Raw genomic sequence first — 107019 nt, forward strand, 5'->3', positions numbered from 1 at the left:
CAGGAGGCTGAATCAAGAAGATGCTTTAATCAGATTTATCGGACAGATCTGGATCTCCAAATAAATAGATTTATCAAAACAGAATGAAACAAGAAACCAGGGATAAATACATGTACCAAAACAACCTGAAAATCCCCCAAAGCTATTTCCAGACAGGGGGAGGGCAATGCTGCTGCACACCCTCCTCCCCACGCTGCAGAAATGGTCCTGTTCGCCCTTTGGGAGATGCCCCTCCTGTGAATACAGCCCAGTAGATATTATGTAGGATATATATAAATATATAGCATAATAACATGCTTAGTAGCGACCTTAGTGCAGTGTTCGGGGTCTCAGACCCTGTCAGCAGGCGGGTCCTCCCAAAAACTACATCTCCAAGTGACCTGCAAAGAAGGGAAAAGAATCCTCCCAGCTGAAACAGAGGAGAAAAGACCCAAGATTTTTCAAGAAATGCCCGTTGGCGGGTATTCAGCCAAAGAAACCCTTTGCAGATCATGGGGGCTCCAAGAAAAGGAATAAGGATGATCTTTCTCTCCTTGCAGGTCATCTTTATGCCGGCGGTTGGTAAAAAGCATGGTCACGTTCTGCTTTACTGCTGGCTCCTGATGCTCTTCCGAAATGCCGGGGTGTCAGGGATGTATCCTACCTCTTCACATCACACCAGGTCTCACACTTCCGCCGTCTCTGCCTCCTCCCTCTGCACAACCCGACATCTTCAGTAGCAGGAGATGACGGCCGGCCTCTTGCGCTCTCCCGCTGGAGAGAGGCACCTCCACGGCTGTGGCTTCAATGCGGTTCGATTTGGTTCGTTTGCTGGAGTTTCTGTACTTTACACTAGTGTATCCTTTATTGCTGTGCCAGTCTATTTAATAATGCAACTTTGTTTTTCATATATATGTGTATGTGGGTATGTGTGTGTGTGTGTAGATAGATCAATAGCTAGCTTAAAGTTTTTTTTCTTTACAAGTTCTTTGTTTCTTTCTCTGGGCTCTCTGTCATCCTCAGCTCTGACGTCTGGGCTCGGAAGATGTTCCAGTGACCTGGATGAGCAGAGACGGACACTCGTTAGCGACAACCCTTGGAGCAGGAAAACCCAATTTACGCCATGCGTAGCACCCTCCGCACTGGAGGACCCGCAAGGACCGTGCTGGGAGGGAGGTGGGGAGAGACGTCTACACTGGTCGTGGCCAAGGCAGCTCATCGGCAGCCCCGTAATCTGGTCCTAGACTTTGCCGTCTTGCAATTAAAATGATATTTGAGGTCAAGAGAGGCCTGATGTACCTCCTGCAATGTCAATTAACAGCACAATCAACAGCATTGCCAATGCTTTCCCTGGAAACCACTCCCGTGCGAGCAGAAGGAAAAAAGACATCAGTCTGAAACGGGGATAAATCACTCCCTTTGCCTCCTCAAAGTGCGCTTTAACGTGAGCAGTTAGGGCCATGTCCTCCCCGGCACGTCTGGGATTCGGGCGGACTCCCGGCCTCTCAGCGGGGAGAAGCATTTTGCTCGTCCTCTGACTCATCATCAGAAAGCCAAAATTCACATTTTGTGGGCCATGGCGGGGTATGCTTCTCTGCTCGCCTTGTCAGCACAGGGCGATGGCTGTCAGCCCCATTTCTTTGGGGTGGGTTGCTCAAACACACACCACCCCCATACTCGTTTTTCTGCTGCTGCCCCAGCCTTGGCTCCTCGTGCGAGGCTTTGCAACCACCTACGGTCGGGGAAGGTCCTGCTGCAGAAGGAAAAGCAACCCCCCCAGGTCCCCCCACAGCCTCACCGGTGAGCTGCAGACTCCCTGCAAAGCAAATGCACCGGAGGGAGCTGGGCAGCGCCCCAAAAACAGGCACAAAGCTCCCCAACCCCTCTCCTTGCCCCCCTAAAACACCAGCATCCCCGTATGTGCAGGAGGTGGCTGGAGGTGCTTTCCCTCTAGGTGGTCACTTCCCCCGTAATCCCAGCAAGGATTATGCAGCCCTAATGTCATCATCCCCGGGGGGGCATATTTTCTGGCTGAATTAACCTCCTGTTGTGAAGAAATCACCGGCCAATGCTTTCCTAGAACTTGCGGCAACGGCCGAGGGATGGTTTCACAACAGGGTTATTTGTCAGGGGAAACTGAAGCAAGAAGAAGGGGGCACGTGTCAGAGACCCCATCAGGGTGCGAAGCCCAGCCTGGGAGCAGGGACTTGAAAATCTCCCAGGGTTTGGTCGAGAGAGGTTGTCTCGAACGGATTGGAGGTGAAAACAAATCTCTGCCCTCCCTGGGGCACTGGGTGTGCTGGTATGCACTGGGCAGCAGAGCCGTTCCGGGCTGACCCGATGACCTGTGGGTGCTGGACAATACGGGAATGGCTCCGATCCGAACCTAACCCATTAAACTCTAACCCAGCCCAGGCGAAGAGGCAGCCAGCGGGAAATAGCACGGCAGTTTTGCTCTGCACAGGCACTCTCGGCATGTGCACTGGCATTCCTGCTTTTTGTAACATTTACGCACATCCAAGAACATTAAGAATGATTTTTAAAAATATTTCAGGAGTTTATTTTTTTCAAATCCCTTGCATAATTTCCCCCCCCCCCCCCCCCCCCCGTTACTCCAGATGGATTAAATATAAAAATCAAACAGTTTTACGGGCTTTGGAGAGACAAAGCCTTTGGATTTCACAAGCGTGCATCCACTTTTAGAAAGCTGGCTGCCCTTTCCGATACCATAAAGTGAAAATGTGACTGCTAACCAGGAGTGTTGCATATGCGTGTGAAGACAGGTCAGTCCCAACCCGGCTATGTTTGCACAAGCCTTCTCCCTACGGTTCAGGTCCCCACGCCGTGCCGGGATTTATGCAGCCTTTGCGGAACGGCCGGAGCATGGCAGCAAAACACGGGGGTTGTTTGGGGCAAGGTCTGCTGGAGGAGTGGGGAAATGGGATTTTTCTCTCCCTACCTTCGTTCGTCCTGGTGATCAGCCTGAAGTTCTGCGCTTCTTGCTTGAATTCCTGTTTGCTGATCTTCTTGGTCTGTATCAGATGAAATATCCCTGCAGAGGGAAACGCAGGGCATCAGACTCTGCGACGCTCAATTTAAGGCTCAGCCTGGTTTGGATGCACACCTCTCTGTCCCCTCCTGAGATGCAAAAGGGAGACTGCCTGCACTGGATGCCCCGGGGTCCTGGTTCGGTGCAGGACCTGCTGCCGCCGAAGCCTGGTGGGGGTTTGGGAGTGAATCCAGGGCTGGCCAAGGACCAGGAGAAATCTCATTTGAAAACAGTAACTGCTCGTTAAATCAGAACACGGCAGGGACACCACCACGAAGCAGATGAAAGCAATAAGATTTTGTTGCTCTGAAAAGCATCTTGCGCTGGAGGAGGTCTGATCTCCCCTAAAACCATAAGAGAAATAAAGGTGAGACCAACGGGATCCTGGGATCCCTGTCCCCACTGCTCACTCTCAACCACCTATCTTCCCCGACCGCAGAGGCCCCTCCATCCTCGGATGCTTTCCTTTCCTGGAAGCAGCCGGGGACCAAAGTTTTCCATCTCTCTGCCCCCAGCCCTGAAACTCCTCCAGGACAGAAAAAAAACACAAATGACCTCAGCAGAGATTGATATTTCTGCCGGTGCCAGCATCATCCCGTTAGCAGAGGTGCCTGACTCAGACGTTTGACCCAAGAAAACCAGAACCTGCATTTAGCAACGGAAGCGACCTTTCTGCGGGATTAGGGGTTACGATACTCATAATCGCCTGCGAAGCATGACGAACCAGGCAGGTATGCCTGGCATATCCTTCCCCACCTCTCACCCAGGCTCCCCGTGCATCCAGCCTCTCGCTGCCGGCAGATGTGAGAGGCAACGTGGTCCCCCTTATTTGGTTAAGAGACTTTTTCCCGATTCCCAGCAGCAATTACACATAAAAAGAGTATGTAACGAATGGGAACCGGCTAGCAATCCATATAAATGAGATGTTATGGACTGTGGAAAATTAATACAGGAAGTCAAAGACATCCGGAGAAATATGTGGATATTTGGACTATTAATAAGTCCTTTAAGTGGGTCAGAAAAAGAAGTCCTACCAGTAACAAAAGAAGATAGTGGATGGAGATAATAAAACTGTTAATGACGCAAGAAAGGCACAAGTGTTCAATAAATCCTTCTGGTCTATACTTAGAAAGGAGCAGGAGGGTGTGCTTATAGTCCCCATGGCTGATGAAGCACTTTCCAGTACATTAGTAACCAAGAGGATATTTTAAACAAGAGCTACAAGAGATAAACATCTTTTAATCAACCGACCTAGATAATGTTCACCCAAGAGCCCTGGGAGAGCTGGCTGAGACCTTTGGCCCCCCGGATGGTCGTTTCTGACAGATGCCAGGAGCTGGGGAGCAGTGGAGGAATGCAGACGATGCTCCAGCACACACAAGGACAGCACGAGGCGGCGCAGATAAGAATAGCCCACTGCGCCTGCCATCCGCCAAAGAGGCATTACGGGATGGAGCTGGGAAAGGGTGATGCCGTTTCCCGGCGAGCAGATCCTGCCCAACAGACAGGATCGTTCTTGGCGAAGTTTAGGATGAGACGGAGGGAGGTGGTGGGGCTGTCGGGCACTTACCACCTTTCTTGGTGCTTTAAAGGGGGCTTGTAAGAAAGCTGGGGACAGAGTTTTTAGCAGGGCCTGTAGCGATAGGACAAGGGGGAATGGTTTTAAACTAAAGGAGGGGAGATTCAGACGAGATAGAAGGAAGAAATGTTTTATGCTGAGGGTGGTGAGGCACTGGCACAGGTTGCCCAGAGAGGTGGGAGATGCCCCATCCCTGGAAATATTCCAGGTCGGGTTGGATGGGGCTCTGAGCAACCTGATCTAGTGGAAGATGTCCCTGCTCGTTGCAGGGAGATTGGACTAGATGACCTTTAAAGGTCCCTTCCAACCCAAACCATTCTATGATTCTATGCTTTAGGCACTGCCTCAGGACCAAAAAACAAGCAAGTCCAGTAGAGCACAAGGAATGAATTAAGGACCAGCCCCATCTCCAAGGGAGTAATTCATCTTTCCTAATTTTGGAGGGACAAGGGAGAGACAGGCTCTTCCACAGTGCCATTCTGCCCATCCTAACATGGGTGGACAGGACATACCTTCACTGCTTCTCTCTGTTGACTACATGTGGAACCAACATGACTCTTTAAACGCGGTACTTAATGGTGGGCTGGGGAGTGAAGTGAGTCTAATTCAAGAAACTGGTCTCAGGACTTGCTAAATCATCTGCAAAACAAAGCCTCGGCGGGTGGATGGAGACGGGAGCATGGGTGCACATGGGTGTACGAGACCCATCCCAGCAGGACGCAACCTTTGCCCGGAGCCTCGCACCCTGTTTTGGGCTCTGCACTTCGAGAAAGACAGAGAAAGAGTCCAGAGCAGAGCCATGGGAAGGACCAAAGGACCAGAAATTTCTAACATCAAGGAAAGACTGAAAAAAATCAACTGCTTAAACTATGTAAGAGAGGACAGTAGCAGGAGCTGATGGCATCTTCAGATGTATCGGAGAAAAGGAGTCTGCTCTTCACACCTGTGGTGGAGAGTATGAGAAGGCATGAGCTTGAGCTGCAGGGAAGCTGCACATCGGGAAAAGTCTTCCCTTAGGAAGGGGTTTGTGGCTCTGGAAGAGATTACATGGGCTGTAGAGTCTCCACGGCAGGAGATCTTCCCATGCCAGAAGAGCATGGGAACAGCTGGTCTGGACCCCGCAGGTCTCCTCCAGCCCGGGTGTGAGAGTACACCAGCGTGGTGAAACACTGGGGATCGCTGAAAGTCCCAGAGCTGCAGGTTTTCAGGATAGAAAAGAATATTTTGGTCACTGTCTAATCAACAGCCTGGTAGGGTGAACGTGGGAAAGAGGTCCATGGGGGGACCGCACCTGCAATACAGCCCAGGACTCCAGCGAGGCAGGGTGAAGGGCAGGAGTCAACAACAGAGCCTCCAAACCGTGCTGGTCCCTTTCTGATCCTGCCTGTTCCTTTGTTGTCTTCACTCGCCATGATATTTCCTCCTCTAAAACATCAGAAAGTAACTTTTCAAAATTCCTGAGGTGTTCAGACCCCTAAAAACATGGGGAAGCCCCCACTGCAACTCATCTGGGCGCTGGTCGTGCACCACCAGCAAGCTGAATAAAGCTTTCGGCTGGGTGTTGGCATCGGTTTCTCCTCCCAACTCCTGCCTCGTGGAGGAAACCGTCCCGGCACAGAAATAGATGAGGCCACGTAGGTATCATAAGCCCATACAAAGGCAGATGGACGGGCTCCAGGCACGACTTGCAGCCTCTTTTCTCCACACATGCTGCTCTGTTGGTAGAGTGATGGACCATGGAGAGGTGGAATCCATATGTGACTGAGCTCATGCTCTTTCCCAATAGTAACACTTCGCTCTGCCAAGCAAAAGAGCTGTGTTGGCCTCGGGGACAAGGGCCTCCCCTGTCCTTGGCTGGCAGGGCTTGGGAGCTCCGTGCAGACGCGAAGCTTTTGGCCTCAGAAGGTGGCGAGAAGGTTTGGGTGGCGACCTCTGCCAAGGAGCGAGGAGAGGAAACGGTGGGGCCCAGACAGTGCAGGCTCAGAGCTGTCCTCCAGCTACAAGGTGCCATTGTGAAGGAGGCTTTGCCGAGGCGGGGGGGAGGACAGGGAGAGGGGCACTGTGGAGGACAGAGGATGGCAGGGGGAGGATGGAAACATGGTGGCAGCCAGGGCTCTGTCTCTGGACTTAATTTCTCCAGCTATTATCCACGTGTGTCCACCCTCAGCGACTGGGAAGAGCCAGCCCCAGGAGGGTTGAGGTCTCCTTAGGGAGTGAGGTGACACATGAACATACCCAGGAGACCACAATATCTGCCTACACATGTCCAGAAGACCCGGGCTGAGGGTCGCTGTATCCATAGGCAGGGTGCGACCAACTTCAAGTGCTCAAGGCACAAGTTTTTGCAAGGGGTAGAGTATGTCCAATGGAGACTTGGGGTTGGGGCACTGTGATGCTTTCCTGTGCCCAAGAGAAACACAACACAAATATCTACTGGACCAAGTGTCCCTAGTAGAGATAGGCTCCTCTGGTCCATAAGAGTGTTGCAAAGCTAAAGGTGTGGGGAGACAGCAAGAGATTGGTGTCATTTGACAGTGTATTTGCTGTGCTTTGACCTCTGGAGGACACACTAACAGGAGCATCCAAATCCACCCATCCAAAAAGTGGGCTGGGGACAATTCATCCCCACTGTGTGCACCTTTGCAGCAGCTCTGCAAGCTTTGCTCCCAGTGCTGGGTGGAACGGGGTAAAAAAAGAGCGAAAGCAAAAATACGGAGTGACCAGAACATTTTTTTGTTTTGTTTTCCATGTGCGTTTGGCATGGAAGCGGGCAGGTTTGGAAGAGCAGCCCCATGGCCCTTGCCTTGTTTGCCCACGTGCCGTGCCTCTGGATGGTGTTGCGCCTTGTGATGGGGTACACTGGGGCCAAAAGTGGTTTCCAGCCCCTGCTCTGCATGCAACTGCAGCAAAAGCGTGCAAAAGGGGGGAGTTAGAAAAGACAAGCTGCTGTCAGCAGGTTTCAACTCACTACACAAGGTCTGGAGCACCACTAGAAAAGCCTGAAAAATTGAACAAAGCTTGGAAAGCATCAGGTTTCCACACACACCTCCTCTGTTGCTGGCTGGTTTCATTATGATACTCACCTTTAATCAGCTTCCAGTTGTAGATTTCCACCTCTTCTGCAGCCTCCTTCTCGATCGCGATCGTCCTGAGGATCTCCTTGGAGGTCTCCGAGCTCGGTGGCACAAACATGTACACTAGGACGCGGTTGGGGTTCTTGCCACACCGGGCAGTGACTATTTCATCGGTGGGTTTGACTCTGGTTTCTGGGCAAAAAGAAGGACAGAGTTCATTAAGTAGGGGCAGGAAGGAGCTTGGAGGAGGCCATCTCAGCACCCAGGTCAAGGGAAAGGCATTTCATTGGGTTTGATGCCATGTGGCACAGCCGCGTCGCTGAATGGGACCTTGGCTCCCAGGGTCCGATCCCCAGCGCCGAGATCAGCAGCTAAGGGAGATGTTGATAAAGGATCTGTGGACCAGCTCATCCCCATATTTTCCATTCCCCTTGATTTTGGCAGCCTCTATGCCAGCGGGGATAGGGAAGGGGGATTTTCTCCACCTGGATCCCCCGTACCCGCTACAGGGACCTTGGTGCCATCATCACTGCAAAGCCCAGGCTGGATTCCCCGCTTCCCATCTCGCTCCCGTTGCTGTCCCGGAGGAGCAACGTCAGCGAAGCGAAGGGATGAGCCCGCAGCACGGGAGCCAGCGCCGTGGCTGGGCTGCCTGGGCAGCGCGCCCGGATCAGCCCCGCGGGTGGGCTCAGCCCCAGCCCGAGCCCCCTCCCCACATGGGGTGCAACGGCGGGGAGACCCACACCAGGGGCACCGGCAGGACCCTACATGACTTTTTCAACATCCTTGGTAAATGAGAGCTGCTAATTTTTTAACTTTTTTTAATGTATCTGGAGTAATTAAGAATCCCCCACAGTTTTGGAAGGAGATTTATTGCCTTTGGTTGTGGTCCTTGGAACGCAGAGGAGCCCAGCTCTGCTGAATTTAGCCTTGTTCTCCCAGTCATTTTGGATGCTGAAGCTTTTTACACTACTCGAAAGAAAGTTTGGCTATAAATAGACGCGTGGGGTTTATTTTAGTAGGACAGTTATTTTAGGCCTGATTCTGCTCTCCCCTGCGCCTTTTGGGGCGGTCCTGAGCTACTCTTCTTGGAGAGGGGATGGAAATCCCAATTTAAAGGGATGCAAAGCAGGGCTTTTTCAGCAATGGGAAGACAAGCGTTCAGCTCTGCAGGCTCAGTGTGACGCGAAGGGGGACAACCACAGCCCACCACCCTCGTCCCTGCCACCAGTGGGGTCTGGGTGCAGGAAAACCTCCGTCCCAGACCATTAAACTTCACCCATTCCAGGGGTGCTCTTTGCATCGATGGAGGAAGCCCCACCTTCACGACAGGGAAGGAACCACACATCCTCTCAGGTACAACAGGTATTTAACAACCTCGAAGCTTCACGCTGGAGCCACTCGATGGCCAACAGCGTTGGGGAGGAGGAGCAGGACCCAGGGGTCCCGGCCGCTAGCTCTGCCCCCAGCAGCCACGACGGTCTCCCCATCTGACCAATGCATCACAGCAATTCCCCTTCGATCGGGATCCCTTTTGCAAATAGAAATCACTCAGCATTTCTCTCCAAGCTACTTTGGGTACAAAGGAGGAAGAGGAGGACAGTCATGGAAACTGCCTGGAAAAAGAAGATGGGCGAAACCTCCGTGCAGTGAAGCAAAGGACAAGCATGTAACTTGGCTGAGCAATGTGTATGTGTGTGTGATTGCTATCTATGAGTACTGGAAAGCAAGAAGAAAATCATTTTGGCTGGGTCAGAGTGTTTAACTGGAAATAAATGAAGGCTGAACAGCAGACAAGAGATCCCAGCAGAGAAAGTTGTAGACTTTAAATCAGAAAGACCCACTATAATGGGAATGCAAGACTGGAAGGGCTCTGCCTAGTCATCACATCCCATTCCCACCAAGCACCACGTCATAAATCCTGCTCATAAACATATCAGAAACCTTATTAAAACAAGCTGAGCTTCTGCCCTTCGCTCCCCTGGGGAGGCCATCCCAGAACCTCCCTGCTCAGAGGCTGGAAAACCTTGAAAATCCCAGCTGAAATTATTTTGTAGCCTGTTTTCCCCCATTTTTAAATGTAGCAATGCCCCTTGCTTGTTCTGCCTGGTGAGACCCCTCCACGAAACTACCTTCAGGGTGTACATCAGAGGAGATCACCCAGAAACTGCTGCATCCGCAGTCAGGCTCAAAGACACTCAGGTATCTTTCGTCTCTCTAGGGAAGCAGTGGGTGGTCCATCATCTAAACATCTACTGCTGAATGACAGTAGAGAGAGGTATAACCTAGAAAACATTCTCCAGTGGGAACAGAAGATCTCATGTCCTGCCACATCTTTGCCAGGTCTGTGGTTTAAGGTAAACAACTTTCCAAAGACCAAGAAGCAGCTGAGAGACCCAAAACCCATTGAACATGAAAAAAAGAGGTCCTCTCCACCACGTCCCAGCCCCAGCAGCAGCCCAGTTCTACCTGGCCCACCCCAACAGTTGTGTGCCTAACCCTCCCCTTCCAGGGACAGGGACCTCAACTCAAATTCAAACAAACCATGAGTGCCACAGATAACCCCGCACCCAGAAAGTGTCCTCCTAATTTCAAACCTACATTTCAGCTGCCACAATTTAACTGTGTGACTTCTTGTCCCAGCTGGAGATCTGGAGAACAGACCGTGCCCTCTCCGCCGAAAGCATCTTTTACTGTCTGAAGACTCTTAGTATGTCCCTCCTTGGGCGTCTTTCTCCAGACTACACCCACCCAACAGATGCAACCTTTTGGGATCGGTGCAGCTTCCTCACCTTGGGTCAGTCCTGCTGCCCTCCAAGACAGGTCAACCCTTACATCAGTGCTTGCCCTGCTGAACTCACCTGGTGTGAATTCAGGTCACCAGCGATGTGAACCCCTACACATCTGTCTGCCTGGGGCTTTAAACCAAGGCTAAAGGAAGGAACTGGAAGGCAGCTGCGGCAGCAGGTGGGATCCCACCTACCTGGACATATTTTACAGCATTTCCCATCTACTTTCTCTGGATAATCACACGGATACTCCTTGGGGCACGTGATCTTCTGGCAGTCCTGGACACCGTCCCTGCAAGTGCAGAGGATGCAGGGCAGGAGGCCGTAGAGCCGGAAGACGGGGTGCCACACTTCCCCGTGGGAGTAGGTCTTCCCGTTGTAAACACAAGCTGGAGGAGAGAGAGAAAAGAGTCGCTGGTGGAAATAAATCCTCCTCCTCTTTGTACACCCAAGGCTTGGTGGAGCTCAACACATTTCACCACCTCAGAAACAGGTGGCCCTGCTGTCTTGAGGAGCGTGGTCTTCTGGCAGCACATCCGGCAGCAGCGGACACTGGGATATTGCAGCCACCCCACCCAGGAGGTGCCATGGGGCAGGGGGACCAGGCTCCAGGAGATGGAGGCTGCTGGGATCAACCACCCTGGTGAGGGTGAGTGGTAAGTGTGGGCAGGACCTCACCTGCCTCCAAGCCTCTGCAAGCCCAGGGTCTCTCAGGAGGCTGCCACGGGCATGAAGCACAGTGAAGAGTGCCACCTGCTGACTCCTCCATGAAAAATATTGGAGGTCCCAAAATTTCATCCAGGGCTTCATCTCCAAGGACTGGAAAGAGCCCTTCTGGAGACACAGCGGTGGGAGAGCCCCCAGGAGGAGAAGGGACCTGTCTTTTCCCCTTTGGCTCCATGGGGTTGCCTCCTCATTTCACTTTTGTACTCTCTCCTCCAGGAGGAAGACCACAGCACTGGGACAGACCCAGCACCTGGTGGGTAGGTGCGAGGAGGAACATCCTGTCCCTCTGCGGCACTGCCCTGGAAGGACCACGTGGAGTCTTCCAGCTGAGCACCTCCCTTCCCAGGTCCCAGATCTCCAAAACACCCCCAGGACCAATCTTCTTCCAACCCTTTTTGGAAAGTGGTAGATTCATGCAGCCAAGGGGCTGTGGGCCACCAGGGCTGAGATAGCTGGGTGAGGCTGGCTGTGGAGGATTGGGAAGTAGGACTTGGTGGTGGAAACCTGCTGCTGAAACAGATTCCCTGGAGAATTCAAAGTCCTGGAGAAGTCACCTTAGGCCACGTACAGACTGCCTGGCCCTTCCATCCCTTACCTTTCTTGTGCTTCTCTTTCAAGACGATCTTCACGGTAGTGCCACCTCCTCCCTTGGGTTTGAAGCTCCTGGGAATGAACTCCAGGGAAGAACTGAGAACAGTGGACGCGGTGGCTCCGGGTGGCTTCCTGCCCGTCGCTTCCCCCAAGCACTGGTCTTGCGAGTGCCTCTGTGAGCAGTCAGAGAAAAGAAGGGGACTCAGACCCAGGCAGTTGGGTTGTTCTCATTCCAAAGCATGCTGGGAAAAGCCATGCAGTGTCCTGCACACCTTCCATCGGGAGTGGAAGGTCCAGAGACCACAGAGATGAGTAATGACCCAGGAGCCATCTCGGTGCCTGCCACCACCTAAGGGGTGCTGAGCAGTTTGTGTCAATGCCCCACACTGATGTCCACCCTATGCTGCAAGTGGGTCACCTTCATTGGGGTAGAACCCTTCTCATCCCATGCTCGACCCAATGCCCTCAGGTGAGGTCCTGCATCACTAACACAGGCAGGGAAACGGGCTGGTCTTTTCTAGACGCCTGCTGGGAAACTGAGGACCAGCATCAGTGCAACCCAACCAGGATTAGAGAGGTAAGGACGGGTCGTATCCTGCCCTCTCACCTGGCTGGCACCAGTAGGGTTGGTGTGGGGCTGCCAGCCAGCAGGACTGAAATCCCGGGAACATCCCGGGCTTCCAAGAGCAAACTGCTGGGACAAGACATGCAGGACAAAGGGTGCCCTTGTGTCTATTTTGGAGGTTTTATAGATGGTGGAGATGTGACGCTGGCATTTCACCCAGCAGTATGGAAAAGGGCAGGGCCAGGAGCTGTAAGTGACCTAATCCCACAGACCTGGCATGGGCCGCCTGGCTCTGAAATGTCACCGTGAATCAACCCTCGGCAGCCAAGGAGTCACTTTTTCCTTGCTGGAGCTGCCGATAAAAACAGCCTGGGGAAAGCACGCTGGTGGCCAACTCCAGCGCTGGCTGCTCTGTGGGAGCTAGGACTGGGAGGCAGGACACCTTTGAGCCCAGGGTGGAGAGGAGACACCATCTTCTGAAGCAAAATCCCCCAAAGAGAGATTTGGGCCATCTGACTCTATGGGTAAGGGTCACATCTGGCTGTTGGTCACCTCTGAGTCTGCTCTGTCCATGTTCCTCAGCTTTTTTAACCTGCTGGCCAACCTCAGCCAGGTTGGCCAACAAGGAGGAGATGTGCCCAAAATTTCCTGTTCCCGCAGGTCTCTTGCTCTTCCAAAGACATCAGAGATGCTTCAGAGGAAGAGGACAAGAGTCTTTCCCTGGTGGTCTGAGGTCTCAGCCTATGCTGCTAGCCCTCACCTAAAGTCAACTCCCACACACAATTCATCTGCAAACCAGGTGTCTGTGGTTCTGCTATCCAAGGAACTGCCTGCCCTCCTAGAGCTGCTGTGGGTCATTGCTTTGTAGAAGACTATGGCCAAGGGCAAATGGCTTTCTTTGAGCTGTTTAAGGGGGCTGTGCTGGAGGCAATAATCTGAGTTTTAAAATGCAAACGTCACGTACAACACCTCTGTTTAACTGCAGGGGTTCCTCTTCCGTGGACTTCTCATATGAGCCATCTGCAAGGAAAAAACATTGTCCTGTGAAATGCTGCAGGGCTTGAATGAGGGTTTGCTCTCTGGGGGCCAGCTGACTAAAAGCAGCTCTCTTCAGGGTGCTGGCCCACCTGCGAGGCCTGGAGAAAGAAGAGCTTCGAATATGCAAGTCACATCACCCAAAGCAAATGGGAGCCGTACCCCAAAACCCCTTTTATCTCCACTGACTATTAACAAGAGCTCATCTCCAAGAAAGACACGGCTTTGCAGACTTCTGAAGTTAGGTGGCATGAAAACACCCCAGAGTAGAGTATGAGATGATGGGGATGATCTGGCATTAAAAACAAACCCAAAGACATTTCTCACCGAGTCAATGACATGCCCCAACTGCACCAAAGAAAACTGGGAGAGAGGAGCACAAATTGCAGAAGGGGAGAGTTTGGAGGAGGCACCTGGAGGAGGTCATTATGTGGCCATGGCCAGGAGACCGCCATGGCCTTCCAGCTTCATAAATATTTCTCTTATTAAAGAGTCATTTTATGCTGTGACTTCATTGTCAGCAAGGTGTGAACCTGCCCATTTGCTCTTGAGTCTGTCTCATCTGGAGTCATGGAGTTTGATTCTCTCCTCACCCTCCCCGGGGTGAGCCAGGGGAAACAGCAGCAAATTCAAGAGTTTCTCCCCCATGGAGAGCTGTGGGAGTGAAACTCAGTGACGCTGTACTAGGGTGGAAGCTGGGGGTTTCCCTGACTGTCCTGGAAACTTCCCTGGAGCAACAGCAGCATGCACCATCTTTACGTGGTCCATACAACCGTCTCCATCATGGTGGGTGAGTGGTCTGGGGAACTTTGCCCTCCATGCAGGTCACATCTCTTGCACAATGCACCAGTGGCAGAGCAAAGAGCTCAGCCCTAGCCAGCGTATGGGCTGCAGGGAGGCAGGACACAACTAGGTGTGGGAGGGGAACCATGCAAGAAAAAAACCTGAGCCCTCATCTTTTGTTTCCTGGTGCAACCAAGACACAGCAAGTGGGCTGATTTACAGCACAGGCTTCCAAAATCCAGCTGAAATGGCTTGAAATGGCTCCTGCCAGCTGGTGGCAACCAGCTGGGGTCTCCCAGCCCTCGCTCAGGAGCAGCTCCTGGGCCCCTCATTACCTTTGCAGACCTGGCAGCAGGAATCCGGCACGGTTAGGGGAGAGGAGCACAACAGCTCCGGGCAGGTCACCAAGCCGCAGTAAATCTGGCCTTCCTAGGAGGGCAGGAGGAAAAAAAAGCATTGCCAGCGTTATAAAGATCCGGACAGGGCTGTATGTCCCCCGTGTTGGGGTGCCAGCGCTTCAAATTGCAGATCTAGCATAAATCAAAAGCCCCCCACTAGTCCATCCTCAGACATCACCAATCATCTAGCAACCGATGAAAGCTAAAAATCTGCCCCTGCCGCGCTCTCCATCCTGCAGGGTATAGCATGGTGGATGGCGTCCTCTCCCAGCATGGCTGGTTCACTGATTGCCAGTCCACATGCTCACGAGTGGAGTGGTCTTCCCCAAAAAGGGGGAGGCAGTGCCTTCCTCTCAGGCGTCGTTAGTGCTACCAGATCTGAAATAGCCACCACACACCTGTAAACTCTGCATAACACCCACCAGTTCGAAGTGGCACAAGAACCTCTTCTCTAACATCTCCCAGGACAAGGACCTGGAAGAGACAGGTGGAAAGGGGTAGCGTGATGCTGAACCCAGACGCAGGTCCACGCCACAGCTCTGCCCTCCCTCTGTCTTGGGTTATTCGATAACACCAGAGCCAAGCACACAAAGATGCTGGGTCGAGAGCTGTGGGTGGATGTTCAGGTGTAGACCTTCTTCCACTGGCTCGGTGGTTAGTTTGGAAAACATCATTGTTGTAGTGATGCAAGCTGAAAACCACCACTCAAGGCCAGTCTTGACCTTAGTGCATCCCAGTCCCGCTTCAGTCAATGGATTTGCACCTATTTGCTGCAGGGCTAAGTTTTTGCTGCTGTGCAGAAGGGTAAAAAAGGATGTTCAGCAGCCCAGCAGCAGCCAGACCTCAACAGCAAGGTCCTCTTCTCCCTGCAGCAATTTTCTCTGGGGTATCCCCAAGCTCTCAGTCAACTGAAACCAAGAGGTTAACCAAGGATATCCTTAGGAAACCAAACCACAGCAGCTTCTTCTACCATCAGGAAGCCAAGCCGCTGTGCAGGGGATGTGAAGAGGAGGAAGAAAGTTTGGAAAATGAGAGGATCTGGTGGAGGTCGCTGCAAACCAAACCCTGCTCTCCGCTTCAGGGACCTCCACGGGGTCCAGACCTGCATGGAGCGGGATTTGGCCACACAACCTCTTCCTTCTTTCTCCTTCTGAAAGGCAGCTCACGGCAAAGACCTGCCTCGGGCGGGAAAGAGCAAACGTCATAAAAAGCAGGATTTATCCCAGAGGCTCTGGTCTCAGGGCAGTTTTCAAAGAGGTTTAGACCAGCTGTTCACGCAGCTGTTCTAGCAGCTGACAACATCAGACACAGCCCGGCGAGACCCCGCCGCTGCAAGGCTCCACAGCCATCCTTTTATTTTCCCCTTCGTATCCAAGGCATTATCCTGCCGAATAAACAGAGCCTGAGCGAAAGCCAGTGCCTCCGAGAGGCAGTCGGAGCAACACAGGCTCCTGGGGATGGTGGCGGATGGGGTGGGAAAGCAGGGACAGGTGGGCACGTACAGTCGGATTTGAGGGCTCCTTCCCGGCGTCCGTAAGAGAGCAACCAGCCTCAAAAGCTGTGTAATTTCTACGTCTAAGCTATTCCTCTTGCCACCTAGCTCCAAGCCACCTAGCTCCGAGGCGTGCACAAGCACCAAAGGCTCAGACCAGCTATCCTGGTGTCATGGATACTTTACATCAGCGGATTGTAACCACTGTGTGCGTGCTCTTAGCATGAGAGAGGGAGGTAGTTTGGCCTCTCTCACCCCTTTTTCTTTCCTGGCCAAGCTTACTCCAATTATTTGCTGCAAGCAAAGCACAGACCAGTGGAGCCTGGTCCCATCCAAGGGCTCTGTATGATGGGTGGTGAAAGCCACGTCTGCAACCCTCTTCTTTTTTATGGCAGAGGTTGGAGCCAGTATGAGAAGTTCCCCACAGCGTCCAAGTCCAGCATCAGCACTTTCAATCCCCCTTCCTCGATCCCTCTCAAGGAGGAGGAGCTGCTCCATTTATCTCCCAACACTCAGCTCCTGGCACACACGGCCTCACGCTCCGCACACCTTCCCCATCGCTGCTGGCCAGGCTGCCTCGCGCCTCCCGAGCAAAGCGTCAGGACTCGGTTTTGACTTTTTTTTTTTGCAGGATCCCAGCCTGTGGGAGAGTGCTGGGCAGAGCGGAGCCAAGCCCTGTCTCAGGGCATTGCTGGGGGCTCACGGAGAAGGAACATCCCTCTGGTGCTGGCAATGGGCGGTGGATGGGCAGTCCATCATGGGGATGCACGCTGAGGACCACACAGCATCCTGGCCGCCATCGCAGCCCTCAGGTAGGGCAATCAGGACCATGAAGGAAGACGGGCATGCAACAGTCCTGCAAAGGTCATTGCAACTCCGTGTGAAAGGCAGATGCTTCTTGCAAATGCTTTTTGTAGACAGCCTGGAAAGCACATGCACAGCCCTTCTCCAGGGCACAGCTCTGCACACAATGGCCCAGAGGGCTGGTGAACACACTGCAGGAGTTTCCAGATGAGACCAGCTCCTGGTGCTCAAGCACTTCTCAGCCCTCGGTTCAGCTTCCACTTAAATCCAAGCAAGGGGGATGAAGATCACTAGGTGCCTGCCCATTGCCATCTCTCACTGCTAGGCTCCACTGCCCCTGTCTCTCTGCTGTCATCTCTTGGCTGCGTCAGGGGGTGAGCTCCAGCCATGCAGGGCAGGAGCTGGCTGCTGAAGGCACCGTAACACCCAGGCACCCAGCAGCGGTTGGGAGCCACCAAATCCTTTCTGGATCTCAGCTCAATCTCACCAGCTCAACACCGGGCTCAACATCCCAAGAACTTCTGAAGCCCAAGAGCTGGCACCTCACGTCCATGTTGCCTTGTAGGCACGCTGAGCTCCCCCAGGTTCCCCTGGCTACAAACCCCATCTGCTTTGCAGCAAGCACATACGAAGAAAGGCTCCCAGTTGTCCTCTCTGCTGGCCATCTGCCATGCGATGCCTCAGTGGGGCAGGTGGGATAGCTGGATGCTGTGGGGACAGCCCCAGAGCACTGGTCCTTGCAGCAGGCAAACGCACCCATCGGTGTGTTCAATGGGGACAGGGCTGTCCCCCTGCCCACCCCAAGGAGCCCCAGCGGGATCCACCCAGAACTGGCCCGTGGGATCTCCAGTGAATAACCCACCCTTGGAGCAGCTCGTTCACGCTGCTCCCACTGCGGAGGAGATGCAGGCAAGTGCTTTGTGCTTCGACCCCAGGGCCCAGCGGACATTTGCAGCACTCCCTGCTCTGGGTTGAGGCCAGACAACGCACCCAGGCAGAGGGGGAAGCACCCAGCTCTGTGGTGGTCCTTAGTCACTGGGCAGGGAGGACCCAGAACCATTTCAGAGGAAGCTCAATCTCCTGCACTGATAACCTGATGCTGATGATAAACCATCCCATCATGGGCTGGTACCACCCAATGGTCCTCATGAGGTTTTTGACCTGGTGGGACACTGTTGGGGTGCAGGAGCAGACCCCGAGCCCTCCCCGCCTCCCACGGGCTCGCAGGTAGCTTACGGAGCAGCTGCACTGCACACACTGGTTTGGCTGGCGGCTGGGAAAGAGCTCGCTGGTGGTGAACATCTCGCCTTGCTGGTACGTCGTCCCATTGTACTGGCAGGACTTGACGGGTGCCCGGAGGCCAGAAGGGGAATGTGGCTCTGGAAAAGAAAATGAGAAAGCAGCAGGGTGAGAGCCAGCCCCTACCCGGCTCCCATGTAGCGTGGGTGCTCAGCATATTCCCCATCAGCCCGACTCGAAAGGACGAGAAGCCCTTTACACACCACAATTATCATGAAGAAGTGGCCAGGGCATCGCATGACCCATGGGGATTTATGTGCCCAAAAGCTTTTGGAGAATGGGGCTGCCCTGACCGCGCTGAGCTCAGCACAGAGGTAAAACCTGGAAGTCTGACCTCCCGTGGTCTTGTCCCCCACCATGCCAGAGTGGTGGCAAAGCTAGTCAAAAACCACTGGTGATCTGAGAAATTAGAAAAAAAAAAATTGGACCCCCCCTCCTATTTTTAATTTTTAGCTAATTACCCATGGGAGAAGCCCTTCTTATCTGACTCCATCTGATGTTGAAGGTCATTACATGCAGGGGAGGGAAAAATTCAAGAATTTTGTCAAAAATCTTCAAATTTTTTTTTTTTTTCCTGGATCCAACACATTTTTCTGGCAAATGATCTGAATAAAGTGCCAGCTTCTGCTTTGCCGCTGAGCTGTGAGCTGACATTTTGTCCCTACAAGGCTCTTGGGATGGGAGGGGAGTTGGAGAAAGTGGTCTGGTAGAGAGCTCTTTTCCATCAAAATGACATTTTTGGGGGGAAGAAGCAACAAGAGCAGCCCAAGCTGCCATTGCTGCCGTTGACTCCATGAGCAGGGCCAGACCCAGCATCGCTGTGCTGCCCCAGGCGTGAGCATTCAAGTGACTGCAGTTGAGGTACGTCCTGCAGGACCACGGCCACCTCGTCACCCCCTCCCCGCGGGATGTCCACCTACCGAGACACCGCGGGCAGCACTGCTGGGGGTCCGTGACGGGGCTGGCACACTGCACAGCCGGGCACTGGATCCGGTAGCACCTGATGTTGGCATTCTGGGGAGAGACAGAGAGAAAGATGGTTCATTCAGTTACACGTTCACCCCTGCACGAGGAGGAAGATGTTGGATGATGGCCACATTATCACGACAGATTGTGCTGGTGTAGCTCACCCAGCCAAGGACATCTCCATCCCCGGCTCAATGGTCTCATCTCTCATCATCAAAGACCACCCATGGTCCCACAGCAGCCCTGAGCCATCTCCACCTACAGCCCACCAACGCTACTGAGACAGCTCCCTCACAAGGTCAACCCAACACCCCCAGGGGAATGGGGGGCTTTTTCAAAAGGAAAGAGATTAATCCAACGTCCCTATGGGACTGGAAAGGGCTTCTCTGGTCAAATTAGACACCACAACTGATCTGCTTAAAAGCTGCCAAAGCAATGCCCCAACGCAGCAGCATCCCCACCACCTCCCGCGGCACCTCACGGGGGACGTGCCTCGGAGCAGCTGCAGCGGATGCAGTACATCAGCCCCTGCGGCTCCAGGTAGGGGTGCCAGCTCTCGCCCGGGCTGTACTTCTTGCCGTTGAAGTCGCAGAACATATCCGGCCCTGAAAGTCAACCAGGAGAAGTTACGTGAGAGAAAGGGATGGTCCTCGGGAGAGCTCTCCTCCCTCCATGATGAGAAGAGCAAGGACAGCTCTGTGCCTTCATGCTGTTTCCCGTGAGTAGCTGATGGCCACATCCCATCCACCAAACCTCAGATGGAATACATCCCCAAAAGCCTTTTTTCTTGCCATGATTTGTGGTTTTTTAGGCTGGGACCCATCTCACCCAAATGGCAACTCCTCTGAGCAAGCTGGACTCCCTTTGCAAACAAGGAACAGAATGGGTGGTTTTGAGGCAAAAATTAGAGTTGTCACTCTAAAATAGGTCAGTAGAAGTGCACGCTGGAAGATGGACAGGTGATTTCAGGGTGATGCTATGGGACTGAATTTCCCTCAGGGAGACCAGAAGGTCTGGGAATGGTGGGGGAGATAGGAGAGTCTGAATTTAGGAGACATTTTCACTGTTACCCGAAAAAAGAAGAAGAAAAAAAAAAAGATATTTTGGGGTAGAAACACATTCTGAAGGAAAACCTTTTGCTCCCCCTAAGAGCTTCAGCTCATTCTGTCAAGGATCCCTGGATAAGTGCTATCAGCACACAGGCAGCCGAGCATCAGCCCTAAGGAGCAGGACTGGGCTGGCTTGCTCCATGCCACCAGGGGATGCTCAGCCCCTTGGCTTTACCGGGCTCCATGCAGAACTGGTCTGGCTGCAGTGAGTTGAACCATGCTCTTCATTTATGGGGCTGTCCATGGGGACACCAAGTCCACCTCGTCCACTTTTTGCCCCGAAAAGCATAAAACCATGTATTTTTCTCTTCCTCCTTGATCCTATCATCCTGAGAAGAGCCAGTTTCCAGCCATGCTCCTGAACTGGAGGTGTCTGTCCCAGAAACCATCCGGCCCTGCCTACACTGGCATGGGTTTAACCTTGCCACAGCACAGGGAGAGGGATGAGATGGTGCCCAGCATGACTGGTGAAGAAGATCCCCTTTGGAGATCTCCCCTCTCCCCAGATTTTAGCAGATTCCTATCAACCCCCTCCATCTCCAAGCCCTTGGTTACACACCAACCCTTGGGCAGGACAAGGCCAGCCTGCACCAGGACCTGTGGGACAAACCGTGGCCATAATCACCACCCAAAAACCACCGGGCTTTGGCCAGAAAGCCCAATTCAGTCATCCTTAATGTTCACATCAAAAAGCATCGCCTGGTCCTGCAGGACCGAGCTCCGACCCCGGTTGGACCTGCAGGAACCCGGACCCCGTAACTCCCACCGCAGCCTGGCAGCTGCTCCCGCTCTCCTGTGGCGTCCCTAAGCCCCGAACCAGCCAGAGGGACGCACTGGGGCTTAAGCTCTTTCGTGAATAAGCACACGCCTGCCCGCGTGTGTTATTAGTGGTTTCAGTGCTTACAGCCCCACTAAAAACTGAAGGTGATTTAAAAGGTTATGTCATCGAGGGAATTTGAGGTAGTTTGGGTGGTTACATTGCTCGAAGGCAGCGGAGACATTTACACTCCCTGAAGCATTTATGGGTCTTTTAAAACCTTGCAGTGCCCTGGGGATGCGGGGAGAGGGGAGAGGGCTGTTTTCCGAGGCATGGTGCCCAGCTCCTGCCGCATGAAGTCGGGCAAGCTAGCGGGTGCTGACCCCACTACACTGCTGGAAGGACTCCTCGATGAATAGCAGAGGGTCCTCAAAATGAGCTCGGTGGCGTTCACCACCCCAATGATGCTAAAAGCCTTCCCATGCTCCACTCTGTCACCTGGGGCAAAGCAGTGGTTTAGAGAGCCCGGCCAGCGTTGTCCCACTTTGCCAAAGCTGGAGATGCCACCTGCTTAACGTGTTTCTCCCACCAACCAGGCAAAACTCATACAAATACGCTGTGGTGGGCTGCCGTCCCTCCTCCAGCTCCTGACCATCCTCAGGATGAACCCAAGCGATGCTCCACCATGGCCAGATCCTGTGGCCATCAGGAAGGGCAGCCCTACGGGTCTATGATGATCCTTATGGGTCCCTTCCAACTCAAGCCCCACGGGCCTGCCAGCATTCCTGAGCTCCTCGTTGAGTTGATGGCTTCAAGCACAAGATTCTCCAAGCTGTACCTTCAAAGGAGGTGGTCACCAGCTGTTCAGACCACCTGGCCCAAGCACAGCGGTGTGGGGCCAGCATTGCATCTGCAGAGTTGGAGATCTGCAATAATTTTGGGGTGGATGCCATCAGAGGGACAGGCAGAGGCATTTTCCTTCCTTTTCCCTACTCAAGTCTTTACACCGTCCCCATACCTTCCTCCAAATCTCTTGACAAGTCAGCAAACTCATATTCCTGGCCATGCACGACACGAGCTTACAGCAAACCACACAAGAATGGGGAGCACGTGGCTGGAAACTGCAGAAACCCAGAAAAGAAGGAAAAAAAAATCCACAAAACTAAAAAAAAAAAAAAATCATCAATTTGCAAAAGGGTGAGAAAATGACTTCATTTTTCCCTGCCTGCAGCATCTTCATGAATTACGCTGAGGGTGAAGAAATCAAGTTGCCTTCATGTGAGACAGCCCCGCTCAGCTTGCAGGCTCCCATGCCAGTTGGCTGCTTCGTTCAAACATTTAATCACAAGTGGAGCCCTGGTTTGGGTCCAGCCCTCGAAAGCAGCCTGATTCATGTCTGCAAAGGGCCCGCTGGTAAAATTAAAGACGACTGGCAGCGCTGGGCAGCAGCAGACACTTGTCCACATCTCAGTAGTGCTATGCCACGTATTTGGCAAGAGGCACCGGCAAGTTTGGTTAAAAGCAGGCTGAGGATGGATGGAAGGAGGAGGCTTAAAAGCTGGAGGCTCTGGATCATTTTTTCCCATGCCAGGCTAATAATTTCATTTTCAGAGGTCAAACTTTGGATATCTTCCCAATTCACTCAGAGTGAAAAGCCATTTGTGGCAGTAAATTGCTCCCGTGCCGTTCAGTCTCCTTATTTATTGCGTCTTCAGCAACAGCACGCTTACAAAAGTCACGTTGTTTTACTTCTTGTTTTCCACAGAGGGCTCCTGAGCTGCGGAGCATTTTCAAGGCTGCAGCACCAAAGATCCAGATGAAGTCAGCACCTTGTTTTCCTTCCCGAGGACCACGGCATCCCTGGGCAGGAGAAGACAGCGGGCCAGCCTGGTCCACACCACCTTGGAGACACAACCAGAGCTTGCTGATTGCAAGTCAGAGGCTCCATGCTTGGAGGTGGCCCTATGGGACCTGGAAGCAGGAGCCGAGGTGGAAAGAGGCAAGTTCCCCATTGCAAACACCTCCAAGAACAGGTCCCATCCAACCAGTTTCTTCTCAAATACAAGAAGCCCCCGAGACAAGGCCCTGCTCTTCAGAGTACCGTTATGGGTTGTATGAACCAGAAAAACCAACTGAAAGCCATGGAAATGATTCCTCTGCCACCCAGCAGCAAGTCCTGTGGCCTCATGCCCAGAGGAAGAGTGGGAGATGCTGCGAAGAGTGACTCCTCCGCGTGGGAGATGCTCTGCCTTTGCCCACCCTGAAGGGTTCTGCTGGGGACATCATGGAGGAGGAAGGTTTCTCCTTGCCTCCCCATCCAACAGCTGTTTTCTGCTGTGGCTCCAGTGTTTTCTTGGGTGAGAACCACCTGGTACAGCCAAATCATTGAATATCCCAGGCCAGGGTCTGGGGCCCGTGGCCTGGCCCTGTTCATGTCCATACCCACCTGCAGGAACCGCCTTGGCCCAGCTGTCCCCAGGCATTTGGCAAAGCCCAAGTTGGCACCAGCCAACACCACGCTGGGGAGTGCACCCGCAGCAAGAGTCTGGACACCCCCGGACAATGCTTGAGGCTATGCCCAGGCCCTGGTTTACTTTGATTATCATTAATTGTCATTAATTATCACTAATTGCATCCTGGACGGCAAGGAGGGTATGTAATACAAGACGGAAAGTACAACGGGGAGGGCAAGGCAAGAGAGGGCTGTTAGCAAGAAAAGGGTGATCTCTGGCCATGGAAGGGACAAGAAGCAATCAGTTTGGGGCAAAGTCTGGAACATTTAGGATAGGTATTGCGGGAAGCTTTCTGGCTACCAGGAGACTGAAACCCCAGAAGAGGCTATCACAGAGGCTCTGAGACACTCTATGAACCCACTGGAGCAGCATCTTCACAAGATGGTCTAGAGACACCAACCCAGGGTGACAAACTGAATGGCGTGGAGAAACCCATCCTGCGCTGCATTCAGTGACTGCTGATGTCTCTCTCAAGCTCTTAGAATGGCCCCAATGCCTCTTTAGGATGTAGGTCAACAGCTTCATACACCAGCCACCAACGAGATGTCATCCCATGTCTTCGTGACCTGCTCTAGCTCCAGTGAGAGGCCACAAAACAAGGGGAGACAAGCAAGACCCCACAGCCTCCTTGTTGAACCATCAAACTGGCCGATGTTGGTCAGACCACCCCCGGACATCTCAGATGCAGACAAGCCTCTCAGCCATGAGACCTGTCCCTTGAAGCTCTCCCACCCGCTGGCACAGCCCGTTTGAGCCAGTTCCTTGCACCCCTCCACATTTGCAGGGGACAAGGACGTCCCCACAGGTTTCCCAACGTGATGTGACTTGTCCCACTGCCTGGGCACTTTGACCATGGCTGAACCAGGGGCCAAAACAGGTCAGATGGTCTCCTGCACCGATCCCGAGCACGGCAGCAGGAACCAAGGTGAGCTATTAAACTTGCACGCATGATGGCTACTGAAATACCATGTTCTGCTGCCAAATCCTCCTTCGGCTCAGGCTGAGCCGTGCTCACTTCACCTCCCTCTGGATATAGGGACTGGTGCTCAACAAAGTCAAGCCACATAGACACACGCACATGCAAGACCCTGTCCCTACATCCCCCACTCCCACGTCAGGGTTTCCCAGACCTGAGGGTCCTGATGGGTCATGGTTGGTTTTAAGCTGCTTTTACATCACTGCTCCATCAGCCCAGGGAACGGCTCGCATTCACACACCCATTACCCAGCCGGGTCTCTGCACGCGTGGGATCACCATGCATCAACCCTGACTTACATTGGAGCTCCTCTACGCTACAGGACACTGAGGAGTCCCCAGAGGCGAGTCCCCACTGCAGGTAAAGCCTTGACTCGCGGCTAGAGAGGGGCTAATGCACCCACGAGACCCCAAAGCATGGAAAGCCCCGTGCCTCAGTTTCCCTAGCAGGGACTTTCACTCCAAGTACCAAACTGGCTCCAACAAGGATGCTACCGAAACATCCCGCAGGTCTCACCCCACTTCTCCCTCATTTTATCTCATGGCCCAGGGTTTTCTCCCATCTCTGCATCCCCGGGCGATCCCCCTGTAGCTCCCCGCAAGCAGGGCATGTCTGAGCTGGGCTCCCGGCCCCGACAGCTTTTTTGGAGGTCACGCACCTGCCAGCCAGCGCCGCGCCGGGCGTGTGGGGGTGTGTTTATGCAAACCAGTTTGCAAGTTTTAAGAGCGGCCATAAATAAAGTGTAAAAAGCACTGTCTGGTACAGAAAGTCCAGGCGCTCCTATGACAGCCCTGTATTTATGAAGGGCTTAAAATGCAACTTAGCTGAGGAAGGACTGGTTAAAACACACTGGGCCCTTGACATGTGGCATCCTAAGGACTCTGCTCACATCCAGATCACTTCCCACGCACTCGCCTCACTCAGTCCTGGGCTGGGAATTTCTTCTCAGGACTTTGGGAGCCTGGAAAACTCTGCAGCTCTGCAAACGCAGCCTCATGAAGCATCCCCGAGCTCCCCAGGGTGGAGGAGCCAAGCGAAGTCCCACACCCAGAGCATCCCCATGGGCTCTGTGAGCAGCAGACGGGGCCCCGGTTCCCCGAGCTCCTTCCCCAGGGGATGCTCGGTTGTCTAAAGCGGGGTGTGCAGCCCTCACCTCTCCCTTACCGTGGTTGCCAGTAGGATTTGCTTTTCATCCCAGTCCTTCCCATCTTGGACCGCTCAGTCCCTCGTCACGCTGGATCCGAACTCGTAGGACAGACGGATCCCACGAACCCCCTTTTCTCCAGGAACCACATTAAAAAGAAATGAAACGGCAACTTCCAAGCTCCTGGGGAAAACCACTGCCCCACACTCTCCAGAGATGCTGGTGTTTAAATGCCTCCAGCCAAAACATCATTGTGTTCAACTATCGCCGCTGAATTACTCGTAGCTAACGGGCTGCAGCACACTCAGCCCAGTAACCTGTGCCTCTGATATTTTTTCAGCTGAGAGTGTAAATCCCCTAAAATAGCCTGTTTCTGTGGGCAAATTCTTCTTTTCTGACTTGCCTTCAAGCCCGAGCGTAGTTTCTGCTTCTCACCTATTTTTAGCCACGACACTGTAGGTCTCTTGGCTGATGAGCCCGCTCCTAACTAATTTATTCCTGTCTTCATTCTCCCTGAGCGCTCGGCCCCGAGAAAAAAGTGAGGCCGTGAGCTGCAGAGGTGGATGGTGGAGAAAAGTCCACAATTTGATGAGGACCTTGTCACCAAGACGCCCCTGCCCTTGACCACAGGGCACCTGGAGCCCCAGCCAAGACTCCCGCACTGCGGGATGTGCCCGGCAGCAGAGCCAAAGCGATGTGGAGCTGGGGGGCGATCCCGCTCCAATCCTGTCCCTGTCCCGCAGTCCCCAGCCCTTTATCGCTATTATAAATCCCACAAATGGACCCCAGCGCTTCCTCCCAAAACAGACAAACCCCTACTGTCCCCATTCATCATGGTTTATGCCCAATTTAGGGGCTCTGCTACCATCAGCAGGCACCTCCGAAGAGCAAACACCTCACCTAGCATCTGTTTCACCTTCTGGAGGTGTCTCCATCCCCCTCCTAACCTGGGTACCACGGTTAACGCAGCCCTGGCAGAGGCAAGGAGTCAGACCCACATCCCTCGTGCAAGAAACGGATGCCATGGTCTGAGCTTGGCAGCTTTCGTTGAGCCCAGGGAAGGGAAAGGAGCCAAACTCACCCAGATTTTGCTCTCCAGGGCTCTGCACAGCCCCATCCATCCGCCTACCTTTCCCCTCCAGCACACCCCACCGCCGGGACAAGCAATCCAGCACTCACATTTTGGGTTGGCGCTGCAGGAGGACGATTATTTGCCGAGTGCCTAATGCACTGCTGGCAGCGGGCAAGTCGTAAATCACCCTAATGCAGCCACCGACAGACTCTGCTGGGATTTGGGGAGATTAAAGGGGAGAAAAAATGTAGGGACACGACAGGTCCTGCTCTGGTTTGCTCGGCGCTCAGGTGGCTTTGCGATGTTGTAGGGGTGCGCAGCACCCGCTGGTGGGGTCCCAGTGCTTTGCCCAACCCAAACCCCCCTCCTGGCCTCGATTAACACCTCCAGCACGCTCCAAGCTGCTAAACAGCCCTGGCCAAGTCCTTCAAGCCTTTTTGTACAAGGAAGTGCTGAACCTCCCTTCCCTTCCCCATCTCCTATCTTCTCTGCCCCAGTCAGCCGGCTGGGAGCAGGAGCAAGGAGAGAACAAGGGATGGACATGGAGATGGACAAGGGATGGATATGGAGAAAAGCCCCCAGCTTTGGTTTGGAGGGGTCATTTCCCCAAACTGCCCGTGTCCCCGTCCACCCTCGGAGGGGAGATACACCCAGGTGGGGTGGGATCCGCGCAGGGGAAGGGCTGTAATTCACCCCCCCTGCCCTGTGCGATTTCTAGCCCACGGGAGGGGGGATCCCAGACCTTCGGCACATCCCTGCCAGCCCACGAAACCCCACAGCCCCCTCACCAGCACGCAGCCCCCGCAAAGCAGCCGGGGACAGCAGCGGGTGGAGGGGGACACAGCTGTGTCCCCACCAGTGTGGGATGGGGGACCCGGCTTGCTGCATGGCCTGGGACATCCTGGCCATGGAGGACCAGCACCTGCCACGGCGAGGAGCCTCCCCGTGTCCCTAGCCATGCCCGCAAAGCCCCCCCGCAAATTCTTGGGGACCCCGGCGATGGGGAAACTGAGGCACGGAGGGACCGAGCGCAGCCGGGAGGGGAGCGGGGGGGGGACTTACTAGCCCGGGCTCGGCTCTCGGAGGCGAAGAGGAGCAGCAGGCACCGGAGGAGGAAGGCGAGGGGACCCGCCCCGGGAAGCATCGCAGCCCGGCGATCGGCGCCCAGGGGCTTCGGTCCCGGTGCCCGGGGATGCCTCGGTCCCAGTGCCCGGGGGTGCCGCTGCCCGATGTCCCGGTGCTGGTCCCGGTGCGGTGCCCGGTGATGTCTCGGTCCCGGTGCCGGGGGGACTTTGCTCCCGCTGTCGGTACCCGGCGGTGCCGCGCTCTCGGTCCCGGTGTCGGATGCCTCGGGGCCGGGGCCGGTGCCCGGGGGTGCCGCGGGGCCGGTGCGATGCCCGGGGGTGCCGGTGCCCGGGGGTGCCGCGGTGCCGGTGCCGGTGCCCGGCGGGGCTCGTCTCGCTCCGATCAAAGGCGCCTCCTTTAGGGAGAGCCGAGGAGTTTGTTTGTTGGTATTAAAGGCGGAGATGGGGGGCCAGGGGGGGCGGGGGGGGGGGGGGATCCGCAGGGTGGGTTTTTTTTTTTTAATTATTATTATTTTCCCACTTTTTTTGGGTGTTTTAGGAAATTCCTCGGCGGCGGGAGGGCGGAGGGAGGGCGGGCGGGGAGGGGGTGCGGGAGCCGCAGGTTTAACCCCTGCCTCCCTGCAGCCTGGCCGGGGCTCCGTGGGGTGGCTCGGGGGCACAGCCCCGGGGAGGGGGGCTGGAAGGACCTGCCGGGCTGGACCCTCTCCTGGGGTGCTACGAGCCGGGAGGTGACACTGATGGGATATATCACCCCCCCAACACAAGGCCCGGCTGCACCCCTTCTCCCTCATAAACCCCACCTGGACACCCAGCCCTGAGATGCTTGAGCCCCCCCGGGAGAGGTTTAAACCCCCACGCTGGGGCTGAGCCCACGCAGATGCATCTACCCCATCCCGGGGCGAAGCCAGCCCTGGCACAGCCCCGAGCATCCCACCCTCCACGTGGGGCAAAGCAGAAATCCAGGTTGCAGCCTCCCCTCCCAGGGCTCTGCTCCACCACCGAGGTCCCCCAGTGCCCTGATTCCTTTCCCAGTAAGTCCCAGTTCCCTTCCCAGTGCCATGGATGGGCTCCTTTCTCCCTGGGGCAGCGGGGCATAGGATGCAGGTATCCCCCACCGTACCTGCAGCACGCAGGTGCAGAGGTTTCAGCAAGACAAAGCAGTCCAGCCCGCTCTCCCCACCAGCTGCTTTACATTCCTCCAGCTCCATAAAGCCATCTTACACGACCAGCGTAGCCCCTGCCTGCAGGAACCCTCCCCGGCCCCAAACCACGATCCCAAATCCGCCCTCCCGCCACCCCAGCAGAGCAAAGAGCAGCACTCACACCTCGGCTGCCCTTCGTCTCCACAACATGGAGCTGCTGGGCATGAAACATCATCAGTTGGAAAGCCACCGGTCACGCAGTCACCCCTGGAGAAGCCACCTCACCTCCACGCAGGTTGCTCCTGTTCCCGCTGCTCCCCAAATCCCGCATGAAGTGGTCCAGCTCTGGCTGCCAGCTCTGCTCTGCCTGTCTGTGGGGCTCAGCTTTCTGCTCTCCAGGACCCTCGTGGAGAAGTTGGGCAGCACTGGATCCTCCCTGAGCAGCCATGTCCAGCCAGCAGCGCTGCTTCCCATGGCCAAAATAACCCAGGGCCACCAGTTCATCATGGAGATGGGTTCCTGCACCTTCCTTAGACCCCCCAAGGCCAGATTTTGTGTGGTTTTTTACCCATTTCTCCAGCTCCACCTTCACAACTCATACTTCCAGGGGTGCTTAGAGCAAGACACTTTATTAGCACAAGAAATACAGTCTTTAACGCAGCGCTGGACACCTTCATGCCCATGTTCCCCCATCGGGCAGGCTTGGATGGAGGGCCCAGACCTTGCAGGAGCCCTGGGCTTCTCCTTTGCAAATGGCTTCATCTCTACACCACGAGGGCTCTCTTTTCCCCTCATCTCCTTCAGCTTCCTTGCACCACTGGCCGGGGAGAGACTGTCACCACCTGCGATCCCTTTGGCACTCAGGTGACCGGAGATCTCCTCCATCAGCCAAGTTATTATTTATTTTCCTCCATTAATTCAAGCTTGGGATCGGGCTTTCCAAGGTGTGAGATTTTTGTGCCCGATGCCAACCCACTTGAGAGTGGCACCAAGCCACCAGTCTGCCAACAGCTCCAAGGTGTCCCCAAACCCGTAATCCTGGTCACACCAGCCATGTGCCTCATTTGGCTTGGAGAGGAAAGCAGTCAAGGGGAATTTCTGCAGCAAAAATTCTTCTCTCCATCCATCTCTTCTTTCCATCTGGCTCTAGCCCTTCCCCAGGAGCCAGACACATCCCGCTGTACCAAACCACGTCTGCAGGTGCCTGTTCCTGGAGCTGGGTATGAGAGAGGGAAATCTCCTTTGTAATAAGAAGAAACCTGTTTTAGTAACAGTTTAAATCATCATCTTTGTTATTTTCTCTTTAAGCTGCTGAGCACAAGAAGTCAAGATGCATTTCTGCACCCGCATGGGCTGGATGCATTTTCTGGGAAGAAGGTGGCAATCACTGAACCATGGCTAGCAAATGCAGACGAGTCCTCACCCCACCTTGACTCTCTGGTGCGGGAATATCTGTGATCCTCAAAGAGCACAGCCCTGTGCGCAGTGCAGGAGACAGAGCTGAGTCGTCTGCAGAGATCATCACAGGTCTACTTGTTTACAAGCTCTAAAAATAATTTTACCGCTCAGTGCCCTCCTCTGCAAATTGCGAGCACGATTCTGCTGAAGGACCAAGTCGCTACAGGGGAACGTAGGAGCCCATAACCCAGGGCTGCTCTGCACATCGTCTGGCACCTACCGTCTACAGAAAGCACAAGCAGTGCCGTTGCTGTTGCATTTCAGGGCTAAGCGGAGCAATCCTGACATGACCACACACCCTCAAGACAAACTACAAAGTTGGTTTTTAGAGAAGGCAGCAACATGCCTTGTGGATTACAATATCTGATGTGTCAGAGCAACCCAAAGCCCGGGATGGTCCACGCTGCCCTCCACTCCTCTGAGCGATGGGTCGGCACCCCTGCAGCCTCCGTGTAGGTCTTGGGATGGGGATGTCCCATGCTGTGGTTGGAGGACCCGCATTTTTTTCCCCATCTTACTGTCCCCGCTGCGTTATCTGTGCGCTGACAGCTCCGTGCAGTGCAGATTCACGCCGGCCAGGTTCAACTCACCCAATGGTCCCAGCTTCTCACCATCTAACCCAGCTTCCCTTGTTTCACTGCTCCACTCATTTCCAGCTCCCTGCAAATTTTGCTAGCAATGCCCCTCTATTTTCTTCTCCTGCCTCGATAAAGATATTAAAGGGGTTTGGATAAACAGCAGGCTCCTTCCAGCTCCCACTAGGAACAGCCAGTACCTCCTCTTCCAGCTCTTCCCTTGCACAGGGCAGACCTGAAAAGCCCATTTGTAGCGTAGGTCTGTGGGCAAGTTATGAAAGCGCTTAGAAAAATGGGGACGCGAAGCTCAAGTCAATGAAGTTATTTTGCATCTCCGCTGCAACAGCAACAGCTGAATTCAGGACTGTAGATCCTGGCCCTGCATCAGGGCTAAAACTTATGGGAAAGTTCAGCCATGTCCTAAGCGCAGACCCAGGAAATAAAGGCCAGCCTTGTCAGGAGCAAGGTGCTGTGTTACATCTCTGTTGCGTCTCATAAAGAATACATTCACCCTTTGGCAAAAACGAGGCTCTTTATCTGCATCTGCGAAGGAATCCGGCTGACAGTTTGATACTGCCAACATCAATCCATCTGCGATCATGAATCAGGCTCCAAAAACCATGGGATTGGCTTGCAAATAATAAAACTTGGGTCCTTTTTATTTGCATTCTGGTTCCTGAGCCTTTAGGTCAAACTCGCTTCATGTTTTCTGGGCAACCGAGAAGAGGAGACGATTCCTTTTTTTATTTTTTTCGAATGAAAACTGAGATTCTCCTACAAACTACTGAATAAACAGCGTGGGCTCCAATAACATCCCCCGCCACACAAGCCTCATGGCAGGATCGTGAGCTGGCCAGACTGCAGGCTGCAGGAGCTGGCTGCGCACCGTACTTTTCCCTGGAAGTTTGTAGCCCAATATCCCCGACGCTTGATCCGGCGCGCGTCTGCGGGCCAGGAGAAACGCACATGCGAGGGCTGCCAGCTGCAGGCGACAGAGCTGGAAACCTGCAGGACCGTGAACCGTTGCAAGCTGGACTAAAGAAATCCGGCTGCAGGAGTAAGTCCTGTCCTGGGGACGGAGGAGCTGCTGCCTCACTTGACATTAGGCTGCAAAAACACGTAGCCCGATGTGGTTTCTTCTGCCTTGGCATGAAGACTGCCCATCCTGGGGAATGCAGGAGTAAATCCTGATTATCAGTCATCCCACAGCAAAAACCACAGTCCCCATTCAAGCCCCGCAGCCAGCCCACCCCACCGACCCTCAGCGAGCTACACAATCCAAGCTGGCACCAACCTCCTTTCATCAAACAGGGAAAATCACCTCCCATGAGTGGATTCTGCTTTTTCTTTTTTAAACACAGGCTGTGGCATGAGATCCTGAGCAAAACCACCACAGCCTCGTGGGAACTGCGGCCGGTGGGAGGGCAGATGCGCTGGCACATGAATTTGGGGTTGTCCAAAGCAGAGGCGAGATTCCTGCTGTAACTCCATGGTCTTCCTCCATCCCCGTTGATGACTAGCAACCATGTCCTTTATTTTTGGCATGCATTCAAGGAGGAGTCAATGCATCCCGCATCAGCATGCCAGAGGTCCAAGCTAAAGTCAGTGGAGATGATGGAGCCCTCCCGGCCCAGTGAGACGGACATGAAGTGGGATGATGTCTCTCCACCATACTCCACACGGTATGGCTAAATTGAGGAAAATCCAAATTTCCTTTGTACCGCAACTTCACAAAACTCCCATCCTGTACTTGGAGCCTCGTGGGCTTCCTCACCTCGCCGGGGGATTTCAAAGCTGGTTCATGCCACTTCTGCAGAGAGACACAAGCTCACGGCACCTCCCCAGCCCCCAGCTCCAGCCTAGCCTCCCAGGAGGGCAAGAGTCATATCTTCAAAGCCCCCCAAGAGCAGAAGACGTGCCACCAACACTGGCAGCCCAGCCTGAGCCCTGCTGCAGAGTTCAAACAGGGCTGAGGCACAGCCCTGACTGATCCCCTCCATCTGCTTTCCCACACCACCTTGTTTCAGTGGGCTTTATCCCTCCCTCCTGCTGCCCTCCTCAAGGAGGGGTCTTGTCGCTTTTGTCACTTCTACGTTGCGCCGCCGTTGTACTCTCTCTCTGCAGAAGGATGTTGTCCTGCTCAAAGGGCATCAGCCACAAGCTGGATACCCTGGAAATGCTTCCTGTCGGCCTTTTTCCTATCTGTCTCTCTTTTTGGCCTTTCCAGCAGGCAGCAGCTATGAATGTTCCTCCATATCCAAGAGCAGCCACCACAGAGAAGTTGGTCTCCTCCACCCTTGAAAGCCTTCAGCCCACACATGGGTTGGGCAGGAGTGTAAGACTCCTTACTCCCGGCCCATCCTGCTCAACAGTCCTCCTCCCTGCAGGCACAGAAGCCACCAGGCAGTAGAAAGGACATTTGGGTAATTGGGGATGACGGTGGCTCCATTTCTCGCTGGACCTCCTGGGCACCATGCAGAGACGGAGAGTTGGATGAGGAGGCAAAACATCTCTCTCCGAGGTGCGGAGTCAATCCTGCCTCCCTGCACAATGGCCCAGGAGCTCCTCTCACCGCTGGCTCTGCAGCTCCGATTGGGGTGGGAAGAGGAGAACTGGCAAGGATCCTTCGGGCTGAGCCTTGGCCTGTTTTTATGCTGTTCCTTCTCCCACATTAAACCAGCGGTGGAGTAATGCTGTAATTCACAGCAGTGAAACCACAGGAGAGGAGCTACCTCCTTCCCACGACTCACAGTGTAACCCTTGAACTCCTCCATGGGCTCGTTGCAGCCACCTCTGCAGCCAGTCTCCTGTGCTGCCCCGACCCAGGGCCTGGCTTTGGTTCTGTGATGACAGGAGATGTGCCTCCAAGCTAGAAATCAGCACTGAATGTCTCCTGGAGCTGCAAGGAGACACCTTGCCTGCAAGCAATCAGCACCTCCTCATGACACAGCAGCTCGGGGAAGCTGCCTCCGGCTGCAATTCTAATACAGACGTCACTTTATCCAGCATCTGATTTCCTGCTCCCATCCTGATGAGAGATTAACGCCGGCGAGAGCTCCTCCTGAAGGTCTCTTGAAGGCAACTGTGTTTGGGGGATGTTCAAGCAGAGCGTTCACCGTGGAGCAGTCCCGGAGATTGCTCTGCCCAACGGACCACACGCGAAACTCAGCCTCACTGGGGAGCTTTGTTGCGTCTCATAGCACACCTCGAGCTACAAAGACTGTCTACAGAGGACATCACTCTACCTCTCCTAAGGACATCACCCTACCTCTCCTGACTCATGCTCCGGGGAAAAGGAGGAGCAGCCTTTACATCCATCACCCTACAGCGATCTAACGACCTGCAGGACTCGTGCTGGAGGCAACATAATCTGTTACAGCACCTTGAATGCAAAGTGCATTCCCAAGGGCTTTGTGGAGTTGCAACAGGATCCAGTCAAACCCTGCGAGAGCACGTGCCAGCTCTGAGTTGCCAGCATCTGAGAACGTCTGTTCCCCATGCAAACAGCCATAACTACTGCAGGCAGCGGTCGTTTTTGCGTGAATCTGAGTGCTGAAGGACTTTCAAGAGCTCTAAAGCTGCACCTTTGGGGGTCTAAGGCAGTCAATGACTGATGAGGCTTAAAAAGATAGTTTACCAATGGAATCACAATCTGGCATGGGAAATTCGGTAATTTTTTAGCATTTGAGTGTGTTGCCAGGCACAAGACCAACGCATGGCAAATAGTCTATACTTAGTGATATAGAAAGTACAGTGAGTAAGAGATTCCCCTCCACGGATGGAGAGCAGCAATCAAATAAGAGAGAGAGGTGAAGAGAGGCTGGGCAAAGCAAGGGGGAAGGACAGAGAGGAAAAATGGGGGACCGCAGTGCCACGGGCCTGTCCGTATCTCCTGTCTCCGCTGCGACACATCCCCACCTGCACCCCGTGGCAAGTGTCTGGCCAGAGCCGGCATCATCGCTGGGAGGGCCACAAAGAGAAACGCTGGTGGCAAAGCCCTGCCAGCTCCTCCGGAGAGGTGAGAAGCAGAGAAACGTTCCCCGGCAGGCTGGGCAAGGCAGAGGTTCTGGCTCGGGGTGGCGGGATGCGAGGCTGGAGCCTTGCACGGGCTTAGGATACCCTCTGCAGGCCAGCGCTGAGCTCCGCACGTCCCGAACTGTAGACTCACAGAATGGTTTGGGGTGGAAGGGGCCTTCAAAGATCATCCAGTTCCAACCCCCCTGCCATGGGCAGGGACACCTTCCACTAGACCAGGTTGCTCAAAGCCCCGTCCAACCTCACCTTGAACGCTTCCAATGATGGGGCGTCCACAGGTTCCCTGGGCAACCTGTGCCAGTGCCTCACCTCCCTCACAGTAAAGAATTTCTTCCTTCTGTCCAACCTAAACCTACCCTCTTTCAGTTTAAAACCGTTGCCCCTTGCAGGGGTTTGGGTCGGAAGACGAGCTGGAGACACAGAAACCAGGTTCTCTCCAGGGTGGGCTGGATGTGCAGGAGTAATTGGGGAGAATTATCTGGCAGAGATCCCTTTCCAAATCCACTGTCGCTAGGACCTCTGCAGAGAGCTAAAGCTCTGCATGGTGGCTTGTCCCACAAGTGGCTTTGGTGGGGAACTGTCTCCTCTTCCCATGTTCTCTGTTCCTCCCCGAGGGCTCTCCAGGCCCCAGCTCTCAGGTCAGGCTGATCCCGGGGAGCGGGCAACTTTGTGGGGGGCCAGGGCGTCCGTGGGAATAACGTGCCCCATCTGACTCTGTCTGGCAGCAGCATCTACAGGACAGGCACCCGAGTTGCTGGACTAAGTCCAGTCCCAGCATCAAACCGCTGCCTCCTTCGCGTCATCATTCGTCTTAATAAAGTCACTACAATTTTTTTGTTTCCTGGAAATCAGCTTTTTTGTCAACCGGCATTTTGTGGATCCCCACAATAGCGAGGATTGATGCACTGTTATCCTTTTAGTCATTTGACAGCTAAACTAGAGATAACTAAAGATAGAAGTGTGGGTGAGATAGCAAGTAAATGATAACCCCTAGCAAGTTCCTGGCACACATTTAGAGGCTGTTTCTTGGGCACAGATCTTCCCTTCCTCTCTCCAACCGTGGGTCTTGCAAGGAGGCCCACAGGTGTAGGGCTTCACCTCTGTCTCTGCAGCCACATTTTCTCTGCCGCCAACCCAATGTCTAGGGTAGATGAGAGCCTTCATCAGAGAGGGACCTGACACTAAAATATGGTGAAAAGACAGATCGTTTTAGTGCCCCAGTAAATAGATGAAACGCAGAAGAGAAGCACAAGAGATTTCCACAGCAACCAGTGCAGAGGCTCTGCCTCCTCTGATTTTCTCTGATTCCCCTTCCCTGCACACAGATAATCCACGGGTGCTGGTATGATCACTGACCCCGCTGGAAAGGGATGGCCTTAAAGGAGGTGCAGCAAGCGCATGGTGGAGCCAGGCGGACCAAAATCCCCTGCAGCGGCTCCTTCGCCAAAGGAAGCACCAAGTTCATCTGGAGGGGGATTCTGAACCTACGGCTTGCTTAAAAATGCCAAAAAAAATCAGTTCTTCAAGCTGATTCAAGCCCTTGAATGTGGAAACCTGCAAAGCCAAGTCATGCTCTCAGAGCCCTGAGTACAACTGCCATCACGGTGACATCCAGCCCAAGCACTACTACCATCTGCGTTTCAGGCAGTACACAGAAAGGCGAGAGCTCTGTTTGACTTTAAAACAAAGCCACACACAGACTCGATGCACCTTTGGTCTTCCCAGGGAGAAAAAAAAAAAAAACAAAACATAAAGTCACCCTGGCCAAGCTGAGGGCTAAGAAAGAAGTTCTTGCACACCTGAAGATGAACCTGGTAGAAAACAGTGTCCTGAGGGAAGCTGCTGAAGCAGCCAGGCTGGAGAGCACAGAGAGCAGAGGGGCAGCAACCGGGGGAATCAAAGCAGGACTGTGGCTGGGTCAGTCCTGTGAGAAGAAACATGTTTTCCGAGCTGTGCTGGTGTTTGAGATTTCTTCCTCTACTTATCATAGAGATATGTAAGAGAAACAAATACTTGTTCAGACAGTATGGCAGGTAGGGGCAGACATTCCAGTGGGACCGGACAAATCCCTGGCTTAAATTTCAATAAGAGAAATTCAGGTAAAAGAGTGAGATACTAAAAGATTGGGACTGATCATTTGGGAAGGCGTCAGGGTCCCCACTGCTGGAGATCTTTGAGAAGAGGCTGAATGCATCTCTCAGCGATGACATACGCAGAGCTGATCTCACCTTGGACCGCAGCGTAGGAGCAATCTGGATCACCGTGTCCAGCCCTCTGACGGCAGACTGCCATGCAACAGAGGTTTAGTTCTGATGGTCAACAGGGCATCCACACCATGTGCCACACTGGGACACAAAACACCTCCCAACATCCCACCTGACGAAGAGATTAACACACCAGGGAGTGCCCCTGAGCTCAAAGACCTCTCCTGCACCTACAGCCCCGAAGCAGCAGGGAGTTTGCATAAAAATCAATCCAGCAACCCTGGTTGTCTGGGCTGGGGTGAAATTCCCTTAAACATGTTTGCTGCTGCTTGTCAAGGGCGTTAGGCATCAGAAAACAGGATGTGCAAACCCAAGGCATGGCTTCTCTGTGCTCTCTCCTGCTCAGCACACAGCTTTGCAAGAAAAAAAGTAACTCCCCAAGCAGATGCCCCAAAAACACGCCCATGAGCTGATGGTTTGGTGGCATTTACTGCTACCTCACGCGTGTCCCATCTGAACCCTCTGCCCTGCCCCTCCGCAATGGCTTCCTGAAGCCTTTGAATGTCCCTGCGTGAGTGGGTGTCTCTCCCACTAGCACTGTCTTGGCAATGTAGAGGTCCCCGGAGGCTCTGCTACCCTTGATCCAAAACCTGAGCGCTCTGCTAAGCTGCAGATAAATAAACTCCAACTATATGGCAGCGATGAGGAAGTGCTGGAGGTATCGGAAAGATGGAGAGGCAGCAGAGAGGTCTGGTGGCCACAGTGACCTAAAACCAAGAGAGAACAAATCTCCTGAAAAAAAAATCCCTAAATCTCTATTATACCCATCTTCCCCTCATTCCCAGGGCACATGAGAACAGTCAAACCTGTGGCAGGTGACTGACAAAGTCCAGATTGTCCCACGTTCCCCTTCCCTAGTCTGGCAGAAGAAACAGCCTCTCCTGCTCCCCATGTGAGTCCTAACACCCCAACCTCAGCCCCCACAGCTGGTGCAGGAAAGAGCAAACTCACCCCAGGAGAAGTTTCAGGGCAATGTGACTGGGATGGTTCATCCTCCTCTTCCTTCCCTGCTAACTTATCTCCCAGGATGTTGAGATGTTACCAAGTGTCCTGTGCGCTTGGCGCTGCACAAATATTGAAGCAGGGCTCCGGGATCAACTTCAGCAGAGACACGAGATGCCTTCCTGACCCAGCGCATGCGATAACCTGGAAAGCAGAAGAGCTGGTGAGATGGCCAGGCCTCCTTGCCTGCACGGGTGCTGTGCATCTCCCACTCCTCACATTTAACACCCCGACAAGCCGTGGTCCAACCTCACGAGCCTGCACGCGGCCTTGCTCATGCCAGGCCAGCTCAGAGGTGTGCTGGTGGGCTTTCCAAGCAGATATCCCTCTCAGACTCACCACGAGGAGCCCGGATTTTGAAGGAATTTAGGTGTCTGGAGACAGCGTGCCCAGCGTGGCCACCCTTGCCCACCCACGCACTCCCACCCCTTCCCACCCACCCGCTCCCACCCCTTCCCGGGGTGCCATGCCGTTTGCGGTACGTGTCACAGCAATTCGTGGCTCCGCAGACAGAGCCTGTAGCTGCTAACAAATTAAATAGTCCTTACCCAGGCTAAAGCCACACTATCCAGTGCTTTCGTCCTTCCCAAACAGGGTGGCCGCATCTAAACTACTTTTGAAGAACAAGCTGTGGCCCCAGTAACCCCAAAACCGTGCCTGGGGATGGGCTGGGTTAGGGTTGGGGCTAGTTGTTCGAGGCCAAAAGGACCTTTCTAACAATTCACTGGGGACGCACCCTGATACTGCTTACTTGTCTAGTACAGATGTGGCCTTAAAGAGCCGGATGGCCGAGGGAAGACCTGGCTGGGGTTGGAAGCAATAAGGAGGCTGTTTCCCCCCCGGTTTCTGGCACAGGGAAGGAGAGGGAAAACCAGGCTTTGGGGTGTAAAACAAACCCCTCTCCTGGGATCTGACTCACCCCAGACTCAGGGAGCAGCTGTGCTAAGGTAGCTCCTAGTCTAGACTCCTCCGTTACTAGCCTGAGGCAGGCAGGAGGAAGGGATGTGGGTTAACAGGGCCAGCAGGGACACCAAGACAAGAATTATGGAAGATTTATGTCTGACAACGGAAGAAAAAAACCCTTTCTGATGACAGGGATAGGCTCGGCCAGTCGCACAGGGGGGAGGTGGGTTGCCAGCATTGGACGTCTTTAAGAACAGGATGAACAAGCATTGCTCAGGAATGACTCGGGCTGAGCTGATCCCGCTGCAGGGAAAGGGAGTGACTGAATAACCCCTTGGGGACCCTGCCAGCCCGATTTTCCATGAGTCCTGCACCCCCTTGGGCAATGCCGGGGCGTGATATCACAAGGATCTGAAACTCCACATAGCATTTGTCTTTAATAACCAGCCGCTCAGCTTAGTCCCCTGTCACCAGCAACATGGCAGGGAGGTTTGCATTCCCCCAATTCCCGAGGAAAGCACATGCATCTGGATGCCACAGCTCCTCTCCTCATCCCTTCCCTCCTGGAAGAGTGTCCCTCTGCAAACCCTGCCCGGAGGAGGAAGGGGAAAAGTGGAGCCACTGCAAAACAGATCCCCGGAATCTGTTCCTAAGGCAGCTGATAACCCCACGGGGATGGAGTTGGGGTTCGCTGTACACACCGAGCTCATCCCGGCTGGCAGGCAGCACCCCTTGCTCACACCCACGCCTCACTGTCTTGCTTATTTTCAAAGCCTGTTTGCCTGGCTGTTCGCTGCCTCCTTCTCCCTGCCCGCCCCGCTCTGGGTGCACATCCCCTCTATGCCAGCTCTGTTTTGCAATCTCTTTCCCACACCCTCCCTTCCTCCCAAAAAACCCCACGATCATTAAATGTGATTTTGCATCTCTTCCTCCGAGGCTCCCCCATAGGATGCGGCACCTCTCAGGAGGAAAATAGTTCAAAGCCTTTCTCTCTGGGTAAAAGCTGTTTCTTAAATCGTCAGTCTGTTCCACGAGCATTGAAGCTCTCCTCCTCGTTTGCTAATCGCTTAGCGCTGCAGGCCAAACGCTGTCGGTCTTCCTTCAGAAATGACTGTTCGTCATATTAAGCCTCTGAGGAGCATTTGTTAAATGTTGTTAATGAAAATAATCAACTCTGCATCGCTAAACCTTCCAACGCTGACAGCAGTGGATGTACAGCAGTGCCGTCCCTGCAGCTGCAAGGCTTCATACAGCACCACGGGTAGGATTGCGCCTTCGTAACATTTTTAGCCCGGTTTCTTAGCTTGGGCTAAGGAGGCCTTGCAGGTCTAATCCCTTCTTAATCAGCTGGACCTTTCAACCAGCCTGACGGAAAGAGAGAAATCTCACAGATACTGCACATCAAAATATTCTGTGCAAATAGGAGCTAGGTATGAGAAATGTAAATTAGTGCCCTGCACTAAATGGGATACATTACTAGACACTGGAGGATCCACAAGGAACAGAGCTTCATGGGCTCTGTGTGGAAGCGCATCATTTCAATGATGTGATTTCCTAAACCTCCCTGCCCCTCACCTCCCAGGAGCTCACACCCTAACTTAGGCAAGAGTAGGACCTGCCCCACCACCCCTTTCACCCCTCCTCAGCAAGTTATTTAGCAGAAGCAGAAGACTTGACATTAATTTTAAGTCCCTGTTTCAAGCAGCAACAGAAACAACGGGCTGGGGGTGACCTGAAATTGTTGGGACGTGGGTGCGGGGCTGGGAGGAAGGGGTTAGCCTGAGGCTGCAAGTTGGGGATCTGGGTTCCTCTATACCCCGTGGCCGTGGAACTGAGCGCTGCGGCCACCGAGCAAAAATGCTGGCTGAATACCTACAAGCAGATATTACCCAGAAAGGGTTAAACTAAAGGGTCGGTGTGGTACTGGCCCCTGTGCTCTGCCAGTTAGCGCAGCAGAGAGTTTATAACCTGCTAATCTCATCTGTGAAGCTCCTGGACCTTTACAGCCAGCCGGAGAGCCAAATAGGAGTTCTCCACTGCTTGGCCTGTTGATGTCCAAGTCAAGCCGTGCTTAACAAGGGCTGAGGAGTCCTGTATTGGGTTTGCGTGGCAAGGTTTTGGTAGCGGGGGGGCTACAGGGGTGGCTTCTGTGAGAAGCTGCCAGAAGCTTCCCCTAGGTCCGATAAAGTTATCGCCAGCGGGTTCCAGGACGGACCCGCCGCTGGCCAAGGCCGAGCCCATCAGCAACGGTGGTAGCGCCTCTGGGATAACAGATTTAAGAAAGGGAAAAGAAGTTACAGGGGAGTTGCAGTTGCAGCCAGAGAGAGCGGAGTGAGAAGATGTGAGAGGAACAGCTCTGCAGACACCAAGGGCAGGGAAGAAGGAGGGGGAGGAGGTGCTCCAGGCGCCGGAGCAGAGATTCCCCTGCAGCCCGTGGGGAAGACCATGGTGAGGCAGGCTGTCCCCCGGCAGCCCATGGAGGTCCACGGTGGAGCAGATATCCACCTGCAGCCCATGGAGGACCCCACGCCGGAGCAGGGGGATGCCCGAAGGAGGCTGTGACCCCATGGGAAGCCCACGCTGGAGCAGGCTCCTGGCAGGACTTGGGACCCCATGGAGAGAGGAGCCCAGGCTGGAGCAGGTTTGCTGGCAGGGCTTGTGACCCCGCGGGGGACCCACGCTGGAGCAGTCTGTTCCTGAAGGACTGCACCCTGTGGATGGACCCATGCTGGAGCAGTTGGTGAAGAACTGTAGCCCGTGGGAAGGACTCACGTTGGAGAAGTTCATGGAGGACTGTCTCCCGTGGGAGGGACCCCACGCTGGAGCAGGGGAAGAGTGTGAGGAGTCCTCCCCCTGAGGAGGAAGGAGCGGCAGAAACAACGTGTGATGAACTGACCCAAACCCCCATGCCCTGTTCCCCTGTGCCGCTCGGGGGGAGGAAGTATAGAGAATGAGGAGTAAAGTTAAGCCTGGGAAGAAGGGAGGGGTGGGGGGAAGGGGTTTTAAGATTTGGGTTTATTTCTCATTATCCTGCTCTGTTTTTGACTAGTAATAAACTAATTTTTCCCCAAGTCGAGTCTGTTTTGCCCGTGACGGTAATTGGTGAGTGATCTCCCTGTCCTTATCTTGACCCACAAGCCTTTCATTTTATTTTTTCTCCCCCTGTCCAGTTGAGGAGGGGGAGTGATAGAGCGGCTTGGGTGGGCACCTGGCATCCAGCCAGGGTCAACCCACCACAAGTCCAAAAAGGATCATGCACTGTGGCTATAAGGAAGAAAAGCTGTAAGTAACAGCAAATCAAGATAGAAAACCATTGTTAGTACATGGGGATTCTGTGGTGTGTCTTTAAAGACCCACCACTGGATCTGGTTGGAAGACGGTTGAAGAGGAGGCTGGCAGTGGCTGGAGGCAGCCAGAGGGCTGTGTCGTGCCCCGCAGACACAGAGGGAGGGTCTTAAACCCTCTGAGAAACCACAGGGATTTGAAGCAGCTCCATGAAACTCAGGCCAGCGGGAACAACCCAAGATTACACTCTTCACCGAAGCATCCAGCAAGGCTGAAATAAAAAGATACCCACCCCCCCAGCCAACTGTGGAGGGTCTTCCCTATGGCGGGCCATGGCCTAGAGAACAGCACTTTGCTGAAGGAGCATGCAGCCACCATGCCCTACGGCCCTGCCTGGGGCAATGGAGAGGGCACAGGCCTCCTTTGGGGCCAGTGCCCCTCCACAGGGAGACCCTCTCCCGCCACGCAGCCCTTCACACCAGGCCCATGCTCTGTGAGGGGAGAGCCCCTCTCCCGCCACGCAGCCCCTCACACCGGGCCCGGGCTCTGTGAGGGGAGAGCCCTTCTCCCGCCACGCAGCCCCTCGCACCGGGCCCGGGCTCTGTGAGGGGAGAGCCCTTCTCCCGCCACGCAGCCCCTCGCACCGGGCCCGGGCTCTGTGAGGGAGAGCCCTTCTCCCGCCACGCAGCCCCTCGCACCGGGCCCGGGCTCTGTGAGGGGAGAGCCCTTCTCCCGCCACGCAGCCCCTCACACCGGGCCCGGGCTCTGTGAGGGGAGAGCCCTTCTCCCGCCACGCAGCCCCTCGCACCGGGCCCGGGCTCCGTGAGGGGAGAGCCCTTCTCCCGCCACGCAGCCCCTCGCACCGGGCCCGGGCTCTGTGAGGGGAGAGCCCCTCTCCCGCCACGCAGCCCCTCACACCGGGCCCGGGCTCTATGAGGGGAGCTGCCGGCAGCGCCGACTCCACCTGATCGAGAGGCCTCACGGCTACCGAGGGAACGGGGAGGTGGCCCCCCCTCCTTATATAGCCGGACGTGGCTATCATGAATATTCAACAAGAAGGCGTGGCCGATGCGGAGGCGGGGCTCGTGAGTACGGACGCGACGCGGTGCTCATGAATATGAAGCGAGGGGGGGCGCGTCTCCTTATGAATTATGTGGGTAGGGGGCGGGGCCGCGCGCCCCAACGTTCTGTCCCTTCAAAGTGTGAGAAGATGGCGGCGGCGGGTCCCGGCGGCCGGGCCGCGGTGCCGGCGCGGCGGGGGCGGCGGCGGCGGGGGCGGGCCGGGGCGGCGGCGGAGGAGGACGAGGTGGTGCTGGCGGTGGCGGAGTGCCCGGTATGCCGCCAGGCGCTGGTGGAGGCGGTGACGCCGCCCTGCCGCCACTCGCTCTGCCTCGCCTGCTTCCAGCGCTGCCTGCAGGGCCCGGGCCTCTGCTGCCCGCTCTGCCGCAGCCGCCTCTCCACCTGGGCCCGCCGCCAGCAGGCCCGCGCCGAGCCCGCCGCGACGACGGCCGCCGGAGGAGGCGGGGAGCAGCGGCCGCCGGACCAAGGTGCGGCGGCGGCGGCGGCGGCGGCGGCGGCGGCGGGCACCTGCCCCTCCCCCTCCCCCCGGTTCCAGCCGCCGCCGGCGGCGCGAAGGGAGGGGGGGGGCGGGCCGCGGGGCGCGCGCGGGGGGCTCGGCCCCGAGGGGGCGGGGCCGGCGCGCGGGAGGTGCGATGAGCCGGCGGGGGCTCAGCCCCGAGGGGGCGGGGCCGGCCTGGCCTGCCAGGAGGGTGCGCTGAGTTTGCGGGGGCTCAGCCTCGTCCTGCGGGGCCAAGCGGGGGTCGGGGGGGGGGGGGGGAGTGGGGGGCGGTGGGGCTGAGCCCACCCTCCTTTGCAGTGGCGGGAGATGGGCCGTGGAGGGGTAGGCCGGGGCGGGGGGAGGAGGAACGTTTCCCCACCTCGCCATGCCCGGATCAACATCTGCTCCGTGCACTGAGTGCGCCCGGGCTCAGCCATGGGGCTCCCCTCGCCGACAGCATCGGCGATGGGAAGAGTGGGAGCAGCAGGACGGTGCCCCCCTCCACAGAGCACCGCAAGGTGGCGGGCTGGGGAGGCGCGAAGGTGGGGTGGGAGCAGGCTGCCGGCAGCATCTCACCCCGTTCGCAGCCCCACACTCATCCACGGGTTTTAACAAAACACCCTGCGTGGGGCAGGCCTGGCTTCTCCTTCGAGCGCCTTCTTGAACCCCAAAATGGCGAACAGCCAATTATTTTTATAATAACATTGCCCAAAAAGTGAATGGTTACGATGGTGCTGCTCGTCGGAAGGGCTGGTGAATGTCAGGCGGGTTTCTGCCGCATCGAGAGAGGAAAGCTTTTGCGCCATGGGAAGTCCCGGTCCTTTGTTGTCATAAAAAAAAGTCCATCGTTTCTGAGTTCATGGCTTTTTGTCACGCGTTTCCTCCCTGTCTCAAAAGCCGTCGGCCTTCCTCAACTCCTAGAAAACTGCTCCCTGCGTTTCGTTTAAAATACGTCCTCGTTTGAGCCGGCGGTGTGGCTCTTTCCCGGTGGGATCCGAGGCGCTGCGGAAGATGCTCACCTTGCTGCTGTCAGAACTCCCGGTGCGCCGGGATCTTCTGCTGGTGCCGCGGTGCGTGTTGGTTGGAGAGGTGATGCAGCAGCGCTGGCAGAGATCGGCCGCCTCCGCTGCACCTACACGAGTGCTTCACCGACGTAGCGGCGCTGGTGGGAGCCCTGTAGAGCAGACGAGGCTTTAAGCGATGGATAAATGTCCTTTTAGCCATCGAGCCGTGCCCTAACCGTTCCTTTTCGAGCGCGTTACTGGTCTCCCAGTTCATGCTTGTGTCAGCACCCTCTAATTTGCTGCGGGAAAAATTGGCAGGATGAGCTTAAACAGCTTAAATTGGTGGTTTGAACTAAGCCCGCTAACCTTTGCTGGAAGCGAGTTGGGAAGCCTTCGCGCAGAAGGATTTGCTGAATCAATGAACGGACGGGCTGTCCGGAGGGAGCCGAGCCAAACGGCTGGGAGCGGTTCCTCCTCCCCGGCCCAGCCGGAGGAGGGACAACAGAAACTCCCTGAGTCGATCTCTGCTCCAAGGTAGTTGTGTCAGTCATGCTTAAATATACTCGGCTTGGTCCAACCCAGCTTAAATGAGAATGTCCAGCCATGCTGCAGGAATGCTTATGCAGTGCCTTGGTTGTTTTCTTTAAGAAAAATTAGTTTTAATTCTCTGCTTGTCTTGAATTGTCTGAGATGTGTATATTTTGCAGCAAGGCACGTGGTCATCATGTTGATTGTCATTTACTGCCTGCCCAAACTTCCTAAAGCTCTGAAAGTGTCTTGGAGAGAATCGTGGAGGGTCTTAGCACCGAGAAATGTGGGGTGTGCGCCCCAAATGCAGATGGACACCTGCGCCTGAGTGTCACCTTGTACACCTTGAGTATGGCTTTGTTGTGGGCACTCTAAATTGGGCTAGCCTAACCCCTACTCACGCTGTACTCTGATTGCGTTTCATACCATAGATCTCGCCACCGTAAAATTGCACTTAAAGCTGTAGAGCGGTTGAGTTAACAGCCGATGAGGTGAGCTAAAATGAGCTGTAATCTTGAACGGCATTCCTGCTGCGTTTCTAGCCTAGGCTCAAGCTTGTCCTTAAGCAGCACCGGATGGCTGCTTCACGCTAAAAGCTGTGAAGGTAATTGGCCACTTATGTTGTAAGTTGGGCTAATAGTGTAGAAATCAAAGGTAGTTGATCCATTACAAATGGTAACCTACTACGTGCAGAAAGCGAGCAGTGGATGTGGTTTATCTTGACATTAGTGAGGCTTATCGGAGAACCACAGAATGGCTGAGGTTGGCAGGGACCTCTGGAGACCCAACCCCTGCTCAAAGCAGGGTCAGCAGGAGCAGGTTGCCCAGGACTGTGTCCAGTTGGGTTTTGACTGTCTCCAAGGTTGGAGACTCTACAGCCTCCCTGGGCAACCTGTACTGGTGCTTGACTACCCTGACAGTAAAAAAGTGATTTCCTATGTTAGATGGAACTTCTTGTATTTCAATTTGTGCCCACTTCCTCTTGTCCTGTCACTGGGCACCACTGAGAAGAGCCTGGCTCTGTCTTCTCTACTGTCTTCCACCAGGTATTTAAACACATTGATAAGATCCCCCGAGCCTTCTCTTCTCCAGGCTGAACAGTCCCAGCTCTCTCAGCCTCCTCTTGTATGTCAAATATTCCAGTCACTTAATGATCTTTGTGGCCCTTCACGGGTCAAGGTAAACAACATCTACTGCTCTCCGCTCATCCACTGAGCCAGTCATCTCGTCATGGAAGACTACTATGTTGGTTAAGCATGCTTTCCTTTTCGTAAATCCAAGCTGACTACCTCCTGAACACCTCCTTGTCCTTGTCTAAAAGTGGTTTCCAGGAATAATTGCTCCATCACCTTCCGAGGGATCGAGGTGAGGCTGGCCCTGTCATTCCTCCTCCTTGCCCTTTTTGAAGGGAGGAGTGACATTTGCTTTCTTCTAGGCCTCAAGAACCTCTCCCAATCACCATGACCTTTCAAAGATAATCAAGAGTGGCCTCACAATGATGTTGGCCAGCTCTGTCAGCACTCGTGGGTGCAACCCATTAGGTCTCATGGACTTGTATATGTCTAGTTTGTTTAAATGTTCCCTAACCTGATCCTCCCTCCAACGAGGATGGGTCTTCCTTGCTCCAGACTTTCCCCCTGGTCTCAGGGGCCTGGGATTCCTGAAGCTGGTCTTAGAATCATAGAATGTTTTGGGTTGGAAGGGACCTTCAAAGATCATCTAGTCCAACCCCCCTGCCATGGGCAGGGACATCTTCCACTAGATCAGCCTCACCTTGAACACTTCCAAGGATGGGGCATCCACAACCTCTCTGGGCAACCTGTGCCAGTGTCTCACCTCCCTCATCGTAAAACATTTCTTCCTTATGTCCAATCTAAACCTACCCTCTTTCAGTTGAAAACCGTTGCCCCGTGTCCTGTCACTACAGGCCTTGGTAAAAACTCTTCTCTCCATCTTTCTTAAAAGCCCCGTTTATATACTGAAAGGCTGCTGTAAGGTCTCCCTGGAGCCTTCTCTTCTCCAGGCTGAACAACCCCAACTATCTCAGCCTTTCTCCACAAGAGAGGTGTTCCAGCCCTCTGACCATTTTGGTGGCCTCCTCTGGACCCGATCTAGCCGTAAAGACTGAGGAAAGGAGGCATTGAACATCTCAGCCTTTTCTGTGTCCTTCAGCATCAGGTCCCCTGCCCCACCCAGCAGCAGACCCACATCTTCCTTTTGCTGCTGATGAACTTGTAGAAGCCTTTTCTTGTTTGCCCATCGTGTCCATTTGCTTTTCGCCCTTTTGACTCTTGTCTCCCGTAACATCCGCACTGACACGCTGGTGGAGACCTGGGGGGACCTTATCAATGTATATAGATCCCTGAGAGGAGCCAGTAAAGGCAGCGGAGCCAGGCTCTTCTCAGTGGTGCCCAGTGACAGGACAGGAGGCAATGGGCACAAACTGAAACACAAGAAGTTTCACTTCCCATAACAAAAAAACCTTTTACTGTGAAGGTAAACCAGGCACTGGCACAGGTTGCCCAGGGAGGTTGTGGAGTCTCCATCCTCGGAGATAGTCAAAACCCAACTGGACATGGACCTGGCCAGCCTGCTCCTGGTGACCCTGCTTGAGCAGAGGGGTTTGGTCTCCAGAGGTCTTTGCCAACCTCAACTATTCTGTGATTCTGTTATCAAACACTGAATAAGCTGATGTTTTTAATTAAATCACTTAAAATCTGCAAAATCTTAAAAACTATGTGGTATGACCTCTTGACATACCTTGATTATTCCGGCTTAAATTGGCTAAATAATCACGGTTTCAAGTCTCAATTTTTGTCATTCACTTTGGGATTTGTACATAATAGCGGACTTGAGGAGCTCTCAGACCTTGGCTGAGATTGGGGATTCTCCATTAGGTGCTATACAAATACGTATGAAGACAAAGTCCTTGTCACGACACTTGTCAAACAAAACTGGATAGCAGTAAGCGGAGACAACGCATACTCGCTGCCTGTGTTGTGTCTTAGCGTGGGCTGGGTTTGCTTGGCTGCCCCTGGGCGTCTGATGCCCTTCGAGCTGTCCTGCTGCCTTCAGCCTGGCCTCCAGCTGCTGCTCCAGAAGGATGTGGGTGGCCCATAGGTCCCACATCTTCTCTGCCTGCTCTGTGGGCATAAGTACCATATAGCACCTGGAAAGGCACCCTAGATGCTGTTGTAAAACCAAATTTTGAGCTAAAGATGCGGTACTGGCTGTAATACTTTGCTAAGTAAGGTTTCTTACATTAAAACAGTTGCCTGGTGAAAGTCTTGGAAGGCAGATAGGTGCAGCAGATGGGAGGCTTGGAGACTGCGGGTATGTGTTTGAGGATTCAGCTAGCCAAGAAGAAGAAGAAAGAATATAACATGTTCACAGCGAGGTGCTCAGCCTGCTTTGTAAGAAAATAAGTACATTCACGTTTTTCCCAAGGAAGATGGAATACCCTGTGAATCAAGACGAAAGAAAAGGATCTTGTGAAAAAGGACAAGCAGATGAGATCATGGCTGTATCTTTTCAGACAGCAGGCACAAGGTCCACCTTCAGTATCAGATACTCACCCACGCTGATAGATTTTTGCCTATCAATCCTGACATTACCGTCCCAGATTATAGATGACTTTAGGGAGCCTGGAAAATTGCTGAAGGACAAGTGTTCTCTCACGAACTGGGAAACAGAAAGTCAATTTTCCAAGGAAAGGGCTTGTTAAGCTGGTCAAGAGCTTTAAACTCCTGACATGAAAGTGGTCTGGGAGGGAAAGAATAAATGACTGCTTATATAATAGACCCCCAAGTGTTTTTGGAAGGGACAGGGCATCTGCTCCCCTATGCCAAGGTAGGATCAAGTGTACCTACACCATTCCTCGTAGACATCTGAGTCGTCCGTTCATACACAGATGGCCAAAGGGGATCCCACAGCCACCTTTGTTTCAGCCTCTGAACGCTTGGAAAATGTTGCCTAATATCTAATCAAAATCTCCTTTGTTATAAACACAGCTGATTTCTTTTGTTTCTCTTCTGCCCGGTAGCTATGCAGAACAATTAATAACTGATGCTTTTATAAGAGGGGTGGGGTGTTTTTGCCAGACTTCTAACATGACTTCCCCCTCCTTCCTCCAAGTCTTTTTTTGGCTGTGGTTTCCCTCTTTCCCCGCTGGACCAGACCAGTCTAGTTCTTGAGCATTTCCTGGTGATTCCTTAATTTCCTGTCATTTCTGTTGTTCTGTAGCCTGTCGCCAGTTTTTTTGTCTCAAGACCACAGTGCTAAGAGTTTAGAAACGGCAATCCCGATGAAGCCTTTCCCTGCTACGTGACAAGCAGTGATTTAGTCCCCACGTCAAACTGATTAAAGTGGACACCACCACTTTTTTCCTCCTCATTGCAGCATTGGTGTTGTATGGCTGTTTGATGGGATGGGTTAAATTTAAGATTGCCCGGGAAAAGAAATAAGGTAGGGGTGCCTCTTCAGGGGCAGTAACAACTGTGCCGTGAGACTCTCAGAGTGCTTCCACCTCCGTCTCCTCCCTCGCTGTCCTCTCTCCAGTCATCCACAATACTTAAATTATTTTTAATTTACCATTCAAGCCGTTAATGAAGAGAGTGATTAGGACCAGACCCAGAGCTAGCCCCAGTGGCCAATGTGAGAGGCTGTCCTGGCATGGCAGTGGATCATTAACTCTTGGAAAATAATTTTTCAGCTAGTTGTGCATCTATCTGAATAGTGGTTATACCTAGACTAGCTTTTTTTTTCCCACTGTGCTTCTAAGAATGTTTTTTTTATGTGCTTCCAAATGAAAAAGACAAAATATGTTTGGCATACTGTTACTCAGGGTGCCGAGGTCCTGCAAAACAGGGATATATCCAGATAATACGGGAACTAGAGAGTGAGCTGGGAATTGGCATGCAAGGAAACCTCATGGAATGAGCCTGCGTCTGCTGGAATTTCAGCTCCGTCTCAGGACCAGCCCTGCTGTACCCGACCTGGCAGCTCTGCGGGGTTGCGTGAGGGTCTCTGGCAGCTCCAGGAGAGTGTGCGAGCTTTTGTGTTTGTGCAATGCTGCGCCTGAGCTGAAGTGGTCTCCATGAGCCCAAAGGGTGTTGGCACTAAACCGTACCTAGCAAAATTTCTTAACCTGTCTTCATGACGTTGAGAGCTATTGCTCCTTGCCCCACTCCCACTCCTTACAGCTTCTCCATCTAGGACTCTGGGCTTCTTCCCTCCGATGCCTTCCTGCCACACTCCTACCTCCCCAGCCAGCTCTTCTCTTCCTTTCTGCACAGAGGCATAAGGGCAGGATTTTGAGTTTCTTTGCAGTGGTTCCTACCCTCATATTTTCTTGCTTTATTTCCTTATGCATTTCTGTCCAGAGCAAGTTTTGGACAGTGCAGGAGGCAGTTCCTGCATGGGCTGCTCAAAAGTACACGGGTGACCCCTAACAGGGTGCGTCCTGCTAGTCCTTAACGTTCTCTGTAAAGAAAAATTGTGGGTATCTTGGTCTCTACAGCAGGTAAAATACCCTCTCACCCCCAAGAGATGAACTCATATTGTTGCTTGTTTCCCCCTCATCCCCTAATTATCCCATCAAAGAAGGAGATTGGATTGAATTAATGCGAGTTGTTCTTACAGAGTTGGTGTTACTTTGTTGTCTGCCTGTTACCTTCTAGATACTTGCTAATGAACTAACAACTGGTTGTAGTACCCGTTCGCGTATTGAAACTAAGCCTGCTGTTTTACAGTTTTCAAGTAGCTGCTTCCCCTCTCGTTCCCCTACTTCTCCATGACCTTAAAGAAAACCCCTTTGCTCCAGGAAACCTTGAAGACAACCACAAACAGTTCAGAACTTACCAAGGTGGATTTCACCAGCTTTCTAAAGCCACCTCTTCTCTCTCTCCCTCTCGCATCCCCAGACAGCCTCTCCATCTTCCATCTTCCTTTATTCAAAGCCTCTTCCCGGGGGTTGCTACCAGCAGGAACACATCTTTTGGATTTATACCCAATATGGCTCGAACAACTCCCATCTTCGCCGAGACTGGCTCTCAACACATGATGCAGAGGCATCGACCGGTTCTCGGCTGCGTCCCTGGAGAGGTCTTTCCATTTACAGTCTATTGTATTCTTGAACTTGGTACATTCCTTTTAGCATAAATGGCCTTTCATCTATTTATACCGCTGTACGACTCACAAATTTTATGAAACCTATCGTAAGACCTATTTACTGTACGTGCATCATGTGAAACCCGCAGCCTTGCATTCACTGTTAGCTGTCCATAGAAACCAGGCAAGACAGATGATTCATATGGATGAGAAACAGTATTCAAGAGGGTTCTTCCGAAATACCTTTCCTTTGCACTTCTTGTGCCATCTTTATCTACTTCTTGTTTCTGCACTCCTGTTTCTTAAAGTACCTGATCACAGCTAATTTTTGGTAAACACCAAAGCATCACTCTTCTGAACACTTAAGCTTTCACTGTGTCAATTATTTCTCTGCCCTCTTCCCATTAACTGGTGGACTTCTTTGTTTTCTGTCTTGCTTTTAATGCACGTCTAGATTCACTTTTTGCTGGCTTTGTGTGCCTTTTCCCAGCTCGCCAAGGCAAGCTTTTGAAAATGAAGAAACGGAACAAGAGGTGCGGGGGAAAGCAATGCTTTCTGTGCCCTGGCATCAGTGCTAGGGGAGCCGGGTCGCTCCGTTTGGAACACAAATCAAGCAAAATTAGGTAATTCTCCCCCTCTACTCCGCTCTGGTGAGACCCCACCTGCAGCACTGCGTCCAGCTCTGGGGTCCTCAGCACAGGAAAGACACGGACCTGTTGGAGCGGGTCCAGAGGAGGGCCACGAAGATGATCAGAGGGCTGGAGCACCTCTGCTATGAGGACAGGCTGGGAGAGTTGGGGTTGTTCAGCCTGGAGAAGAGAAGGCTCTGGGGAGACCTTGTTGTGGCCTTTTTACCAAGACCTGTAGTGACAGGACAAGGGGCAACAGCTTTAAACTGAAAGAGAGTACATTTAGATTGGACATACGGAGGAAATTCTTTACGATGAGGGTGGTGAGACACTGGAGCAGGTTGCCCAGAGAGGTTGTGGATGCCCCATCATTGGAAGTGTTCAAGGTGAGGCTGGACGGAGCTTTGAGCAACCTGATCTAGTGAAAGATCATAGAATCATGGAATCATTTAGGTTGGAAAAGACCTTTAAGATCATCGAGTCCAACCGTAAACCTAACACTGCCAAGTCCACCACTAAATGTCCCTGCCCATGGCAGGAGGGTTGGACTAGATGATCTTCAAAGGTCCCTTCCAACCCAAACCATTCTGTGATTCTATGAAAATCTGCTGGGAAGATTTGTCTCAGGGACATTATTGAAATTGTTGGTACTAGCCTATTTAGGATGTAGCAAGTGAGGGAGAAATGACAGTATATTAATAGCTATCAACCACATCAACGTTTTTCTAGTGTCATCTCCTGCTTCAGCTGGAACTCCAGGCTCAGAACTAGATTAAGTCTATTTTTGTCCCATTTGGCTGTGTGTGAGAACTGGTCTGGAGCCTGTTGTGGTACAGGAGCTGCTTTGGAGTGAAAAAACGTTTTTGGAGGGTTGCATTTTTTTTTCAGTAGGTTGGTCTTAGCTTGACTCAGTTTCTGTCTCTGGTTTGCTGTGACCACAGATGCCTGCGGCAGGGCAGGAGAACGGGGCTGGCGATGCCACGTGTTGTCCTACCGGTATGTGACAGCCCGAAGTCTTCCTATAGCTCCAACCTTACTGATTCTTCTACTTATGAAAGAGTTGCAGATTTCTGGCCGAAATGTTCTGAGTTTTAATTTCTTGTTTCCAAATATGCCCTGATCCACTGATGCCGAAGTATATATATGAAGTATGCCATTGGCATATCTTCATGTAATTTAGTTAACATCCTTTTAAAAGAACTAGAGTAACTACTTTTGTTGGAAAACTGTTGCCAAACCTCTCCGTAGTCAGAAAACTTCTAACTTCTTGTTTGTGTTTTGAAAACATTAAGACCTCATCTTCATCTGCAAGTATAAACACTAACTGCTGGAAGTTAAAAGGAAAAACAGTGAAAACCTCAAGGTTTTGATTATCCCTGCCAGGAATAAAGGGGAGAAGGAAGCTACAAAGTCTGCTGAAAGTTTCCATGGAAGCTGAGGGTGAGGGGGATTTGCTGCCGCAGGTGGCAGAGCTTTGACTTGCCGGATGGCATCAATTTGGCAAAACCCAGGAGCCTCTGAACGACAGACAGGGAACCGAAGGGTTTCTGAATCGAGTTCAACTTATTTTTATTCAACCCATGTTGCTGAATTCACCAGATGGATGTTTCTGAATCTTTTGCCAGTAAATATAAAATCTGCTGGTCAGGAGTGCGGAGTAACGGTGACGGTGTGTAATGCACACTTCTGTGTGCTAACGTTGAAAGGATGGAGTCGTTCAGGGGGATTGAGGCTATGAGGCAAATGCCTCTTTGAGAACCAGCGTTAAATAATCAGAAAATCTTTTGTCCTCTCAAATAGTGCAGAAATCAATTGTTTTTTCCAAGATTGAGCACAATGGGATGAAACTCTTGTCTGCCAGCATAAAAGAGCAAGATGCCGGGTTTGATCCTGCCACTGCGACTGTTTTGGTGCTTTCACCCTGCTTGGAAGGAGCAGGCCAGTGCCGACCTTCCCAACAGCCCTTCCAAGTCAGCTTCATTCAGAAACTGTTTCTGTTGACCCGCAGCTCACTCAAGAGGAAGAGCAAGCAGGAGCTTTGCTGCATAATCAAGTAAAAGGCCGTTTCTTCCATCATCTTACCCGTTTCCGTTGTTCTCCTAGGCTGTAGCCCACATTGAAACAGCCGAGCAGCCTTGTCCTGGACCTGAACATCCAGAATTAGCACGCGGAGGCATGCTGGAGGAACACGCCTGATGCTCTGTTCATCTAGCCTTCCTCCCCAGCTGCATCCCGGTGCGAGGACCGGTCTGGTTCAGTTTGCAGCAGTTCTGTGCCGATAGAAGCATCCTTGGCTGGGGGCAGCCACCATGTGGCATCGCTCTACCGCAGAAACTGTAGTGGGGTGTTGTAAACGTAGATACACAGTTGTGCCTGCATTTTTGTTTTCATCTCTTCTACACGGAGTTAGAAATTTGAGGTCTCATCTCTTTTGACCCATCTGTAAAATACACAAGTTGGTGCATAAAGATACTATAGATAAAATTGCCTTCGCCTGGTGTTGGACCACTTTAGCTAAACCAGCACAACTTTATAGATGAATGTTGTTCCATTATTTAAAATCTCTTTTGGCTTGCTGAACCCGTGTAAGCAATGAAACAGTTGATGTGGCTTGTCTTTACTGCTGCATGTTTCCCTCGGGTTAGCTCGTACGCTTTTGTTACCCTGGAGGGAAAAAATACACCTTTTTAGCTGTGAAGATAAGGTCTGAGACAAGCCTTAAACATTCAGAAGTAATTGAAGTTTGCTGCGGGCATGTTACAGATTGCTGCTGCTCTTGGAACTGTCTCCGTGGAAGTTCAGCTTGATAAAATTCACAAAGAACGGGAACTGCTCAAGGACACAATTGAAAAAACATTTTGAGAAGCCGGTGGAAGGTTTCCAGCGCAGCCGGTTGCAGGCACAGAAGCAGGAGCGAGGAATGCAGCCTGGCCTCCCCAGCATCGCCACCACTTGGGATTTCTGTCACACGTGTTGGGACATTCTGGGTGTTTTCCTTTAAAAACAAGCCTAGCTTGCACAGGCGTTCGAGTAAGAAGGAATAGCAGCTCTTTTTTTTTAAAAAAAAAAAAAAAAAGCCTTATAATCTATATGCTTGTTGTTTGATTACAAGAGATTTATTTTCTCCCTTTTAAAGCAAGTATTAAAGAAATACTTTGTGATCTGTTCAGCTCTGGCATTGGCAGTGTTCCCTCTCCGGAGCACCTTGAGCAGGAAGCTCCGGAGTTTGCACTCGCACTCACCGGTGGGGTGGGAGTGAAGTTATGGGACTTTCCTCTAAGAACTTTAAAGCAAACCGGTGGAAAGCAGGACAGGTGAAAACAGGATTTAGTCAGTCTTTACATGGCATGTTTCGGCACCAGGGCCGTGACCTGTCCACAGGGAGGAGGCAAACACGGCCGTGAACCGGAGGATGCCCGCCAGGGCAGTCAGCCACCGGCTGCTGTATGTTTGATTTACTTCCCCCACTGTGAATTCTTCATTTCGAGCCAATGTGTTTGAGGAATAAAAACGCTTCCTAAATAAAACATGCAGTGGAGCTGCCGGTTTATATCCCTTTATTTTAGCAAGCTGGGAAAAGGAAATACTACTGATGTCTCCTTCTTGCTTGTACCCGTTTCATCCTGAGCGTAGCATGTTGGGATGATGAGCTGTGCTGCACCCTGCCTGGAGTACTGATACGGGCTGAGCGCAGACAGTTGTTCAGGGGTTGTTGTTTTATTCCGGTTGTTCCCTTTTCCATCCAAGCTCCTCCAACAGTAGCGCAACTTGCCCAGACTTGCACTGCACAGAAGCGGGAGAGAGCTTTGAGGCCGACGTAAAGAAGGGAGTCATTTGGGGAGTAACAAACTCCAGGGATGGAGGTTAAACTGTAACCCCGTGCCAATATGCTTTTGCTTTCTGAATTCCCGAGGGGGAAGGGAGGAAGCGGGAGCAGGACAGGGAATTCCTGCCGGACGGAGCAGCCCGCCCACCCGGCTTCGAAATATTGACCTCGGGGAGCGCATTGCAAGCGGAATAAAAGCTGTGCTTGCTCCGGACTGGCAGGACAGCACTGCAGACAGCTGCGAAGGTGAAGGGGACATGGAGGAGTAAAAACACCATTTATATAGAAAATAACATTCTCGATGTGTTCGTTTAAATGGCAGAAGGGCACGGGTGTGAATTCGGGGTGTTGTCCTACTGCTGTCAGCCTGTGTTTCTTGGGTGTCTGGCTGGAGCAGACGCTTAAAGCCTGGTTTTATTTCTAGGACTGAGATTCCCTGTGACATCTCAGGGCTGTTACTTAACCTCTGTGTTTACATCCTCCTAATACTCCCCTGATTGCTTAACTGCTTGTCAAGAACTCTTGAGAATCTCAAAAAGAAACTACAGAAGTGCAAAATGGTATTACTTGGCCATCCTCTTCCCAATGTTTCTGTATGTTAAACAGAGCTTTGATAGCAGTGTCGTAATATAAACATATGTGCTTGAAAAAATGCTGCAGAACCTCCTGTGCAGTCCGTGGAGAGCTTACCCTTTTTGGGAAATAATGGACAACCCCTGTCATTGTACACTAAAAAGTGTTTCCTTTTTTTTTTCTTTTTCTTTCCAGACTTTATATTCAGAGCACCCATTAAATTAAGCAAACCAGGGGAACTCCGAGAAGAATATGAAAGCCAGCTAAGGAAGGTACAGTATTCTGTGTAATTGCGTTTTTTTTTCCAGAATAACTTGGATTTCCTGCAGGAATGCCATCCTACCTGTAAGGAAACTCGAAGGGCTTTTTATTTCTGCTCTGTAACAAAGGTCATTTATTCCCTTTATGCTGTTCAGCCAGTTCAGGAAAAGGTTGGCAGTAATCGAGCACGTAGAAGCCAGATTTTGCTGTCTTAGGCTGCCTTCCAGGACATGGAAATGTACCTTCCTTGGTGGACCTCGAGCGACTGTTTGGTTGTACAGGGTTTATTAGAGCATTCAGTATTTGTGGATGTAATTCCATAAAGGCTTTTGCAGCATAAGGCATCTCCTACAGTAACATCCTTCTCAGAAACAATCTATTCCAAACTAGAGCTTTCTGTCTATTTTTAGGCAAGAAAAAAATGTCATTTAAAGACAAAAAAATGAGAAGGGAAGAAAAGCTTTTCAGCTGTTTTGGAGTTAAAGTCTGGGAAAATATTTTCTACATTTAAAAAGGGATTTTTTCTTAATCTAAATCATTGAAATATCTCCGGTGGCTAGTCATTTATGGAAGTTGGCTGGTTTTTAAGTGAGAAACATTACAGTGAAAGCAATGACTGCTGCAGCCGAGCGGATCACGATTTCTATTGCAACCCCTCTCGTGAGAGTTGCCCGTAACTTGCTAAAACATTCATGCTGCCACTCGTAGCTCCTGCGTCTGGCGTCCCTTCCTCTGCCGGGACCTGCGCACCGCCCTGCCGAAACACGGACTCTGCCCCGCTGCTGGTGTCTCTGTCAATAGATTTAATCACTGTCCCGGGGCCTTGATCTCTGTGATGGTGTTTTGCTTTGAGACGGGTCCAACCTCTCGCTGATTAGTTTACCTGCTGGGGAAAAGGAACAGGGCGGGTTTCATCATTGAAGAATTTTCTTTGGGTTTTCACTTGAAGATCTCAACAACCGTAGAAAGGGCTGGGAAGCTGAGGTTTAGTTAGAAAAATAGCCTTGTCCACTGAGTGATGCTCAGTAGGGAAGTACTGCTTAGATGATATTTAAGGTAGATAACTCGTCTGGGAAATGCATGTATGTGAGGAGACAATTGAAAATGTGGAAGGGTCTTCTCTCCTGCTTCTCCATGTGTGGAATTAGCAGCAACACTGATGGGCAGTGTCACTAGAGGTTATTAGGATAACTTTGGCTGACTATGACCTTTCATTAAGTGATCTTAAGAAATGCAGACTCTTCTCTGGTCCAGGTGATTTTTGCTAGGTAGGCAAGCACGCTTTGTGTGTAAAGTCTTGTGACTTGTGGCATTTGTAGCAATGGTGAGACACTTTGTTGAGAAGCAGTTGGTGTAGGCGGCAGTGTAAGACTTAAGTGCACAGAAATCTTATTCATATAAAAATCTAGTTTATTAATTAACTGAAACGTGCATCACTGTATTTGGCAATTTAATTTTTTTTCACTGTAACCTTCAGGATGAGTATACTCAGGGTATCTTTGGCTTAAAGAAGAAATAAAGCTTTTTATATAAGTATTAACTGTAAGCCTTGCTAAGGTTCTATAAACCTCTCCGTAATAGTGAGTGGGAGACTTTCCACGATGATATTGGAGCTAACTCATCACTGATCCTGCCAGACTTGTTGCTTGATGTCTTCAATCCAGCTGCAAGGCCAGAATTTCCTAGGTGTCCGGAGCAGCAGGAACCGCCTGAGTTCATTGAGGCAGGATCTTAGCTCTGCAGTTCTTCCAAGTGCCTCCGGACTGATGCATATCTGGATCTTCTGGAAGACTTAAACCACCTTCTCTCCTGTGGTCCATAAAACTTTTATAGGAGCATTGCATCCGTGCAGGACAAAGCGGGTACTTTGTCACCGCTTGTTAATCCTGATCACTCCGTTACCGACTTTAAATATTATATATAAAGTTCAAGTATAGCACATTTGAAGCATAGTCAGACTGCAGCTGAAGAGGTTTTTGCATCTACCGCTTGACATCAGCAAAAAGATACCACGTGCAGTCCAGTGCCAACACCTCTCACTTCCCCAGCAGTCAAAAGGAAATACTTTAACATGTTTCTGGCGTTTTGGGCATGTTTTTGTCTCGTTCCTGTTCAGCCTGCTGCCTTCCCCTTTTTGCTCACTGGCAGATGGGAGATAGGTTTCTTTCCCCTGCCGACTTAAACTCACTTGTTATGAACCTCGTCTGAAAGAGCTGGTGGGGGGGGGAGATTCTCTGAATCATCATCTAAGAGGAAAGGGCAGTGTAATTTTGCTGACAAAATGGCAACTGATGATGCACTCGCGCTTTTTCCTTATTCCAGGCAAAATTGTGACTGTTGCCGCTTAGTGAGAGTTTCTTGGTGTCTCTGAACTTCTGAATTAGGCAGGAGGAGACGAGAACTCAGGTTTGGGAGTATTGTATTTGAAGTATTTAGGAGTATTTGAAGCTTGTGTATAACTGGGCTTCCCTCTGTGTCTCGAGGTTTCATCTCAGCTTCCCTGCACATGAAACGGGGATAACCCGGGCTGGAGCGTTCAAAAGCTTTTACATCTCCCAGATGTGAGTTATTTTATAAATCCTAGCTCTTGACCTGCTTCCCAGCCTTTTGCAGTTGAAAACAAAGTAGTTACCATAATTATGTACTGAAGAATTTTTATTTGAAGTGGATAATCTCGTAGTGTAATTTTCTCAAATGGCTTTCAGAATGAGATGAAATGTTTGCTCTCTGTGCAGGATAGCGAGATTTTTTTTTCCCTCTTTTACACAGCGCACTTGGTGCTCTTGTACTTTATATTTTTCCAAAGGAGGATATCGTTTCTGTGTACTAAAAACCTAACTCATCCTGTTAAACTATCTTTCTATCACAAGCAGTCTATTGCTTGTAATCACACGCCATCAGGAGGGAAACTCCTACCTGAGGCATGTGCTGACATGCAGCTTTCCAGCAGCATGGGTAGACAGAGCAGGCTCGGGGAGCGAGCAAGCAAACCTGGACAGTTGACGGAGTGAAGAGAAGATGTCAAACGTGAGTTTACCAAACTTTTGGAAATGAATGTTAGTATCAAGAATGATGTTCCTGAAATTCTCATTTCTTGAGCAATTCTTGAGCAAAAAATTAGCGGTTGCTTGTGCAGCATTTTTTCCTGCGGTTCCAGAAAGGGCTACAGACAGGTTAAAATGCATTTTCTGATAACCGAACTGCTAACAGCAGCTGACGGTCCTGCATCCAGTATTTCAAAGGTGCTACTCAGATAACGTAAGATACTTCTCCCAGGGTAGATGTTTCACACCAGCTTGTTTCAGTTTCTAGTCCTCACGTCCCGGCACAGCATTGCCACGTTTGTAAGTAAATTCTCTGGGAGATAATTTACATTAGGCTACTTAAATTTTTTTTTTTTTAATTAGTACAAATTTTATCACTAGAGTTTGCTTTTGTTTGCAACCTGAATTCTGAACCTAAATTCCTTTTTGTATCCTGTTAATTAGGATTAGGATCCTGTTGTTGCTTTTTTCACTATTCACTGTCGGCAGAGCTTGTGCTTGCATCTCACATTAACTGTGCCCTGGGTTTGCCCAAAATCTTTAAATATTCCTGTATGTTGTTAGATATGTTTGTGGCTTTAGATTTCAGAATTGAGTATAATTTTGTAAGTTAGACAAAAAAGCAAGGATTTCCATGTAGCTTTCTTCCGTGTGAGAAATACGGAAGGGACACAAGTGTTGGGTAGTATTTCAGCTGGCCAAAAAAAGTCATCATTTTGATAAATCTTGATGTGAACTTGTTTTTCAGATACTTAAAAAAGGCTCCTTAAAGTGCGGAAATATTGTTCATGAAACATACAGCAGACTATTCATCATGTCTGCATCATGTGGCCATAATCTATCTTAGTCAGACACTGTGTTGTAGTTATTGCTTGAGGTTATTAATAGATCAGGAATTTCAAGATACATCTTAAAACAACTCTAAATGAGAAGTCAGACCAGTCTTTGAAAACATGTGCTAAACACCCACAATCAGCCAAACAGTGGGATTTTTTCCTGGTTTCTACCTTCTCTCCTCCTACCTCTCTTTTCCTCCTCTCTGGGGGTTCGGATTCGGTAGGATTCGCGTTCTTCCCAGCCTGAAAATCATGACGTGCTTTTTGTGTAATACATCATGAACTCTGTTTTCTTTGTCATCCGCATGTCCATGCTTTTTTTTCCCCCGTGCTTCGGCAGGGAAAAAAAATACTAAATATTTTTGGAAGAATGCGGAGTTGTTGCAATGTCGCCCACTGCCTTTATGTGCAGTGCTGTAGGATCGGTGCTCGAGCTGGCTGTGGATGCCTTGAGCTTTACTGGAGGGCACCAGGTCTCCTGTAAGCACTGCTCTCCTGGGAGGCGACGGGGAAATTGCGGCAGTGTGAGAAGATAGGAGGGACGGTAACAGGGCAGCTTCTTACGCATCTGAGATGCCTACGCTCAAATGGGAGGAATAAACAGAAGTATTTGAATTCCGAGTGCTTAGCCATAGCTGTGATTCATCAGCGTGATGGAGATCTGTCAGTCAGAGGTCAGGCTTGTTGTCCCAGACAAGGATAACTTATGCACAGAGGTTGGGCGGAGGAAGGAGGGAGGACCTGGTATATATACATACATATGTAGACTATTCGTGGCCTATGTGTAAGCCTGAAGTTGAGGAAGAGGTGAGAGACAAGCTGGGTGAATGGCTGGGTAATGAGCGAGAAGGGAGCTGGGTGATGTTATCCTGGGCAGGGACGATCCGATGGTGTTATCTGAAATATGTACAGATATGCAGAGCCTGTTCATCAGGAAAAGGTGGTGGAAAGGAGGAAAAAAGGGGGTTTGTTGGTTTTGAGTAGCAAGTCTGCAGAAAAGAGGTCCTGGCAGAAATGGGGAGTTTGATGCCTTAGGTAAGGGGGGGGGCAAAATAATGCAGCAGGACAGGCAGCCCCTCAGGGTCATGGATCGTGCTGGGGATAATCCTTTGGTTCACGAGGAAAGAAATCTCTGCAGGGAGAGCCTGGCCAGGAGGAGCTTGTGGACAGTAAAGTCGACCTTGGTTGGTTAAAAGGGATCATAAAGTGATGGATTGTGCTTTTTGGAGGGAAGGAAAGTGTTTGCACCTCTCTGAAATCCGCTTTTCTTACTACTGGACTTCCACAAGCTCAAGAATGGGTAGGGGATCTCCTGGGAAGATAAAGGAGTATCTGGGGACTGGCAGTTAATGGAAGAGGCACGCTTCAGAAGGCACAGCAAAAAAGCCTTCAGTGCAGAAAAAGGATGGGGAGTGCAGCAGGACGCAGCTTGGGGCTGCTCTGGCAGTTCGGTAGGATTTCTTGTGCAGCCTTTGGGTTTGTGAAATGCAGTAGCGCAGCACATGTGGATAAAATAATGTTGCATCGTAGCCTTTTTGACTTGCCAGGGTGGTAAAAAGTAGCAAGAAAATATCGAAGAATGCATTAGAATTAGAGAAAAACAAAAGGAAATATAGGGCAAGTATTCCTCATAGGAGGTGATACCAAAAAGGCTGAAAGTGCTCGGTGCCTTCTTTGGATCAGACTTCTTAAATTGCAGGAATGTATTAAAAAAGCAAGGGGATTTCAATAACAGGTTAACTACACGGGGCAGGGTAGGAGGCCAGGAGGTAAAAGCAAGTCTGTCCAGCGTGGTGCGCGGGCAGCGGCTGTTCGATGTGCAGCAGGCAGGATCCCGTGGATCCGTGTTCCTTGTGTCCTAGATCCTGGCATTCACTTGCACTTCTCATCTGCATTTGCACTTCAGCTGATAAACTGACTTCAAGCTTTGGGCCTCCAGTTGGCCATCGGAGGGTTAGGTAATCTCTCTGGATCTTCTCCATCCCAGCGCGTCAATGAAGCAATAGGATTTCATACAGCGTGTAGGTTTCAACATGGGAATTGCTGTACCTAACCAGTTCTAATTTAGGTGATGCTGTCTGTATGTCTGCCAAACTGTGTGTACTGTGTTGCAGGCCATTTGAAGACTAAAATTGAAATGGCATAGCTTGCATGCAACTACTGTTTTGCACATTTTTATTTGTAATATGATTATCTACGAGTAGACAGAAGCTTTTGTCTCTCTGTTTTAGACAATAGTGTGGCAGAGAAGTCTTTGTCAAACCCTGGACCTAACAGCGCCTTTGCTGTTTTGCAAAGAAGATAATACCCGTGATATTTGTGTAGAGTGCATGAACGTGAAAGCCTTGTAGAAACGAACCAATGTTCACATTATTGTGAGAGAGAGGCAGTGACTCTAGAGTAGAGAAATGAAGACACAAATTATGTGGCCAGACTCTTGGAAAATCACTTTTGGCAACCAGGTGTAGGACTTAAAACACTTGAAATACGCTGTCTCTTTTGTCATTATTTCCAGCTGAGAGAAGAAAAACTACAAGAAGAAAAAGCTTCCGAGGATCTGATTCACAAGTTCATTCTAGATGACATGGAAGTAGGAAAAAGAAAAATGGAAGAGCAGCAGAAAAAAGATGAATCTTTAGTGCTTAAAGTGAACCAAGAGTGTGTAAGTAAGCTTGTGCTTCTCTTTCCTATCCACATCATAGACTCTGACTGGGAGGTGAAATGCTGCTCAGACTCAGTCCTGGAACAAGAACTAGTTTTTTTAAGACCTTGACTAGCTGAGTATCTCCTGTTCCTGCCCACTGAAACTGGGAGCTTTCATCCTTTGACACTGGGAGCTTTCCAGGATTATTTGATTGACTTCTTTATAGCCCTTGAAGGCTATGAGCTAACAGATTATGAAGATCCATGTTAGTGAGAACTGTCTTCTAAGGTTTGTTATGACTACAGATGTTCTTCTGGAGGTTTCTGTCCCCACTTTTACCCACTGTACTCGTGACTGAAGGTGCAGCTCTTCCAAACATAGCAGATAAATCTGTAGAGGTAACCGTTCTGCTTTGTGTATCCTTGGTCTTCAGGCACATATGCATTTCCATGAACATTTCTCCATGAATCTTCTACAGTGTAGGTGTACGATACTGTAGTCCAACAGATTCTTCATGCTGAGTTTTGCCTATTTCTTATTTCAGTTGTGAGACTCCGCAGGAGTACCTTTCTTGTAGGTTTTTCTCACGTTTCCTTGATCAATAAATTAACTTTCTTCAACAACTGACAGGTGTACATAGAAGCTGTGTCTTTATTTTTGCATTATTTATGCTTTTGAGGCCAGCCTCTGAGCTGTTACAGCTCCAGTGAAGACAGCCGCATGAGCGTGTGTATGTGCTGGCAGGTTGCATTCTCGGTTTATGTCCTCTAGGTGTAATCAGGACGGGGGCTGTTGGAATCTTTCATATCTTTGCAAGAAAGAGCTTTGTTTTCCAAGTGATTCTCTTTGTTGTACGTGTCAGCTAACTCTTCCTTGATTGACTTCAGTTTCCTGAGCGTCTCTCGGATTCAGAGAATGAAGAACCATTCCAGGGCAAGCAAACACATCGGTCGGCTTTTGTTTCCAAGACCAGTGCCTACTCCTTTGCTTTCCTTTCAGGGTAAGATGCTGAGACTTTATTCCAAGCCGATTAATGTCCGTTACAGATGTTCTTTTCACTGTTGTTCTAAACATACCTGAGGTGCTTTAAATTTAATTAAAATGGTTGTTCCAATCCAAAATAAGTAATATTTTTTCTGGAATTTTAGAACAGACTAATTGGTAGAAAATAGCATCTGTCTGATGACCTCCTACATGGTATAAAATCCTAGGGATTAACAAAGTTAGTGTTCATCCCGTGAAGCAGAAAAATCATTGTCTGTAGATTTAAATGACAGAAATCGTTGAAGTACAAAATTCTGTGTGATGAACTCAAGAGTGCTGGATCCTTCTCCAGCACAGATATTAAGAGATAGCATCAGCCCCGAAGAGCTTATCAGTGAGAGCTGTTGCATGATGCAGTGGAAGCAGCTGAGTAACTAAGTGTGTTTTCACATGAGAAGCACAGGGCTTTCCGTAGCATCGTCATTAGCTCTGACCTCAGTCAGTTGTAAGCCGTAGGTGGAGGTGTCAGTGTGTTTCGTGCGGAGCCCTTGAACACAGACCAGGACTCTGCGGCAGATCCAAGATTCCTGGATCCCTTTACCCCGAGGGAATAGGAGGCAGGCGCCTCTTAGAGCCGGGCGCTGCCAAGGCTGATGCCTCCCCCACAGGTAGCTGCTGCCAGGGCTGTTGGGCTGGTTGTTCCTAAGGTCATGAACAATCTCCTGTTTTCACCCATCTGCTTTTCAGGAACCTAACCTCCAAGGTGGAAAGGAGTCGGAGCTGCAACGACACCATTCAGGAGAGATCGAAGAGCAGGCAGAGATCAGTCCCGGCCAACAAAACAAAGGTACTGGCTGCGTCTGGAAACACAGGGTTTCTGTGTGTAAATGTTCTTATCTGAGGTTACACAGCGCCGGTAATCTGGAGATATAAAATACTGTGTTTGTGGTGCTGCTGGTGCTGCGTTATCGCCGTGGGGCCAATCATTTCCTTGCAGCTCACAATAAAAACCTGCTAGGTTAGAAATTACTAAGCAGGAAAGTAGAGAGCTTACAGAGTTGTTTGTTAGCGTTGGAGGATAATTGGAAGTTGGAAGGGTACTCATCATGCTTTTGTTTTGTAATTAATTTTCTTTTCAAGGCTGAATCCCCAGCCAATTAAAGAAAAATCTTTTAGAAGTTTAGAAAAAAAACCTCTCTTAATCCCCCTTTCTCTCGTGTTCTTTCCAACGCTGTTTAAACAGAGCAAAACTCATTGCTCTCCTGATGTTAGGATACTTTCTTTTGCACTTCCAGGCTATGGGAAGAGCTGGCCTGCTCTTGCTTCCCCTCGCATCCAGCAGGCCGAGTGAATTGACCGTATCTGCTACCCTGTGCAACAGGCCTGACTTTTCAGTGCACTGCCAGCTTCAAAATGAGCGGTGATCGCGAAGCACCGCTGAAAATCCGAGCCGGAGGTTTTTCAGGCTCTTCCAGCAGTAATCGCTGGGTACCTTCCACTCGTTGGAGATGACCTTTGCAAACGCCTTTCCTTGCGCCGTGCCTGGCAGCACCGCTGACCCCTCTGTTTGGCCCTGCCAGCAGAAGCAAATTTTGCACGCTCGCTCTTGTACTGATCTCTGTCTCCGGGGCCGTGCTCTGCCTCCTTTCCGATGTGCCTCTCCGGCCCGTGGGATCCTGGTGGCTGGCAGCAGCAGCTTAAATCATGAGAGCTGTGAGTTCTCAGCCTGGAACAGCTCCAGCGCTGCTCCGCCAGGGCCGCTTGCTAGGACGTTCCACCTCCTCGTGCTGACGCCCCTCCTTCTTGGGCTCAGTTTCATCCCAGATGGAGAAGGGGCGGGTTCAATTCCAGAGATCCCGTAAGGAACAAAAGCCTCTGCAATCCTTTGGAAGGGCAGTTTGGTTGGGGGATGTTGCTTGAAAAATGGTAAAATCCCCCCCGGGCAGACTAAGTTGACCCCAGTGATCACCTAGCTACACGTCCCTGAGGTTATGGGCACGGACCATGGTCCAGTTCCCAGCTAAGCTGGTAGGAGCTAGACTGAGCTCAAAGCAAGGGTCTAGAACTGACCTGCCCCCTCAGGACTTTTTTTTTTTGAAAGTAGATAGTTTATGGACCTGGCCAATTAAGACTTGCACTACCAGGGTGTTCCACAAATTTGTTTCGACCCCAAAATAAGCTAGTAGAAACAACTCTCTTTCGGGCTAAGCAGAGAAAGGCTATCACTGTTTCAAACTAGCTGCTGGATAAAATAATTTCATCTTAGAGAAGAATAACACCATTTGCAGTTGTGTATGTGCAGCTTTTATTTCTGATTTATTTGTGGCTGGATTCTGTCGCATTGCAAATGTAACAGCATTAGGGGATGGCTGTGGAGGTGACAAGAAATGTTGCTCTTAAGCGCTGCTAGAGGCCGTCTCAGGCAGCGTCCAGTGTGGTGGCCGCAGTGTGGTCTGGGACCACTCATCAAGGTTGTTCCACCGCTCTGCCTCAGGCGCATACACACCTTTTCTCATGACGTTTTGCAGCGCAGCGTGTTAAACCTGGGCCAAGTATTTATTCTTTCTCTCCTACAGCTTGGTAGGGAGCAAAAAAACCTTTGGAGATCATTTCCCTTGAAGAGCGTGGCTTCCTTCAGCCATGGTGGTGCAGTGCTTCTCCGCTTCTCCTTGTCTTGCCTTGCTTCAAGCATTTTGCCATCGGAGTGGTTGCCACTTGTGGCAAGAACAGCTCTTACACTGAAATAAATGTGAGACCCAGATTGTGCTGGACTCCGGTGTCCTCTGCTGATGTTATATATCAGCCACGAAAGGTGCCGTGACCAGCAGAGGCTGCCACGGCTGTTCCAGAGCGCTCTTCAGCTGGTCTGCTGCAGGAGCCGAGCGTGGTAGCCACACGTTCTCCTGTTCTCCTCCTGCACGCTTGTCCGTATTCTTCTCAATGACAATCTTTTTGAGCTGTGGTGCCTTGCTTTGCAGGTGCCACCCGTCACCAGCACGTCGACGCCGCTGGTTGGAGTTTTGTCGTCCACCCAAAACAACCGCTGCCTCTCCGCCCCAGACCTGACGGCAGAGAAACGCCTGGTTCTCAACCCCGTTTCGTCCCTCTCGGCCCTGCACAAGCCAGAGCGATCCATCAGCCCCGAGAGCAATGACAGCATCTCGGAAGAGCTCAACCACTTCAAGCCTATCGTCTGCTCCCCGTGTACTCCTCCAAAGAGGCTTCCTGACGGCAGAGTCCTGAGCCCTCTCATTATAAAGTCCACCCCGAGAAACCTGAACCGGAGCCTGCAGAAGCCGACCACCTACGAGGCCAGTCCTAGAATACTGAAAAAATGGGAGCAGATATTTCAAGAGCGCCAGATCAAAAAGACTCTCTCTAAAGCGACCCTTACGTCCTTGGCTTCGGAGCCCGGCGAAGACGTTATAGTTCCTGACATCACCAACTCTAGCACTTGCACTAAAGAGCAGCCGCAAATGCAGGATGATCACCTTCCACCTGACACGACAGGAGACCCTCGCCCCGAGCTGGATTTCTTTCCTTCCATCAGTGAAACGAAGCTGGGAAGAGGGAGCGAGAAGAACAGAGATTCGCAGGCCTTAACAACAGATGACAGCGCTGCCGAACCAGATCCGAGATCAAATGTCACCTCCTTAAACACACGAGTGTCCGAAATCCCTGACCTAAAAGTGAACACGTTCATGGACAAATCCTGTCTTAGTCTTGGCCCGAAAATGCTGAGCAGAAGACTCATGGGTGTCAGCGCATCGCTGCCTGACAACAGCACGCTAGGAGTCCCCATCAAGACATCGGGAAAAAAGCAGCTGAAATACCTGAACAACAGCGAATTGATCAACGTGCAGAACAGCACCTGCAATTCCGTTGAGAACATCATCGGGGAACAGCCCCCGTCGCTGAGACGGGGCCGGAAGAGACGCTGCAAAACGAAGCACTTGGAGCACAACGGCTCCGTCAAAAGACTGAGGCACGCGGCAGGGGAGGTGGGCTTGCCTCCGGAGGATCGCTTGGTACGGGAGATGGAGCAGAAGCTCCAGCAAGAGGAGGAGGACAGGAGGTTGGCCCTGCATCTGCAGCGGATTTTCGACAGCGAGAATAGGACAGTGGATAGGCGGAAAGTCAGAGTCGATCGGTATCTGCTGCGGTCGAAGAGCACTCTGGGTGCTAAGTAGCACTGGTGGACGATGTTGCCTTTCTAGAGGACGATGAGGTTTATCAGATTATCTTATAGGAAAACTATTTTTTGTCATACTTCCACCCACACAAGTGTTTTTTCGTTTTGGTGGTAAGACATTTGTAGGTCCAGTTCAGATTGAAGCCAGAGTCCTTACAGATTAACAAAAAAAAGAGAGAATGAGAAAAAAATCCTCTAGCCTTTCTGGTCCATCCGTCTGAAAGAAGTGTCCGTCGTCCCCGTGAATACACTGCAATGCCTCTACATGCAGTCGGTGACGTTTGGGTTCCCTGGCTGGGAGGCTTGTGTGAGCAGCACATGGGGTACGGGATAAGGACCTTGTCCGTTCCTTGCCTTGCCGCTTCAATATGCCAAGAAAAATCAGAGCTCTACTCGCGGAGAGGAAAGGAGGCTTTTTCTGTCCTAGAAACGGTCGTCTCCTCTCTGCCTGCCCCGTTTTCTTCCTCACGCTGCAGCTGGCTGCGGTGGTCAGACCGTTCCTGACGTCAGCCCGTTCGAATGACCTGACTTGAGGGCTGCTGGGGAGGGAGGCTGATCCGTATTTCTGCTAGGAAGTACCAGATAGATCCACCCGTAGTACTTAGAAACGAATGTATCTCACTGGCTGCGCCAGCAGTACAGATTAGAGGTTACTTTCTTTAAGTAGAAAGCCAAATGCAGTGAAGAAAAACACAAGATAAGGATTTTGCTGAAAAGCCTGATAGGAACTTGTACATTCATATTAGTGACACAGCAGAGAGCTCGGGTAGAGCAGCTGGGAGCCGTGCTCTGGGCGCTGTGACCCAGGGAGCACATGCAGCTTTTCTCCCGGTCCCTGCCTCTTCAGAGGCAAGAGGGTTTCATGTTCTTCCCACTCACATTGAAATCTAGAAAGGGAAACGCTGGCTTGGTGATTTCGGGAAGGACGTTCTCCCTGCTGACACGTACCCTGCAGGTTCTCGCTCAGTTAAGAGATCTCTCAGCACACCTAAGACCTGTCCTTACATGTCCAAGAACGGCCCGAGGAGGCATCCCAAGGTACCTGACGCATCGCCGTGCTCTCCCAGGCACCCGATGGGCTGGCGGTAGAGCTGGGACAGGAGCCCAGCCCTCCCGGCCCGCGGGCACACGGACGCGGGCGCTCAGGGCGATGCAAGCCTGCCCTGCCCCTGCTCCGAGCTAGCTGTCTTCAGGTTCAAACCACTAAGAACGCTCAGGTGAGCGATGCACTAAAAATTTCCACTTAAAGGCATAAAGTCGGGCACGGCAGCCTGGACCAGAGCTAGCTCGGAGCCTGGGCTTGGTGGAGAGTGTGTTGCCTACCCAGATGTGGCCTTCAGTGGCAGCCCATCCTCTGGGCTCTTCGTGTCTCTAACGCTCTTCCCCATCACCCGTTAGCAGCGCAGTAATTTCGTTAATTATTTCCAGTAATCGGGTTCAAAAAACATCACCTCAACTTGATACTTGAAAAGCTGCCTTGCAGTGTATTCGCTGGGGACCCTCGGTGCCCACAGGGACCTTCGTCCAGGGCAGAGCCTGCGGCGTTAACGATCTTGCTGACCCATGTGCCGGACGACGAGCGGTATTTTCAGGACGTAACTGAAGCACGGTGCTGGGGCAAACTTGCCGTGACCCGTGGCGTGAAGGGAGGACAGCCGATGCATTGAAACAGATGGATCTGATCTACGAGAACGGTTGTTGCCCAATTTCCTCTGTCTAAAAAATGGTTGGATTTCTCCCTCCATCTTAAATGGTTAAAAAAAAAAAAGTGGGAACTGGTTTTCTCGTTCTCTCCCGGCATACTTGCGTAACTGCAAGGACCCTGGCGCTTTTTTCCTAATTGAACTGGATTTTTTTTTTTAAAAAAAAGAAATCTTATATTTTAATGGATAAAATTTATATATTTTAAATACTATATTTCAACAGATTGACACTTTCGTTTTGAGAAATCTTATAGCAATGATTCCGTAATATATATATCTATCTCTGTATCTCCTTAACACACAAACTACTGGATGTTTAAAGTCGTACCTAGGGCTGGCTAGACCTGGCCTGCTCTGCCTACCCGCTGCGGCTCGTGGGCGATGGCTTTCTGTGCCCTCTCACGCGCCGCAGCCTCGTTAGGTGCTGATTGAAGCAGGGGCTTTTGACCCAAACCGAATCCTGCTCCTGTACCCGGCTGTGAATTGGAAGGAAATCAAGTAATTGGAGCCTTGACCGGACCTAGAAGAGCAGCGCAGAGAGAAGTAGCGATGGCCTGGATCTGCCCTTTGCAGTGAAATAAGCTCAGGAGGGAAACCCACAGCTTCTACTCAGAATTCATGCCATTTTTTCCCGACATTTTGAACTAAAGCGTGCACTTCCCAAGTGCATTTAGATTTATAATTATTTTTACAGGCCCCCTTCTCCCTGCCCCTTCCCCACGGTTAATCCACTGAGCCCGAATCAGACTTCCCTAAACAGTTTCCTTCTTTCTCGCGGCGCTTGCGTGGGTTTCATCCAGGCTTGAGCTGCCGGGTGCTCTCTGAGCAAGCCTACACCACAAAAAACTAGATTTACATGCTGAATGTATCCTTTCTTTCCCCTCTTAAAATAGATTTCGCAGTCCAACGCACCAGGCCAGTGTCTTAAATATCTTCTTTTTAAAAGATTACATAAATATTTAGTTTTTTGTGTGTTAATTTCCTCTTCCTAAATCCGAGCAGGGCGGAAGCGTGGGAGGCAATGCTTGAGCTGGAGCTTGTCCCCGGCCAAAAAACGCTTAATGGGACCCCTCGCGCCCCTGGCTTCCCAAACCTCGCCTTCACCGGGCAGCCGGCTCCCCCCAAAACAGAGAGCCCGCGTCCCAGCAGTGCTGCTCGGCTCCCTAAGCATCACGCACGGTCCGTTGGTGTCCGCGTTGAAGGAGACCTTTGGATGTGGCGTCGCAATCATGTCGTGGAAGGGTTGCGGTCGTAGCAGCTTTCAGTAAAGCATCAGGGTGGGATCGATCTTTTCTCATGAGGTTGTGCGCCCACAGGTTTTTAGTCCGATGAAGCTGCTGGCTGCATTTCTACGTTCGCTTCTCCATCTAGTTGCTTAAGGACTGAGGAAAACGTGGGCTGTTTTCCAGCCGGCTCGCCTAAACCTTCTCGCCTTCTTCCTGAGCTAGCGAGAGCGCGACTGCCCTCGGCTGAAATCCACCCGAGGCGGCGTCGGGTTCGAGACTTGAGGCGATGTGAAGCTAGGATGAATGTTTTATTAATTTAACACTCTGTAAGTTTGTGTAAGCTTGCACAAAAGAAAAAAAAATTGTATATAATTACACTTAACAGAGCAGGAATTCCCAGCCTCTACCCTTTAAAGGTCAGGTATGACGCTACCTTTGCCACAGATAATGCCAGCTGAGAAGTAAAATACCTCTTGCTGAACGGTGGATGCAGCACAAGATCTGCAGAGGCCCTAAGATGAAACCAAGTATTTATTTACACTTACATGAAATTCATTTCTAACCCTCCTCCTTTCTGCAGCCACCTTCTCTCCGGGATGAAGGCAGTCCTTGCCGGCTGTGGGACAGCACGGGCGGGCGAGCATCCTCCCAAAATGTGAAGCTGTCTTCTCTTGGGAGAAAAAAACCAGGTCAAGAGATTGCACTGCCGGTAGCGCTGGAGGGGCTGGGGTTGGTTTGACGACAGAAGGACCGTGTCTGCCAAAGATGCCACCGACTCCGGAAAGTTGCTTTCTGCTGACCCTCCGGAGCTCTCGGCCCGGAAAAAGCCGTACGGAAAGGTCCGTGTTTGGAGTCAGTGAGATCAGATAAATGAAGGAAAAGTGCCAAAAGAAGGGATCGTGCCAGATGATTGTATAATGTTGTTCTATAATTGTCAGTATTTTTCTTCAAATGCTATTGTACATGCAGTGCACAGTAGTCATGAAGTGTAGCTTGAACAAGCACTTCTTTGTATTTTCTCCATGAAAGCAAAGGGGGAGGTTGAAGCCTTAAAGACTATCACTGATTTTAAAAACAAGCCTTTAGCAATGCTCCAAGGACAGACCCCAGGGCTCCGCCGGGACCCTCCAACAGCCCTGTGCCGTCTCCCGGTTGTCCGGCAAAAGGTTGACAAGGAGCTTGTCCCGTGCGCGGGGGGGAAGCGTTTGACGAAAACCCGGCCCCTCTCGCCCGGTGGGGGACCCGAGACGAAAACTAACGACCGTTGGACGCGACAGTCTCGCCCGGCACCGTGATGGAGACCCGTGGGATGTCCCCGTGGACGGCAGCTGGGTGGAACTGGGACGTGAAGCTGGTTTGAACTACGGCGCGCGAGCTGGGATGATCCCCACGTGTCGCATGCATCTGACACAAACCTTTCTCTTCCCCGTGTCTGTAAAACACCGCGAAGCATCAGCTCTAGAATTAGCTCTTCACTATGCAAACAGAAAAACCTTCAGCTGGTTACAGGGGGGTTGTGTATGCCTGGTTTCCTTGGTGTTTACTGTCAAACTGTTGAAAACAAATCTAGATGTTGCTACACTTTTTTTCCCCGATAACGCTTTAAATCGTTGTGCTTTCGTGTTCTCCTCAGCTCGCCAGCGGAGCACCGGGGTGGTGAAAGACTGACGGTCGTTTTGGGTCTCAGCTGAACCAGCGTGGCTTCATCCGAATGTTTTAAAAAGGGATGGAAGTTACTGAAGGACTGTTGACTTGCATGTGTAAAATGTGTGGGTAAAATGACATGCAGGCGTCTGTCATGTTGTGGCTTCTGTTATTTGGAACAGAGTAAATCCTGCTTGTGAAAAAGTTGTCACAAACCAGAAATATGCCAACTGTGTACAAATAACGTGTACGTTTTAACAGCACCGAGGACTTTAACTGCAGGACAAAGGCCGAGGTTAAAACAGAATAAAACCAGGTTCTGACAGTGAACTACCTGTTTCTTCTGCACTTGGAAACAAGCAGGATCCTACCGCTGCCTATCCCGAACGGGTCACAGTTGCCCCTGGCTGAATGAGGTGGTTGATTAATGTTTCGCAGGGGGGAAAAAAGGTGAAGGTGAGTATAATGACATATTTTTGGTGTAGGTAAGCAGCCAGTGGGAAGTGAGCACCCTCCGTCGCTGCCCATCGCTTGTCCCAACCCCTCCGGTTGCACTGACGCAGCTGTTCTTAGGGGTGCCAGACCTGGGTATGGATTTGGGTTTTTAATAACTATTTTGTGCCCAGCTCGGCTCCCTGAGCGCTCTCGGGTCCGGCTGGTCGAGCACGTAGCTGCGGCGGGATGGGGCTCCGTGCTCGGAGCTGCCACGAGCAGCGCTGGCAGCGCTGCCCCGGCGTGAGACGGATTTTCCCCAGCGCTTGGCTGCGGGACAGACCGATGCTGGGACAGTGGGCGAGAGCTGAGAGAACCGGGGAGCTCGTATTAGCTTGCCGCTCCGTTAATGGCAGTGGTGGTGCTGCTCGCCCACAAGCCCTCCATGTGCGACCCGTCGGTCAGCGCAGGCAGTGCCCCATCCTGAGCTGTGCTCGCCATGGGACAGGGCGGTCACAGCGCTCTCCGCCCTGTTCGCTGCTGGCCAAAACCTCCCTGCAATGCCCAGAGGGTGCAGTAGTTTTTCTTACGAGTCGGTTTTTGCGCAGGGATGGGTGAGCACACACCTTATTTTCCAGGAACTGCGGAGCGCAACGGCGAGCAGGCATGGGTTTTCGTGTGCTGTCGTTGCAGCAGCGTGGCTGTATCGGTGCTTTCAAGCTGGAAGTCGCTGCCTGAAAGCCTGAGACGAATCTTGTCACCGCACTGGATTTTTCCAACCTCAGGAGGGGAAAAACGGCTCCAAACAAGTTAAAAAATAACATACATTTTATCCAAGAGGACCAAGGCATGGGATGCTTTATTCAACCCCTGGCTAAACTGCGGACTAAGCTTTGGGCACCTTCTTGGCCGCTCTCTTCTCTGGCAGCTGTAGCTGTTTGGGGCTCCCCTGCTTGGATGTTGCCTCTGCGAGAAGGGCTTTTACCACCTGCGCCTCGTCCGACGGCCTGGCCATCTCCTCGCCGACGGTTGCGGGGGGGATCTCGAACACCTCCTGGAATTCCTCCATCAGCCTCCGTGCCTCCCGGTACGCCCTGGGGCTGGATTTCCTCATTTGCAAAACAGATGCTGGAAAAGGCCAGGGGTGTGAGCAGAGCAATGGGACGGCTCCTTGGCTGCAATATTTGACCTTCCCTCCCATGCCTTTGCCCACCAGCGGCCCCAGCTCTCTCCCATCCCCGCAGCACGGGGCACGTCACCGTGGCAGGGACGCAAAGGCGGCTGCTGGGATCCAGCTCTATCCTGGCACCCACACAACACACGAGAGCCCCAAAAGCAAAGGCACCGGCGGTCTTGAGCAACTCAAGAGTGAAGACAGATGTGCTGGGTTCAAGCCTGGGCAGCGGCTCTTACTGTAGCCTGCAAAAAGTGCCTTAATTTCTCGCCTCTCTTTCCTCCTCTCTTCCCCGGTCGGTGCAGGGAAAAAAGGGATGGCACCGGGGAGTAGCCAGGTCCTGCTTGCGCTAGCAGTTCAGGATTGTACCACCATCGGGGCTGGGATGGAGATATAACGTGGCCAGTGCTCGGAGGCCCAAGTCCTCCTTCATCTCAGGGCAGGGGACAAAACCAGTTTTACTCCAAGACCGTTCTCCCGACAGCTGGGTTTGGGCTGGGGTTGATCCAGCTGTGGATCCAAGGGATCGCAGCAGCGTCTGTGTTGCACTTACCCCTCTGTTAACCAGTAGCCAGAGCATTGGGGTCCAACCTCGTGGTGGGCTGAGGGCGTTCAGCAGGTGAAGCCCCTGTCCTCTCCGCAGGGACATGGGGGGAGGCTGCTGCAATGGGGGGACCCTCATTCCCAGCTTGGCCGCGCCCCAGGGCCCCACCAGCTCAGGGACACCTTTATGTTCAGGTCCTGCCCCTGCCTCTGCGGTGCCGTCAACAGGAGAGACTGGGAATGCAGGAACGTACCCAAGGGGACTTCAGTGATGGTCGAGGTGTTTCTCATGGCCATCAGGATTCCTTCCAGGATCTCTGCTCTTGTCTTTCGGGCGGGAGGGCCAGGCATCCTCCCATGCTGCAAGGAAGACGAGGAGGCTGCAGCGTGCCTCCCCTCCACCCTCCAGGCTGATAATCCTCCACCTCCTTTTCCTGCCCCCTCTCCCAAACTAATGGGCCCGTGCTTCTGCACGAGGTAGGTGAGATGGTCTCTTTTTTTTTTTTTTTTTTGACCAAGCTGGTCCGGTTTGAACACCAATTTAAGATTATTGAGCAACACTGGATGAGCTTTCCGCAACGCCGGAGCGGTGCAGTGGATTCAGGGACTGCGTTTCTACTACAACCCACCCCGCAGACGCAGCTCGGAGGCTGTTTCTTCCACCTCCCTTGGGACAGGGCTGGCTTTCTCCAGGGGGTTGGTGACAAGCGTTTCCCCCCGCGCTGCCCAGGGGCTAGCACGGCTCTTGGCCGTCCATCAGCTCCGGTGTGCTGAGCTGCCCCACGCCGGCAGTTCGGTTCCCGTGGCGGCTACATGCACCACACCACGAGGGAGAGAGAACAGCGAGGCGCTGGGATCGGGAACTGGGGCCAAGCCCACGCTCAGGCTCTCAGCATCCATCCAAACACGTGGGTTGATCCAGAAACAGATGCAACCAGTCTCCCTTTGGAGCTTCGGCTCTTTACCTTTTTCCGAGGCACGTAGGGCTTCTGCATACTGTCCAGTTGTGGCTTAGCGTCCCGGTAAACCAAGGGGTGTTTCAGGATGTAGTACAGCGCCTGCACATTCTTCTGTATCCCTGTGAACCAGAGGGAAAACGGGACAACAAAAGCCTTTGCTGCTTCTTTCTTGGTCAGAGCGGACCATACTGCTCATCAACCTGCCAAGGCTTTTCTAAGCAAGAGCCCTCTGCTATCTTCACTCACCAATTGGCTCGATAAAATCTGGGTCCGTGTCTCCACCGAGCAGCTCCTCGTAGCCTTTGTATCGCTCTGGAACCACCTGGGAGCTTCCTTCCCTCCTCTGCTCACTCCTCTTCTCCAGCCTGCCCTCTGCCACGGGTCTCAGCAGTGGTCTGGACACATCCTCCACCTCAAGGCAGCAAAATAAAGGAATTCACAGCAGTCCTTTCTTACCAGTCAAGCTGATGGAGTCAGCCAGAGCCTGTCCTGCTGTGGCCAGAGGTCTCTCCCGGTGGCACCGAGCCACGCAGCCACCACCTCATCCCACCTCTGCTCAGTGGGACTGGGCGCAGAGGAGAGAGGGGCCATCCCCATCCCGGCGCAGACTTTTTTTTTTTCCCCTGATAATCCCAAGATTTTCAGGGAAATCAAGTCAAAAAGCTGCCCTGGTGAGCTCTAGGAGGGAGTTTTCCAGCAGATGCTGCAGGGACGATGCTGGACTGATGAGCTCCTCCACGTGGGGCTACTCACCGAGCCAGCACAGCCCCGTGCCACCCAGGAAAATTTGGCCACCAATTCTTGTTCTTGGTCACAACATTGCATTTATGCTTCTTGCTAGTGCTTCTACCCTTAAATCCCTTGCAATCGAAGGAGGGTTATAACCATTGGCGTCCACAGCACGTGCACACCATTCCTTCACTTGGGAAACGAAGATCCATCTGTGCGTGACAAGCCCTGAAGTCCTGAACACTCACGGCCGGACCTCACCTGCGTCATGAAGAAGGATGCAGTGCCCTCCGCAGCTGGGCCAGGAGAAGGCCTGGACTCGGCTTCCCCTTCTCCCAGCGCCGTCCGCCGGCTGCCGGCTGGGGTCACGGAGCTGATGGGAGGCAGTGGCTGGGCCGGACTCGGAGGTGCAGCATCTCTTGCAACCTCCACCGCAGCTGGGAGCTGATTCCACAGAAAGGTCTTGGCAGGAGCTTCCAGCATCAGCGGCCGCTTCGTGATTTTGGGGAGACGCGATGTGACCTGGGGGGGGGCACAACAGACGTCCATGCACGCTGCCAGGAGTGGCAGCCTGGGGTCAGGTCCGGCGGCTGGAGGCCGGTCCTTACGGGACACGGAGTGCCAAGGAGCAGCCCCGGCTCCAGGGACACACTGGCAGCACCTTCAGTCCCATAGGATCCCTCAGCCAAGGCCAGTGGGCAGGACTGAACCCAAAAACCCAGTGACAAACCCTGCCTGGGGCAGCAATAAGGAGGTGGTTGGACTCCCCAGCCTCATCCTGAGCGAAATACCTCCAATCCTTCCCACCCTTCCCTCCATCCTTCCATCCCCGCCAGGATCCATGTGTCCCACCAGCTCTTCCCGTGCTCCCCAGCAAATTGGTTCCTGGGCAATCCTGCCCTGAGTATTGCAGCAAGGGTTTCATCCCTGCCTTAGGCAGGGAAAACCCCACGCTCCCGCGGCGCCTCCCTCCTTACCTTGCGGCTGGCTTTGAGAGGGATGGAGAAGTGCCACCTCTCCGTGGCTAGGCTCTTCTGTCGGACAAGTTTAATCCCCAGATTGTGCTGGAGGAGCCGGGTCAGCAGAGGCGGCTGCCCTGGAGGAGCAGAGGTTTCACCAGAGCTGCAGGCAGCTGGTGGAGAGCCCATGCCCCGCTCCTTCACTGGCAGCACGCTGTGCCAACTAACCCCAGGCTCAGCTCAGGGACCAGAGTAGAAGCCACCCGCTTTTGTAGGGAGATGCTTTAGCTCTAAGGACATACGTCGGACTGGGCTACGTGCCACCAAGGCCAGAGGAGCATCCCTGACCTGTTTTATTTACTAGTCTACACGTAGCTTGTGCAGGGAGCAACATCATTGCAACGTTTCATCAGCGTCCTTCTGGCTACCTTCAAACGTCGTCTATCGAGGCCATGGGCACATTTGGGGTTTATCCCCCCTGCTCAGAAACCTGCCGCAGGAGGAAACCTGGACCAGCTTCAGACAAGCCCTTTGTGGGATAAACACCATTTGGAGAGCAAAATTTAGCCTGGGACTGCACTGCCGCAGTCGTGGATGGACTGTTACGGATGTTGATGGGGCCGGGAGCAGGAGCAGGGCATTAACAGTGTTTGCAAGAGCAGTGTTCATCTGCGTTGCTCTTTAGAGAGCAGAAACGATTAAAGCACCTCCTCAGGGGCCAGGGCCAGCGTGGCAGGAGTGTCCGAACACCAAAAAGCAACGTGGTCCCTGTCCCAGAGAGGTAACAGCGAAGGAGGGACAGAGCAGGAATGCTCCGCAGAGCTGGGCTCATACTGTACCGCTCCGGGTGGTGGTAAGAGGGTTGTTGTGAAATGTCAGCTCCTTCAGGCACGGGAAGAAAGCCACGGGTAAGAGAGCTGTCTCATCTGCGATCTGCAAGATAAAAATAGTTTACTGTTTGCTCTAAGCACTGAGTCACGCCGGAGGCTGTCGAGTTTCAATCCCAACCCTCCCACCAAAGCGCGTCCCTCCAATGCGTGGGGACTCTGACACTGGGCAGGTATGTGTGGCGGGGAGGAGGAGGAGGGAGGTGGCATCACTTAACCGGAGACAGCCAGCAGCTTTGCTGCCTGTGATTATAGAGGACAGAGGCAACGCTCCCCTCTCCCTCCTGCACGCTGCAGCCAGAGGACTGGTGCCTCCAACGCTCCGAAGAGCTGCAAGGTAGAGAGGCAGGACTTTTTTTTTCCTGCTCGGAAGAGCTGCAGCTGCAGCCCAGGGCTGCAGCTGCAGCTCTTCCGAGCAGGAAAAAAAAAGTCCTGCCTCTCTACCCTGCAATCCAAACCACAGCCTGGCCAGGGCACGGCAGCCAGAAACCAGCTCACCGACAAAGCAGTGACCTAAAACAGGGTGACGATATCTGGGGAAACGGCAGCAGAGCTCACTTTGCAAGCAAGGAGAGCCGCACCATCGCGTCCCTCGCTGAGCGGTGGTAACTCGGCACTGCCAGCTCACCCGGCTGGGAAGCAGCGTGAGTTAAGCCCTGGGCAGGAGCCAAAAGCACCGGGAAGAGGAGCTTAAATGTTGTTGCGTGTTACTTGTCGATTGGGGCACGCTGAGAACCCGATGTGGCTCAGCAGACAGGTATAACCTGGCACTAAAACAGCCAAGTCCTCGATGAGACATCACCATCCACCGGGCAGCTCCGGCAAAGGATCAGTCCAGGGGAGGGCAACCCTTCATATATTCTCTGATGAAATCCCCGAATTTGCAGAGGTATAGACAAGCTGGGTGCAATTCAGCTGCCTAAATAGACGTCCTATCCCACCCGAGAAATCCTGGATATCCGACATATTCCCCTGGGCTGGCAGATGGACACAGGAACCCGGGAGAGCTGTGCTCTTCTGCAGTGGCAGCTAAAGGCCAGGGTGTCTCCTAAGGCACTAATGCCAAGCTCAGGCAGCTGAACCTTTATACCTATCTGGAGCCACGGGACCCAAATCACCTTGTTGAAGGCCAGGCTGAGATGCTTCAGTTCAGGAAAGGGAGCACGAACATCCCTGCGCGTGGAGGGAGCCGGCAGAGTCTTAGAGGCAGATGGTTCTCCCTCCCTGGGAACCACCTTAAAGAGAAGAGGAAGAGGGTGAGCAGACACACCGCTCCAGAGGCTCCGGTGGCAGGAGACACCTCCAGTGGCAAGATACCACCCTCCTGAGCCCAAACAGAGCTATAATTTGAAGAGCTTTTGGTTTAGACCCGCTTTGGAGGTTGTCTTCTGGCAGCTTGCTTTGGCCTCTGCGTTACTGTGGGAGCCCTGCAGGGAGTCACGTCAAATGCACCAAACTCCACCATTCAGCACTGAAAACGTGCGCGGGCCCGGGGAGCGTGTATGTGCACACGTGTGTGTTACGCTAGAACATGCTGCGAGTGCTCAGCATCTCTGAGGCTCAGCCCCTTACTCAGGTTCTAATAAAAATCAGCGTCTTTGGCTTCAAACGTCTGATTCTGAAGAGCATCATGTAAATAAATGGGGGGGGGAAAGATTACAGGGCTAAGAATGAATGAACTCCCAGCTCCTGAGCTTCAGTCCCCACCTGAGCTGCAGAACACACTTCCCCGTGCAGGGAGGGCACGCAGGAGCAAATGGCAACCCAGCTTTTATTTGAAAGTGATATAAATTTAAGCTCTGGTGTCCCTTGGTTATGGGAAAATTTGCTCCCGATCTCCCTGATGAGAGACGATACTCCCTGCAAGCCTTGCACGCACCCAGAATGCCGGCTGTACCCACAGGCTTATTGAAACTCAGCTGAGAGGCTTGGGGAAGGGAAATTTTGGAACTCACACCCCAAATCACAGATCAGTCAACAGTTCTTACCAGCGCTGGGTGTTCCCAAGAGCCGGAATTAAAAACGACCTCTGCAACGAAACACAAGCAAAGTGAGGGTTTCTACGTGAAGCCAAGCGCTGGGCCAGCCCCAGCCGTGGCAAGGCTGGAATTACCCTGGAAAAGAAAATCGGCATCAGGCAGGATCTGGCTCAATGGCGAGACGTGCCCACGGTGAGGGGGGATCAGGCCCACTGTAGCAGGCTTGCTGACAGCCCCGTAGCTCCAGGTGAGGTCCACATCCCTCAAACACAGCAGAAACCCCTGCTGCTGGCCTCAGGGCAGCCAGGAGCTCCCCGCAGGTAGATTTTGGTTTGGAGTCTCGCCCATGAGCACGAGGCCTTTCCCACATCATGCTGCTACCGCCAGGCCAGCACCACAAGTTGCACCGTTGCCCGCTCCACAAATACCTAACGACAGGGACTGCTGCAGCGAGCCAGGGGACAGGAGAAGTGCTTGGAGAAGCCCCACCAGCAGCCTCCACCAACAGCCCAGTCCACACAGGAGACACCAGGCAGCCTCTGGATCCATCCCATGGTGTGGCCCAGCACGGTGTGTGCATCATGCCTCAGGAAGGACATCCAGAGGGGAGAGCTGACCTACCCCAGGAACGCAGACCTGTGCATGGCCTACCTACTCACACAACCTTCCTGCCCTCTGCCTGTCCGGGATCTGCAGTAATCCACTTCCTAACCCGAATTATTTCCCCATTTTTGCCAGTTTTCCTCCCAGTCAGCATGAAATGCCTCCTTTGGAGCAAGCTACCCTGGAGAAGGCCAGGAGAGAGAAAGGGGCACTTCTATCCAAACCGTGGGAGATGTCTGCTTTAGGGTGATTCATGTCCAGTTAGCAGCCGTTGCTCCCAGTAAATACAGAGGGACTGTACAGGTTCGCTGAGCTGCCTAAAATGGTCCCATGTATCCCTCCCTCACTGTTTTAATTTTGTTGAGCGGCTTCACTTACTAGTAAACATCCAGCAGATCCTCACCCTGACATAACTGAGCCCTCTCCCGCTGAAACACCCCGCGGTTTCAGTGCGGGCAGGGAGAGGCAGGCGTTGCTCACCCGTCCTGTCTGGATCCCTGTCGTTCTGTAACACGACATATTCAAGCTGTCCTTTCTTCGCTTCCAGCTCTGCTGGCACCTCCGTGTCCTCCTGCTGCGGCAGCCGGGGCCGCTGCCAGAGGCTGCTCAGGGACTTGTACCACTCTGCCCTGAAGCTGTCGCCGTCCAGCGCTGGGTGGAGGAAGAACTGCCTGCTCTCTGCTTGGTGCAGGTAGGGAACAGCCGAAATCCCGTTCCTGTCCAGATTCAGCTCCTTCAGGCTATCGGAAGAGGAAATGCGTGAGAAACTCCATGATTGCTATCGGTGTACGCACCCGGCCATCTGTTCGCCCCGGCGCCCGCAGGGCAGGGAGCTGGCCCTCGACCTGCCTCCTCGCTCAGCTTCTCGGCAGCAGTGCAGAGACATCCGTGACACCCGCGTCTCGCTGCCCTGTTCCCCCTCCTCTCCAAACCCCAGCCACAGGCTCAGTTCTTGGCACAGCCCGGCGTTGCCCCTGAGGCTCATGACTTCGGTCCCCCACACCAGCCGGAGGGTCACCTAGCTCTAAGTTTACCTCTTGATGAGAATTTAACGGACAAGGAGACATCCTGGCAGTTCATTAAATCACCCAGGGCTCTGATGAGCTGCGGTCCTGCTGGGATTCCCTAACAACGTTCCACCTTCTGGGATTCCCTAACAACGTTCCACCTTCCCATGGAAGTATAACATCACCAACGCGCTTGCCCAAGGCCACGAGACAGCTTAGGGAAGAACAGAAACCCAAACCTCCGCACTCCAGCCCTGCAGTCTCGTGCCTAAACCTCACCCACTCCCCCCTCCTCTCTCCCGAACACTGCAGACAATGTGCAGGTTCCTCCGGGAATGTGTTGACAGAGCCAGGACAAGCAGCCAGACCCAATTCCCACCTCCGGTTTGCAGCACTGGAAGCACCAGGGGAACATCAGAAGGTCTCTGGGCCGTCCCCAAACCCAGCACAGCCCAGCTGAGGGGCATGTGAGCTGCCTCCCTTCCTAGTGACTCCTCTCTAGCTGAATCACAAAAGCCCACATTAAACAGAGGGAGCTGATCCGCAGCCTTTCCTAGTGCTGCTGCGCTAAAATAATGATGAATCTGGAGTGAAGAATGGAAAATGGAGGAAGCAACTGCCATTTCTCAGATCAGACCTGGAGATCAGCAAACACCCAGGGCAGGAGCTGAATTCCCAGCCAACTGCCGGGTTTGGCCAGCTTGCGCTTTGCAGCAGGCTGTTTGCTTCCGTTCAGTCCCAGTTGCAATGCTAGAGAGACTAAACAGGGAAGTATCCGAGTGAATCACGAAGATTTTGTTTTTCGTTTTAAGCCTGCTACTGTGCAACAGCTGACAGAGGCAGCCGCCAGCCCCCAAAAGCCAGCGCCGGCTGCTGCCAGGCGCTTCCTTACCTGCAGAGATGACACAGGCTCACAAAGACACTCGGGTCTGACAGACGATTGTCATCCAGCGACAAGACCTCCAGAGATGGAAACCTTAAATGAGCAGAGCTGCAGATACAAAGAGGCTCATTAATAACACGCTCAAGCGAAGACGGGTGACAAACACATCATTTGCTGTCACCGCGGGAAGGTGTATCCACTGGGAGACTGGGCTGGGGCTGTTTTCATTCTTTAAATAGAAAACCGATATCCTACCTCACAGCAGCTAAATTGCATCAGTCCAAACAACCATCTAGCTCAGCATCTTATCGCCAACGATGGCAAACAGTGGATACCTTGGCACGGCAACTGTGGCTAAGCTATACGTGAAGGGTCTAATTAATGACGAATAAATAGCACCCTACTCACATGGCTCAGTCACCCGACAGCGCCGCTGAATCACTGTCCAGTTTCCTCTCTAGCTGCTGATGACAGCAGATACCCTGGGTGATCTGGGGCTGAGCTGGGATAACACTTCCCTGCCACCCAGCACCGACCATTAGGTTATTGGATCTCCCAGTTTGCAAGGGAAGAGCTCTGCTGCCTGAACTGGTAAATCCCAGGCTGCCCACCCCCACCGCTCCATCACCCTGCCTGCCTGCCCGGAGCATCCCACCGGCACACCGGCAGCTCCCCACCAAACCGAAGCATCGCTTGCTGTGTGCTCTTACTCCCGTGAGCCTGCCAGGTCCGGAGGCAGGGACCAAAGCCCGTTGGCCGTCAAGCGAAGGACTTTGAGCTGGGACAAATCTCCCAATGTCCAAACGTCCTGGGGGGACAAGTTATTGTAGGAGAGATCCAGATCCTGAAGGAAACAGAAAAAACAATCCCCTGGAGCAAAGAACAATCTCTGTTGGCTTTCCCCAGGTAGATATTATTTACAGGAGACTTTCAGTCATGCTACCACCTGCCTTAGGGTGACGCTGTGAGCGTCTCTGAATTGCAGGGACTTCACTTACAGCGGTGGGACTCTGCACCTTGGCAGAAGTGCTCAGGGCTGGTCCCCCACTCACACATGTGGCCGAAAGGACAACAGCCAGGAGAAAGCCAAGGAGCAGACCCTGCTGGGAGCAAGGACGAGGGTTTCTAGGATATGTCAACAGGAATAGCTTTGCCGGGGCATTACAGTAGGCTGCATTTTCCTAGGAAGAGCTCAAAGCACTTTCCAAATCAATTTAATATGAATTTCCAATCAGCCTTCCCAGGGCTGATTTTTCCGGGCTGTCAGCAAATGAGATCCTGGACACTCGTCATGGATGAAGCTGAGATCCACAGGGGCATGGCAGGAAGGGGAGTTTAGGTAGGTCCCATCCCCAGCTTTCGTAGCTGATGCCAGCAACAGGGCTGCTCACACAGAGGCACACAGGGATGGACAGCGTCAACCCTGGCCTCATGAGCCTTGGAAATTTGGTTCCCCATCACCTGGGCACGTGCCCACTGACTGAGTCAAAGCCTTGAGTGGGTTACCAACAGTGCATGGGAGAAACGTGGGAGAAGCTCTCCTACATTTCATGGATTTGGGGACCTCCCAAAGCCTGCAGGCAGGAGGGAGGCCAGGATCCGAGCGTACAGAGCTGACAGCTAAGCCACCAACAATTCTTTGAATAAGACAAGAAGAAAGAAACCTTTTAAGACAAAACTTTATATCCAGCAGCAATCAGAAATGAGAGAAATCCAGGCAAGGACACCTCCTCAGAGCAAACCTGGATAAAGTCAGTACAGCTGAGCCAGAGCCTGAGCTCTCTATAGCAGAGACCCACTCCCAGCTAGAGGGAGAGGACAACTAGAGCCATCATACCAGGCACAGTTGCTTGTTCTTAGGATCCACTTTGTCTCTTTTTTTAAAGAAAAAGCCAAACTGACCCCTTTGCTGTGTTAAGAAAGGCAGCCCATAAGTTGGGGAAACTGCAGACGCCTATCTGGAGAGGAGGAGGATGGGACGCCGAGAGGTAGAGCACAATGTGGAGGAGGATGGGGATCTGTCAGGGACCACACAGCATCAGGGAGGTGAGGGATGCCACGGGTGACTGACACACGGCAGGGAGAGGATCCTACAGCAAAGGGGGTGGCCCATCACAGGGGAAACAAGGAGTCCTGTGGCAAGGGGCTGAGCAACGGGGATCCGTGAGGGATTGCTCTGCAGGAGGAAGCAAGATGTGGAGGTCCTTGAGGGACACAGCGGAAAGGACTTCCTGGAGTCACAAGGAAGCAGGAAGAGAGAATGACCCTGCAGTTTCAGAGAACTTGCGCTGCAGGGACGTAAGTCAACGCTACGTGTAGGCTTCAGCATGACGGTTGGGAGGGGATGAATAAGCTCTCAGAGCCCCCTCATCTTACTTCCAAATGCAGAAAGTCTCCAGCGGTGATTTTCAGATTTCTTAGTCCGTTCAAGGAAAGTTCCAGTTCCCGCAGTCCTGGAAACTTCCGAAACGGCTCTGCAAGGGTGGAAAAGAAAACGCTCCAGTGAGTGAGGAACAGCAGTAACAGAACAAACCGTGTCTTATCCGGGTCTGGAATGGACCAAAACCAGCAAGAATGAGAGGGCTAGTATTATCAGCAGGCACGTCTGAAAGAAAATGCCAGCTCAGTTAGATGGTTGTCTGTACAATACACGATGCCCCACCAGCCATCTGGTTTGCTTTCATGCATTTGCTCCCACCCCAAATTGGATTATTGCTTGAAGCCACTGATGGCACATTTAGCTTGTATGTTTTACCAGTAATAAATGCATTTCTTTTTTTCTTCTTCAAATTAACTGAGCCCATGACACTAGATTTGGATTCACCTCCCGGCTCCACCATTAACCTTCTGAGCCTTTGGGGCAAGTTGTTTCATTATTCCACACTTCTATATATTAAACGCAGATTTTCTTTGTAGAGAGCTTAGTTTTCTAATAATGAAAAAGGATACCACAGTGGCACGCAATTATCATTACAATAAAGGGAATTAGCACAAGGATTTCAGCTCAGTAACAGGAAGGAAACATTTCTGCAAAGAAGTGCTGCATATGTATCTTAAAACTCTTTGTAAAGCTCTAGACCTTTGTTCAGACAAGTGTAAGCTTCCCCGGGTTGAAAAGCAGCGTCTATTTTTTGGTAATGCAATCCCTTACCTAGTGTCAGCAGGTTCTCAGCAGCATTTATAAAAGCAACGCAATCAAATTTCTCAAAATCATCTTCTTTAGCCTGAAAAATACAGGGGAAAAAAAAAAATCATTCCACTCCAGCCCTAAACTGATCTGAAACAACTGGATCTCTCCTTTTCTCTGAATGCCTAAATCATAGCATTCCCCATAATTGGGTCTTCATTTGTTTTTCTGACTACGGAGAGCACCCCGCAGAGTATGCGTTTAACGCACAGCTGCCTCAGCGACCAACATCCAGAAGACCTGGATTAGTTGAGCCCCAAAGCAAAGCCCCCCCGTGTCCTCACTGCTGACCTTGCTCCCCTACGTGTGTCGCTGGGCTCCTGGGCCACATCTCATACCTACGTGTGACCCAGCAAACGTAGCCACTCTACAATTTAGCACATCTGTCCTTCACAGCACCAGGAGGGAACCCTAAAAAGACACTAAAAACCTCTCAGCGCCTCAGCTCATTTTCTCTTTGCATTGCAAAGTCATGAACCCAAATAAAAGTCACTTCTCAAGCTGCAGTTGAACTCCTACCGTAGCCAAGATAAACATCCCTAAACCCAAAGAACAGCATTTTGCAAGGGGATGTAAGGGGGGAAAGGGCTACAACCGATGAAGACCAAGTTCATTTGGTTATGAAGACACGATCCAAAAGTTGGTAGGACAAATCCTCCAAGCCTGTTCCCAGCTGGCTGGCTCACCTTCCTGTGCAGGAAATACGCCTGCTTCTAATGTGTGTCTTCTCTCATCTCTGGATACTCATGTGCTACCGTAGTAAAGTTTTCAACTTTTAAGGCAGTTCCCTAACAGTTCGTGAGTTTCTGATACTCACAGAGACCAGATTTTGGCTGCTTATGTTCACAGAGCACAGGTCAGAGGGGTTCTTCAAACAGTGGTGCTTCATCTGGAGGGGGGAAAAAAAAAAAAAAGAGAAAAAGAAACACAACTGGTTAGTCCTACAGCAATCCTGTATGTCGTGCCCTGGGACCTGAGCCCCAAAACCAGACCTCAGCTGCCCCCAGGTGAGGGGGGTTCCTGGTGCCTTGGATCGTGGGAAGAGGGGAGAAGGTGGCACGGAGATGGGGAGGGAGAGGGAGCTTCAGAGTCCGTTCTCCAGCAGGATCTCCCCAGCTCCACAAAGCGCTACCAGAAAGTTTAGGCGATAACAGAGGAAATCTGCACTCACCAGAAACGGCTCATCTAGGACATTGTCTTCATTATTTTCTTCCACGGAGGCAGACTCTGGGGGCTTTCTCCTCTGCTGTGGTGTCTCCCCGGTGGTCCCCTTCTCAGTCCAAGCCCTCGGGGTAGCTCTGCGTGTCAGCACCCAGCGCCCAGACCCTGGCATGACGACGGACCAAGGCAGAGGAGATGACAAGGGGAGCACGCAACCCTCCAAATGCGCCCTTCTCAAAGTAGCTGCGCTCTGCCTCATGTTTCAGCCCAGCATTGAAATCCATCATTTTAAAATCCCCTATACAGGGAAATACTGAAGTATAAAATGTTCAGTGACCATGAATTTAAGATAGGAACATTAAAGCTACAGCCAGAGCCATGGAAGGGGAGAAACATGCTACTTTGTAGATGCTAATGGAGCCATAGGTTGCAGACATGGAAACGTGGGCTGGAAGAGCCTTCTGGAGATCTCCAATCCAACCTCCCACCCAAAGCAGGACCATCAGCAACATTCGATGAGTCAGTCGTGGCTTTGTCTAGCGATTCCACCACCTCCCAGGGTAACCTGGCCCAGAGCTGCACCTCCTCCCAGCAAAGAAGTTCCTCCTAACGTCCAACCTAAACCTCCCAAGGTGAAATTTTTGGCTTAGTTATGCCATCTGCCACTGTTAAGAGTTTGTAGCTGTCCTTCACGTAGCTGTAAGCCACAATCTCCCCTTGGACTCCTCTTGGCCAGATAAAAAACAAGCTCAGCACCCTCAACCTCTCCTAGAAGGTCCTGTGCTCCAGACCCCTGACCAGCCTAGTAGACCTCTCCACCACTTCCCAAATGTTAGAAGGCATTTCTGCCGTTCCTAAGCATTTCACAGACGTGACTTTCAAAGCGCAGAGTAAAAGGAGAAGCTTTAGCTCTGAGTAGCTGATGGAGAATCATGCTGTGCTATCCACATGCCTGCCTGAAGCTTCCCTCCTGCTGGCATGTGGAGATGGCTGCTGGACCCCTCATTTAACGTGTGCCCTAGACATCCTGCCTTCTTCATTTCAATGAAGCTTTAAACAATTTTAAGACTTTCTGGGCACTGTTTTGTTATCAACTGTTATCTGTGTTATCAGCTGTGATGTTGATACAGGAAACCACAGCTGAATGTACGCTCTCTCTGGCCCAACAACAGGGTGGGTGGTGGACCTGCCCCTATGGACATGACATCATTCTGCAGGGCGACTTCACCAGCAGCACTCGAAGCAGTGTCACCTTCTTTACTTGCGCGCAAAATGTTCCTGGCAGGGAAGCACTTAGTTGCATAGTTGCTTCCATCACCCATTTTATACAGTCCTGTAGTAGCCATCTTGACTGCAGCGTTCCTGGGGAGAGTGGGAAAGAAATAAATGGGTTAAAATTTTCACTGGCTCTAACGTTGCTTTGCTTTACACAGCTCTTTCCAAGCGTAGCCTCAAATGAAGTGTCAGCCTGTAGGCAAAGGAACGCTGTCAGGGACACTTGAGGAGCATCACCTCCTAAAATGGAGAAGTAAATGAGGTGTCAGGAGTACGCGCGTTATTTTCCAGCTCAAGATAGCAAAACGCAGACACCGGTGTGTGCGTGAGTCTGCATGGATGACGACTCACGGGATTTCTGCTTTACCCCTCATTCGTCCTTCCCCTGTTCTCCTTTCCCTTGTCACTTGTGGAGACTCCGGGAAAAGAGCCACACCGGTCACCGCTCCTCAAACCTCGGAAATAAACTTCAAAGGCACTGCATCGCTCTCATCCAGTGCCCCTGTAGCAGGAGATGGTCTCCCAGTGCCATCTGATGGTGTCTCCACACTCGGCCACCGCTCTGACACACTACGGCACAGTTTGACTACGGTGTTCACGCACGGTGCCAGTATTTGGGGTAGCTCTCCCCTGCAACAGGCGCACGCTGTGTGTTCACGCACCGATAGAAGCGGGAGGGCAGCTGTGTGCAACGTTGCCGTGGCACAGCACCAGCACCAGCCGGGCGAGACGCTGCTTTGCCACCGCGCAGCGATGCTCAGTGCAACACGGACGCTGGCACTGCCGGTACACCGAGATGGCAGCGGCACAGGGTACACCAGGACACCGGCCGGGGCACATGCCTTGGTACACACTCTGATACACACGCAGAGCCCAAAATCTACACGTGTCTGTACAACCCCTACACACATGCTCTGCACACATACCCCACTCACACGCACACCCCAGCATGAACACACACCACCCTCACTCCTGGCACCCCCCCGTACCTGTTCCCTTACACCGGCATATACAACCACTGCACGTATACACACATACATATGAACACCCATACACACGCCACTCACACACAGCCCCACACGTACTGGATACACCCCGACATGTGAGCCCATACACCCATGCATCCAACACACCCTCCTGTAACTACACCCCCCCAACATGCACCCCTACACCCCAGCCACCAACAAACACCCTCACACACTCCGCTCCCACACACCCTCCATCACATAACAGACACAAACACTTAACACACCCCCTCCTGACATGTACCCCTACATACACACCCCCACCAGCCCCCACACTGACACACCCCCACAAAACCACCCATGAACGCCCTCACACACTCCACTCACACACATATACACCCCGCGCACACCCGACACATAAACACCCCCCCCTACTCCTCACATACACCTCCTAGACATACCCCAGCAGGCACACAACCCACGTCCTTAACACCCCAAAACACCGACACCCATGCGTACCCCACACAAACACCCACGCACACCCTCACACACCCCACGCACACCTCCACACCCGCTCCCCACGCTGGTGGACACCCGCAACCACGTAACCCCACCTGAACACCCTCACACACCCCACGTACACCCCCACCCCCACTCCCGACACTAGCAGACACCCACACCCACGTACCCCCACACAAACACCCTCACACACCCCACATACACCCACCCCTCACATACACCCCACGCAGACACCCGTGGGCACCCTCACACACCCCACTCGCACACACATACACGACACCACAGACACTCCCACTCCTCACACACACCCCCTCACCCCCCCCAACCATAGAGTTCACGGTCCTCCACGGCCCAGAGAGGCCCCGCACCCGTCACCCCCCTCACCCTCCCCGCGCCCCGGCCCAGGCAGCCCGGCGGGGCGGCGCTGCCCACCCCTCACCCCGCAGGCCGGGGGCCGCCCCAGCCGCTCGCCCGTCCCCGCTCCCCGAGCGGGCCCCGCACCGCCGCCGCCGCCGCCGCCGCTACTGCCGCCGCCTTCCCTCCGTGCCGCCCCGTCACCATAGCAACAGGGAACGCGGGCGGGGCGGACTACGCTTCCCAGTGTGCAACGCGGCGGAGGGAGGGAGGGGCGGCTTTTCCGCCCGCCCGCTCCCGTCGGCCCCCGCGCGCGGCCAATCAGGAGCGAACAGGTCGCGCGGCGAGGGCGGGGGTGGAGGGCGGCGAGAAGATGGCGGCCAAAGGCGGCAGGAACGGGCTGCTCGACAAGGTACCGTGCCGCGGGCCGCCCGGAGCCCGGCTCTCCCGGGGCTCCCCTTCCCGGCGGTGCCGCCCCCCCGCCTCAGCGGTGTCCCTAGAGCTGACCCGGCGCTGGGCTGAGCCGCAGCTACCCCGAGCTCGGGCCTCAGTAGCCCCCCCCCCCCCCCCGCCTTGCTGAGGGGTATCCCCCGCCTCAGCCGTGGGGCTGTGGGGAGCTTCTCCGCCCGGCAGCAGCGCGCCCCGTCGCGGCCACCCGCTGCTACCTCCTTGTCGGAGCTGGGTAGTAACTGGCAGGAGAGGCCCCGAGGGGGAGCGGGGAGGGAGGCAGCATCCCGCGGGCGGGCCGTGCCGCCGCACCGGGCGGGCACGTCCGGCCGCGAAAGCAGCAGTAGCAGCAGCCGCCTGTGAGACCGCTTCTTTGTTTTGTTTTCGGTTTTTTTGCCAGCGTGGCTGGTTTTAGCCTAGCCGTCCTGACAAAAGCCCGGCTAGCGGTACAGCCGCGCTCCTCCCGGTGGGTGTTTTGCCAGGAAAGTAACGCTGAACGTGGCAGAGTTGTCAAGTGGAGCAGAGCATACCGTAAAAGTCTGCTGATAAGCCCAGTCTTGTCTCAGTAGTTTAAAGGAACTTGTTTGGAGAGCGGCTTTGATCTTAGCTCGGTTTTAAGCGGTCAGGTGTTTGTGTCACAGCTCTCTGCGGTATTTGGCAGTCTGGTAGCTGAAACTAAAGACCTGGAGGCATTTTTTTTTCCACGAGAAGATGGAAACAGTGGTGTCTGTGTCTATGGGTGCAAGAGGATGTATCTTCAGAGTGCTGTATTTGGCATCTGTCACTGAACTTCAAAATACGGATGACAGCAATTGAAAACACTTTGATTTTCATTGATTTATGTATTTTCATAATTTCTAAAGAGTATAGTTTTCTTGCACCTGTTTGAGATTAAATTATCCTTACTAACCCTAAGAATTTGGTGGTTTTTCTTTAGAACAGTGGATTAAGTTGTTGAGGAAGTGTTTTTAGGGGAAGGTGCGCTAATGAAATATTTCTGCGTATCTTCTGCAAATGTGCTTAGCTTTCGGTTTTGAAATGACAGTGCTTTGTGGTTAAACTTCACGAATTCTGGAAAGTATCATGCTCTCGAGGCATTCCTGCTGTTCCTGCCGCGTTCTGCGGATGCTGAGGTGTAGTTATTTCAGAAGGAAAAGGAGTCGTTGGTAAGGGAAATACGCTGTTGGTGTGGGAGCTGAATCCTTCAGTGAGAAACCATTGAATAGTTTCAGCAGGGCTTCTACCTGAAGTACATACACACACTTGATAATGTTCTGTCGCCTTTTCCTTCTGTCCCCATGTTGATCTGTGTGCCCTCATTTCCTCCCCCTGGATGACTTAAATGAAATCTGGTCACTTCTGTGAAGCAGTGTATATGTTGCTGAGGTATCTGGAGAAATGTGGCCTTAGGTCTGTAATTTGCTCAAGCTTTTCTCAAACAGAGAAATAATGGGTTATCAGCAAGGTTTTAAAGTCTTAGGACGGGTTGCTTGTTTAGCATATCTTTTCGTACATTGCTAGTGAGCTAATTCAGGGTGAGTGTAGGGAGATTTGTGTTTTAACTATCCCATTTTTTGTCCTTCTCATGTTCTTTAAGTGTTTGTGGTAGTCAGGTAGCTCCTCCTGACCTCTCCCCGCTTAACCAGGACCACCTAAGAGTGCACACCCACTGAATTCAAAATGGTGTGCAGCGGTGGCTGCAGTCCTCTCAAACACCTTGAGATTTCACTCATTTAGCACAACACTAAGTTATTAAGCACACTCTGCCCCTACTAGAGCAAAACCTCCGAAGGTTTTGCAAGCTCCAGGACTAAAACCACTTCCTGGCTACCAACTGCTGTGACTGCCTTCCACTCCTGTGCCCCAGAAGGAGCTCTCTGCTACCAGGGGAAGTTGACTGTGAGTACAGTCAGGCAGCACTGGTGTTTTGGGGAGAGTGAGGTCCAGAATTCCTTCCTCCGAGGCAGAGGCTGAGCTAGTTGGAGCTGAGAACGGCCGTGCTGACTTGCTGGTTTGTCACAACTCTTCCTTCAAGAGGAAGAGGAGGGAACTGATGTGCAGCGAGGTGTCCCTGGACTCTGCCAGTTGCAAATCCTGCTTCTGCCAGGCTCCTGGTGTGCAGCGTCGCCGTTATTTTAGAATTTATGTGGGGGGGGTGGAGACCTGCGGTTTGGAACTCGCTGCTCTGTCCGCTGCAGCCCGACCTACAGGAAAAGGCAATCAGCTGCAGTGTCAGCTACATGCCTTGAGGGAGTCGGTGTGCATCATCTGCTGAGGCTCTTCCAACCTCCCTCAGCTGCGGCGTTGCGTGTCCCGGTTTGAAGAGTTTCAGATTTTAGGTTTTAGGAAGGGGAAGTTACTTTCTTTTCATCATTGTAATAGAAAACACAGATTAGATGCAGAAACATTATTCCCCTTGAAGAGTTTATGTAGTCGACACTGGTGCTCCTCTTGCAGTAGCAACAAATCTTTTTTACTGTACAACTTGATTATTTATGTTTGTAATACCCGAAGTGCGCCATAAACTTCATAGCAATATTTGAAGAGACAAGCTAGCTACCCAGAAGACGTTGCAGGCTAAAATTGGACGTGATGTAAATGAGGCTGACAGTAGCAGCAGAAGGAATAAGGCAGGGGGGAAAAAAAGAAGTTAAGTTTGTGCTGTGTCTTTTTTCTGAGATGTGAACATCTTGAAATTTCTCCCGTAGGATTTTTCTGTGCCTCCTGCTTATGAGGGAGCTTTGTGAAGGGATTTAAATGAAGGTGATAGCTTGACAAACGAGCCTTGCGAGCGCTCAGATCCTGCGGTGTCTGCTGTGAAAGCAAGCACTTGTTTTCCGTCCCTTTTTTTGGAGCTAACAGCAGAATGCTCCCCTGCCGCAATCCAGCTGCAGGCACCATCTTTACTCGGATGTGAACAGCTGGGGCCCTTGTGTGCTGCTAGGGTCAGATTGGGTTTGTGGCTTTCTGAAATTGCATTTCTGATTTTGTTCTTTGTTTTTCAGTAAGGTAACCACTGGCTATATTTCAGCTTTTGCTCTGAAGCCTTGTTCTTACATGGGTATGCTTTCGGGTACCAAATCCACTTCCTAGCTGTGCCGGGCTATAGAACACCATATTGGCTTCCCATTCATAGTATAGGATGTGTTCAGGACAAGTATGATAACCTTTCACTTGGTTTTTCAAACAAAGGAGTCAAAACACACCCAAACTAAAAAACTGTTTTGAACTGGTTGGGTTTTTTTTTTTTCTCCCCTCCATCAGGCTGGAACCAAAAATCTGAGCTTTTCTTTTGAAGCCTTTGGAGCTCGCACCCGAAGTGCTCAAAATGAATAACTGGTTGAAAAATACCATCCACTAGCCAGGGGAGCAGACGTGTTTGCATCTGCCAGGCTCCACAGGACATCGGTGCAGCTTCACCTTCCCTCCCCACCTCTGTAGGCAAGGCAGGGCTGTTTCTGCAGACCCAAGATGGGGTAGAGGCTTTTCCCCCTGTTTGAGGGTGAGCACTTGGTGGTAGGGGCCAAATCTCTGGCTGTCTTCCAAGCTGGACGTGGGGATGGCCGTCAGTCAAAGGTTTTGCCCACAGTTGCACTGGTGTATAGACATCAATGTACAGATGTGCATACGTTTCTGTGCACATCTGGACATAGAGGTAGCATGGATCTTGATCGTTTTCTTTGAGCACCTCCTTCTGCTCCTCTTCCACAGCCCTGGCACTCCAAGTGCCAGCGCAGCGTCCCAGCCTCTCCCTAGCTCTTTGGTCCTTGCAGATCAGCCTGGAAGAATTAAGAGAAGCAGCAGCAGCAGCACTGCGGTGCTGTACCGTGTTAGGAGAGGTAACCTCAGGGGAATGTCACGACCAAGGTAAAGGGAGGGCTAAACCTTCTCCCTGGCTGAAGTCCCAAACTGCAGATGTGTCCCTGTTACAAGGTCCTTTCTGACATGAACCGCGCTGGCATTATCAAGCTGGTACTGTCTTGAAGCAGAACAGCCTCAGTCACAGGGAAGCCTGAACAAGAACTGAAGAGCTGCTGGTTCAGCTCCTTCCTTTAGACGGTCTCAGATTAGATTCCACCCCCCCTCCAGTAACAGCTTTATTTCAAAAAATATGTCATGTGGGCTTTACGTCTACCCCTGAAAGTGCTGGTTCTCTGTTAGAGATCGGTATCAGTTAAATATCACTGATGCTATCTGGCAATTCCAATGTCAGGTGGTTCAGGACAGAGAGCAAGAAGCGAGTGTCCAGTTCTCGCTCTGTCACGGGTTTCCTGGATATACGTTATTATGGCAGTGTCTCATATATGTTATTACGGCAGTGCCTCAACTCATTTTACGTACAGATATTCCCCTCTGCACAACTCCCTTCTGCAAGTGAAGTGTTAGCAGTCCTGTGCCTCCAGGGCTGGTTTCCAGGGTGCCTATAAAACAGCTTTAAAATCTTGAGGTTGTTTTTTTTTTAAAAAAGAAAAAAAGCTGGGGCTTTATTTTCATTTCTTTCTTGATTCCTGAGCTTTTCTCATTGGTGTTTTCCAACTATTCTGTCTTCAAATATATCCAGAAAGCTGTTGGCTTTATTTGGGAGGAGAAGAGAAGAAATTTTAGTGTAAGCCTTGATTCCATCCTCTTGGGCTTTAGGAAGAAAAAAACAGACATAACAAGATTGATTAAAAAATTGAGCATCGACAATGAGATAGATGCATTGTGCTTTAATACCAGGTAAACCGTGCTGTTGCCAAAAGCAAAGATTCCAATATTAAATATTTAATCATAAGACATGTCACAAAAATATCACTTGAGTGATATCTTCTCAAGTATCTCTGGATTCCTGCTCTCACTTAGGAAAAAACTGGAGAACGCCGTCACATTTTATACTAAGGATTGTCTTGTTTTAGCCCTAGAAATGAGGAAAACTTATTCAAAATATTTGCTCAGATGTATTTTTTTTACTACTTCAAAAAGATTCCTTTAGTGGCCTTTGAAGAAAAAAAAAAAAATCACAACTGTACTAGAAGGCAGATCTGGTCTGAGGGAAGGCTTCACGTGGCCTGCTGAGGTTCCTTGTGGTGTTAAAAACTTCTCATTCATTTTGTTCTTTATTATTTGTAAAAAGCAGCAGGGGAAAGGGTTGACCAGCTATAAAGACTGAGCCTTTTCACAGCGTTTTATCAATAACAAAAATAAACTCTGCAGGCTGAATGATGCCTTCCCTCCTGGGTAAGGCTTGCCTTCACTTGAGCTGTGTGAGTACAATAAAGGACTCGTATATATGAAGAATATTTCCCCACAGTCACATCTGAGTTCAGGGTTCAGTTATTGGCGTATCCAGTAGCGAATCCAGCTGTGCCGCGTCTTGCACGTGTCTTACTAGTCAATATTTTTGTCTTTAAAAATAACAGGACTTTTCTGCACCCTACAAGAATAATTCTGTAGCAGAAGTAGCTGGTGCTGTTTCAAGAAAGTACTCTGGTTTAGGGGTTTGCTAAGTGGAGTACATTTCCACGTCGACAGGCTTTTTGGCTTTCCTTCCACCGCCTCGCGAGAAATGGAGGCTGTACCTGGCAGCGGTGAGGTCAAGTCGGAATGGATTTCTTGAAAGCCTTTTTGATTTATCTGTGGGATAAGGAAAGAGGGATTGGGTGTTGGTGTTTATACTTAGAGACTTCTGACTTCCAATTCACTAATTAGGAAAAAAAGGTATATTTTTTCCTCTCCCTAGTCTAGCTCTTGATACTTTAATCTTTGGGAATTCCAAAGGGCAAGAAATAAAACTGTTGTAGATGCTGTTATAAGGAAGAATAAATAGTTGAAAGAATTCTTCTGTATTCTTTCATGGCAAAGGGTTTGGCTTTCAATTGTCATGTGTGCTAATTAACCCTAGGAAAAAATGCTACAAAAAAGTAGCCGCCTGAAATATTGTGTAACTTACACTGATGTGAGAGCTCTTTCCCAGTTGTCCGTGACTGTTAAATGCTTCTGGCTGTTGCTTTTGTCCCTCGTAAACCAGCTACTGCATGTGCACACACAGTGACGTTTACTGTGCACCTAATAATTCATACCTGCGGAACCTGAAGGATGATCAGGCTTTTCCCTGTGCGAGTGTAGGGGAAGTAGGTCGGGTTTTACATCTTACTTTAAAATGGTTTCATTCCTGCCGGAGAAGGGAAATGAGCTCTTCTGACAGGTAGTTAATAAATCCAATTTGTGAGCTTCAGGAGCAGGAAATAAAACGAGTGAAGTTAAGAATTGCTTCTAACGGCAACTAAAATTCGAACTCTGACTTAAAATACACAGGGCTCAAACTCACGCATCTGACTGCGGCTAAAAGGAATAGTGTCGCCAAAAAATAATATAGTTCAGAGGAAAGTTAACCCCTTTGAAAAGCTGAGCCATTGTATCTGAGATTCATTATTGATGAAGGACCCGCTTCTGAGGAAAATCTGAATGTAGAAGAGCGACAGAGTCGTTTGGTTTCGTTCTGGAGGATGGTCTGACTGAAACTTCGTTTCTTGTTCGTGCCTTTATATTCTCCTCTTGTACCTGGATTGTTAAGGGTGCCTTGAAATTTTCCTGCTCTCATCAGCCCCCAAAGAGTCTGTTTGTAACAGCTTGGCTGAAAGGCGTGAATACGTTCAAAGGCAAGAATTCAGTCAAAACTGACGCTTTCTGTGGATGGCAGCAGCAGCAGCAAACGCAGACTCGAAATTAGGATAAAACTGATGTGAAAAGTCACTTCGCCAAATATCTGCAGTACCCGTGACAAGATGTAGAAGCTTAAATCTGCAAGGGTGGTGGGTACGTTGGTGCTGAGGTGGCTTTTGGTGCGATACGGCTGTGTGACAGGCCCCGGATTCCCTCCGTCTCTGGTCAGGTTTTCCCAAACAGGTAGGTATTTTCTGGGTTGCCTCCTATCTTTGTGCTCACGACAGGAACAAGCGTCTTAAAATGAAAGGCTAACCCATGCCAAACGCTCGTAACTCCGTTTGGTTTCCGTTGCAGTGGAAGATCGATGACAAGCCAGTAAAAATTGACAAATGGGATGGTTCAGCTGTGAAAAATTCTTTGGACGATTCTGCCAAAAAGGTACGTTCTGTGACTGCTGATTTCTCCCTCTTGGGAAACGCTCTGTTTTCTTAGGTTTCTACATTTAGTTTAAAAACTCTGTAAACTTCCTTTGGTTTGACTGTGAAGTGCCCGTATCCATGCTGGTTCTGTAGCATCTCTGGTGATTCCCATGACTAAAGCGGTGTTCGTGCTTAGAGCATCAGGAATTATTACGATGTCTGATGCAGACATTAATTCTGCATAAAGTCTCTGCTCAGTTTACCCGTATAATCGAGATTGTTTTCTCTAAATCCTTTCCAGAAGAAGTTTGTCAAACTTAGGAAAAGCACAAAATAAACTCGGCTGCATGGTTCTCCCGCAGGTTCTCCTGGAGAAATACAAGTACGTCGAAAATTTCCGTTTGATCGACGGCCGCCTCATCATCTGCACAATCTCTTGTCTCTTCGCGATTGTAGCTTTGATCTGGGATTACCTGCACCCTTTTCCTGAATCCAAACCTGTTCTTGCCTTTTGTGTTGTATCATATCCTTTACAGACGTTGTCTCGTTTATACCGAAAGGGTTTTATTTTCCCCGTAAAGCACAAGAAAAACCTTCTCTGTATTCCCGTTTTCAGGCCTGTGGGAATTTTACTGCCCGCGGTGTGGAGATCAGCTGATGATCAAACAGTTTTCATGTGATGGCAAAATTCCTGCCTGTCTGGGTGTCACGCACCGAAATTTAGGTGATCTTGGGGGTCCAGCCTCCCCCTGCAGCGGCGTGGAAGCCTGGACAGCAATTCAGCTCACGTCAGAGGAGTCAGCAGCTGCCTGGGCAGCTGATCTGCTCTCCAGGCTCCCGACTGTCTTGGGCAGATTTCTCAGATCTCAGACACCGACTGCGCGGAGACTCCTCCGCTTAGATGTGTTAATCTCAAACTTAAGATCAGCCCTTGAAAGCCTTAGGGCTTTGCTTTGTGTTTTGGTGATTTTTATTTATTTTTTTTTAATTGTACCTATAGCCTGGTTACAGAGACATCTCCTCTTTCCTAATATGACAGATCAGGTACCAAGAGTGAAGAGTAAAATGGAGGTAATTCTTGCCAGCACCTCCGCCGAGGAGGAGCAGACGCTGCGTTTAGGAGGGTAGCGCTACAAATCGGGGGTTTAAACGTTTAGATGTCAACTCTGTTCAGAAGTCAACTGCTACATTTCCAGTATTACAGCACGGCTGGGTGGGTTTTTCTTCCTGGTTGGGCTCAGGGGGTCAGCGTGGCGCTGATTTCCCTGCAGCTCCTTCTAGCAAGACGGACGCCTGTTGAGGTTTTACAACAAAACCGTACGTGACAGATGATGAGGGGTGCTTTCCCAGAGCTGCCGACGGGCCCGCTTTCAAGGGCGGTTTCGACGGTACCGGCGAATCAGCGTGAACTGGTAGCCTGGAAACTTATTGCCGGCCTGGGAGTCACTGTACAGCTAACGGCTGCGTGATCGTGGGCAAGTTATTTCATTGTTCCAAGCTGCAGTTCTTCTGGTTGGCTTTCAGCGCAAACGTTGAGATAATTCGTCTTGCAGCACTTAAAATTACTTAATTCCAAAAATGAGGAAGATCAATTGCTTGATCTGTGCTTAGGAGGAATGCACAGCGATTTAATTCTGTGGCTCATTTGGTCTCAACGTTTTCCCGCTATCTCCTAACAGATGTTGCTCCAAAAATTTAGCAAAGTAATTGAAAACAGTATTTCGTTGTGGTGATTTCCGCTTTACTTCATGGTTTCACGAACGAAGCATTTTATGTGGCTGGAGAAGTCCCTTACAGGAGAGTGTGTTAGGGAGTTGTCGCTTTCCCCACCGCTTCCAGGCATTGATCAATGCTCTTGTGCTACGGCAAAGATTTCAGAAAGTGTCCCAATTATTATTTCAGTTCTCGTGCTAATGAGGCATTAGCCAAGCATCCTGTTTGGAATGGTAATGTCATGAGAAGTGGTTAAATGATGGTATCTGAGGGGATCCAAGCAATTTCTCTGCCTAATTTCTACTTCTAATTGCAACTTCTTCGTTTCCTTAACTTTTTTTTTTTTTGGCACGTATTTTGTGATGATGGGAATCCTGACTATCTATACCTCATACAAAGAAAAGAGTATTTTCCTCGTAGCTCACAGAAAAGACCCCGCGGGGATGGACCCCGACGACGTTTGGCAGCTCTCCTCCAGTCTCAAACGGTATCGGTTGCTCCGGCAGTCCGGGCTTAGCGAACGGGAGCGTGGCGGTGCGGGACCGGCGCGGCTTCGGTTTGCCTGTAGCTACCACGCGCTCCGCGGCGGGGCAGAAAAGCTGCATTTTGGATAACTCCTAAACAAAATGGGGGGGAAATATTGAGGTGTCTGCAACGTTGGTGTCTCTGCACCGGGGATGTGAGCTTTCTGCAAAAGATCGGCTGCTGTGCCGTGATCTTTGCGGCTTCCCAGGCAACTCGTGATTAATATTCACCGCAGAATATTATTACTCAGAAGTAACAGCCATCTGCCACGGGCTCGCCGAGCACCCGCCGGTCTTGTGGGCACCGTTTCCATCCGTTATCTCTCCGTAGGATCACCCTAAATATTTTCCTTTATTTTTTATACCTACAAATTTGTTTCGCTCCGTCAAAATCGACATCCCGATCTAGAAATGGGAGCGGCGCCGAGCGGTTATCTGCTGCAAATGTTCACGTTTCCCTTCTCTTTAAATGGAGAGAGGGGGAAAAAAATAAATCACGAAGAGTATAAAAATCTTTAATTGAGTTATAATTAACGCCTGCACGTTGTAGCTGTTAGCATCCACGTGGGGTACTGTGTGTGGGGACCTCCGCTCCTGGGGGCTTTCCCCTTAACAAAGGCGGGGATTCCTCGTCGGCTTTTCGCTGGTGTCTCAGCTGAGCCAGACTGAACAAATTCTCTGAAATCTCTCTGCCTTTCCTGCAGGTTTGATGATAAGTACACCCTGAAGCTGACTTTCATCAGTGGGAAAACCAAACAGCAGAGGGAAGCAGAGTTCACCAAATCCATCGCGAAATTCTTCGATAACAACGGGACGTTGGTCATGGAGGCCTACGAGCCGGAGGTGTCCAAGCTGCACGATAGTCTGGCCCTGGAGAGGAAAACAAAATGATTTCAGACGCCGCCGGCCTCCTGGGAACGTGCTAAATTAACACCAATAAAGTAAAATAGCAAAGAAAGTGAATCATTGCCTCTGTTTTTGTCCTGAAATCCTATTCCATGGTGGATCGGCGGGATTTTTAATCTTGGATCCAAGATTTTTGAAGCTACAGAAAGCCTTGGTCTGGGTGCCTGCCTTTCTGGTTCTGCCACCTCTGGGGCGAGCCATGGAGGAGGATTTGCCCCTGGGGACCCTCGGGAGGGGAGCCTTGTCACCCATTCCTCCCGTTTTACCTGGCAGTGCTTTATCAAACAGCTCCGTGCCGTGGGAGGGGCGGTGGGGGGGTTTCCCATTCCCATTTCACTAACGTCACCTTTCCCCTTCGTGTGAGGAATTCAGGACAAAATCCTTCCGTAAAACAGCCGTCTGCTCGCAAACAGGGTTTTTTTTAATTTTTTGTGGTTATCTAATGGGGGTGGGGGATTGTTTTTATATAAAAGCCTTTTCTGGGGCGGGAGTCGAACACGCTATTTCTGTACGTTCGGCCGCGATGCTCGCCTACAAGGTGAAAGAAAGGCAAGCGAAGGGCTTTTCCGAGCTCTGCCTCTCCCTATCGACATCTCTCATCCCACGCGTCCCTTCTGTAAAACGGCGTTTGCTTAAAAAAAAAAAAAAAAAGATTTTGGGGGATTTTGGTTGGGTTTTTTTTTTTTTTCCCCCAATAAAAGGGAAGAACAGACGTCAGATGTGTGCCGGAGCATCTCTGGGGCGTTTCGCGGCTTAGGGCGAGGGGGGGTTGCCGTTAAACCCCTTCCCCCCCCCCCCCCCCCCCCCGCCGGGGCCGGGCCGGGCGCCGCCAGGAAGGGGCGGGCGGGGCGGAGCGGGGCGGCCCCGGCGCGGCGGAGGCGGCGGCCGCTGGAGCGGGGGGTGCGCGGGGCTGGGGGGGGGGGGGATCGGGGGGGTCCGGGCACGGAGAGGGGGGGGGGATCGGTGTATGCAGGGAGCTGGGTTATTGGGGTGCACGGTGGGGGGGTGCAGGGGATGGGGGGGTTCTGGACACGGAGTGTGGGGGGATCGGTGTATGCAGGGAGCTGGGTGATTGGGGTGCACGGTGGGGGGTGCAGGGGGATGTACGGGGGGGGGATCGGTGTATGCAGGGAGCTGGGTGATTGGGGTGCACGGTGGGGGGTGCAGGGGGATGTACGGGGGGGGATCGGTGTATGCAGGGAGCTGGGTGATTGGGGTGCACGGTGGGGGGTGCAGGGGGATGTACGGGGGGGGGATCGGTGTATGCAGGGAGCTGGGTTATTGGGGTGCACGGTGGGGGCTGCAGGGGGATGTACGGGGGGGTGGGGGGGGGTCCGGGCACGGAGGAGGGGGGGGATCGGTGTATGCAGGGAGCTGGGTTATTGGGGTGCACGGCGGGGGGTGCAGGGAGATGTACGGGGGGGGGGATCGGTGTATGCAGGGAGCTGGGTTATTGGGGTGCACGGCGGGGGCTGCAGGGGGATGTACGGGGGGGTGGGGGGGGTCCGGGCACGGAGGAGGGGGATCGGTGTATGCAGGGAGCTGGGTTATTGGGGTGCACGGCGGGGCTGCAGGGGGATGTACGGGGGGGTGGGGGTGGGGGTCTGGGCATGGGGGGGGATCGGTGCATGCAGGGCTGTAGTTGGGGACGGGGCATGAGGGGTGCAGGCGGCTGTATGGGGGGGATTGGGGCATGCAGGGGTGTAGGGGGGGACAGGCCATAGGGGCTGCAAAGGGGGGTCCCGGCGTTGAGGAAAGCACGGGGGGGGGATCGGGTATCAGGGGGGGTGCCCGAGGGATCGGTGCATGCAGGGGTGTAGGGGAGTTGGGCTATGGGGGGTGCGGGGTGAGGGGACATGGAGGGTGCAGGGGGGAATCCAGGCGGGAGGGGATGCATGGGGGGGGATTGGGGCATTGGGGTGCATGGGGAATGGGGGGGGTACATGGGGAATGGGGGGGTGCATGGGGGGATTGGGGCCTGGGGGGTGCATGGGGAATGGAGGGGTGCATGGGGAATGGGGGGGTGCATAGGGGGACAGGGGCCTGGGGGGTGCATGGGCACGGGGACTCCGGGCTAGGGACACCAGGGGTGCTAAAGGGGTTGGGCGCTTGGGGACCCTGGGGGGTGCAGAGCCCTCGGGGACAGCCTGGCGGGTGGGTGCTGGGGGGGATGTAGGGGAGCCCCTGCGGCGCAGCAGGACAGAGGGACACGGGGACACTACGGTGGGGCAGGACAGTGGGGTGTGAGGGGCTCTGCTCTCACCCCCCCACCTTCTGCCCCGCTCAGGCCCCAGCGGGGCCCTCGGGGAGGCCACCATGTCCCGGGCCATCACCTGCCTCAAGGTGAGTCCTCATCCCTATCCCCCCATTCTGGGGGGCATGAGGGCCACCCCCCCCTCTTTTGCAAGCATTTAACTCTTTACCATCTGACCTTCGCCCCCTGCCAGCAGCGGGGGGATGGCGGGGAGAGCCCGCCACTGCCACCACCACCGGGATCCCCGCTCGTCTTCCCGAGGGAGACGCTGTTTCAGCAGGCGAGCGGGGTCACCTACCGCATCCCGGCTTTGCTCTACATCCCCCCCGCCGCCACCTTCCTGGCCTTCGCCGAGAAGCGCTCCTCAGCCAGGGACGAGGACGCCAAGTACCTGGTGCTGCGGCGAGGCTGCCGGCACGGCTCCTCGGTCGAGGTAAAAAACCAAGCTGGGCTGTAGGAATAAGCTGCGACCTCCATCCCCAGGAGTGATGCTGGGCCATTTCGGGGTACAGCGGCACTGGTGCATCCCGCAGCTGAGCCTTGTTTTCCTCCTCGCCGACAGTGGGGTCCGGTGGAGGAGCTGTCGGCGTTGGCGCTGCCCGGCCGCCGCACCATGAACCCCTGTCCCCTCTACGACGCGACGAGCGGCACCGTCTTCCTCTTCTGCATCTGCGTCGAGCGGGGAAAGACGGAGCGATGCCAAATCTGGAGGGGCTGCAGCGCCGCTCGCCTCTGCTACGCCACCAGCACCGACGGCGGCCGCCGCTGGACCCCGCTGCGGGACGTGACGGACGAAGCCGTCGGTGCCGACCTGTCCCGTTGGGCCACCTTCGCCGTGGGGCCGGGCCACGGGGTACAGCTGGATTCGGGGCGCCTGGTCGTGCCGGCATACGCCTACTACATGCACGGGTGCTTGTGTGGGGTTGTGCCGCTGCCTTGCTACACCCGGCAGCACGCCCTCGTCTTCTACAGCGACGACGGCGGGTGCAGCTGGCACAAGGGTGCCCTGGTTAGCGGCGGGCAGACGGGCGAGTGCCAGGTAGCCGAAATCGGTGGGAGCGCTGCCCGCCAGCCCTTGCTCTACTGCAACGCCCGAGCGCCGCGAGGTTGCCGGGCCGTGGCGTTCAGCGTCGACCGCGGGCTGCGGTTCGAGCGCTCGGCACAGTGCAAGGCGCTGGGCGAACCGCCGCGGGGATGCCAGGGCAGCGTGGTGAGCTTTGCCGCGCCGACCGGTACCGGGGATGCACCGACTTGGTTACTCTACTCCCACCCCACCGACCGGCACCGCCGGCGCGATTTGGGCATCTATCTCAACCCTTCGCCGCTGGACGGAGCGGGTTGGTGGCACCCATGGGTGCTGCACCCAGGGCCGGCCGGTTACTCTGACCTGGCCGTCTGCCCCGGCGGCATTTTCGGCTGCTTGTTCGAGTGCGGCTCCACCAGCGCCTGCGAGGAAATCACCTTCTGCCTCTTCACCCTGGACACCTCCGACCGCAGCGAGCAGAACCTCAAGGCTTCCTAAAATTGACCCATTTTAGAGGGGGATCACTCCCGACCGCCGGCGGCCGGAGGCGGCGTGCACGGCAACGCCGGGACCTCACCGGGGACGTTTCGGATGTGCCGGAGGCTCAGCATCGCATAGCTTTTATTTAATTAACACTTGTTTTTTTAATCACCCATCAGATAGATGTTGTTGGCAACCTGCGGGGAGTGGAGGATCTGCTGTGGGTTGGCTGGGGGGATGCCAGCACGGCACCCGAAACGCCGCTGCTTCACCCAAAATCGGCATTTTACACCTGGTAGCAGCAAAAAAGCAGAAGGCGCCACCGAGAGCAGCTGGTCCCCTGGGGAAAAAATACCCAAAAATGGTGGTTTAGTTAAAAATATCAGCAATTCCTGTGTCCCCCCCATGTGGCAGAGAGGGAATTCCCCTTTTTTACCATTTTTTTATCCCGTTTTCTTCACTTTCCTGGTTCAGGCTGAGTTTCGCCCCGTATTCCCATGGGAAAAAGCACTCAAATCTTGGGGGTTTTTTTATTCAGCTCCATAGGGGACAGGTTGTGGCATCCCGACGGTGACAGCGACCTCACATCCCCGTGCTGCTGCCAAATAAAATCCTCCCATAACGAGTGAAATCCAACCAATATTGGGAAAATCCCGAGGGAGATGACCCTGCCGGGGAAGGATGCGGGATGGCCCCGAGGATCGTCACCTCCTGCTCCATCCCGCCGCTACGTTTTGGGCACGCAGCACCTGGAAGAGAAGAAGACCCCCCCAAGGTCGTGGGGTTACCGGTTATTTGGGGGGGGGGGGTTGGTCCCAGCATCTCTGTCTTACCGGTAGCGCCGGGGACAACCTAAATGTCCCCGCTGGGTCTCGTGGGCGAAGCAGAAGCGGCGGCAGCGGCCGGTGTGCTGGGCACAAGGACAAGCGCTGGTGGGGATGGCGTCACCGAGGGGTCCCCGGGGGATGCCGGCAGTGGGGTGCCGGGGGGGGCTGGTGGCCAGGAGCAGGGCCAGCAGCAGGGCCAGGTGCAGGATGGGCATGGTGTGGGGACGCCGGTGTCACCTGGGGTTGTATTTATGGGGTTTGGCACCGGGGAGGTGGGGTTTGGCGGCAGAGGGTGCTGCTGGATGGGGTTTAGCGATGGGCGACGGCTTGGCCTGCTCCGGCGGCTGCCGGCAGGGACCCAGGGGACCGGGAGGGGACCCATGCGAAGGCGGGCAGGGGTGGGGGGGTCGAGGAAATCAGTGGGGTTTGGGGGGTTGTCTGGCTTCTTGGGGTGACCGGCCGGGGGGGGGGGGGGGGGGAAGGAGGGGGGGGAAGCGATGCAGGGTTGTTGGACATGGCTGAGTGATGGGGACATGGGACACGGCTGAGTGATGAGGATGTAGGACACAGCTGAGTGATGGGGACATGCAGCGTGGAATGATGGGGACATGGGACACGGCTGAGCAATGGATGTGGGACATGGCTGAAGGATAGGACATGTGACATGGAGTGATGGGGACATGGGGCACGGCTGAGCAATGGGGACGTGGGAGATGGCTGAGTGACGGGGTCATGCAACATGGTGGAGTGATGGGGACGCGGGACAGAGCTGAGTGATGGGGACCTATGACGTGGAGTGAGGGGGACACGGCTGAGTGATGGGACATGGGACATGGCATGATGGGGACAAAGGACATGGTTGAGTGACGGGGACATCGGACACGGCTGAGCGATGGAACCTGGTACCCAGACCCTGAAGGAGAGGATCTCAGAGCAATGCTTGCCCCAAGCCCTG

At 52.5% G+C, this 107019-nt stretch overlaps 5 protein-coding genes across 6 annotated transcripts; 3 read left to right on the forward strand and 2 right to left on the reverse strand.

Annotated features, from left to right (window-relative positions):
* Window positions 1–957: 957 nt before the first annotated feature.
* CHRDL2 (chordin like 2) lies at window positions 958–27844 on the reverse strand. The gene is made up of 11 exons (XM_050914259.1): window positions 27763–27844; window positions 19622–19734; window positions 19084–19177; window positions 18101–18243; window positions 14506–14599; window positions 13317–13372; window positions 11792–11960; window positions 10665–10859; window positions 7691–7873; window positions 2939–3031; window positions 958–1037 (listed from the first exon to the last, which is right to left on the reverse strand). The coding sequence occupies exons 1-11, from the start codon at window positions 27842–27844 to the stop codon at window positions 958–960; spliced, it is 1302 nt and encodes a 433-aa protein (XP_050770216.1).
* A 15815-nt stretch (window positions 27845–43659) lies between these two features.
* Window positions 43660–69964, forward strand: RNF169 (ring finger protein 169). Its single transcript, XM_050912082.1, has 6 exons — window positions 43660–43996; window positions 56871–56947; window positions 63332–63478; window positions 64348–64460; window positions 65192–65291; window positions 67423–69964. The coding sequence occupies exons 1-6, from the start codon at window positions 43660–43662 to the stop codon at window positions 68632–68634; spliced, it is 1986 nt and encodes a 661-aa protein (XP_050768039.1). The 3' UTR covers window positions 68635–69964.
* Window positions 69965–74527: 4563 nt separating this feature from the next.
* XRRA1 (X-ray radiation resistance associated 1) lies at window positions 74528–89067 on the reverse strand. The gene is made up of 17 exons (XM_050912105.1): window positions 88950–89067; window positions 87723–87877; window positions 87369–87440; window positions 86516–86588; window positions 85741–85838; window positions 84075–84208; window positions 83374–83472; window positions 81955–82214; window positions 80881–80921; window positions 80011–80127; window positions 78845–78938; window positions 78024–78142; window positions 77308–77568; window positions 76564–76729; window positions 76324–76436; window positions 75613–75718; window positions 74528–74769 (listed from the first exon to the last, which is right to left on the reverse strand). The coding sequence occupies exons 1-17, from the start codon at window positions 89056–89058 to the stop codon at window positions 74528–74530; spliced, it is 2259 nt and encodes a 752-aa protein (XP_050768062.1). The 5' UTR covers window positions 89059–89067.
* A 2117-nt stretch (window positions 89068–91184) lies between these two features.
* SPCS2 (signal peptidase complex subunit 2) lies at window positions 91185–101769 on the forward strand. The gene is made up of 5 exons (XM_050902188.1): window positions 91185–91237; window positions 98272–98355; window positions 98699–98859; window positions 100402–100536; window positions 101278–101769. Exons 1-5 carry the CDS (start codon window positions 91199–91201, stop codon window positions 101462–101464), a joined length of 606 nt encoding a protein of 201 aa, XP_050758145.1. The 5' UTR covers window positions 91185–91198; the 3' UTR covers window positions 101465–101769.
* Window positions 101770–103778: 2009 nt separating this feature from the next.
* NEU3 (neuraminidase 3) lies at window positions 103779–105410 on the forward strand. Of its 2 annotated transcripts, none has more exons than XM_050905022.1 (3): window positions 103779–103822; window positions 103927–104166; window positions 104296–105410. In XM_050905022.1, the coding sequence occupies exons 1-3, from the start codon at window positions 103796–103798 to the stop codon at window positions 105253–105255; spliced, it is 1227 nt and encodes a 408-aa protein (XP_050760979.1). In that variant the 5' UTR covers window positions 103779–103795; the 3' UTR covers window positions 105256–105410. The 2 variants fall into 2 exon arrangements, with proteins under 2 accessions (XP_050760979.1, XP_050760989.1); XM_050905032.1 differs by having other exon boundaries at window positions 103786–103822; window positions 103930–104166.
* Window positions 105411–107019: the final 1609 nt, after the last annotated feature.

This window comes from Gymnogyps californianus, chromosome 1 (assembly GCF_018139145.2).
Source record: "Gymnogyps californianus isolate 813 chromosome 1, ASM1813914v2, whole genome shotgun sequence".
NCBI classification, from domain to species: domain Eukaryota; kingdom Metazoa; phylum Chordata; class Aves; order Accipitriformes; family Cathartidae; genus Gymnogyps; species Gymnogyps californianus.

Excerpts from the sequence above, each read along its gene's own strand:
- XRRA1 (XM_050912105.1), bottom strand. The coding sequence starts at position 89,058 with ATGGCTACTACAGGACTGTATAAAATGGGTGATGGAAGCAACTATGCA. Across the intron at positions 84,209-85,740 it reads GAGACTTTCTGCATTTGGAA|GATCTGGATCTCTCCTACAA; the intron begins GTAAGATGAGGG and ends TGTTTCCTTCAG. Across the intron at positions 75,719-76,323 it reads CCTACGTGCCTCGGAAAAAG|CATGGGAGGATGCCTGGCCC; the intron begins GTAAAGAGCCGA and ends TCTTCCTTGCAG.
- CHRDL2 (XM_050914259.1), bottom strand. The coding sequence starts at position 27,844 with ATGCTTCCCGGGGCGGGTCCCCTCGCCTTCCTCCTCCGGTGCCTGCTG. Across the intron at positions 19,735-27,762 it reads CGAGAGCCGAGCCCGGGCTA|GGCCGGATATGTTCTGCGAC; the intron begins GTAAGTCCCCCC and ends GTTGACTTTCAG. Across the intron at positions 18,244-19,083 it reads GTGCTGCCCGCGGTGTCTCG|AGCCACATTCCCCTTCTGGC; the intron begins GTAGGTGGACAT and ends TTTCTTTTCCAG.
- SPCS2 (XM_050902188.1), top strand. The coding sequence starts at position 91,199 with ATGGCGGCCAAAGGCGGCAGGAACGGGCTGCTCGACAAG. Across the intron at positions 91,238-98,271 it reads GGAACGGGCTGCTCGACAAG|TGGAAGATCGATGACAAGCC; the intron begins GTACCGTGCCGC and ends TTTCCGTTGCAG. Across the intron at positions 100,537-101,277 it reads CTCTCCTCCAGTCTCAAACG|GTTTGATGATAAGTACACCC; the intron begins GTATCGGTTGCT and ends CCTTTCCTGCAG.
- RNF169 (XM_050912082.1), top strand. The coding sequence starts at position 43,660 with ATGGCGGCGGCGGGTCCCGGCGGCCGGGCCGCGGTGCCGGCGCGGCGG. Across the intron at positions 63,479-64,347 it reads TTAAAGTGAACCAAGAGTGT|TTTCCTGAGCGTCTCTCGGA; the intron begins GTAAGTAAGCTT and ends GATTGACTTCAG. Across the intron at positions 65,292-67,422 it reads TCCCGGCCAACAAAACAAAG|GTGCCACCCGTCACCAGCAC; the intron begins GTACTGGCTGCG and ends CTTGCTTTGCAG.
- NEU3 (XM_050905022.1), top strand. The coding sequence starts at position 103,796 with ATGTCCCGGGCCATCACCTGCCTCAAG. Across the intron at positions 103,823-103,926 it reads GGGCCATCACCTGCCTCAAG|CAGCGGGGGGATGGCGGGGA; the intron begins GTGAGTCCTCAT and ends GCCCCCTGCCAG. Across the intron at positions 104,167-104,295 it reads GGCACGGCTCCTCGGTCGAG|TGGGGTCCGGTGGAGGAGCT; the intron begins GTAAAAAACCAA and ends CCTCGCCGACAG.